This window comes from Amphibalanus amphitrite, unplaced genomic scaffold (genome assembly GCF_019059575.1).
Source record: "Amphibalanus amphitrite isolate SeventyFive unplaced genomic scaffold, NRLGWU_Aamphi_draft 000136F_arrow, whole genome shotgun sequence".
In the NCBI taxonomy this organism is placed as follows: Eukaryota; Metazoa; Arthropoda; class Thecostraca; order Balanomorpha; family Balanidae; genus Amphibalanus; species Amphibalanus amphitrite.
Window position 1 is genome coordinate 42,167 of NW_024881631.1, and position 121,896 is coordinate 164,062.

The 121,896-nt window shown below is 55.1% G+C and overlaps 2 protein-coding genes across 7 annotated transcripts; one reads left to right on the forward strand and one right to left on the reverse strand.

Annotated features, from left to right (window-relative positions):
- The first annotated feature begins 8,615 nt into the window (after positions 1–8,615).
- Positions 8,616–104,679, forward strand: LOC122382266 (ankyrin repeat and BTB/POZ domain-containing protein 2-like). Of its 4 annotated transcripts, XM_043367371.1 has the most exons (23): positions 8,616–8,779; positions 26,853–26,886; positions 45,839–46,015; positions 68,612–68,795; positions 82,479–83,357; positions 88,809–88,951; positions 90,423–90,528; positions 91,360–91,598; positions 92,933–93,337; positions 93,755–93,942; positions 97,372–97,520; positions 97,754–97,921; positions 98,195–98,412; positions 98,717–98,861; positions 99,116–99,269; positions 99,805–99,953; positions 100,190–100,306; positions 101,252–101,422; positions 101,726–101,870; positions 102,130–102,335; positions 102,572–102,865; positions 103,159–103,341; positions 103,569–104,679. In XM_043367371.1, the coding sequence occupies exons 3-23, from the start codon at positions 45,903–45,905 to the stop codon at positions 103,758–103,760; spliced, it is 4,548 nt and encodes a 1,515-aa protein (XP_043223306.1). In that variant the 5' UTR covers positions 8,616–8,779; positions 26,853–26,886; positions 45,839–45,902; the 3' UTR covers positions 103,761–104,679. The 4 variants fall into 4 exon arrangements, with proteins under 4 accessions (XP_043223306.1, XP_043223307.1, XP_043223309.1 ...); XM_043367372.1 differs by lacking the exons at positions 8,616–8,779; positions 26,853–26,886; positions 45,839–46,015 and adding an exon at positions 52,365–52,529; XM_043367374.1 differs by lacking the exons at positions 8,616–8,779; positions 26,853–26,886; positions 45,839–46,015; positions 68,612–68,795 and adding an exon at positions 73,560–73,613.
- Positions 104,680–107,922: 3,243 nt separating this feature from the next.
- Positions 107,923–120,574, reverse strand: LOC122382261 (palmitoyltransferase ZDHHC20-B-like). 3 transcript variants are annotated; one of them, XM_043367360.1, is made up of 11 exons: positions 120,523–120,574; positions 116,363–116,517; positions 115,883–116,004; positions 112,509–112,638; positions 112,090–112,193; positions 111,650–111,769; positions 111,361–111,490; positions 110,778–110,904; positions 110,337–110,435; positions 109,760–109,866; positions 107,923–109,543 (listed from the first exon to the last, which is right to left on the reverse strand). In XM_043367360.1, exons 2-11 carry the CDS (start codon positions 116,508–116,510, stop codon positions 109,500–109,502), a joined length of 1,131 nt encoding a protein of 376 aa, XP_043223295.1. In that variant the 5' UTR covers positions 116,511–116,517; positions 120,523–120,574; the 3' UTR covers positions 107,923–109,499. The 3 variants fall into 3 exon arrangements, with proteins under 3 accessions (XP_043223295.1, XP_043223296.1, XP_043223297.1); XM_043367361.1 differs by having other exon boundaries at positions 120,539–120,571; XM_043367362.1 differs by having other exon boundaries at positions 120,440–120,532.
- Between the last annotated feature and the right edge of the window lie 1,322 nt (positions 120,575–121,896).

Consider the following 121,896-nt stretch of genomic DNA (forward strand, 5'->3'; position numbering starts at 1 on the left):
TTATACAGTGTTACTTTCGAGAGGAGATAAACGATGCTTCTACAGACTACATAGGACCACAGCGCAACAGCCAACGGAATCACACTGAACAGCGTTAAGTTCCCACAACATACTGAGCTTCTCCAACACCTCGCAAACCAAAAGCTCTGACTGAGCCTTTCTGTGTTTGTCCCCGTTAGATAACGGTATGGCTCATGAAAAAGCCGCGATTGGTAATCTTCTTTACGTTATTCCTCTCAGAAACCTATCTCGCACTTCATGCATACACATATGCAGCTCTTGTAGAGACTCTCGGACCTTGGCACCCTTTTGGCACCCCCTTTGGAAATGGCTGTATCCGCCTCTGGACATAACTAATGTAGCCACAGTGGAAATACTAGGTACTAATGGATATTTAGACCCACCAATATTTTTCCAGCTCCTACACCCATGCTATCTAGCAATAAAATATTATGCAAACACTTCTTATATACCCATGCAAACCCACCACTGTCCAACCGCTCACCAGTGTGGTGACCCCTGACCCCACTGGAGTGACAGGCGTCTGGCGGTCTGCTGTTGACGGTTTGTTTACTTGGTTCAAGGTTTCAATAAATCGCGTTATTTTTTTTCTTTTTGGTAGCAGTAGCAGTAGTAGCACTGCTGATGGATGATGGACTGACATTCATGGGGCGGAGGACTTTTTATCAGCTCACAACTTAATATCACGAATATGACAACCTTCTAGTCCTCCATTTATTTCACATTTTCTTTTCAAACACCATGTTTTTAGCATTCAAGTTGTAGTTTTTTAGGGGGGGCAAAAAGATATGTTTGCCCAGAGGTTTTCCGTTTAGGGGGGGGCAATTGCCCATTTTGCCCCAACGTAGATCCGCCACTGCGTTGCATGGAAAGAATGGGACCAAAAGTTGGCAGTGACCCCCCCCCCTTAATTGAAGATGTTCCGCTGCCACTTTCTGAGAGGGTAGCCCTTTTTGGACGTAGCACATCTTTTCTCATTGAGAATAGGCGCTCTACTGAGGCGCTTGAAGGGACGCCCATGTTGAACTTTGCGAACACATACTGCAACGCCGGCTCATTTCGGAAGGCCAATACACTGAGGCCATCTTCTTCCTTCAAGTCAGGGCTGCTCAGTAATCCACTATTCCGCTGCTGCAGGGTTAGCTGAAAGATCAACCCGCTCGGACAACGAAAAGTAACGGAGGAACGAAGGAACGGACTAAACTGTAAAATGTAACGGAGGAACGAACAACCAATGTAACGGAAATTACTTGGTCCGTTACCCTTTTTAAAATGTAACGAGTCAGTTCCTCCGTTCCTAAAAATTGTAACGGCGTTCCGGAACGGAGGAACGGAGGAACGGATCGTGCCCACCTATGTCGATATGACACTTACGGGTGTGTGTGAGGGCAATGAACCCCGACCATCAATTCTAGCGTCTCCTCCCTTCCCCTTCACTCCAGCTGAGGACGTTAGTGGCTGCATATTTGCTTTGACCATGGCGTATCCAACCATTGCTATATCCAACCTGTTTCTGTATTGAATGTCAGCTTGGGCTGACTGCTCTTCTTGTAGTATGGGTCTTTTGTGGCCGAAAAGTTAGCTCTGGCTCAGTCTCGAAGTGCGGCATCCATAATTCCCTCTGAATCCTTCTGACCTCCGACCATCCTTCTTAGAGGCTCAGCCAAATACCTCTTCACGTGAACTCCTTAGCCTGCATTTCCTTTGCTCCGTCTGGGTGCGGCTCGGCGTTAGGATGCGGCCCGGCGGTGTCAGATCTCTCAGGCCCTCAGCCCCCTCCCTCCGGTGAGCGTCTCAAATTCTCGACGTGTCGGAGGCGGCAGACGGATACAGTTACATACCGACACCGTCCCCTCCGCTCCCCTCCCCGGTCTGAGGGGCGACTGCGACATGTCAGGCGGGGGAGGGGTGGTATCGAGTGTCGTCGCGTGCCCTGCCACTCGGTGAAATCCTGACATGGACTGACCCTTTGTAGTGAGACCTGTGCGCAGCACGGAATCTACCCGTGACCCCCTACTGGAGTTTTTCGATTGTTTTCATTGTATAAATTCCCAGGGTAGATTCTACTTATTTATTACCCCACGGCTGTTGCGATGAACTGAAACTACCGAAGCTTTGCAGATGAAACATATCGCCCGAATAATAGCACCCGAATAATCCTCATTCTCCTGCTCTTGCAGTGTTCATATCCTTGACCGGCGCTGGTCCGGTCCGGAATCCATCCAGCGACCAGCGAAGACAGCCCCGGAATCAGAATCCATCCGGAGGAGACGGCTCCGGTGAATCCTGAATGCATCCTGCGCAGACGTCTCCTTCGTTCGGACTTCAACGGGCGTAAACAGCTCCGGAGGTCGGACCCGACGTTTCAGCCGGCCATTTTGGGAACCTGCTGTCTAGTGAGTAGCAAGTGAGTGCCCTCCCAGACTCCACTGTTACAGTGAGTGTCGTCCTTGCTGATATCGCTATAGTGCTTTGCAGTGAGTGCCGTTAGCGAGTATCGCTGGTTCAGTGGGTACCGTCTCCGAATATCTCTGACTCTTTACTGTGGAGTGTGGGTATCTTCGATCCGTGGCATTGATGACTTTGGAAAGTCGGTTTCAGATGTCAGGACCCATTCATCTGATGACCCTAACTTAATGACATAATTAAGTGTATTGTAAATCTCGCCCAATCTGGTCGTACGATCATATCTCCCACCCGAGTGCGCCGTCAGCTGTAAATCCTCAGAATTGCGTGACAGAAGTGGACAGTGAAAGTGAGCCGTGGGACGAAATTTGGAGCAGGACATACCAACTTACCTCGAGTCGAGATGTAGAACCAAGCGTGTAGGACATAGGATGGGATGACTCTGGAACGGTGGGAAGGCCCCATCAGGTTCCTATCGCGTGCTCAAAAGCTGCAGAGATTTTTTAGTAAGATATGATTCATTTTCAAATTGCGTAGAGCATTGACCCGCTGGCACTGTGTGGCTCCCGATGGACAGTCCCGACCCACCCACCTTCACCGATAGTGGCCGGCCGGGTCACCCGGCAGCCGGCACTAAGAGCGGTGACGTCAGAGGTCAGGGGGTCACCCTGGGCGCGCAGCTGTCCATCGATCTGTGAGCGCCGGCCCCCGCCCGGTCCCTGCCCGGCCGATGATATCGGAGCTCGGTAACGTTGGTTGATATTCGGGCGGAGAGCGCGGCCAGCGGCGGCGCCGGCGGGCGGCGGCCGGGCCGGAGCGATCCGCCCCGATAGCGGCCGCGTCGGCCGGCCATCCGTCAGAGACGCTCTAATGAGCGACATGGCCGCGACTCGCGCCGCTGCGTGGTGCGAGCGACCGCGGCGCGAGTGACTGCGACCCGACCACGGCGCGAGCGACTGCGACCCGACTACGGCGCGAGCGACCGCGACCCGACCGCGGCGGCGCGAGCGGCTGCGACCCGACCGTGTACGAGCGACCGCGACCGAACCGCGGCGCGGGCGCGCCCAGCAAAGTCACGGCGGGGGTAAAAGTTATCTGTAATATTTTTGTGTCCGAGCAAAGTAATTTTAGGACTATAAAAATACTGATCCTATTTGTGTACCTACCGCAGGCGAAACATGTCGACATAAAACAACACTCATGAGCAGGTCACAGGGCCATCCCTAAAATTATAAGCTCACATTCATTTTGACGTCATGTCGCAACTTTGCAAAGTCCTCGGTGCCAGGGAATTTTCGTTAGGAGATGAAACTTCCAGGAAGAAGTAAGCTCCGAGTCATTTGCAAATTTTTTAAGGGGGTCACCTTAACCTTCGTCCGAGTGGGGGGGGGGTGTAATTTTTGGCCACAGCTGCCAGTTTTTTTTAGTTTTTGTTTTTGCATGCGCAAAGAAAACTACGGCTCTCAGTGCCGCAAAACTTAACCCTCGCCGGCACAGGGGGGGGGGGGGGGACGAAACTTTCAGTACCCTCGCATTGATCGATTTTACACGTTCCCTGAAAATTTCATGACCCTGACCCCAATGACCTTTGACCTGTGACCTCTTTTCCGTGACCATGTTTGGCCAAAATCGCAATTCGGCGTATGTCGGCTCGCATTAGCCGCGCGTATGCAAGCTTTTCGTGGTTTCAAACCTTCAAACATGTGATTTGATGTTGCTCCCATACATTAGGGTGGGTGTCAAGGTCACCTGAAGGTCAGGTCAGGTCATTGACCTTTGGTGACCTCGGGCGACCTCGGCTCACTTTTTCGAGTTTTACATGTTTTTAGGCTAGTTTTTTTTAGCTGAATTCGAATTTAGCAACCATTTGAACATTTACGAAGTAGTTTTGGTGCCTTCGTAACATGTTACGAAGCTGTCAGAGGCGGTTGACACGTATTACGAATACCCGTCAAAACCCCTACCGGTTGACCTGACCTGACCTGACCCGACCTGGACTAAATGCTTAAAAACATCATCTCTGATCAAAACTAACACGATATTCGTGATCAGCACCCCGAAAAACCACACAGCAGCCACACTTTACGACTTTCTAACAGGTCCCGATTTTCCCGGTTTTCGGGTCATTGACCTGACCTGGAAGGTCACCCGATGACCTAGGACCTTAAAATTGGGTATCATCGGCTTCCTCTCGTGACGGGCAACACGCTCGTTTTTTCCGCGAAGCTCTAGCTCGATCAGAAGCCAAACGCGAGGGGGTCGTACCCCCCCCCCCCCCCCCCCCCAACGCCCCCCTTGTGCCGTCGAAGGACGCGAAATGGCCTGTGCCGGCGAGTGTTAATATAGCTAATGATTCATCAGTTTCACATCGTGCGTGATTTTTTTTTTTACCCCAAGTCACATAAGTAAGGCCAGGTCACTAGGTCATGTTAGGTGACCATGCCTCTAAAAATTGATTCTCTCATTCGTACAATTAACATCCCAGAAGTTTGAAACTCGGCATATTGCATAAGGGTATCAGCATAAAAAGTTGCATATCTCGGAACTTTGATATCGGTGACCTAAGTTCAGGTCAATTTTGCGACCTCTCCATTATAAGTCAATGGAAGAAAATTGAAAAGAGCCTCTTTTGGACGGATGTCATTCCAAACACTCGCTAACATCGAGTTACAGGTAAACTTGACAAGCTGAATCGAAAAATAGCACCCGTGACCTCTCCTTGTGTCCCTGAGGTCATTACAGGTCATGAAGGTCCCCAGCAATTTTTTTTTAAGAAAAGGTCTTGGTAGATACATGCTAGAGTGATGTTAACACCTCAGATGTGTTCAGCTCGACGATATGGATCGACGGATGTCGGATATGCAACATGACCTTTTCCGGTCAGGTCGTGACCTTGACCTAAGGTCCAATTTTCAACATGGCCGTTAAAATATAGTTCATTTGTCGCGTTTCGACGAGAGGAACACGTTTCTGGTAAAATAAATGCAATTGTCCTGACTCAAAAGTTATTGCAGAAAAAACGTTTTTTTTTCATAAAACTGCTATTTTGGGAGTTTTTGCTCTCTGGAGGCTAAACCGTTGACCTGAGGTCAAATCTGAGAACAGCACTCAGAAAGGCCTGTAAAAGGGCTATGGAATGCGCTTTTCTGCTGCGCTGTTAGCCGTTGGCAGTTTCCAAAATTGTTAAAATGGACTAAATTTGACCTTTGATGACTTCTAGCGACCTTATCTTTGACCTGAGGCCAGTTTTACCAACAGAAAGATAGCCGCCTGCCGGATTTTTTTTTCTCTAAAGACCGCTTTACATAAAAAGCGTAAACGCGATGGGCATGTAAGCGGATAGGGCCCTACTGTTTACGCTATGCATGTGAAGCGGTCTCTTGGCAAAAAATTCCGGCAGGCGGTTATTTTTCTGTTGGTAAAACTGGCCCCTGACCCAAAAATGACAGAAGTGTTTCCGTCATTATTTTTGACATTTTTTCGAATGCCGCTTAGGGGAGAGTGGGGATATGCGTTACACTTTTTGGTCTTCCGCACTTAGTTGCCAAGCTATTCAATGAAATTGCACCAAATTTGGTCACATGCTAGCTGAATCAATTTGGAAAGCACATGCAAACTTTCACTTCTTTACGACTATTCACTTTTATGTGAAATTCAGAAAACCAAAGCAAGATTTTTGGGGTAAGTTGAAAAATTGTGGGGCAACTTGATACACGATATGGGGTAACAGGTTACACTTATTTTTTCGTAGTTTCTTCATCATTATAACGGTCATTGGCCGTCCTATCGGAACCGATCGTAAGCCTCCCTAATGGATACCTAATACTAAACATGCTTTCCTTTCTCATTGAAAGGCAAGAACAATAAAGCATAAACCATTACTGTACTCCACACGCATGAAAAGGCTCATCAAACATGGCTCAATCTCTGATTTGCCTTTACTGCGACGCCAAGTCACCATGCATTGCCATACTGACCGGAGTTTGATTTTCTGCACGAAATTTACGCCCAGGTGAAATGGAGCACGCTATAAGCAGTCTTGGGTAGCCATCTTTAAACATGCCCCGGCCCTGCGGCGGTCGACTTTCACAAGACTGAACTCAAATGTTTGTTTACATGAAGAGGCTAGTGCGTTTTACTTGGTGATCTTACAAAAGAAATCATCGCTTAATTTTGTGAACATATGTACATTCAACATTCTTACACAAATAACCTTGACAAAAATCGACCCAAAGTGTTGGCCAGCAAAAACTACTTTTGCTGTCACAACTTACCCCAGTGTGCCTACAGGGCGACATGGCGTTCTACCAGGTCTGAGCCTGCAGTGACATGTAAAATGTGCGTAACCTTTCTGCTAGCGTAAATATTGGCGCCATATCAAGAGTATTTTTTAAGATATTTCCTTTGTAACAACTTACCCCTGTAACAACTAGCCCCACTCTCCCCTACCGCGTGTCGCTACGTGGCCCAGGAGCCGAGTTAGACGGGAGGATGTTCAGACACCCCCCCCCCCCCGGCCCGGCGCGGAAGTCGCGGAGCACCGGCCCGGCGCGGGTTAATTTTACTCTCCATTTTCATATCCAATCGTCTGTTACGTAAAGTGAACAGCGTTCATGACTTGCGACAGATGACATAACTTTCCGATCGCCTCAAGGCTGTGCGAATATTTGTGCCGTATACAGACTGGTGTTTGATTCATCTGTGATTGAATCGATTGGATTGAATCAAACAAAATTTGTTGAATCAAAAAGGTTTGATTCACCGTCAGGATTGTTTGATTCACAAGCCATGATTGAATCAAACGCATTGGGAATCAGGGTTGATTGAATAAAAAAATTAATGATTCATGAACTTAAAAAAATTGAAGTGAACGAACATAGTTCATTATCAACAAATATTGACACTACTGCCATTACATGACAACAAAAAGAACACAACAAATACAATACTATCCCTGATATTTTGTATTTTATTATTTTGATATTTATTATTATTATTTAGATATTTTGTATTTTATTTTTTAATTGAATCAAAAAAGAATCATTCAAAAAAATGTTGGCTGAATCAAACGTGAATCATTCCTTTTATTGTCTTTCGATTCTCTGAATCAAAAAGAATCGATTCACCAAATTTTTTGAAGGAATCAAACGGTGATTGAATCAAACAAAAATCAAATGAATCAATGATTGAATCGATACAAAAAAGGTGAATCAAAAACCAGTCTGGCCGTGTACTCGTAAAAACATGACAAACAGCACCCAGCATCTGTAAGGATCGTGATCTAAGATACGACCGCAAGATAAAAGGTTAACACCTTGGTTCGTGACGCTGCCAATGGATTCTGATGAGAAAGTCAGATTGATAACGCCCACCCACCGTCGTTGTAGGTCAAAGATTTTCATTGTCTTCCACCTGGACTGAAGCAACTATTTCTACCCTAATTGGCACCTCATCTTCAGTTTCTAACGATGACCCCCGTCTAACGCAATATGCTGATATGGTCTAGTTCCTGCACTTCGCAGGCTATGGGCTGATACAAATGAGATCTACGAGTGATGTCCAAGATCTCAATTCATTTTGCCAAATAATGTGGGCTGATTTCCACATAAGTCATGCTAACTGTTTGGAGGTGAAAGGATAACACGTGATCAGAGAGTCAGAGACCCAATAAAATATTTACGATTCCAGCAACACCATCCATTTAATATCAACCACCTAATCTAACTTTTTGTTAGATTTACCACACTCGGCGTTTATTACAAAACGGCCACGTCATGTCTTCCTAGTCAGCCATTTATAAAGCAGCTGGCCATTAAACGGTATCCTGTGACCGGTTTAATAACGCGTGTTTCTCGCAATGGCTTTTATCTCACCTGCCTCGTCTTTTAACCTTAACCAGTTGCTGGTCACAGAGAAATAAACATCTAGATTCTAGGGTCTCTCTAGCCAATGTAACTTTTCTCTGACAACCCCGTGGCACACAGATCGAACCCCCAAAGTCGTGTGTCGGCTGTGAAGCCGGCTGAGCGGGCCCGCATGCCTGCACGTGTGCCGGCGCGGCGGGTCGCCGGCAGCCGGTATCACGGGCCGGCCTGTCGCGCGGCGGCGGCGGCCCGTCGGTCCATCTGGCAGCCCCGGCGGCCGCAGTTGGCAGCCCGGCCGGCGCGGCCGAGCTGTGCGTGGCGAGCGGTGCCAGTCGGCGGCCGTCGTCTCGGCCCGGGCGCGTCGGCAGCGGTGCGCCGGTGGACCGCAGTTGTCCCGAGTGGTGACGGGAGCGAGTGAGAGAGAGCGAGGAACGACTGAGACCGCCGTGTACGGACGATACTGAGGGAGACTGAGATACAGCAGATAGGTAAGGACTGAGGGCCGGTGCTGGGGTGAACTCGTGGCTTATGTAGCCCACGCACACGCTTTTTGCGTGAGTCATGAACCGCATCTAGGCAAAAGGCGTTACTTGATATGCCTTGCTGTAACTTCTCCATTGATTCAACAGCATGCAGCATGCTAATAAGACATGTGAAAGTCCTGTTATGCGCGTCTTTTACGAATGTTCCGTGCGCATAAAATCGAGGAGGTCTCAGAGTCCACCGATGATCGCCTTCAGCTAAAATGGTCCGTCGCTATGGGGTAAACGATATCACATTTGCGTGTAGTTTATTGATGCATTTCGCTAAAGCCGTTCATATATTATAATATTCATATTTTGCTATATAACACGCAATATCTCCCATTTTGTCAATGCTGTAGGTACCTGAAAGTAAGGCACATACCTGTGCCGCGCTCGTCCATACTGTCAAGCTCGGAGTCGCTGTTTTCCCTTATTGATTGCCATCGGAAGATTGGTGCACATTGAGGTCACTCATTCAGCTTTCAGACGGTCTTGTAATGGATCCTGTTTGAAAGTTTGCGTGACCGTACTACTCCGGATTTTTGTTCTGATGTACCGATAGACGAATAATCCATGACCATATTTGCGTGATTTGGCGGGGAGGCAATGCAACGTAAATGCGCAGCGTGCAATCTACAATGAATTTAATTCAAACGTACTGTGTATCTATGCAGCCATCTATTTACATTTGCCGCAGCTACAGTGTCTAAGTTGATTACTGATTCAATTGGTTTGCATCTTTTTGTGGCACTGATCAGTGCTCGCTGTGAAGTTTTCAGCGTTCCAACTATAGCATTTTTCAACTGTCCTAAGAATATTGTCAAACTTTTTATTAGTTCCGGGAAAACAACACAGTTACGCTGGGATGTGACCTCTGGCAGCTGTTTAATCATAAGCACAAGGAAGTAGTTTCACCTCCTCCAGCCTTCCAGTTGATGCTCGAAATGGGGAAGTATTATTAAATGATAATTGCTGCCGACCTTTGTGGTAGATGTCAAACGATTCGGTCCACAGTGAAAATGAGCCTCCTAGACTCACAGAGGTGCCTAGTCCGCGCCGCCGCGCCGGTCGCTGAGGGAACCGCTTACATTACTAGGTCACCGTCGCGGTTTGCTAACAGACATTGCTGGTTCACAGACATAGCTGGGCATTAGTCAGATGACTGGATCATTGGTTTCCCATCAAGGTATTGTAGCTACCGCACACCCAAACAGAAACTTGTATAGACAGACCTTCAGATAGACACTCTTAGACAGACAGACATCCAGACATCCACGTCTCGGGACAGGCCTTCACTCTCAGGCAGCCACTCGGTACATGCAGGCACTCACAGACAGACAGACACTCCCCGGCCGGTCGGACGGGCGCACTATCAATCTGCTGCGGTCGTATTTAATATTCATGCCCGTCGCCGACTGGCCCGCGCCGCCCGGCGCGGCCCGCTCCCGACACAGGCCGTTGCACAACGCTCATCTTTGCCACAGTCATTGTCGTAAATGGTGTACGGCTATTGTTGTCTGGACCAGCACCGATTCGGCGGGGGGCGGCGCCGGCCGTGACCCGCCCGCTCTGCGTGGACCGGGAGGAAAACTCTGCCCCCGGTGAGGATCGATCTCACTTTGTGCGGGTCACAGACAGCGCCCGGCTCCCGTGCCGAACAGAAAAGGCCCGCGTGGTTTGGAGCATTGGAGTCAAAACAGCGGATTACAGAGAAGACAGCTTGTGTTTGTTATAACATTTTATTTTGCTCCTCACTTGTAATAGTTCTTTCCAGGTGTCAGAGAAGGATTATGCTATGCCCCTATCGGATCCTTTGATGGAGGGCATCTTTCATCGAAGAGATGCGTTGCTGGGACCCATGATGGGACTTCACTCCTTTCTCACCACTGCCACACTGCAGTTGACAGGCATGTCATCGGACAATGGAGATGGGCGGTCTCTCCCCCAGTCTCTTTCGAGTAGGGGACAGGCTTTCCGCATTGCGAGCTCTGCTCGAGTCACTTCTTGCGATCCATGTGCAGTCTAGCTGCCACTTCAAGTGCTGCTCCTTCTTACAAGTACAATGCAGTGCAATAGTGGCGCAGTAACTACTCTACTACGCTGGCCTAGTGCTACCAGCGCCGGTGCGGTAACCCAGGCCGTTCCTTGAGCGAGTGCAGTGTCCGTCCGACCGACCGACCGCCCGACCGTCCGTCTGTCTGCCCATCCGCCCGTCCGCCCGTCCGGCCGTCCGACCGTCCGCCCGTCCGTCCGGTCGGACCCGGTCCGGCGCGCGGTATGCCGATCCCCGTCACTGATTGACGGGCTATGGCCGGCCGGCCGACCCGCTTGTTTGCCGATTCTTTTTATTGTGGAAAAGGTTTTGTGGGCCGCACGCTCGGCGCGCGGGGTGCGGCACTCGCGGCGGCCGTCAGACAATGCGACGCACCGGCGCGCCGCTGCTGGCCGCGCTGTGCTGTCCCCGTGCGCCGTGTTTGTCGCCGCGGTACCCGGCCGGCAGTCCCTCCCCCGCGCGGTGTGAACTGCCGACGATTGATCACCGCCCGGCCGGCCGGCCGCCCGCCGCCGTGATATATCGCTCGGAAGCGCGTGTCTCGCGGGCGGCGATTACCCCGGCCGCTGTCACCTCTCCAAGGCGAAAACGTTTACGGTCGGCTCGCCGCTCGCTCTTCCTGTTGGGCCGCTTAATCCGCGGTTTGGTCGGCCGCGGGCGACCGATCGGCTCGCTCGCGGCCGCAGCCGCCGCCCGGGATGCCTTCCTGTGTCGAGTCGCAGTCACCGGCGGCTCAGGTGTTAGGTTTCTGTTCGGCGTTGTGGTCTCGTTTTCTCGCGGACGGCGGGCAGAGCTGAAAGTGTCCCACTGTCACTTGTCGGGCGGCCGAGTGTCAGAATGAGAAGTGAACTAATAACTGTAACGGTCTTCGTGACCTTTTGACCCGCGAGAAAGCGAGCACAGATGTTATGTGCCGCAGTATAGAGCCACCTTTCTACCAGGAGGCAGGAGCAGCACATTTACACTTTGGTGTTGCGACACCGGCACCATCGCTCTCTCGGTCGAGCATCAGTCAACTGCTGGTGTAAACTGCCTATTATTTTAAGAACTATGCTGTTTTAACGGAACATCGTTTTCCGTGATTAATGTTTGTGAAAGTGCAAAGGTCAGGCACAGCCAGATCCGTACATTCCAAATATTCCGACGTCATCGCCTCTGGACGGCAGGGCACACTCGTGCTCCGCCTCGCCGGTCCGCCCTTCGCAGTGAAGCCGCTCCACCCGACTCCGTCGGCGCGGCCGGCCCTCTCGCGCCCGGCCGCACCATTTTGGAATGCCGCCGTTTTTTGTTGGCCATCCCGTGCGCCGTGCCGGCTGGAATTATTCCTCAATTTATGTCCGTCCGACTCGGGCTGACCTCCATGGCAACACGGGCCGATTGAGCGGGGACGGGCGGCGCAGCGGTCTCAGTGCCGGCCCGTCGGCCGGGCGGGGTCAATGGTTGTTTACACGCGCCCCGGCCGGGGTCAGAGGTGAGCCGCTGCAGTCGGGGAAGGCGCGGCTCATGGTCGGCTCCAGCACGTGGCCGCTCACCAAACACGCTAATAAACATTAACGGACAGTGCCTGTAAAGTGGGCGGCCGGCACGGGTCGTGTTCCACGTCGGCAGCCTAACGGCCTCGCCGGGTAAGAGGCCCGACTACTGCTGTGCGTGCTGTGCCCTCCGCAGCCGCTCTTGTACGATGGCTATCTCTGCTGCTTTATAGAGCACCCATGGCAGCTTTCCTGAACCCTGTACTTGGTCGTGTGCTTTTTAGCGTGTTGCTTGGAACGGACATGTGCCGCCGCAAAGGCCATGCATGCTGACTTCACCAAAAACTTCTGCTTAATTTATTATAGGTTGGAAAAATACCTATATTGAACTCTTCACATTTCAGGCTATTTTCAAGTACCTACCTCTTATTTTTCATTCACAATGTAACTTATGAAACGGAGTTGGATAAAAATTGTTTTATAGATATAAACACGGCTCCCTGAGTCATCACCCACCGGGTGGTATATGCCCCGCTGGAACCCCACCTGGTTCGTGCCATTGTAAACACTCCAATAATTACTTGTCATTCAATTACGGAACCTTCATGAGCCACTGAAAATACGCAGCGCCGTCGGCAGTGTCCAGCGGGGAGCGGTGCTTTACCCTGATGGAACTGCCGCCCGGTCCCGGCTCTGACTGGGTTCTCTGGGCAGTGGGCAGCGCCGGCCACTCCGAGCGGCGCGCCGCCCGCGGTGCCTCCACTTTCTGAACTGCCCTCGGTTGGCACATTACTGGTGGCCCATCATTTACCCCTGCCACCACACCGCATGGTTCTTCCCACCCCATCCAAAGGGAATAAGGTGCCGTCCATAAATTGCGCTCGCGTCCGAGCCAACCCCAAATTTACCGAGCGGGCTCGTTTCTGTCACGTCGTCGCCTCAGCGGGCCGGTGCCGCTCCGAGAGGCGCGTCGGACCGTGGCCTCTTGTCCGGCCGGGTTGGCGCGCCCTGACCTGCGCCGCGCCGCGGCTGACCCGCTCTGCGGCGCACGGCCGACGCGCCGGCCGCCAAACTGCCCGGTCATAGTTTTTAATGGAATCTGGCCGGAGGAGCCGGTGGCCGGCTACTGCGGCGGCCGCGGCGCTGTTTTTCTCCTGTCCTTGCGCACCATGTGTCCGGCAAAAACGGTCTCTGGCCGCCGCTGCCGGCGCGCACATCTCGGGGACAATGGGCGGCGCCGGCGCGGCCCGTAATCTGCCCGGTCACTGCCGGAGCGGGTGCCGCCTCCGCTGCAGCGCACCTGATGCCGCGTGGTCGGCGCCGCCGCCGGGAAGCCCGGCGCGGTCCGGCCGGCGACGCACGGCCGGCGGCTGCCCACCGGCGCGCGCTGACCTCTCGCGGAATGTGGGCGACGTCGGCGGCCGGCCGCGCGCCGCCGCGCCGTCCCAGTGGCCAGCCGAGAACAGCGTCACGCTGTGCCACTGGCCGGCCGAATTTACGAGTGAATTTACTGCTGTTGGACCGCGGGGGACGCTCCGCCCGCCGCGGATTACTGCTCGCCGCTGTACCGTTTCGACGCGATGACCGTTTTTTTCGGCAATCTCCTCTGGGTTCCCGCCTCGGCGTTTCGGCAGCAGGAGCTGGTGTGACGCGCCGCGGCGCTCCCTGCATTCCTCTCGATTTCGTAATTGTCGGCGGCTTCAAAAACCTCATTGGTATGCGAATTTGACAGAGAACAAATCGTCACGCACTCAGTGGAAACCGGCTGAAAATACCGGCGAGCTGGGAAGCGAGAACCAATATAAACACTCGAGCGAACGTGCGCGACACAGCCTGCCGACCGCCCGTCATGCGGAAAGTGTTTGCCACAAAAAGCAGAGCCGCGTGTAAAGGTGACCTTGCGGATTCGCCACCCGTGGACCGGCGCACACTGGTCGGAAACGCTCCAGCGAGAGGCCAGCGGCCTTTCCGCAAAAGTTTTTTGCTTGTTATTCCACAACTAGTGAAGCAAACTTCATAAAACTTTGCATACCTTCTCTGTCATATGTAAGCTATCATTTGTATGTCAAGCACCAAATATATGACGTGAATCTGTTAAGTTATGACGTCATAATTGAGTATAATACAGGATCTAGCACCACTTTAAGTCAACAAGGGAAATTGGGAGCTGCTATTCGGGCACCGGGAATGGTTTCATGCACTCCTTGCAAGGTCCAGTGCTTGACTTTAGCATTGTTGACTTTGCGTGACGTCATTTATGACGTCACTAAGGCCATATAAGTTTTTCGTCAATAACTCCTGATCAGATGGAGCTAGAGAGTCGGGAAAGCCACCATTGGACTCAGGAAGACCTGCCGAATCGAATGATATGCAATATGACCTCCTTCAACCATTTTCGTGACCTGAGGGGCTCCGACCTGACCTTGACCCGAAGTTAACACCTTAAGTTGACTTCACCCGAACACCAAGTATAGCATTCGACGCTCCTGAGCTAGACAAACACGATGATGCCAAAATCGCGGCAGTGCGACCATTTTTGGCAAAGTAATTAACCTAAAACCGAGCCCGTGCCTTGTGGCACTTACCTGACCTAAGAAGGTCACTAAGGTCACTGGCTGACCTAAGACCTTAAAATCGGGTAGTACCTAATTTTTGCGTCTTATAACGGCACACAAGCTTGTTTTTTCCGCGAGGCTCTAGCTCAATTAGAGGCGAAACGGCGAGGGAGTTGTACCAACCCTCCCCGGTCAATATAGAAAACCAATCGGTCCGGCCAGGGTTAAATACCGGAATTGTGATTTAATGTAAAAAGACGGCCCAAGGTAACCCGACGTCAGTGACAGGTGCCCTATATTTGCAGCGTCTTATATTCACGAAGGTTTCAATTTCCACTTTCTTCAGCCGAGTGATGGTTGTCAATAGCAAGGCTCTCTAAATGCAAGCCGTAATCGCCACGCAATATGTGGAAGGCTTTTGATGTCAATACATACATAAATGCATACATAAAACGCGCTTTTCACAAAATTCATAAACTCGAGCGCATCTGTTTTTAATGACCAGTCAACTACGCATGGATGCGTGCAGGCCACACAGGTCAGCGTAAGCCGGGCGCGGCGGCCGAGCCAAAACTGGAGCGGGGCGGGCGGTAGTTGGGTAGGAAGAGCGGCTCCTGCAAATTTTGCGCAAATATGCGCAGTTAGCTTTTATGTTGCCCTGGTGTAAATTTAAATCCTACTTCATCTCACAAAAAATCAGAGTGGAACTAGATGGGACTACCTGTTGTTTCCTTACCTAAACTTTGCAGTTATATTCCAGAATCACTGTAGGAGAGCCTTCATAAAAAAGCTATAGTACATCCTAGTTAGGGAAAAGGTATACCAAAATTTTTGCACTGACCAGTCGGCAACTTCATAACGAACATTTTGATGCATAATATGTGGGATTTCAATTTGGTGTCTATCAGCAATAATACTCTGAATATCCGGCTCAAGAAACCTCTTGCTCCGCGTCAGTTTCCGAGTTCTGGGATACCCCATCTTCGAGGGCTGATTACAGTTATTTTTGGTCACCCGGATTAGTTTTTTGGCCTAAGTATAATAATTTGATCAATTTCAAATCGATCTATATAAAAAATAATCCGAAACTCCGGAATCGCCCGTGGCCTCTCGTGAGGGCGTTTCCGACCAGTGTGCGCGGCGCGGCGGCGCGTCATCGGCCCGACCAGGCTGGTAACGAGCGAGGTTCGATCGGGGATTGGACGGGAGCTGACGTTCAACATGTTGTTACCGATCGGATAGTATGCTGCAGTTCCACAGCTCACCGTCCTGTTCGACGCTGGTGCGTCTCGGTCGGTCACCGGCTCGCCGACCTACGACACCCGACCCTCGGCTATCGCTAGTCTCTGGGGTCGCTCGGCGCAGAGGAGCGGCCTTCGTGAGCGCCGCGCGGCTCTGCAGCGGCCCGCTGACAAATGCCGGCATTGTCCGCGGATCAAACGTCGGGGGCCTGTCAGGCTCGCAGGACGGGTCGCTCGGGCAGCGCCGAGCCCGGTCGCGTCACATTGAGTGCTCGGACGGGACACCGAGACGCTGCCCGGAGACACGACACTGATACACGACTCGGAGACAAGACTCCGAGACAAGACGAAGAGACACGGCGCTCGGGTGGACACAGGAACACGATGTGGAGGGAAGTCGGAGGGACAAGCTGGAGACCCAAGACGGAGAGGTGGAACGGAGAGACAGGACGCTGAAACAAGCTATCCCCTTGCAGCACTGGGTATCGTGCTGTTGGGTGAGGCCTTCTGGAGTAGCTACTGAATCTGACCGACTCCTCACCGACCGCAGCCGGCCGGTCCTGACGTCAGACGACCAAATGGACCGTATCGCCAGCGAGCAGGGCTTTGTTCGCCGCGCGGGGCCCCACCAAAGGCATTCTTTTGGCGAGAGAGATATGGTCGACCATTCATTTCGGCGGGCCCTCTTTGGAGGCGATTTCGGCTGCGCGCCGACATGATATCCACGAGCGCGATGGGTCGACTCGTATGATACATGTCGGGAGGGGAAAGGGGGCGGAGTTAAGCTGCCGTCACATAATTGGGTCAAACTATATTTCAGTCGTGCCTTAAAAAAGGAAACACGAGCCAAGGTGAAAGGGGGCGGACGCGGGCGCTTTGTCCTGGCTACCGTACCCGTATCCTCTGCCTGGTCTGAAGATAGTGGGCCGAATCTCCGCTGCCCTTCCGCCCGTCCCAAGAATAACGATAACTAGATGACCTTGTGAGGGCGCTCAGCAGTCGCTGAGACAAGGAGCATTTTATAGCGGAGATAACGCTGTTTCGAATTCACTCATTCGCGTCATTTATCAGGCTGGGTAATTACGGCCGAGTTTTCCTGCCGATGGGGAGTCGGGCGGCAGTGGAGCGGCCGCTCCTCTCCGCCGCGGCGGCCGCCTCTCGCGCGGTGGGCCCATTTTTCAGCCGGCCGGCCGGCGTTCGGCAGAACAGATGGATCCAGTCAAATTAGCTGTCGTCCCGGGCATTTGGCGGTGGGTGAGTGACCATGTAATCACCGCCGTGCGTGGCCGGCGGGTGGCGGCGGTCGGCCGGTCGGCGGCGGGCGGACCGGACGGGTCGACGGGACCCGCTGGCCACCACACACACCGACAGAGCCCGCCGCTGCCCGCCACACACCACGCCAGCCAGCTGGGGGACGCGAGACGCAAATGACTCGCATCTGGCGGGGTCACGCGATGGTCAGGTCAGATCGGGTCGGTCACGAGTGGCTGTGCTCTACATTAACCGACTATCCACCTGCTGTGACACTTGAATCGCTAAAGACGTACCGGTAAATTGGGTGGTCAGTGCGCCAGGTCATGTGTTATGCCTGCGGCCTACATCTGTGTCATGTTATACATCTGGAAAGCAAGTAATTGGATTTACGACGATACCGTTTGTCGTCGTACACCTGATGCGCCGATGCCGTTCGTATAACTTCAACCACAGGACCAATTGCGTTCGCTGTGCTCGCGTGTTGACTGCGCAAACCTTATATGAGACCAGACCATGGACGAAATCATCCGTCGATTCAGTGCGCATACCGAGGGCTCGACTCCAGCTGTTGTACAAAGGAGACTGTGCCGACCCGGCGACCAGACCTGGCAGCCGCCGAAAGGCCGGCCGTAAACAGAGGAATGGAGGCGGTTCGTGCAAAAACGGTGTTATCGCCTCGTAAAAGCGACGATGTAAAAACGTCGGAATCCAAATGACCTCAGCGCTGTGGTGGTCAGCGGCGCGGCGGATGGCTGGTGGCACCGAACGTCCTATCCTCGGCCCCAGTTTGGGGATGGAGACACTGCATGTCAGAGATCAATGCGTTGGTGACCTGTGCAAGGGGTCACTGAGGCTGTGGGAAAGGTGTGGGAAGGGATAGAGAACGTTCGTGATGAGGCTTTGCCGTATCGTCATGTGTTACGTAACAGTGTGATATGAAATTACATCGTGCATTGATCAAAGGACGAATTAAGTGATTGCTTCGTGATCCAAAGCAAAACTATTAAGTTATGTGATCATTTGAGACCACATGTCTACATCTATTACAGCGATTCATTAAAATAACCTCTGTTTCACGCATAAAGCCTGAACTCTTCCTATCAGCTTGACTAGAACCGCTGGCGAGCAAGCGCTCCCGGCTGCCACCTCCCCTGCACCTCCCACCACCCACGGTGCCGGGTCCGTCCGGCGGTTCTGCCTGCCACTACCCCGCACCGTGCGCCGCGCCGCTCCCGTCCATCCCATCACGGCGACACCCGCTCCCACCGGGCGCTGTCACTGCCGGCACGACCGGCCATTGAGTCTGGGCGGCTCTGCGGGCGCGCTGCAGAGCGGCACCCGATGTGGAGCGGCTCCGTGCAGAGCGCCGGCCGCCGGCGGTGCCGGCCTGCATTTGGAGCGCATCTGGCGCCGGCGCCCAACAGTAGCCGCGCCGCGGAGGGCGCCGACCGGCCGAGACGGCCGCCGACGTGCGGCCTTGGCTGTTATTTACTTAGGCCATGTCTGTAATGGTATGTGAGTGACTTGCAGTGGGAGGCCGCCGACTGCCGCACCGTCTGCCGAAGAGGCGGAGACCGGCTGAGAGTAGTTGGAGGCCGGCGGCGCGGCGTGATCCCTGAACCAGCCCGAAACGAGCGCCTCCCGCGAGGAGACGGGACTGGCCGCCGCCCGGTGACAGTCGAGCTGTCCCAGTCTGTCACTATAAGTGGGGCGGAAGGGTATGTCGACTCTTTGGTGCTCTGGGTATGTCCAAGCGGAAACCACAGAACAATTGCCAGAGCACCTGAGGACTTTGCTGTAATTATAATTACCTATTTCTTAGAGGTTCGAATGTCCCAGTCATCAAAGCCGACTGTCGACTGAAAGCCGACTGCCTCCATTTACAAGCCAGGGTAATTAGAACACATTGTTGCTGCGTCTCCTTTCATGGACCGACCGCCTCATGCCACCCTTGGACTCCCACCCACCGTCCACTGCCCCTCATCGCTTGGTTACTGGCTCGTTTGACGCCGGCGCCCCCACCGCAGCGGGCCGATCGCCCTGCGCTGATGGGATAAATGTGTTAATAGCGATTGGTTAACGCGCTGTGCCGGCCCGGCGGGGGTCGGCTGCGCCCCGTGTGGTCGCCGCGCGCCGACCCATTCCTCACCCTTAGCTCGGTCAATATTTGGGGAATGGGTGTTTTCGTGCACGGTGATAAACTGTGTGTGATTACAGGCCAGCCGCTGAGGGACCGCTAATCGCGATGGATAATTCGGCCGCATGCAATTCCAGTGGCCGGCCAGGGAGACTAATTCATCAGACGGAGTGTTTCGTCATCTCGAGCCGACGCCTGTGCGTTCGCGTCTAGCTGCCGCGGCTCCGCAGTGATGTATCACGCCGTTCATCATGGACGCTAATTAATTAAGAAGCTCTCTGGACGTGCAGCGCCCCACCTGTGCGCTGGCTGCTCGCTATCAGCCGGCGAAACCTCTGTTCGGCCTGCATAGCTCGGTCAGTTCCGTTGTTCACCTGCATGGCTCGGTCAGTCCGCCCGGCCGTGCGCCGCAGGGAAGGGGCGGTGTCGACCCGGCGACCGCCGTCGGGCGGACGCGGAGGAGGCGCGCGCCCCACCGTCGGTGCCCGGCCACTTCATTTGTCATAGTCGGATAAACACTGGGCCGGCAGGGACGACGCAGCGGGGAGATGGGCAGAGATGCTGCGCGCACGGCCGGCATTCCAGGACCGGCGATCGGCCGGCCGGCGGCCCGACGGCTTCATCGGCGCCCTGGGCGGCGGCGGGCCCGTCTCCGCGCTGACCGCTGACCGCTGAGTGACCGCTGACCGCTGGCTGTCAACCGTTGGCGGCTGGTCACTGAACACTAACCGATGGCTGCGGACGGCTGAGTGGTAATCGCTGGGAGCTGACCGACCGCTGAACGTTGACGTGGCTGATCGAACACACTGCATCAGACCATGACAGTCGAGAGCCGCGGAGAGTCGCATGAGTCGCTCGCTTCATAATCGGGCTTTACATAGGTCTGGGCTCGCCATTGGCGCCAGCAGCAGCTCCTAACTCGCCGGACGGCCGAGTCCGGTCAGAGATGAACCGAGTCCGGTCAGAGATGGACCGAATCCGGTCAGAGGCGGGCCTACACGCCGTTAGTCTAGTCAGATGCGGACCGAGTCCGCTCAGATACGGGCCAAGTCTGGTCAGATGCGGACCGAGTCCGGTCAGCTGATCGGCGCCGCGGCGCGGTGGTCGGAGCGGTCGGAATTCCTGGCGTTACAAGCCGTCTCAGATGTCCTTCCTGGAGACAGGGACTCTCTCTCTCTCTCTCTCTCTCTCTCTCTCTCTCTCTCTCTCTCTCTCTCTCTCTCTCTCTCTCTCTCTCTCTCTCTCTCTCTCTCTCTCTCTCTCTCTCTCTCTCTCTCTCTCTCTCTCTCTCTCTCTCTCTCTCTCTCTCTCTCTCTCTCTCTCTCTCTCTCTCTCTCTCTCTCTCTCTCTCTCTCTCTCTCTCTCTCTCTCTCTCTCTCTCTCTCTCTCTCTCTCTCTCTCTCTCTCTCTCTTTCTCTTTCTCTTTCTCTTTCTCTTTCTCTTTCTCTTTCTCTTTCTCTTTCTCTTTCTCTTTCTCTTTCTCTTTCTCTTTCTCTTTCTCTTTCTCTTTCTCTTTCTCTTTCTCTTTCTCTTTCTCTTTCTCTTTCTCTTTCTCTTTCTCTTTCTCTTTCTCTTTCTCTTTCTCTTTCTCTTTCTCTTTCTCTTTCTCTTTCTCTTTCTCTTTCTCTTTCTCTTTCTCTCTCTCTCTCTCTCTCTCTCTCTCTCTCTCTCTCTCTCTCTCTCTCTCTCTCTCTCTCTCTCTCTCTCTCTCTCTCTCTCTCTCTCTCTCTCTCGAGGACTGACCTCATGGAGGACCGGGCGCATGATAGAACGGCCTCGACTGACTGGTAAAAATGAAGCACGCTTTCTACGCTGGAAACTAAACGCAACACTTCACTGCATTCAGCTTAGCTAACTTAGCGTATTTGCTGTTTGGGCGTGGTATGCCCTCGCTGTCACGGGCCGTTCCTGATGACCTCTGAAGGTGTCTGTCGTATCCCCAGCCCAGTATTGTGCTGTCTGTGGCAGAGGCTCTCCAAGCGTAGCAGTTACGTAACAGGTTGTGCTCTTCTGTCTCCCCTCCCTCTCTCTTCTTCCACTATTTTCCCTTCTCTTTCCATTGTCTCCTTTCATTCGGTCACATCATCTCCGTCCCGTCTCCACCTCGTCTCCCTCTCCGTCTCCTTCTCCGTCTCCCCTCGTCTCCCCCGCTCGGTCTGGGCCCCGCCCTGATCGGAGGGCTCGCCGAGTGGAAGACGGCCGGCCCGCCCCAGCCCGGCCCGCCTGTCACCCGGCTATGCCCGGAATGCGTGCACTATTCACCGCACTGAGACGGCTGAGGGGCGGCCCCGCGAGGCCCCGCGAGGCGGCTGAGGGGCTGCGGCTCGCCACTCGAGGTGACGTGGTGAGGCGCTGAGACCTCGGAGGTTCTCAGACCTCAGACAGTGGAATGGAGGCCTGTCAGGTCAGCGGTAACGCGTCCCGGGGGGTGACGGCGGTGACAGAGATGGTGACGGCCGACCCAAGAATGGCGCGGATGGGAGCTGGAGTAGGCCGGCACGCTGTGGGTCATTTGCATCGGGGAGGAGTTGGAGAATGTGGGGAGCGAGGAACTATTAACCCGCGAGTTGCTGGGGGGGGGGCGTTAAACGCCCCCACTTTTTTCGCCGGGCCATAGCATAAAAATTGCGCGCCGCAGGCGCGCCAAAATTTGGGTACCTGTAGGGAATTGATTGAAGTTTATTGTGACAAAGTTTCAAAAAAATCGGTCGGAAAATTTTTGAGATAGGGGAGAGTGGGGAAAGATGCCCAGGGTTTCGCTATGTCATATATTTTTCGAAAATGACGATGGGAAAGCAACAACTTGGAGTTTCAACGGAAGCCGACATCATTTTTCTCCAAAAATATCACACTTTCGTGCCTAAAATATTATAACTTTTTTTGCTATTAAGCATTTTCCTGAAGAAGTGAAAGGGGGCATCTTACCCCACAGGGTGGGAAAGACGCCCCCTGACGTTGGGAAAGATGCCCCCTGCACTATAAGTGACATAAATGGGCACGTGAATCGCATGAACGAATCAGTAGTCCCTTCGAGCCTGCAGTAGACACCAAACGTCATCATAAGGGCCCGCAAAAGTAGTCGTAAGGGGCTTTAGAGGTCATCGTTAGGGCCATCATAGTCCAGCGCGGCCAAACAAGCCTCCGCGGTGGCGTTCGGAGACCACTGTGGGGCTCTTATAGGTCTTCATGATGCTTGAGGGCCCTCGAGCCCATCGTGGGGACCTCTGATGCCAGCGCGGCCCGTGGGGCCAACATGGGAGCCCTCAAAGGATGTCGTGAGGGGCCCTGGAGCCAATAATGGGGCCCACAGAGGCCGTCCTGAGGGCTCTCAGAGTCAGATGCCGCCCAAAAAGTCGCTATGTGGGCCGAGAGACCGGCATGGGGAGCACCCAACCGTACTGGACTCTCAATAGTCCCAGATCGGCTTTTGTCTACATCACAAGTATGTAATAAATGATTTGACGGGCTGTTTGAAGGACAGCCTACGGATTTAGGGGGGCGTCTTTCCCCATCAGGACAGGGGGCATCTTACCCCAAGGTACCGAAGTAACATTAAATCAGTACAATTTGTTAGCCATAAAACTACACCCTGAAACAAACTGTTTGGGACACAGTACACGCATGGTAATGTATCACGAATATAGCAAGGGACGCAAAAATTATTTACCTTCTTTGATATTTACATTGTTTTGACACCAAAATATTTTTTGAAAGCAGCAAATAAAAAACATGCAATCATCAGCCAGCCGTTGCCCAACTGAGCGTCGTAATTTTTTGTGCAGTTAACAAGTCAGGTTTCCGCTTTACGCTAAGAACATTAATTTCCAGGTCCGATTCTTTGTTTCGCCGCTAGAGGGGGTGGGGCGTCTTTCCCACCCTGGGCATCTTACCCCACTCTCCCCTATCGAGGTTTTAGTGACGTCATGATTTCTGAGTTTTCGACCAAAAACGGCATATGTTCAAAAAATTATATAAAATCACAGAATAGACATACAGACATGCCGTAAACGCCATTAGACTGCCAATACCATGCACAATCAAATGGCTATCTTCGATTATTGATTATCGTTCTGCATTTTCCAAAATCTTGAACTGAATCTTGGCAATTTCTCGCGACTTCTTCACGACCATGATACATACATTTCTTAAATTGAACTTTTTGAGCCAAACACGTACACATACGATAAAATGAATGTCACCATCGGGTTCTACGCCCCAAATTACCCATAAAACATGTGTCGCAGGCTGCGAATATCAGTTTTGATTTTCGGGGATATGTGCCTACCCGGTTGACCTGACCTTGACCCTGACCTATGCTTGACTGACCCCTACATGGAGCTGACACTCTTGTAGGCCTTATATGATGGATTGTGCACCGTTTTGACAACGTTTATGACGAGAGGCGCCCATTGCGAAGCCCTGAAGTCCATGCTACTGAAAGCCCGATTTCAGGTGTTTGACCTGACCTTGACCCGACCTGTGACCTCAAAATTCAATTTCAAAGTACTCATCTGAAGCGTCTCGTCGCGCTCTTTCGTTTGCCGCCTCGTGCGTTTCGCTGCGCCTATTGGTTCTCGAGTTATCGGCTGGGGGCGTTTAACGCCCCCCCCCCCCAGCAAACGGTGGGTGGCGAAATACCCCAGCAACTGCCGGGTTAATTGATTGTTGAAGGAAGGCGGGTGGAGTAACAATGCTGGTTGTAATGCATCGACTTTTTGTGGTTGGGTCAATTCGTGTCCCCACCACTTTCAAGCGTTATTTCATCAAACAACACGGCATATTACTATTTATCATTATTCATTTCTGAGCTGCCAAGTGGGTATCCACTAGCCACTAATTCAACATTGCGAATTGTAAAATACCCAAATATATTTCATTTCAATTAAATGGAATCATTATTCACTCCTTTGTAATGCCTACTGATCATCTAAAGTTACCTTTTCAGTGTTTTCTGGTGCCATGCGATACTGGTTTGTGAATTCACAGCCGGGCGCCCCCTTGGACACGTGCGACCTCTCCATGCATGCTAATTGCCCACCTTGGTTTACTGCCGGCCTATTAGGGTCTATATTTAGCCGAGGGGCGGGAGTGGCCGCCTCTGACCGGCTCGTGGCCGGGGAGCCGCCCGCCGCAGCTGGGAGGGGTGCCTTTCAGCTTCACCGAGGGAGGACCTCTGACTTGATCCACACCTGTTCGGGACGGTATTGAGTTTTTGGACTGAGACACTGGTCAGATCTGAGCAGTCGAATCGGGCCGATTGGCCCTCAGAGTTACCTCGAGATCAGGTGAAGCCAGGTAAGGTGGGGTCTGGTCAGGTTGGATCGGGTCAGGTCGAGTCCTATCGAGTATGGATCGAGATCCTACCGGGTCCTACCTAGCTGTCCGGCGATGCGCTAGGCTGGGTTTGACCGTCACCTCACCTCGCCAGAGAACCGACCGGGCTCTCGGCTCGTTCCGACCGCCTGAGTGGCATCTCGGAGCCACAGGAATGCCAGTCCTCCTCCGAATCCCCGCGTCTGAGCGGCGGACCGTCCGACAGGCCACAGACCCGGCCGGCGGCGGACAGTCGGACAGGCCACAGGCTGGGGCGGATCAGCGCCGAGACGCGGCGCGGTCAGCGGTCAGTGATCAGCGCCGAGACGCGGTGGTCAGCGATCAGCGGATCAGCACCGAGACCCGGTGGTCAGCGGTCACTGAGCGGCGCGGCGGCTCGGCCCTTCCTGGAAACGCCGGCTACTAAATTAAACCCGCCAGCACAAACGCTTCCGGTTTGGCTTTTGGACGCTGCTAAGCGTCGTCAGCGTACAAATCCCGCTTGGGGTGCTTACGCGAGATAACCCTACCCATGTTGGTACGTTCCTGTGGGTAGCGGTGTCATTGAACGTAGGACTAGTAAATGTATTCTTAAAAGCATTATAGTACGGATAGTTCAGCAATTCGTAGAAAAGGACATCGTCGGGTCCGGTCGGCTGACGGCTACAAAAGGCTGTCAGGCGCAGTTTTGGACCATGACCAGCTTCGTGATAGGCTGCCGTTCATGTACTGACATTTTTGCGGATCCCTTTATAATTTCACCAATTATTTTCGTCTCTAAAAGATCGAAATGTCGACCGACGAACAAGTCCGTCGGGTCGATACCGTTACTGCGTTCAGTCAGCTCTGGCGGCGGCTGCCGGGCCGTCTCAAATTCGGAGCTTCTCGTAGCCGTGAATCAAGCGCTGTCCACCGTTCCACCGGTGACGTAAGCCGGTCACGTGGTGGCCCGTCTGGGGCCGGTCAGCGGCCGGGCCGCCCACATTCCTCTGTCGAACTGCCAGCTCAGCCGCTCAGCGCAGCCACCAGGTGCAGTCGGCCGCGGACACACCACGTGACGTCCGCAAGGGAGAACAGTGGACGTAACGTGGTACATCACGTGATGCTTGCAACCTGATGTTGGTTGCCGCGAACGGGCTGCGCTTAGGCTCATGTCCTTGCAAGTTCATTTACAAAAGGATGGGATGCTGCAGGAAGAAAATCCTGCGGCCTGCAGGATTTTGTGTTCCCTGCTGATGTGCATAGCTCATTCGAGAGGTCACTCGATAGGTCACTTGGTATCATCGTGGCAGAAGACCACATTCAAACACGCGCTGCAGCGTGGGCTGCCGCATTCGGAGTCTTCCCCGGGCCGCGTTGGTCAGCGCGGCGCGCGGTCCAACGGATCTCGAACGGAAGGCAGTGATCAGAATGCACAGAGTGACTGTCGAACTCATTAACCCCTTGCACATTCCGCATACCACACCCGACAAATGGTTCATTAATATTGAATGTTCGGGATGCCAAGAGCTCTTTTAGAACATCCCGCCGACTGTAGTTACTTGAAAGATGTTGCTGATCTTTTTGTTCGTTGTACTTTTTATTAGAGCTCGTTTTGCTGCTCGTACTCGCTAATGACAAGCTTGTGTCAAATCAACGTACAATTAAAATCAAATGACCCGGTAAATCGGGCAGTGTAGGTAGGAAGGCATGTGGTATTCACCTTTCTGTCTTACGGTTGTTTTTTTTTTCTTTTGACGCAGATACCCTCAGCGGACCAGACGCCTTTTTCTGTAGGTACCCCCCCCCCCCCAAGAAATAGAACTTTCAACTAAGTTATGTTTTCGAACTACAGAGTTCCTATCTATATGTGCATAAACATACAAAACGCACACCTACCACCGCGCCGCCACCGCCACGCTACCTTCATCGGCAGCAGCAGCCAGCTTTACGCTCGGCTGCAGTCCAGTCTCGGCAGCGCCCCATGATACCCCTCCTCTGAGCGAGTTCTAACAAAGCTGTCTTGTTTGCAGGGCTAACCGACTGACCGCCGCCGCATCGAATCAGGTATGGAAAATCCCGGTAAACCCTTTCATTTGCCGGGCCGTTTTCACTCTATTATTCTGATGGATCGCCTCTACTGGCGACTGGCTGTCACGGTATTATTGAACTCGATTGGTTTATTATGCAAAATACCGATGTACACCTCCCTGCATATGGGGATTTTGATAAGACCGGACCCCTGAATGGCTGAATCATTGATGAACGGGCTGGGAACATATCGCACTCAGCGCCAAACTCGCGGTCGTAAGTGCAGAAATCGAAACTGCATGACATCACAATATACGGCACAGTCGCTATGCATGGATCTTGGTAACGCCTTCCAGTGGTATCTGCTTGTTTATTCCGATGTGGATGGCTATTCTCATCACACACTTGCTGGCATGCATTTCTTCGGTTAAACTGAAGTAGGGTACGTTGTTTTATCGGATGGTTCCCTATACATTAACGACTCTGATGGTGTTGCATGAGATCACCACATTAATCTAGACTCAGCCTTAATCATTTCTGGAATGTGCATAATGCTCCGGTAATTCGAGCGCCTTTTGGTGCGTTCCGGACGACTTACATCCATGCTGACCGTTCGAAGCAACATCCATTCTCACGTTTTTGCCGGTTTCAGATTATATAGGTATTCAAAGGGAGGTCTAAATAGGTAAACTCGTAGACTGTTTGTTCCAGATCAGTGTCGGTCTCGAGTGTCAGTCAGGTGTGTCAACCCCAAGTGCTGGTTAGTCCTGAGGTCGGTCGCCCTCTGAGTGTCCAGCCGAGTGTCGGGAGTGCTGAGTGGCAGCTCGGTCAGCCCGCCCTCTATCCGTGCCGGACTGCGTGCCGGGGTGCGCCGGCCGCTGACCTGCCGACCGGGAGGTGGCCGCGCTCCTCGGGAGCGCAGGAATCCCAGCAGGACGGGTCGGACCACCACGGACCGGTCCAAACTCTGACATTGGACCGCCGCCCGCCCACCAGTTGATGGGCTACTGCGGTTAGACGGACCAGGTGCCTTCCGGAACGAGCAGAAATACCGGTAGAGCCTAAAAATTTCGCCTCTGCTGAGTGGTATGGTTGAAAACCTCGGTAGCGAAGTGTCTTTCTGCATTTTATATGCGCCAATGCTGACCTATAAGCATATGTTAATGCTTGAGTTAGTCCCATGATGCGTGGGTCAGCTGTTTTATAGAGCAGTAGCGCATGGCGTGCTGGCGCACCCAGCTCTGCGTTCTCGATCCGGAGCTTAGTGAGCTTTGCGGCGGACTCGTAAAACTCATCAGAGCCGCACCCCGCTCCATTAACATCGTTGGGCAGGGCCCGGCCCATTGAGCTGCCACAAGCCAGGCTACCTGTTTGTTCACTGGAGCTCTACAATCTACATAGAGGTGTGTATATCGCCGTATGGGCTGCCAGTGTGCCAGATAGGGTTTTATATGTTGAAATGCCTCCCATTCAGGCTACTTGTGTACTGTGTAGGTCGATATGAATATCGCCATTTAGGTTGCCTTTTTGCTCAACCATGCTCTATGCCTGAGTAAGCTGCGCTATATCGGGCTATTTGATTGGCAGCTGTACGCCTGTATTGAACTCGTAGCCTCAGCTCTCGCAGGACACGATCGGTCCTCCTCCCACCCTCTCCCCTCCCTCTCCCCCTCTCCCGGCGTGTGTAACGGCCTGTTCTCACCGTGGCATCCCTGACCTCTGTATTACTGGGCCGACCCCGCCATAGCTGGCCGGCAGCCGATTTATCTTTATCGCCGGTCGCCGTGAGCTACCCTGTACTGCACCGGCCGTCTGCAGGACGGGCCGGCAGCTCTCCCACGGGTCGGGCCGAGAGAGTGCACAGAAGTCGTCAGCCCGAGTGTTCGTACTCATCCTCAGATCATCGTAACAGATATGACATGACAGCTGGCTACTGGGCTCAGTCTCTTCTCAGCGATTTACAGTATCTAGTAACTTATGTAATTTCTGTGACCTTCTCGACTAAGCATGGAACCGCAGATCGGCGCAGTTTCTGCATTCACTGGCTGGATGGTCGAAGTTGAACTCGATTTTTTTTTTAACGTTAGCCCCCGTTTGTGGCTGAGCCTTCCTATCAAACGTCGCTTGTTGTTTCTGGCCAGTCCCAGTTGGTCCAGCTGGTGAAGACTCGATGAGTTCTGACGAGTGAGCAGCGCGGCTGAACTCAGACCATCAGTCCGGGTCCTGAGCCGACAACTCCTGGTCCGACGGCCGCGACGAAAGCTCACTAGCCATTTGTGCTAGGCGGGCGGGTCGGTCCTGAGCCGATATTGCAACCATGAGCACCCAGTCCTGGTCCGACCAGCCGGTCCTGAGCCGGCCACCGAGCGCCGGCGGCCACGCGGCGGTAGTAGCGGCCCGGCAGCGTACCTACCAGCAAACCGGTCCGGTCCGCTCCCTGGCACCCGGCACTATGTGATAGCGCCGTGCAGCCGGCCATACCGACCCGGCGCGCCGGCCGCAGCCGCACTGGGTCGGAAAGCAGCGCCTCCCGGCCATCGAAAACACCCAGCCCCGTTTTGGTCGCCGCGGAGAGCTCGCTGCTGAGGCGGGTGACGTCAAACAGGGCCGCTGTGGCGGGCTGAATCATGCATGACCGGGACGGCTGACTTCAATAATCCCGCGCGTGCTGCCTCGGTAATTTCCAAATTACAGCCGGCGCGGTGTAGATTGATCACGTGATCGGGGGTGCCGTTTGTGGGTGTGTGGGGAGGGCCGGCGCCGGCTCCATCAGCCGCTGTGTGCAGTGCCGCTCCTGAAGGGCCTCTGCGGCAGCCGGCGGAAGTGTGCCACCAGAGACCGGCGGCCGCGCGCGCTACGTGCCGCCGGCAGGCGCACCTCCGCAGCGCGGTAGCCGGGCCGGGCCGAGCCGCCGCTGATGCAAGGCACGCCCCCAGGACCACCAGGCCGAACGGTCGGCCGAACGGGCTCCAGAAATGGAACAGGATCGCTCCGGATGGCCACTGTTATATATTTTTGTGGAGCAGAGCGTAGGTTTGTTCATTTCAGTCAGCGGTGTGGATGTTTGAGCTTTACTGCGCATGAGCTGGGCCCGTCTCGGAGAAAAGACGGCCAACTATGCCCGGTTTAGTGGCACGGAGATCTCGAGACTGGCATTGCGTGTCGGCAGCAGTATGTATCACTCACTTGTGGCGTTATGGGGGCTCACCATGAACCGCGGCAGCGGCCGTTCCCACGTTTGGAAGCCGGCCGTAAACGGGCAACAAACATAATTCAGCAGCATGCAGACTTCAGAACGGACCACGTGGCCTGTACTTCAGGGAGGAGGGATGGGCGTACTGGTCCCTGGCGCCCAGTGAACTCAAGACCCAAGTGGTATTGCGCTCATTGCTGGGGAACCAGCCGATTTTGATGTGCGTCGAGCTCCTTGGTAAATAGATGTTACCATGAGGTCAGTTACTCCAACTCAATACAATTTGCACACGGTTCAGCTCTGCAGACCATCGCAGAACGTTTTGCGATCCACCTGAGCCCCGGAGTGCCACCGTGCTCCTTCGTCCTCCCGAAGTACCAGCAGCTGTAACCCGTCCACCGGGCGGCTGCCGCGGCGGTGACCGCGTGGCGCGGCCGCGCGCGCCCGGCGCCGGCCCCGCTCGCACCTTGGGATGCCGGCCACGTCGGCGCGTCCGATGTGATTGAGATAGTGGGCTCGTCGGATCGCCGGTGCGGGCAGGTGGCCGCCATGGGCCGCCTCTCCGGCTCTCCGGCTCTGCTCTTTGCCGGACGGGTGGAAGGTGGGCGGCCAGCGCGCCGACCGCGGCTGGTTACAGCGGGTCAGAACGGGTCAGAACGGCCCACAGATGATCAGAGTGGCCCCTCACAGTGGCCCACAACGGATTAGAATGGCTCACGGCAGATTATGGCGGGTTACAGCGGCCTACAGTGGGCTAGAGTGGCTCACTGAGGGTCAGAACAGCTCACACGGGCTCACAGCGGGTCAGAACGGGTCATAGTGGTTAGGAGCCGGTCAAAGGGCTCAGAGCAGCTCACAGCCGGTCACAACGACTGACAGCCGATCACACCTTTGTCGGATAGACTTATGAACGCATGACCTCTACAGCTGAAGCTTGATTGTAATACCTATCTGGTAGCTGTCTCTATTTTTAGCTTCTGTCTATAGAGGCAGCAGGAGCCACCGGAGTTGTAGTTACTGGCCAGCGCTGCTGACGTGATCACATTCAGGAGAGAGCCGGTGTGGCCACGCCGCTCTCTGTCTGTAATTACGCCTCCCAGGGTACGCCAGATGCATGGCTGATGGTCCTCCGCAGCGGCAGTGACATCCACTGGCCGTTCGCCAAGTTCAAGGCTCCCGTGGACGGCGCCACGTCCCAGGGCGCTCCATTTTCTGCACGGCGCTCTGAAGGTCACACCCAGTCCACGATCGAGCGTGAAGGCGTCACCGGACCAATTTTGGCCCGAGCCGGCGGCCAGAGCGAACACGTTTCACGAACGCCCGCCGGCCAGACGCCGGTCATTGTTCTGGGCCGCCGTGAGTGGCTTGGGACGTTCCACCGTCATCCCCGGCGCCCGGATCCAATAATTGGCCGCAGCGGTGACACTGGCGACCACCGCCGGCTCCGGCCGCTCCTCTCTGCGCGGAGGCCCGCACTGATGAGATGCCGGCGCGGAGAGTCCACGCGCGCGGTCCGTTTGATATGGGAGCCGCCGGGGCGGGCACGACGTGCCTTCAGTCGTGGCTGGACTGACGACGACGTCACTCAGCCGCCGGTGGAGTGACGAGGGAGTGAAACCAATCACCAGTCTGCCGGCCAGCACCATGGCAGCAGAACCAACGCCAGAACCAACAATCATGCCGGGAATGCCGACCAATAACCCATCTGAAGCACGGTGCCACTTTGTGTGGACCGTTGCCATCGATCTCCAATTGTCCATGTCATTTTCACCTCAGCTACGAAAGTCGAGTCTAGTTTTACAGAAACCGTCTGAGGTCAGGGCGATCCCAAAGTAAGCCACCATTATTTGTTCTGCGGCATATGAGGCGCGCGCGATACGATCGTCGGCGCACTTCCCCTGTTTACGGCCGGCGGTCGGCGGACATTAGTGAGCGCCGATCGCTCGGCGGCCGGCCGCTGATGGCTGGCGCCGAGCGCCGCCGGCGGCCAGCAATGGTGATTGATACCGCCGTAATTGTCGGGTATCGCCTCTCTAAACGCAGCTTTGACACACTTGTCTGCTGACGAGCTCCGAGGCCGCCGACCGGCGGAGCTGCGCGCTCAGCAGCGCGGGCTGCGGGGCGCCGCCGCATTTCCATCGGGTGTAGGCGAGATGACAATTAGACGATGGTATTAATGAACGCTGAGGAACGCTAACGTGCCGAAAGGTTTCACCCAATGTTTATATGATTGACTCGGTAGTAGTCCGTGTCCCCGCTTTCACCAAATGATGATCTCCGGTGGCCTATGAACTTTGGTTATGGTAATTTCGCGGCAGCAAAAGTAATAGCGCCTCTCGCAATAAAAACGTTTAAGATAACGGCTACCTGCATGCTTCTTTTGACCGAGTCTTCACACAATTTTCTCTGACCCTGGCTGACCTCAGAAATGGTACGACGGCGATTTGCAGAAGGCACGCGCTAGTGGCCAAATATCCTCGGAGGAATCACAGCTAAATAATGGATGGTCAAACCCTCGCCAAGCGCCAACATGTGAATGGCAAGGTGTTTATATCTTGCGCTCAGTCAACGAGTGCAGTTCAGTTTTTGGTGAAGCGTGACTTCAAGCAAACTGGCAGGTCGCATTTTTGTCTAACTGCCTTTTGTAACCACGCCTATTGGCTTGCGTCGATTTTGTTCTATTCGAAAATGTTCCGGTGGTACACATTATTGTTGGAAAGGAACTTGCAGGGCATGGCTGCTTAGTGACTAAGTCAGCAATGACTTTTACCATGCACGTTCTCTGGCGTTCCTTCTCATCCTTTGCATTTACCACAGTGTGTATAAATGCAGCTCCGGTCTGGCCGGCCGGGGGCGTGCGGTCCGACCCGAACAGAGCCGCGACCCGAGGCGGCACGCGTCCGGGCCGCTTCTCGGAGCTGCGTGCCGGCCTGCTCCTCGCTGGAATGCAGTCACGCATGCCGCCGGCCGGGCCGCATAATGCCACGATAAGTGGCCTCCGCTCCCCGGTCAAGCGCCGGCTCCTCTGCTCGGCGCTGCGCGCAGCAGAGTCGTGCTCGAGTGGAGGTGTGGAGGCGGGATGATTTGGGGGTCTGCAGAGGTGGTCACCTGCCTCCAACGCTTCTCTTGGGGAGATTGGAAGAGTTATTCAAGAAGAATAGCATGGCAGAAAGAGTAGTCTGCCGATAAGAGTGATGAGCTCGCTATGCTGCCACTCTAGGCGCCAGCCCCGACTCTGCTCCGACTCGGATTCGACTCTGGGTCACTGATGACTGATGGCTGATGACTGATGACTGATGAGTGATGACTGATGACTGATGAATGATGACTGAAGAATGGATGATGCCTGAGGACGTCCTGATTTTCGTTCTGGCTCGATCCGCTACTTGGCTGCTGGACTCGGACTGTGTGTTTCCTGTGTATTTTATCCTGTGACTGCGTATTTTTTATATACTGGGACTGTGACCGACTGTTGATGACTGACCGTCGCGCTGAGGCTGCCGTCTCTGATGATACGAGCGATTGTCACATGGGTTATGGAGCGTTGTTCGGATCCACATCCCAGCAGACGTGCGAGCTCGTCGCGCCAGTGGCTTACGTAAGCAGCAACCGCACGATCCACCAACACTGCGAGCTGAGGACCAGTCTGATCGTCAGTCATCCAGCCGTCTGCATATAACTGCCCACCGGGTCCAGTTATTGGTCAACTGCCGGCCAGTTGAGTGGACCTGTCAAAAACATATCCGTCATACGGCTGGTCAATTAACTACCGGCCCGGCAGCCAGTGGTTCTTTACGGCGGCTGGCTCTCGGTCAATCATTTGAATCATTCGTTCACTCGTTCTACCAGTCAGTCAAAACCAGTCAACTAAGAATCCAGCCACATGCACTCTGAAGTCAACCCCTCCCCAGATCCGTTTATAACAAGCACCTATACGGTGCGGTCGAATCGCTTGACCCCCATATGGTAATAAGAAGCGGCACAAAAAGCAATACCAGAGAAAACGGAGTCATTTGCATGATTGCAGTCGGCGGTGCGGGGCGGGCTGGGGCGCGTGCAGCGGCGCCGCGCCTGTTTGTCTCGTGGCGGGGTGCCACTCGACCCGTCGTCCCGGTGCGCGCGGCACTCTCAGTCACCGCGGCGCCGGCCGAGCGCGAGCTGCACTGTGCACAGTGATGTATCGCGGGCCGCGGGACGACCCGGGCCGACCCGCGGCCCTGCCGGCCGGTCAGCGGTGCCGCGCGCACCTCCAAACAGGCACATCGCTTTGTCGCTGTCAGTGGCTCGGTCGCAATCACGCGCCTCTCGAGCGCTAAAGGGAACGCACTAATCAGAGCAATAACTCACAATCAGCTGCGCGGCCCGGCCGGCCGGCCGGGACGGGGTCGAATCAGCTGGCTGCGACCGGACCCGGTCACGTGACAGGCGCTGGAATGCGGCGCTGCTGGCGGCTGAAGAGTGGCGTATCTCGGAGGAGCCGGTACACGGGTCCAGAGCAGGGTCTCGGTCTGACCTGCACGGCCCGCTGATGTTTGTGTTAGTGGGGCGACGGGATGACGTCAGGGAATTGGGAGAGATGGATTGGGCCAGGGGAGAATGGCGAGAGGTGGCGAGGGAGATGAATGAATATGGAACAGTGCGAACGGAAGGCAATATGAAGACGGATGAGGTTTAAGGTCAAGGGGAAGGACAAGATACAAACGGGCAGATAAAATGGTTGGTAGCCTCTATGCTCGGCGCGCCGATGTGTTATTCTCGTTCCGCCGTGCGGTGTCAGTACCCCGGCTGACCCGCCGCTGCTGCGTGGAGCGGTCCCGTCTCTGCCGACCCTGGACTGTTACCCTGTTGTCGGCCGGCCCGCTGTTGTTGATCACGTGTGCTGCGCGTGCAGCCAATTGATTATCGAAGCGGTAACAAGCTGAACAGACCCGGCTGATGGTGTTGTATACCCCGGGTCGGTTTTTTGTCGTCCCAGCGGCTCATAACACCGATCACAGGCCAACCAGCGAGGCGCCGCGAGGTCAACAGCAGGTGTACTGTGATCCATAGCCGGCTTATACACAAGGAGAGGCGGGGAAGATGCAGTAGTTGTGCAATGTGAGGCAAGTGGTGATTACGATTTGTCGTGCCGGTGCAACGGATGCACGCATATGTGGTGCGATACTGACTTCTCCGTCTTTTTGTGATATTGCGCTCGTGTGTCTTCCTCTGTCCCTCCTTAGGTTTGCTCTTTGCATTTTGAATATCGATTGTTTCAGTGATAGCAGCTTTCCGTTTTTTTTCTTCTAATATCCAACCGCCTATTTTCAATCAATCTCACTCGAAATGAACGAGCGAAAGAGTTTCATTTTATTTTACCCACGACCGATTACGTGAAGCCACAGCTGATGTCTATTTGTGCCTCATTCCAAAACACATCTCCCGCCTCCCACTGGCTCATTCAGAGCAGCCGATTGCTCGGCGTGGCCCCCGCTTTCTCTACGGGGCTGATCCCAATGGTCCCACACTCTCCCGTGGGGCTGATAAACATCCCCCACTCTCACCTCAGCTGTTTTTATCCGCGCGCTCTCGGTGGATGCCAGTGGTCACTCTCTGGGAGTGAGTGAGTGAGTGAGTGAGTGAGTGAGTGAGTGAGTGAGTGAGTGAGTGAGTGAGTGAGTGAGTGAGTGAGTGAGTGAGTGAGTGAGTGAGTGAGTGAGTGAGTGAGTGAGTGAGTGAGTGAGTGAGTGGCCGCCGGTAACTCTAGCTCAGTGAGCTGGAAGACCATCCCTCCCTCAGACCACCCCCATCTCGGTCTGCCGTGCACGCCGAAACTCCCCGGAACTGCCCCATGTTTGGAGCTGACTCCAACTGGCTGAGGGTCGACCGCTGTCGCATGGGGTGCTGTGCTGAGCTGTACCCACACAGGTATGAGGTGCCGCCTCTCCAGCACTCAGAGCCGGCGAGTGGCTTCTCTGAACAGGTGCGATGTGTTGCACCGCCAGCAGATGGTGACGCCGGGCTGTATTTGGGCACCGTGGGTGTGCTCGATTCAACGAGTGTGCTCCGTCGTGCTCGGGCCCGTGTGTCCCGTCACGGTGAGCGCATAGGTAGCTGTGATCGGCCATACTGGTGGTCGACAACATGTGACACTTATGTAGCATTGGAATGCATGCATACAAAATGGATAGTTGATCATATTCCTGATCCTGGCATATGATATAGAAAGTACATCTTAGTCAGCAATTGAGAAAGATCGAGACCGACCCAATAGATAAATCATGGATGGATTATCCCGTTACGTGGACGGGACGATCCTCCCCTCTTGGTATTTTTGCGTTATCCCTCCTTCGCTACATATTTGTGGTATTTGTGAAGCTAAGTCGAGCTCAGTGCCGACCTCAGCTATTATCGTCCAAAGATGGCGCCGCTCTCTGAGGAGCTTTGTGTTACGGGCTACGGCCGGCCGGAGGAGGAGAATCAGCCACCTGCCCGGGTCAGGGCACGCCGGCTGAGCACTCGGCGGGCGGAAAATCGGCGGCCGGCGCGCTGCCCTCTCCGTAACCAAACACGACGGGCCACGTTTCTGCTCTCCAGTCGCATCAGCGCGGCCCGGCTGCTCCGGAGAGGCAGGGCTGCAGCGCGGCCGCGCCGCCGGCCCGGCCGGCTGCGCCGCTCCTCGCCGCCGGCCCCACGTGTCGGAATGTGCCGCCGACGCGGCGCGGCGTATCCGGCGCGGCGCCGGCCACCGCCGCATCTGCGGCGCAGTTGGCCGCTACTGCCGGCGGCGCGGCGCGGCAGCATATCACACAGAGGCCGCCATCGTGCACGGCGGTCAGCCGAGCTGCGTCCGAGCCGCGCTGGACGCCGGACTGGATGGACTGCGTCCGAACAGCGCTGGAGCGCTAGAGCCGCGGAGCTGCGTCCGAGCGGCTCTGGACGCCGGAGTGGATGGACTGCCAGGGTCGCTGCGCTCGCAGGCGAGGACCTTTGGCGTGGCCATCTCACAGATGTTCTCCTGAACTTATCTCACTCTCTTCGCTGAATTCTAGAGGATCGAGGATCTCCATCTCCAGCATCAGCTTCTGCCTGAACCGGCGAAGAGGATGCCTAGGTATGATGCGAATGGCTGAACGTACATCGAGCGCTTTTAGTTGTTGAACTGGCATCAGTAAAGGCTGACACATTGATGACAGGGAGGGGTGGCGTCTAGTCACTCCGGCATGTGGTCCACGCGTGCTCTGCTGCTCTCTTCACATCTCTCCCTCTCTGCCTCTGACTGAATCGGACGAATGACATCTGCTCAGCTTCAGTCCCTTTCCTCCTGCGCTCCGGCCCTCTCGGTCTCTATCCTCCTGTGCTCCGGCCCTCTCGGCCTCTATCCTCCGTCCCTCCCAGCCCGTCCGCCCTACCAACACTGCGGACTTCCACCGCGCGCACCGGTCCGTCCTGCCCGGACGGTCGGATCCTCTCCCTGCACACTGACCCGCCCCGGCTGGGCGGGAGACGACCTCGGCGGTCGGTCCGCGCAGCCTCTAACGACCCTGCGGCCGGCCTCTGCAGCGGTATGCGCGGCCACGCACACCGCACAGCCGCCGGGGACCGAGCTGACGGACGGGACGGTCCGAGGAGCCCACGCACCGTCAGCGGCGGCCGGCAGAGGAGGAGCTGTGCGCCGCCCAGTCTGCTGCCTGCTGCCCACTGCCTGCTGCCTGCTGCCCGCTGCCTTCTGTCTGCTGCCTGCTGCCTGCTGCCTGCTGCCTGCTGCCTACTGCTCCACCGACTGTAAACGTCCACCGTGACACCGTCTACCGTTCGCGGACATCCTTCGCACTGTCCTCCGTCCACCGTCCTCCGTCCATCGTCCACCGACCACCGTACACAGTGCATTGACCAGCCACTATCCACCGTTCAGAGTTGAGAGCTGAGAGAGAGTGGAGTTGAGAATGACGGATCGAGATCAAGCTCTGCTGAAGGGAACAGAGGTGGTGTGAGGCGATGGTGTGGCTTCAGCAAAGGAAGCGTTTGCTGAAGAGGAGAAATGGGCAAATGGAAAAAAGTATAAGAGAGGGAAGGAGAAAGACCGTGTGTGTGTGTGTGTGTGTGTGAGAGAGAGAGAGAGAGAGAGAGAGAGAGAGAGAGAGAGAGAGAGAGAGAGAGAGAGAGAGAGAGAGAGAGAGAGAGAGAGAGAGAGAGGAGGGAGAAAGAGTGAAAAGAGACAGGACAAAGCACTAAACTTATAAAAACCAAACGTGCGTTTCTTACGCTCTGGCGTGAGGCTTCTTGCTGGCTAAACGACGGGTCGCAAAGAAGGGCTTAACCTTTGGGGGCGCTCGTTTTGTCACGACCCCGGTGGCTGCGTGCTTTGACGCCGGTGAAATATCACGCGGGGCTGGGCGGCGCGGCGGCCCCTTCAATCGGCGCCGGCGTCACGAGCAGCGGCGGCGCGGGCCGGCCGGCCGGTCGGGCGCGCCGCCCGCGCCCGGCTGCCCTAATACCAGCTGCACGGCCGGCCATTCTGTGACGTCACACGGCCGTTAATGCATCGTGTGCTTTTGCTCGGGCAATTGATGGGTACTTCACAGGCAATAAGGTCTTGTTGAATGCCTCCTGATATTCGGAACAGGGTCGGCCCGGCTGCCGCTGCCGCCGGTGCGATGCCCGCTCGGCGCGGCGCGAGGGCCTCCACCGGCCCCGGGCGCCCCGCCCCCGGCCTGTGCGCCACGAGTTATGTCACAGCGGCTGGAATTCGCGCGCCGCACTGCATGTTGCATGTAATGTGCGTACATACCGGCGCTGGGGACGGGTCGGCCTGGGGCGGACGGTTCGGCGCGAGCACTGACCGCGCCTTATCAATGCATATTGCATATGGGACGGCTACTTTCACAACGCTGAAATCTTGTCGCTCTTTGTAAATTGTTAGTGACTGCTACATTTCACCCAGTAGCTCTACGCAAATGAAATAAGGTCCAATACTTAATTGAAATATCGCAAAATCCCTAAGCTTACTCATTTGTTATTTTAGCCAAGCTCATGTGCGCCGTGCCGTGCGGCATGTCCTCGTCCCTGTCACTTCTGCGCCATGGATGCTTTATTTTCACGGTGGTACCTTATAATTAAATACCTTTCACTTGGACGACACGTATGACCTTTGCTAACAGCACGGCTTCATCTACATATTTAAAGCATTATCGTATTCGGCTTGACCTGTCGTGTTGCGAGACACTGACCTGCTCTTAAAGGCGCCTTGACCTTTATGAAGTCGGGTCACATCACCGTCACGTAGGTATAGGGCACTTTGTTCGTGTCGACTTGCTGGCCGTCTTGGACTTCATCTTACTCTTGGATTCCAGTGATCATCTGGAAAACGGAAAACGGTGCCTTTTTCTCTGAGCAAAACGGAAAACCTGCAAGGACTGGAAAATCATGGCGTGCATATAAAGTCTTATAGAAAAAAGGTACTTCACGGGAACCTCAAGGAACGTACGTGGATCAAAAGGAACGCATTTCACTTGAGTTGTATTGTTGCTACTCCACATTCCAAATACCATACCGTCTTGTAAAGTGAGGAGATGCCGGTCTTATCGTCGGCAAATGTTTCGGAAGTAATATCGGTCTCCCCTTTCATCCCACACTTGTTGTGCCGTGAACGAATGCATTCCAGACTAATTATTCGATTCATGCCGATATTAATGAAGCATGCAATCACTTCCCATTGACTGATTTTGAATGGTCTGCGCTGGTGATACTCCAGCTCGCGATGTCTATTCATTTATCACCGGGTATCAGATCCCGTTAGGTGTGCGGGGTTTGAATCGATCGCTGCAGCGGCCGGCCACGTGACACTGCAGGCCGGGCTGGGGGCGGGCCGATACCTCAGATGTCCTGCACAGTGCACATCACTCCCGGGCAGCGCGAACCTCGCAACAGCCTCAGATCTGTTCGTAATTTGGGTCACAATAAAATGTTTCGAAAGATGACCGTCTTCAAGAGGTTACATATCCGACAAAGCTTATTCGGTTACTTTGACCTGTGACCTCTCTCTCAGGAGTGTGCCAGATCAGGGCGATGATGCAACGGATGTCATTGTCAGTGCCAATAACATGAAACTTTTACTTTAAAAGGATGTGAAGATGCAAAGTACCCTATACCGATTTCTTCCATAAATTTCCGTGGATGTCAATGTTATTTGTAGCTCAGTTCAAGTCATTGACGTCTGATGAGCTCGCTCGGACTTTTTAGGCATCAACTTCCAAGAGTAGGTATTGTTAGGCTTGTTTTCAAGCATTTATTCATTTCGCTATCTGGTAGGAAAAAGTACCTACCTATCGTATTTAGGTACCTTTTCGATCCGCTGGTAAACTTTAGTAGGCGTCGAAGCTCTCAGCATTGATAATTGAATTAGGCAGTTACGGCCCAAGAAATCACCGCCCTGCAGGCCTAGATACCGAGTTTAGATCACGACACTTGATAGTTTATTTTTCCTGTCCTGACCTGACCTGACCTGACCTGACCTGACTGACCGACTACATAATTCGGTACCTGGCCGGCGCACGTATGTGAGGTCCTCCCCGCTGCTGCCGACAGCGCCACCTGTGACAGGGAGCAAGCTTCGTTGTTCGGTTCCTCCGCCAGGTGGCGGGCGGCTGCCTGTGAGGCGGTACGCTCCCTCAGAGTGTCTTGGAGACTGGAGTATTGTGAGCGGCCAGAGACTGGGAATTGCTGACAAATCAAACTGGTCAAGACGAACAAAACGGAAGCTGTCAAACATTCAGGTCTTTACCATTTCACCTGCCCGAGGACTTAATGCAGCTTGTAACAACGGGACCATAGGCATAAGGCAAGGACATCCAGCCTTTTTATTGTTAGCACCAGCCCATCAACATTTTGATAACACTTCCCCATTCTGGGCTGACGGCCACCCACTCAGGCAGTCAGCGGAACCAGAGTTCCAGCAGAAGCATGTCCCCTGAGTGACCTGTCCCACCGGGCTGTGCCTGTCCCAACGGGACGGGCTCAGCCTATGCAGATGCGACCCAGGCCATATTTGGTGGTCTAATGCTCGACTAGGCCAAATGGCTCACCCATATATCTCATCCCATGGCCCAGGAATTGTCTAAGCTGTCGGAAGGGTTCTTACCTATCATACAAATGATTTTAAGTACAGAAGAGAAATTGGTGCGATATAACGTCACCGATAAAATAGTTCAGATCTGAACTAGGTTACTGACTGGGTTAATAACTACATTTCTCCGTTGCCTTGTAAATTGTGACGCATTCACGTGAGAACTATCGGCTTGTTCTGACACCGAGCCTGTGTCACACAATAGGTCCGCCGCGATACTATCACCGAGCCAATTACTCATGCGGTGAGATCGCATCAGGGCGGCTATTTGTAAATCACAGGCGGCCATTCCGTGTCCAGACGGCTGTTCAATCTCAATAGAGCCAACGTGGCATTAAGTGTCGTCGGCTTTCGTCGGCCGGCGGCGCGCCGTGATGTGTGGGGTGCTCGGGTGATATCACGTCCCATCAGTATCTGCTTACCACCTTATTGACCCGGCCGGGTCACCCAAAGGGTACGGAGCGGGCCGCGCGGCGCCGAGCGAGCCGCACCATAATTGGTGCCGGCTGAGCAGGCCCTCAGACACAGCTCGGCACATTGTGATCAGTGATCACACAGAGACACGACATGGTCGACTGGGTCGGCGGGGGCATCGACTTTCAAATAATCTGCAATGAATACAAACTATTCTTCAAAGATATCGTACGTAGCACCATCTGAAAGGGTGAGACATGAAGTCAAACTGATCTTGTTCGTACGGGGCTTGTCCGCCCTGTTTTCTTTCGGTCATATAATGCAAAGATGGCATGGAGTAGGCATTTAGTCATCCACTGCAATATAGTCAAGAATCACGCTCGAACGACTTTACATACTCAGACGTTATGTCACGGCTTCCTCAGTCCATTTCATAGCCACTCTGCGGACGGTCACGTCAATCCAGCGTCCCGCGGTCCTGTCTCTGAGCGTTCCGTATAGATGAGGACTGAGATAATCGTCCGGATATGCATCCCTCCATCCTCAGAGAAATCGCATTAATCAATTCCGATGAGAGTGCGCTCTGTGTCGGCCGTTCGGCTGGATCACAGAGCACCGGTGCGCCACATTTCGTCTCTGCGGCGCCACTCTCGCCGCTGCCCGACTATGCCGACAGGGCTCGGTGCCGACGAGGCTGCTCATTAGCGTGGGTGCCTGGCCGGCGGCGAGCCCAGCTATTCAAACGAGCCGGTCCGGTCCGCGCGGCGGGGCTGCACCCCGCGCCGGCCGGGTCGGAACAGTCGGAGGCTGTGGTCCTGCGACCGAGCAGAGCTGAGTGCGGTCTTTGAGTTAGCCTAAACTAGGGCTGCTAAGTGGGCAGGTTGCAACGGAAGTCAATGTGGTACTCTGCGTCATCATTGCAGTAACCTCGCTTTTCTGTAGCAGTTTTCATTTGCTTCGTAGTTGAGCTAGACGGTGTAACAACATCTCATTTTGCTGATCGTTTCTTGATACCTATCTTACTTAGGCTCCATACAACGCAACCTGAGGTACACTCGGGGGCAGATTGATGTTCCACAACTCTTTATCCACCGGGTTCCTATGGCTCAGCATTGGCAGCAGCCGCCTGGTACCGGTAGACTGTGCCGCTTCACTTACTTGTCAAGCGGCACAGCCTACCCACACCGTATGACACCGGTCTGGGTCGGTGGCTGGAAGGTGATGTGGGCCGCCTGTGACGTCAGCGCAGCGGTGAGGGCCGAGCCCGGAGGCATGGCTCGGGTCGGCGCGGCGCGGCGGCTGGCGAGGGCTGGGGAGTGAGGTGGGGTGGGAGCACGGACCATCGCGCGGCTGAGAGAGTGTAGTTAACTTTCGCGTGCCAAGGCGCCATTTATTCTACCCAACAATTGTGCTAAAGAAGTTGTTAAAATGTCCTATCCCCAAGACAGCGCCTATCATCATACTTGCCATGCACATTACGACACACTTAAGCGTGGCAATGGGACAGCCGATAGAATTTATATCACACGTGCATCGAGTTGCGGAGCTACATTGTTTTTAACAGATATGTATTAAGGCCTTGATTGAGCTCATTGGTGTCTATTATTTCGCACAACAATCGTCCAGAGACGTGGGAACTGGGGTTTTTGGATAGCGCGGCGTCCCAAAGCAACTCTTATGTTCCTCTAATGTGTGGTCGCAGCCACCAATAGCAAACCGTTCCATCTAGGAACAAATAAGTCGCGCACCTGGGACGGTTCGAACCGGGTTTCTCCAACCGGTCACCCCACGACGCTAGCGTGTATCCACTGAGCTGCCGAAACCAGCGACCACCCGCCGCGGTCAAACGCGATCAAATGTCACAATACTGTCATTGGCGGTCAGCGGGTGAATGTCATTGTTTTATGCGGACGAGGAACATTCTCGGTAGCTCAGTGGATGAACGCTCGTGTCGTGAATTGGCCGGTGGGAGAAGCCCGGTTCGAACCCCCCTGAGTGGCCGACTTTTTGGCTCCTAGTTGGAACGGTTTGCTATTGGAGGCTGCGACCACATATTAGAGCAACAGTAATAATCGCTTTAAATTGGAGCGTTGGCTGCGGCACTACTCATAACCCCCAGTTCCCACGTCTCTGGACGATTGCCGTGCGAAACAATAGACACCAATCTGCTCGATCAAGGCCTTAATACTAATATGTTATACAAAATATAGCTCCGCACCTCGATGCACGTGTGACATAAGTTCTATCGGCTGTCCCATTGCCACGCTTAAGTGTGTCGTAATGTGCATTGCAAGTATGATGATAGGCGCTGTCTTGGGGATAGGACATTTTAACAACTTCTTTAGCACAATTGTTGGGTAGAATAATTGGCGCCTTGAGACGCGAAAGTTAACTACACTCGCTCAGCCGCGCGATGGTCCGTGCTCCCACCCCACCTCACTCCCCAGCCCTCGCCAGCCGCCGCGCCGCGCCGACCCGAGCCATGCCTCCGGGCTCGGCCCTCACCGCTGCGCTGACGTCACAGGCGGCCCACGGCCACATCGCCTTCCAGCCACCGACCCAGACCGGTGTCATACGGTGTGGGTAGGCTGTGCCGCTTGACAAGTAAGTGAAGCAGCACAGTCTACCGGTACCAGGCGGCTGCTGCCAATGCTGAGCCATAGGAACCCGGTGGATAAAGAGTTGTGGAACATCAATCTGCCCCCGAGTGTACCGACTCACGCTCAGAGGTACGAGCTTATACTCAGAGTTACCAGCTCACGCTCAAAGGTACCGGCTCACTTCCAGAGGTACTGGCTTACGCACAGATGTACATACCTGGGTTACGGGTAAGCCAGTACCAGAGACACCAGCTAGCTGACTAGGAGGCACTGCTCAGGCTTAGGGGCGAAAGTGAGCCGGTGCCGAGCGCTGAAGGCCCCCGTGATGCCGGCGTGGTGGCCACCCCGGCCGACTCGGCGCGGCGTGAGACGAGAAGCTGAGAGGGTAGGCGCTTTCTTTCGAGCCTCGTTAGCGTGAAAACGGACGGCGGTTTAATTAGAGATGACGTGTAGGTAAAAGTAAAAGGCTCCAAGGCTGCGCTGTTGGATGCAAGGTTGTGTGAAGGTAGCACTGAATGGCTTTCCGTGTGAATTTCATTGTCATGACCTTCCTTTACGAGATCGATTTGGGTTTTGGCACAGAAACGGTTATCACTCGGCGATTTTCGCTATTACCTCAGATAATTCCTTACGAGTTCGACTCATTTATCAAAGTGAAGTTCAGTAATTGGCTGTGAGGAGTGATGTATAAATTACTGTAATATCGAGCGAATCAAGCGGAAAATTCGTACGACTGTATAACACAGTCTGCTTACAGCGGAGAGATATATCACTAATTTCACTGGCGTCACGAAAAAACGTCAGCCGAAATGATCTACTGACTGCTCGAGGGCCCCTCGATAACCCCTAGAGATAATTGAAATGTATGAGGTTGGGAACACTGGACAGCCGACAAGGCGGGTCGCCCCAAGATGTATGGTTATTGGTTACTGTCACGCAACATCCTGACCTTTTGGGAAGGTATCCGGCGAATGTCTGGATTCCTTGGGTATCCCCTGAAGTCGCCTGGCCTCTGCGCTCTCCGGGAGGTGAGCGAGCAGGTGTCAGGGCTCCTTGGCCGGCTTCATTAACACATTCTTCCGCCTCCATTAGTCACCGTGTACACGTGTCGGCAGTGTCACGCCGATCAGCAGACGTGATACGACCCCCGCCCACCGCCGTCCCACAATAAACCGCCCGCCGAATGGTAATACGTGTGTGTGACCCGGGCATTACACGGGACCTGCACGCGACAGCGCGGCGTCTTATCTGAACGGACAGTGCAACATTCGTTAGCAGCGTTTTGTGTGTCGCGCTACGCAGAAAAAATGGCCCCGTCGGCTCTACTGAGAGTCGCTCTGTCACCTTTGTCGGCACGTTTGTGGGGTATTATCGTCATACCGAGAGACCAATGAGGAGGTTAAAGATCAAAAGGCGGCGTGCCGGCATCCAAATCTCGGGAGCAGCTGAAGGTGACCGTCAGCTGCCGAGTGTGTGTGAGCCGTGAAGTCTTCTTAATCATGTGGTGAAACGTTATCGTGGTGTACAAGCCTACTATTCGCTGTGTTTTAGAAATACCAAGTGCTCCTACTTCCCTGCGCGTGATACGACGCAAGTTTAATTGGTGCTAATTACGATGGTGATCAAACTTTGACTGCTCATTAGTGTTGCCTAACAGAATGTTCCCTTCTTTCGCAGACCAATACCGCCTTCTACCTCCGATGAGCGGCGCTGAGCCGACCTGAGCTGACCGGGCGCGAGCATGGCGTCAGCTACCAACCCTCCACCGCCAGAGTTCCGAGAGGCCGAGCAGTACCGGCGACCGGAGCGGGCCGCCAACGAGGGACACCCCATCATACGGCCCAAGCCGAGGAGGTAGGTCCGAACAGAGATCCGACCCAAACGAGAGGGGCACCCCATAATACGGCCAAAGCCGAGGAGGTAGGTCCCAACTGAGACCCGCGGCCGAAACGAGAGGGGCACCCCATCATACGGCCCAAACTGAGGTGGTAGGTCCTAACAGAGACCCGCAGCCGAAGCGAGAGGGGCACCCCATCATACGGCCGAAATCGAGCAGATAGGTCCACCGGCGACCCGATCCAAACCAGTGGGCCAGGCCGCCGTCCGACATGGAGTAAGGACACCTACGTTTTGTGATGTTGCCTGGTCACTTTATACGGGGAAGTCCTCCCTTTCACTAAAAGCAGGCGGTAGTGTGCAAGATATGAAGACAAGATAATGAAGTATGATGCTAAGATAAATTCCGTGCGACCACCACCGCGCGGACTGTGCCTACACCTTTTCGTTTACAATCTTGGCGGCATCGTATGGTCTCGAGCATGCACGAGAACTGAGGAGCTCACCGTATGACTCACTTACTTCGTCGGTAGCCAGCTCTCTTATCGGGGAGCATAACATCGGTGCGCATCAGGCAAGGTATTCTAAAAATTCACAATCCTCCGCAAACGAGCATGCCATTGCGGGCTCATGCTCTGCTATCTCGTAAAACAACCCTGTCGCTTCCCAGCTTAGAGCCTAGTCATCGCTCCCTCATGCCCCGCCTGCCTGGTATTCAGCCTGGTTAGGCCAGCATACCATAAACCATCAAATACCATTACACGCTGACGATGGCATTAGGTCCGAATGGCAGTTGCTTCTGATTGTTGTGGAGCCAGTTACGCTTTCCTTCATATGGCTCGGATTGGGCTATTGTTTTCCTCCTCGTGTTCTAAATCGAGCCGTAAACACGCCAGCGGCTTTAATAGAGCCATAATTCAGTGGCGGAAAACGCTCGCCGGGCTGCCGTTCTCGTGCCTTTAACGTCACCGGGTGCTGAAGGGCCGATCGATCCTCGAGCGCCATGCATCTCTCACTTTCTAAAACGCTCCGTCTCGCGTCGAACGGCGACGGAGAATGACAAGGGTCAATGCAGCCCAATCACGGAACCATTCAGCTTCAACTGAGCTCCAGACGAATTCAGGCCCCGTGGATAAATTCCTGCCGAGCTCTAGCTTCAGTCTCAGCGCCGATCACGGCGCCGCCGTTTGCTTCAGTCGATCAGTGCGCCACTGCTCGCCGCGGGCGCCGCTCGTCTCTCCGCGGTATGCACGGCGTAGTGGCGGGCGCTGTTCGATTCGCCCCGGCTCCCGGTCCACACACTAGCTCTCGTGTCGGTCAACTGTATTGGCTCAGGAGGGGACGACCGGTCAGCCCCGGTGGCCGGCCGTGCCTCGGGCGATTAGAGTGGCCGAAATCAAACCCACAAGTCCGCACATAACACCTCCCCCCAGATAACTATCCCATCACCTCCCCCGCAAGACGTAAACACAGAGGTACAAAGTGATTAACGTCTAACGACATAGCAGGCACATAACGCCATTAACAGAAACAAAAAAAAACTTCCAGAGGCGGAGGACGAGGTCTCCCGGCACCACGCAGGGTGTGGGATGACATATGTCGGACAGTAAGCGATGCTGTATCACGGTATCGTCTGGTATGACTTAGTGCCCCAGCTCACAGATAGATGTTTTGTGCGCTGGCGCTGCCGGTTGCTGCGTCGCGGCTCCGGTGCGTCCGCTGGTGCCGCGGGTGCGTCGGTGAGCGTTGCTGGGGGCTCTCCGACGCCGTCGACAGGCGGCAGCGGAGGCGCAGGCCGCGGGCTGCCGGCGGTCGCCTCTCCGTCCGGCCGGCGCTGCTGCGGTGGCGGAGACTGCGGCGCCGGCCGCCGGGGGAGTCCGGTGCACACGGCGCCCCGGGCCGTCTCCTCTCGGTGCGATGGCCGGCACTCACGGAGGTGGCGTGGGAACATTCTGCGCGCGCCGGCCGTCCCCAGCAGCCGATCGCTGCCGGTGGACGGCCGGATAGCTCCCCGGCTCCCTCCCGGACCCTCGGGCCGGCACTCACGGAGGTGGCCCAACGTGACCCCGAGTTCTCGGCGAGACAGGTCAGCGGTTTATGGTGCGGGGAGAAGCCTGGGGGGACGCCGAGAGGAGTGTGCAGTTAGTCTGCGGAGAAGGGCCCGTCTGCACGGTACTGTATCTGGGAGGTGGGAGCTGCAGCAGTCATTGGAGAGAACGGACGGCTCCTGGAACCTGATCGAGAGTGATGGCGGGCCTTCAGTTGAAGGAACGGTTAGCTTTGAGTGGTGGCGAGCTTACGGTTGAAAAGAGAGGTTAGGTGATGGTTCGTTGGAATGTTGTGTGTGTTCAAAGGCGTCTTTGTTGAGAAACATTTGTCATCTGATGCGTGGAATCCACTTTCCGAATTTACACATCTTCGATAAGAATAATGTCGTAACAATCTAGCCAGCGCTTATACATACATCTGTCTGGTCATGCGAAACAGTGGGCTTACTGACCATCCTTGTGCAACTCCGCTGAGGTCGACAGTTTGCTTTGCTATCGACCTTCACCGAGTTGGCGGCTCTGCCCGCCGCCAGTCACCTGGGACCCGACTCACTGAATCGGTCCCATTGTCTGTGACTCACGGCCGGCGCGCATCTCCGGGGCGGCTCTGCGGTCGACTGGACCTAATTCCGCGGCCAGCAAGTGGGCCAGCCGGCGCATCAGAGGCGCGTCTGACGGCCTGCCTCTCAGAGAGACCGGCGGTTGGAGGAAGGTGCGCTCCGGGCACCGCCGAGGGACCAGCGGGCTGCCCAGCGCCGGCGCGCACCGTCAATTAAATCCCGGTACCTCCCCGGGCACGGTATTACCGAGGCTCTTATTTTGGCGAGCGGGTTACGACGGGTGCGCTCAACGGGTTTACTGGACTGCCGCTGCGGGCCGCTGGAATTCCGATGTGCAAACCTGTTTCTTTCTGGAGCTCCCGCAGACTAACTCGTCTTCAGGTCAGGCCACAATCCGATTTTCGGCGGTGTGTTGTGACGTTTAGGACTGAAAATTGCCCCGGTCCGGTCCTGGCGGCGCTGCCCCGGGCGCGGTCCCTCGCCCCCGCTCTGTATACCTCCCCGGCCGATCGCGGTCAGAATTCCGCCGACTGCCCAGTCTGCTGGCGTCAACAGCGGGCGGTCAGCGCCTGGCCGCTCCGCCGTCAGTGTCGGTCTGAGTGACACCCGGCTGTGTCATCGTGTCAGCCGGCTGTGTCATAGTGTCAGCCGGCTGTGTCATCGTGTCAGCTGTCCGCCCCCGCCGCCGCCCACGCCGCCGAGCGACGTTTAATTGGACTCCATTCCGGTAAGCTGTCTTCTATTTGAAAACGGTGATGTCGGCCGGCGCGGCCAAATCTGGATCAATCTGAGGCTGGGATCGCAGGGTCGGCCGGGCCCTCTGACCCACAATGGTGGACTGGACACGAGAGAGACGTGGAATGCGGAGGTAAAAGACGGAGACAGAAAAAAATGACGGTACGAACGGGCTGGGAGACAGAGACGGGGACGAGACGGAGCCTGATACGGAGACGGAGACGGAGACGGAGACGGAGACGGAAACGTAGATGGAGACCTAAAATAGAGGCGTAGGCGGGAGCTCGGGAAAACTGGAACGACTAGATGAGGCTGAATGGACGGGACGGGACGGACAGACGAACGGGACGGGATCACAAACATCAGTAATGGTCGTGCTGCCGTGTTTGGTCGGCGCTCGGTCTCTCCACTACCTGCCCACCGCGGGGCGACGACAGCCGGCAGCCGGCCGGCCGGCCTGTCGCCCAGCGGGGGACGCGACGGTAGCCGCCGATGGACCGCTCGATAAGGGCGCTCTGTACAGCGCGGATGAGGCGGGCCGCGCTCCCGGAGGGTCTCTGCTGGACGCCGCGCTACCGCCGCGCCGCTGACGTCAGAGAGCCGCTGACGTCAGCGCTGGGAGGTGACAGTGCCGGCTGACAGGTCAGACTGTCACCAGGGACCGGGCGCCGCGACATGACCGTTAGCGGGTCACTGCGGCTGACGGTGGGCCGGCGGAGGAGACAAATCGCCGGCGGGCCGCCCGGCCGTGATTACACTCTGAGCTGATGGATGGTGAGGAAGTGGATTAGTGTCCCGCGGTTCTGTAGGATCGGCCGGACAGCGGCTACATCATGTTAGCGCTGGGTGATTTAAAAGGTGGTCCCAGACAGTATTTGTCTGCCTATGGAGCTGCCAAAACAGATTTGGGGGGTCAATTTTAACTGAGGAGCCATGCTCTTCACACGTAAAGCCTGTGTCAAGTTTGCTGTTGAGGCGATGTCCTGTTGAGCCCCTTACTCTCAGTTTGAACCGAAACTGCTTACAACAGGCACGTGGAGAAATTTACATCGGCAATTCACACGATGCTGGCAGATATCGATGGGATCTTGATTGGATCCATGTCCTGTTACTTTGACACAGTGTCTACTGGCTTCCTTGGAGGCCCGTTATAACTCAGATATTCTGCACCCCTCTGTTATTTGTGTGCAAACTGAGTCGGTGTGCAACGGCCACTCCCCTAATACCATCCACTTGTATCCAGTCATCGGCACATTCAACTGTCCAGTTTCAATTGGTATTCAGCATGGGCCGCTAATGAACCGTGTTCTGAAGTTAGCTGGTGCTCATTTGCCGAACAAATTTATATTTCAAATATATAAAGAACAGTTATGTCCCGGTACGGAGTTGTGCAGACGACTCTGGTTACAGGACAAATGCACTACCTAACCAGTCGCCAGGACTTATGTCGCCCTGATCTGTAAGCCATGTGAATAATGCATGAGCTGCACACGCAGACGTGCTAGTGTTACCACCTCTGTAAGACCGGTGCAGCTCGTTGCACAGCCTGCCGACCTCTGCGGGCTGCTGACCGCAAACAGCACGTGTTTCGGGGCCGAGCCGTTCTGGTGAGAAATGCGAGCACTTCGCGCCGTGCCCGAGGCCGACTCTCCGAGTGGCAGACGGCCATTGACCACCGGCCGTTTCCCGGAGGGGTGCATGGAAAGCAGGCGGGCGGGCCGTGCCGGCTGTGACCTGGATCGGCCGTGCAGTGACCTCCAGACGGTCGGCCGTGCCCGTCCCGGACCGCCGAGGCCTCCCGCTCGTGGAAATCCCTAGGAATGTCTGCATTGCGCCGGCGTCGGGTCGGCAGTGCCGGCTGTATGCATCACACCGGGTGTGATTGCACTGAACGGAATGTCAACAGCGACCCATGTTTCGACTGTCGGGAATATGGCGCTGAACGGTTGAGTGCAGTGGCGGTAGATCTCAGTACAGACCGTTTCTGAGAGTCTCGTGCAGTTTATGTAGTGTTTCTCGGACTCTGACTCACGTGTCCGGTCTTCACGTGCCTTTCAGAACGCTCAGCAGGTCGGCACGTGTGGCTGACTGTCGGCTGGCGTCCATCCCCTGCTGGGAGATCTCGGTCCGTCAATCAGCTCAGTCAGGTGTCCGACGCACTTAGACGGACGGCTAATCGTCTGTCTGCTTAAAACACGTGCTTAAAACACGTGCTTAAAACACGAAACGGATCACCTAATCCGCAAAAGTGCAATGCCTTCTTTGTCACCTGCTTTAGCTGTTTTTTTTTTCGGACTGCGAATACCGTAGCCCCTTGCTACGAGTTCTCACCAGCATTTCTTATTCCCAAATGTGACTTGTCACTTTGTGTCCGTCCGCCCGTCGGTCTGTCTGGTACAGATCCTGTTTTGTGGTTAGAACACAAGCCTGACTGGCTGACTACAATTCGGTCACATCGGTCGGCGGTTGGTAGAGGTTTGTTCGGTCTGGTGACCGTCTTGACGGTCACATCCGTTGATCCGTCTGCACTCGCACCGGCCGACTAATCGGGCAAACGTGCTGAAGTGTTTTTAACTTTTTATACATGTTTGGGAAAATAAACTGTTTACTCTCGATATAACAGGTATTTTAATTACAGCATACGCTTAGATTTATACTTGTGCACGTTACTCTTGAAAGGAAAAATAAATTATCGTCATCGCTATTGCAGTGGGGTAGATGCAGGATCGATCTCTGGCTGGTCGCTTCCCAGCAGTTCATTTGGAATCGTCTCCCCGGTTCGTTACCCGGCTCTGCTGGTCTGCACCCGGCTCTCCTCTGGCCTCTGATCTCCCCTGTTTTGGACCCGGCGCCCGGTATACCCGGTACCGTCCGGTGGCCGGCGCGGCGCGGCGCCGACCGCCACCGCGCGCTCCCGCGGCGCCCGTGCGGCGCCGGCCCGGCTGACCGCCGCGCGCGCTGTGCAGACCGTCGTGCACGGTGCAGATCCGTGCAGAGCGGCCACGAGCTCCGTGCAGAGCGGCACGAGCGCGCCGCGGTCCGCGAGTGGCCCAGACGGCACAGTGGGAGAACAGGAGAACAGCGAGAGGAAGCAGAGAGGAGGCAGATCAGTGACCTTGTGTCGGTGTGAAGACGGCACAGCGGGCTGCAGATGCCCCAGCGAGGGATTTATTACGTGCAGGCAGAGAGGTAAGGAATGGCTCACTGGGTGCCATGCCGTCGGCTAGATGATTGTCTTCTCTCATTCTCTTATTCTAACTCAAATGGTGGTCTTGGAAAGATATATGTGGTCTCATTGTGCAGGGGATTCGGTAAGGACACACTGAAAACAATTTAACCCAAGGCTCGCGAGTAAGCCGGTGTTTTGCGGGTACCCCTATCCGCAACCATTTTTAACCACCCTCCCAGGAGTACAGTAAGGTCCCATTGCAGTGTAGTCGTCCGTGCTCTCAGCGGACTTGTTCGCTGACAGCGGTTATATCCGCTCAGAGCAAGCACGACTACACCGCAATGGGACCTAGCACTACTCCGGGGAGGGTGGTTAAAAATGGTTGCGGATAGGGGTACCCGTAAAACACCGGTTTACTCGCCAGCCTTGGGTTAAATTGTTTTCAGTGCAGTCGGTAGCTCATGTAGCCTGTCGGTTTGTTTGTCTCTCGTGTTGCACGAACGCCACTCGCCGGGCAGTTTGAGGCGCTATCGCTGTATAGCCGAACGGTTGTCACCTCGCCTGACTGCTGGCGGAAAAGGCGCCTCCCACCGACCGGTGGCCCGCGATGGTTTCGATTGGGGCAGTTTGCGGCACACGGGCCCGGCCGCGGGACACCGATCACACGCCGGCCAATTTTCCGCCCGATCGTATCGGCCGACTAACGAAGCCCGCTCGGTCGCCGGCGCGTCCTGGCGCTACACGGTGGCCAGACTGGCAGCGCTGGGTCCGGCGTTCCTACCCGGTACTCCGCCGTACTCCGGGCGCCCCTGTCGTGTGTCCGTGCTCAGCCTCAGCGCCGGACGTGATGTGGTGCATCTGTCGGGGAATGAGGTAGGCCGGACCCCGTGGGTCGGTGGAGCCGCACACAATGCCGCCGCGCTGATAGCTTTTCCAGGCTCCGTGACGCTGGTCGGCAGCTCGGGTTGCGTGTGACGCCGCCGGTCCCGTGCTGGTTACGTTCTCGTCACGGCCGACAGCTGTTCCCGAGCAGTGTCACGAAGTCGTGACGGTAGTGAGTGGACGGGGTCTGTCTGTGGCGCCCTGACCGACACGCCGTAATGTGACATCTTACGGCGCCGACAGCAACGTGCCGGTGGAATAAATAGGCATTGTCAGCTTGTAATTAAGTTTTGGCCTTGGATAAACCTTCAGAACATTTTCTGTATAAAAAGGACGACATGTTTTGTTATCAAAGTGTCGAGTCATGACTGGTGTGATCTTATCAGGAAGTGCGAAAAGCACAAAACGCTAACTAGGATTATTCACAGTCGAACGTTTTCTTCTGGGTTTGACACGTTCGGCTTTCTCCGCGTTCAGCGCCGATGCTGTTGGCTGGGAGGAGTATCCCACTGCTCCAGATCCGGGCTCTCGCGGCTGCCTCTCCCACGGCGTCTTGCGCAACTCTCCGCCGGAGGCTGCTCTGAAATCTGCATACATTACACACTCTCGGCCAGCACGCAGGCTTTGTCCGCGGCGTGCCAGCCGCGGCCTCTGACCGGCGCCCTGACCCTCTGCAAACAGTGGGTCCGTGGAGCCGGCGGCGAAGCGGGGACGGGCTCCCACCAACGGCACACGCGATCCCTCCATCTCCCGTCCCACCCCCGAGTCATCTCCGTCAGTTTGTGCAATTATACAGAAAGGCGATATTGTGCGCTGCGGTGAATGCTGCCCTTATACTTTCTCAGAGTTCTAAAAACTCCTCGGAGTCTTTTCCTCCCTCATTCGCTGCTGGGCAATACAAAATATTTGTTTTTTTTCTAAAATATGTTGATAAATTTCCTTTCCACTGAAAAAGTAAATCATCATTCAGCATGAATTTCGGATGTTGCGGGCCATATGTCGCTGATAGCCCCCGGATCCGCTTGCGTCTCCATCTCTATTCTTCCCCTTTGTCGCTTGTTTCTGGCGTCCAGCCTCCATTGTCCTAGCCATCGTCAGTCGGCGTCTCCGCTCGTCTCCAACTCGCTCGATGATCACCGTTCCTCGTCTCCCGGGGCGGCGGGGACCGGTGCGGAGCCGATCCGTCTGTGTCTGTGTGTCTGTCTGTCGGTCGGGGGTCGCGTGCCGGTCTCATGTTTCGGTCGGCGGCGGTTGGGTGTGAGGCAGGCGGCGCAGAAGCCGGGAGAGGCGCGCTATCGTCACGGCTGACCGCTCCCGACTCCGCGTGCTTCCATCAGACACGGGGCCAATAAACCCGCCACGACCGGCGTCAAAAGGTCAGCCGACGCCACGCGCCGACCGATGGCGTCCGACGACCATTGATCATCCACTCGATCCCGAGCGGTTATTAATTTACTCGCTGAAGTATAAGCGACGCTTGGAGGGAGCGGGCGATATTGAGTTTGTGTGCGATAGGGAAGATGAAAGGATTGATTATCTCATACCGCGGAATGATTATTAGTGGATTCTAGGATGCTTCTCTACACAAAATAGATGTTCATTATCCAAGTCATATCCATGGGCAAGCTTGTGACGTTGGAGCGCAAAGGCGGACCGTTTGCCTATGGCCTTCCTGCATATGTTGTTACCTGGGAAGGTCGTCTTACCATCGGCGGTAGAAAGCGTGTCAGCAGCTCGAGCCTGCAGCACACGTCGGCCATCAACTGTTATAAGAGTGTTTAATTGCAGGCGTATCACACGAGAGGGTCGTGGATTAGTGTTGCAACAGGTCATGAAGTCTGTAACAGCCAACCAGCCCTGGCACTTGATTTTCATTGATGCCTGCTCATCAGATGTGTTTTTTTTTTCTTTGGTTATATTATATCAGCCTTGGTTTGATTGTTACTTGTCCATACTATTTTGAAACTTTTACAACGACGTGAACTTGAGAGCCATCTGTCGTCTCACTCTATTATCATTAGTGGCTGATGGCTCCTCTGAAGACCTCGCTTTTCCATAAATATCCGATAAATTTGACACCAGTTTTAATATGACTAATCTCACTAATCTTAATTGAACGCATTCCCGATCCCGTCAAATTTCGCCATACCACTCACTGTTTGAAAAGGCCCTTGTTGGTTGGTTGCATCATACTTTTATCCCCGTGCACATCTCCTATCCTGCTGATAAGATTTTATCCCCTGGATAGTATTTCTCGGTTCTCGTCTTCCTAATCTGGTGTTACGGACAGCGACTACAAGCCGGTTGACCCAGTTTCCTGCCCTCATGGCGGCGCGTTTAGTGACTAAGCTTGTTGTGACTATCGGTGCTAAAAGTTCCACGCCGAGGAGTCATCGGTCAGCACGAGGCCAGGCGATAAGACGATCGCGGTGGCTGCGCTGCTAACACTGTATTGCCCAATCTCCGCCTAAAGTGTCGGCTATCTCCTCTAACAGCGAGGCTCCACGGTCAGGTGCCCCCGGGTCCGGGGACCCCTGATGGCACGGCTGGCTGCTCCCTGGCCAGCTATCTGTGACCGATCCCGTGCGTATATCAGCGGCTCCGAGACGGCCCATGCTTCACTGACCGGACCGGCTGGTCATTCAGTGCCGGGCTCGGGATGGGCCGGTGCGTTGGCATGGTTCAATGGTCAGACTGGCAGTGTTCTCCATCTGTGGAGCCGTGGACTGAACACTGTTCATTTTTGTGATTCTGGTGACCAACGGTAGTGCTCCTTCTAGTGACTGCTGGGGAGTGGGGCGGCTGGCTTCTTGAACCCGTATCATCTGCACAGAAGAGCGTTGCGTACCTGGAAAAGTTGAGTTTTAAAATAAACAGTTTGTTCCTACGACAGCACCGCAAAACAAATAGCGGTTTGGAGGTGCACTGGCTACCCGCAGTGACCTCTCCAGTGACCCTGGCCACACCCCGCAGTGACCGCCGGTGCGGCGCGGCAGTGGGCGCCTCTCGGCTGTTTTCCAATCGGCAGCGCAGCTCTCGTCCGCACTCCGCCACCAATTAGCATAACGCGGTAAATCAAGCGCTGGGGGGCGCGGAGCCGTCCTCAGCTCTGCCTCCTCCGTCCCTCTGCCCGCCGCTCGGGGCTCTGAGTGCCAGCCGAGCCCGGCGTGCCGTGCCGCCCGCCGTCCGCTGAGCAGCGTGTCGAAAGGAGCGGACGCTTCTGCCGGCGTCGGGTGTCAGCCGCGCTCAGACTGCGGCAGTGTCAGTCATCCGACGTCAGCACCCGTCATCGGCCGTCATCCGGCGCCGGCGCCCCGTCATCGGCCGTCACTGAGCTCCGGCGCCGCCGTCTGGTGCCACTCTCCCTCAGCTCATGTTTGTGAGGCGAACCAGAGCGCGGCGGGCCCGCCTAACAGGCGCCCCACCCGCCGTGAGATCGGCCGTTTGTGGGTTCAATTGGCCGCAATGGACCGACGGAGCCGTAACGTGGCGTTTTCCATTAGCGAGTGATGACCGCGGGCCGAGCCGGGTGCGCGATGTCGGTCACGGGGTAGTACCGCGGCACGGACAGCCCGCTGCAGCTGCTGAGGGAGCAGCTGGTGCTGCAGCAGGCCGCTGCAGGACGTTGGCTTACCGAGCGAGGGCTGCACAGTGCACAGAGTAGCTAGTTCCAGCAGGCAGCGACTGGCCGCAGCAGCCTGCCGAGGCCCTAACGGCGCAATCAGAGGCAGTTTATTGTCCCTGCAGGAGCGCCGATCGCGCTGCTTACCGTTCGAGAAAAGAGGGCCATAAATATCTGGAAGCGATACTTTGACGAGAAATGGTTATGATCAATGATCACGCTCCCCGGCTGTTGGCTACATGCAGTGTCGGCGCGTGGCATCAGATGCAGCGCTGAGTGGCAAATCAGTCAGCAAAGGCGGGTCCTTTGAGGTGATGGCCACTGGGCATTGAAATATGATTCAATGCTCACATTTTATCGACAGCTCAGGCCTTCTGTAGACTTGTCTCGTGGCAGACCTGGCCTGCCGGCTACCGAACCTGGCTGTAGCTGCCATGCAGTTTATGTAGCTGATGTGGTTTACTGATGTGGCCTTCTGAGTACTGATGTGGTTTACTGATGTGACGTGTTGATGCGGTCAGCTGATGCGACAGCTGACCACTGAGATTCAAGGGGATGCCGGCGCACGACTGTAGGAAGGCGAGTGCTGATGAAAAAGTCACTAGGAACGGCACGCGAAGCATGCCGAGCGACTTGAAAGCGGTGAGATACTGATCCAAACATTTTGTCACTAAACAGAAGTCAAAGAAAGCTTACAGCATGCTGTTGACATGCTATCCATGTTGTCCACGTTGGACAGATACATAGGAGTCGTCTTGGAAATGGTTTACTTTGGATTTACTGAAGGTTTACTGACTGACAACAGCCGAAATTAGCCGGCTGTTATCTCGATGTGCATGCTTTCGCTTCTCCATTTCGCTATAAATTATCCTGCAACTTGAGATATGCAAAGTCAACATTGCACTTGGTGTTTGGAAGCACTAAAACAATGCTAGTTTGGACATCTGCGGCACAGTTCAATGAAGAAAACACGAGTTTCTGTTTCGCAGCGGGAAAAGCTCATGAGCAGCTTGGAAATAGGTTCATCTACATATTTTCACAGTTTGGCTACAATCATCCATACTTTGTTTTCGTTTCACTTTCGCGCTAGTTTCAAGCATTAATCCCATGCATATTAATGCCTACAGATCTCTGAAGCCCGCGGTGACGAGGTAATTCAAATTTGATTGACACTCGAACCGGAAGGCGTCCGCCCCCGGTAGGCCGTAATCAAATTGCGATGTGTTTGTCCCATCCCGGTGCCCTCGAGTGCAGTGGCCTGACGCTGACCCAATCAGTAATCGAGATTTGATATCGTCCGCCTGCAGCTACCTCGAGTAATCACTTCACCGAGATTAGGACGGTCTTAGCCTCCAAACATGATGACGCGGTCTTGATGCCGCCCTGACTCCAGCCCTTCTAGGGTCAGGGCCTACTAAAAGAGTCATCCTGACCTCAGTCTCCAGAGCCGCCCTGACCTCGGTGTCCAGCGATTTGCGCTCTCAGTTCCGTGCGGGGCGCCAGATCAAGACGGTCTAAGATGCATCCGATGTGCCGACGCCGACCACGGGATAGCATGGAGCAATGCAAATCGGGCACGTGCTGGCCAGAGACGCTGAATAAAATCGCTGAATGATTGCACGACTCGCTAAATTTAGTGCTGCACTGAGTCCGGCGCACCTTTCAGAGCACAGGGGGGTGTTCTGTTCAGAGATCTGACGCGGCGGCGCCCCAGTCCGATCTGTGTGCATGCTCTTACGTCCCGTTCGCTGCCTTTTTAGCGAGACGTTGCGTCAGTACCTAAAAGGGCCACTTCCCTTTCATCAGTCTCGGGCAGAGCGTGACTGAGAGCTAAGTCGTGTCGGGGACTCTGGTCAATCGCAGATAGATACCCGCGTGCACCAGCCTTCTTCCAAACGCCCTTCGAGCGCACTTGTTAGTTCGCTCTCTCGGTGAATGATTTTCTCAGTTTTTATGTAATACCGAAAAATGTCCACCTCACAGAATAACTCAGCTTCATATAATGCAATTGTAAATCGCTCAGACATGCGAACTTGAACGACTTGCGAACGAATTTCAGTACATGTGAACTTAACTTGCCAAGCTATCTTCCTTCTATTTAAGACGACACCAATAAATTTTGTTCAATATAGCTCATGACACGTTTACTGCTCATTACGGCATAACTCATGCTAATGCCGTCATCGTATTTCTGGCACCGGGTCTGTGCCATGTGCGGAGCGTTTCCCAACAGGTCAGGCTGGTCACGGCGTGCCGCTGCAGTCCGCGCCGCCTCTCTCCAGCCGGTAATTAATAGGTGGACGGGTCGGTGGGTCCGGTCGCGCACGACTCGTGCTGGACCGCCGCTCGCCGCCCTGCCGCCCGGCCGCCCGTCCTGAGCTCGTACCCCACACGTGCCGCGGACGGCGCGCGCTGTGAGCGTGCCGCGCGGCCCGGCGCGCTGTGAGTTGTGAGTTGCGGCCAGGGCGGGCGCGCGTGATCGCCAGTGATCACCGGTATCCGAGGCGTGATAACTCAGCGGCGATGCGCGCGCGCCGGCCGATAATGGTGTGGCGAGAGTCGGCGGCTCGCGGCCGGCCGTTCCCGGACCCAGAGATGACCATCGCGGAGACGGACTCTCCACTCTGCCCCGGTTGGCGGCTCGGCGCCAGCGGGGTCGTGGCCGCCGTCAGAGCGCCGTCTAAACTGGAGCAGGAAGCGGGCCGGCCGCGCCGTGACCCGGGTCGGCTTTGTTCTCGTCAGTGAGCTCCAAGATCTATGGACGGACGTGGCGAGAGGAGAGGAGTGGTGGTGACCGCTAACAGCCCGTCCCGGTCCGCTCCGCGCCCCAGTGCAGCGGTCTGCGGTCTGTGGTCTGCGTGGTCCGGGGGCGGTGGTCCGCGACCTCTCCGGTCCGGTCCGCCGGCTGAGATCGGGAGGGCAGTGTCGGCCGGCTGTCGACCTCCCATGTCACGCCTGCCGCCGCGGCGCCCGCTCAGAATTGGAGACCGGCGGGAGGCCGGCGCGAGCCGACGCGTGCCGTTCGGTTTTTGTGACGCCGAGCCGGGCCGCTCGTGCGGTGTGGCGACCCCATCCTGCGGCGCGTGCGCTTCACGGATGATTTCGAGTCACCTACCGAATCACGGGCTCCGGCAGAGCTCCGCTGGGTGGGCCATGGCCCCCATTTATCGCCACATTGCACCCAATCTCAGCGCGCTACCGTGCGGTTATTCGCCGCAGCGTTTCAACAGACGCCGCCTATGTGGTTACAGATCCATTCCGCTGCAGCTCAATCAACGTCTCGTCATAATTTCATCCTTAAATTGTCGTGATGGCGGGGTGGCGGTGAGTGCCGGCCCGCCACCTCAGTCCCACGATAAAGGCTGATGGTCGGGTCGGCGGCGGCCGGGTCACGCGCCGATTATGGGTCGATCTGGGCCGGTCGGTGAGGTCGGGTCACGGCGCGTTCTCCCACTATCCGTCAGCGGTCCGGTGCGTGATGGAGCAGCCTGCCGCCTCCACCGCAGCTCATCCTCCCGCTGGCGACTGGGTGCACCAGGTTCTCCGGCATCCCCAGCTTCGGAGTGTTGACTGAGAGAGCGTGTTTTTCTCGCAGCGACGGAGGAACTCCGTGAGGCTCGATAGAATTTCGGGGCACTCGGGCCTGGCGGAAACATTTGACAGGTCGATGATCTTCACGGTCGATCCATCAGAATCCCAGTGACTGATATCGCCGATTAAGAAACTATGAGAATGAACCGAAACGGCATCGTTTCGGGCCACATTCTGTTGGGAGTATGAGCGGCGAGGGCCTGGGAACGGCCGCAGATGACGAATCTGCGGTGACTGCGCCGTTCGGGCCGCCGATGTCACGGGTCACATTCCGTGCGCCGGGAATGTGCGCGGCCCGGCAGTGACGCGCCGTCCCTGATGGCAGCGCGATAGGAGCCCGGAGTCGCCCGGGACCGATCGGCTGTCACCGGAGCCGGGCCCGGATGTGACGGGACGCCACCGGGGACCTCCTCCCGGCCGGTCAGCGGAATGGCGGCCGGCGACACCGCTCCTAAATCTCACAGGATGCCAGAGACGGCCATGAGTCAGACAAATCCTGGAAACGCTCTGCCGAGATTACCGCAAATTCAAACGCTAGGCCCCTCATTACGACTTGTATTTCCAGATTCTCGCGACGTTTATATCATCGTGCAGCTCCGAGAAGCCCGGAGTTGCTCGGCCGGCGCGGCGGGAGGGCCCGGTCGGTAACGGTTTGGGGCTCGGGGTGACGAACCCTCCCCCCGTCTCTGAGATATGTCCGCTGTGACAGCTGCCGGTTCGATGATGTCCACCTGTCAGCTTGTGGACACAGTTTGATGGGATCTCCCGTCCCACCGCCGTAATCATAGAGCTGGAAGTGATGATAAATCCAGCCCACGCTTTATTCAGCCGGAAGCAAACACGTCAATTCTTAAAGTGTTTTATCTGTTTATTTGCACGTAGGCGGCTCAGTACATCCGAGAGCCATTGTCGGATTTATTCCCTCTCCGGCATTGATTTAAACAGTGGCCCATCCTTGACCTGATCGACGACAGCCCACTGCTGCCGGTCTCAATGGGAAGAGGCGGGCTAGTTACCGGCAGAGTTATTGCACACGTATTCATCAGGCCGCCCTCGCCGGTAATGTTGACCTCCGGAGAGCGATGGGGGCGATCGGTTTGAATTGCTCCGGCGCCGTGTGGGAGCTCCGACCGACCGGAGCGGAGCTCGGCTTACACCACGCGCCGGCTGTCCCTGATCTGCCGGAGCTCCGTGGAGCTGTCAGAAGCGGCGCCCAGAACGGCTTAGACTGGCTCGGCATTTCCGTGCCGTCTCTGTGTCAGATTAGGGCGGCTTTAGTCGAACTTTCAATGCTAAAGCTAGAAAATGACTAAGAAACATCGCGGTGTAAAGTCAAAATAGTCTATCAATGTACGAGTATTGCAAACTCCACAGACCTTGACACTTATTGTTATACTGTGAAATCCTATGTAAGCCAAATGAAAAAAGAACTCTTTTGTCGTTCTTACATTTTTTTTTCTAACATTTCATTTTTTCTCAGAGTACGTTGTATGTAAGAGTCAGCTTGAAACCCCAAGCAGCCGAGCTCTTCATCTTTTATAAGCTGCCCTACCTCCATAGAAGCTATCAAGTGTTTGTTTTGTGTTCTTTTAAGCGATATGAGACTCTAATGAGGACCAGTGTTGCATGACTGACCAGTGACGCCCGAGCCATGACTCAGCCGTCGGTCACTGTTAATTGGCACCATTAACGACGTCAGGGTCTGTTTTCTTTCTGTTACTCTGCTCATTTACCACATTGGTGAATGGTTGGTAACAGCTAACATGAGGCGTAGAACGGAGGCTGGTAGCAGCTTATTAACGGCAAGCGTTAACTCATGACATGTTATGCCTCGGTCGAGTCGGAATGTCTTTTTGACTATAAATGAGTACGTATCAGAACACTTGAGTCTGGTATCTAAAGCTAGGTTTCTACTCGACTCTCCAATGTGTCAACTGTTACCAGCCTGGTCAAATAATCATAAGTTACAACCAGATAACCATTAACAACCTCTACTCCATTCATTCAATGTTTCATCTGTCTACACGACCCTCATGATCCTAAGAAATGAACTGCGCTATTTTCCGAGCGAAAACGACCGAGACGACCGGGCCGCTCTCAATCTGCATGAATAAACCGTGCTGATAATTGTGCCGGCGCGCTGGTGGCCGGCGCTGTGACAGGTCATATCTCACTGGTCGTGACCTGTCGGCGGCCGGTCGAGCCCTGCGGCCGCCGCCGCTCCGACCGGGGTGAAAGGAGCGCCGCCTCGCCGCGCACGCCGCGCCGCCGCCGCTGAGACGAGCACGGCGCGCCAGTGCGTCACAGTCGTCGGCGGCGGCCGCGCGGGTCGGAGCGGAGTGTCGGTCGGAGCGGCGAGCAGCGCGGCGCGGAACCGAGTGCTGTGTACGGACGGACGGCCAGCGGTCAGCGCCGGCAGATCGCGAAGTGAGACAGGGAGCCGCCGGACCGGCCGCTGATGGACGACCCGCAGTGTGGTTATCCGAGCATCAGTGACTTGTTGTGACAGAAGTGGACCGCGGTAGCCGGCACCGACCAGTGTTTTGTGCTCGCCGAGAGACGGGTGCACCGTCGGACCGGGTGGAGACACGCGTCTGACACGCCAAGGACGACCTGGGACACCCAGTCTGCTTCTGTCGAACGCTGAGATTTGCTGAGTGCGCATCCGGGTGCTTTTTCATCAAGGGAGAATAGAAGCTATTTCGTATTTTTGTGAACCAAATGAGAGCACATTAGGTCTCAGATATTACTTGATGCGTATATTATAGCACCAAAAGTATTCTTAGAGCATCGCTGGTAGCGAATAGTCTGAGAAGCATCTGGCAGTCATCTGGCTTCGTTAGCACCCTCGTCACTTCAGCGTGTTTGTTTTAAGAGCAAGCGCATCCTGGTGCCTGTTTGATCGAGCATGGGTGCTAAAAGCTAAAGCAAACGACCTGACAGAGGAGCATCAGTGGAAATTCAGACACATTTTCCACAGCCGTCTGTCTGTTCGATCGTGGACCCCCGTTTATCAGGCCTGAACTGAGTGGCCGGCTGACCGTCCAGTCTGAATGTCGCCGTGAGTCCCTCCGACAATGTCAGTCGCTGGCACCAGCCATGTCGCGAACCATCATCCGTATCTTTGACGCGGGCAGCTTCGACTCCATCATCTGCACGTGCGGCCGGTGCAAGGACTCGCCGGCGCGCGGGTGTCACCACACGACCAGCATCGCCATCGGACCGGCGTCTGGCGCCGAGACTCAGTCGCTGCCGCCGCCCTCACCACCCTCGACCTCGCCGCCGGCGTCCCCGCTGCCGTCAGTGACATCGTCACTGTTCCTGGACCTGTCGTCTCTGCCGCCGCCGCCCCCGAACTCCCCACCACCCCCGCCCCCGCTCCCGAGTGACGGAGAGTTCGACCGGGACTCGATCGACCCCGACTCCGAGTCAGAGTCGGAGTCTGAGTCGGACTCAGACGCGACAGTCGGTGAGACTCGGAGTGACTCTGAGTCGTCCACTGTGCACGGCGGAGACAGCTGCTCGTCAGTCGGTACGGACCACAGGAGCGTCCCTGGACGTACCCCCGGAGAAAGCCCCTCGCCAGAGCACCTCTCCATAACTCCCTCCTGGCACGAGCCGGACGGCGGGGGTCGCGACCGGGCGCGGACGCGCGGCACGATCGGCACGAGAAACGACCGCGCCGACTACGATACGGGCTATCACTCCGTCAAAGACGTGGACATAGACGCCATTCGGATCGTGAAGGCGCCCTCGGTTGCCGCGCTGATGACCGAGCCGATGCCGGCCGATGTGGCCATTACATTCCCGCTGCAGAGGGAGCGGACGGCGCGCGGCCTGGCGCTGCGCCGCTGCGAGAGTGTCGGATCGGGCGACCTGCTGCGCGGCGCCAAGCTGAGCTGTGTGACACTCAAGAACAGGATCCAGTCGGCGCTCAGTTTTCGGACGGATGAGGAGAGGGAGCGGCCGCGCCGCCCCGCCTCCAGGTGAGCCCCGGGGCGGAAGGTGCCGTGGGACCGCGGCGCACCGCCGCCCCCGACACTTACACACTTTCTACGGCCGCGGTAATACGATTCCGGGTGCGCGCGGGTCAATCAGACCTATTAAAAACATATCGGGTGGGCGGTGCGGGTCGGCGGACGGCGATTGCCCCGGTCCATTGTAGGTTAATTGAGACGTGTCTCTCCCATCCTTCCACCCACAGCGCCGGCCGTTTCCGCCCAGAAACGCTGGCGGTCGTCTGAGGTGTTCATCAGATGTATTCTGATCGCCAGATAACTGTCTGATGAGCTCAGACACACATGTGACAATGGTAACGATCTCTAATGGACGGAAGAGTTCACCTTTACCTCAAACGATTCCGAACAAAGACGGATAGTATCTGGATATTGAACAAGGTCGTAGAAGGCCAAGTGCCAGTATTATTTGGGATCTACATACATTGAAAACAATTCTCGCCCATTATTCAGCAATCCATGGATTGTTTCAACTGACATAACAGCAGAAGAGAGAAAGTCGTGAATAACTGGATATCAAAATTGAACGCAGAAGCGGAAGTTTTTTCTTTTGTCCCGGGCTTTACCAGCGTTTCATCCCACTTCGATGACCCAAAAATTAAGTTCGTTTCCTCCTAGTCGTCCACCTGCCACAGTCCTTCACCGAGGTGTTAAGTCCGGTCTCCAGTCATGACCCGGCGCCCTGGGCTGTATTCTGCGCCGCACCTCCTCCCGGCGCCACACTGGGGTCGTCTGATACGCTCTGATGGATCGCGCGCCGGTGATCGAATTGTTTTGTGCCAGCTGCGATCCATCTCTATATAATGGCGAGCGACGGGCGTGGGCCCGGGCCGCGGCGGGTCGCCCATCCCGTGCCAGCTGTGGTCAGAGGAGGCAGCACCTGTGCACCAACGGCTGAGCAGGACTCGTCGCTTGTACTTCGCCAATGTGCCACGACGGGGACGTGTTGCTTAGATCAAAACTGCAGACAGGTAGAAGTCTCCTTGGAGACTGGCGTTCGATCCTGAGCAGTCACCCGGCCCAGCCTTGGCAGGCAGCCGGTGCGGAGGATATCTCACACCGTGCGATGTGGCGCCGCTTATTCTGTAGTTGTTCTGGGTGAGAGTGGTCGATACCATCCGTAAACTCGAGGCTGTGAAGTAAGTGGCGACCCTCATCCGTCTGCCTCCAGGTAACACGAAGTGGCACAGTGCTCCGTCATGTACGCTCTGTGTGCCTTTCGCTAACCGATAAAATCTCCACTTGTCTGGTTTTGATTACAGTAACAATTACGCCATCAATTTACCTGTGAAAAGCTGTCAAATTTGGCCTCGCAATATTCATCAAAAGCTGTATCTATGACCGCATCTCGGGAAAAAGTAACACGCTATGGGAGATTGATTGACTTTGGCTTTCAGCCTCCCTCTCAAATCATGCTTTAATGGTCGTGTAATCCACCGCCGTCAACACTGCCTTCTCAGAGGGTCCTAATGGGAACCGGGACGGAGTATTTCACGAGCCGGTCGCCCCAGCCAGCGGCCGCCGCCGCCGTGACGGGGCGAGGGTCGCCGCAGACGGCCGCCACCGGGATCCTCTGTTGTGACGAAACGCAGTCTCCTGGCTATTGTGCTGTCGAGTGTGCGTCGTTGAAGTCTCGGGCGCGGTCGGTCGGGTCGGCGCGGAGTTGCACCGCGCCGGTGGCCGAAGTGGGCCGATTCTATCTGCCGCGGCCGGCTGTTTACGGGTCCGGCGCTGACACGGCCACCACAGACGCACTGCACGCACCGGCACAATGCGCCGGCCGGTGCCATGCGCGGCGGCCGGAGAGAGTAAGCGGCGGCCACAGGGATTGGACGGCTTCCGTCCCGTGGCCGCCGGGCCATTGTCTGCGCCGCTCAGCGAGACAGTTTTCTGAGACAGCGCTGTGGAATTGGCCCATTCCTCGCACCATTGAGCGCTGCCACGGACACAATAGGGAAACTCGCATCGGTGGCACGTATACGGCTCCATTTCAGCCCGCGGCCGGCTCTGGCCGGGCCCAGCCGTCGACTCTTGTTCAAGCATGGAGTCGTTAATGGATCAGAGTCAAGTTGAGCTGTCAGGACGGCACTCTCAGACAATGCCAACGGATTTCGTAGTGACGTGGTAATTGTATGCAATTAATTCTCTTCGGACAGAAACTGTCACTGGCCGCCATTGTCTTTAAACAGTTACGGTTTAAGTAAATTGAAACTGGACAATGTTGTACTTTCAAAATTAAGTCAGCAAAACGTACGATAGATTGTCACCTTTTCTGCTCTTGGATACTCTACCAACTGAAATTTCTGGCAATGGTTGACTAATTCATGGGATAATTTTTACCTACCATCATTCCTTGAAGTAACAAATGACTGTAAAATGTAAATAAACAAACGGGAAAGCAGGGTCTAAACATCATCAGTCAGACATAGAGATAGACCCTCGTGAGAAAGCTATTAAATTTTGGAAGCTTCAACTGTTGGGCTCACTCCACTCTCGTTTATGCTCGCACGCACATTCACTCATAACGACTAAACGAGCTGCTTTTCTGATAGGCTTGCTCAATATCTGTGATTGGTCGTATTTAAACAGTATGCTTTAAACCCAGGCTTCACTAGCAATGCAACAGTGGGTTGTACAAGTAGCGAAACTGCTCCATTTTCCATACTGAGCTGATATTAAATTTCGTTCGTGGAGTCACTGCTCAATGGAGCGTGACACGTTTATTCTCACGAATGAATAAGTGCATTATAATGGAGTCGACCCTGGCGCTAGGTGCACCTTGGTCGAGTGTGGTAATGACTCAGCACCTGGCGTCGGGGCCAATCTCCCCAACTAGGGAGAGGGTGGCAGTGTCTTGCCTTTTCGGTTAGTTAATAAAGAAGGATATGTCGGGTCACCCGATCTGCATACGGCGCTTCGCACATCGCGCTAGCTGCTCTGCCTTAAGTTCCTTCTCCCCTCCCCTCCCCTCCCCTCCCCTCCCCTCCCCTCCCCTCCCCTCCCCTCCCCTCCCGGACGCCAGCGCGTGCCTGCAGCGGCGGGACAGGTGCGGGCCCGGTGATTCTCGGCATTAGCATGCTGAATTCATTACCAACCCGCTGGAATGTTTACCCCCGTCGCCGACCGAAGCTCCGGTGTGTGTGAGGAGAAATTTGGAAATATCGGCTCTAATGTTGACCACAAACAGTCGCTGACGCCGGAATGGTAAGCAGGCGGCCGTGAGAGAGGGTCGGCAGTTACCTCACTGGTGCTGCGTCCCGAGCGGGGATGCTCGGCCGCCAGAACGCGATGTCATGAGCCCGGCGCGCATCCCCCATGGACATTATTGTGAATGGCTTACCGCGATTATGTCTGAAAGTGAAAGGCCCTTACATCAAGTCTTCTTTCGGTGACGCTCTGGCTCTTCACAATGCGCTAATAGCGCCTTTGTTAGTGGAGAATTATTGCGGCAAGAAAAATACTATCATCATTTGCGACTATTGCGAGTGACCGTGAAGCACTAAATTCCGAGAACCTGGTGAACAAAATTGGCACTGATTTTCCTGGTGGTTTGTTCTATCGTGCTCGATGCTTTGTTATTACGTCAGTGAATGTAGCGTAAGCCGCTCATGGGCTCGCAAGTTTACTTCCTGCTGCCGTGCTGGAACGTATACGTCATTGATGCCATCCAGATGTGGAAAAATAGCAAAGGAATACCTCACCTTCAGAATTTCCATCATTCAGACTTTAGGTTTCCTACGTTACGTGCCGGCATCAGTCTAAATGACGGAGATTAGGATGTCGCGGTATTTTCCACCCGTGTTTTACACCGGGGTGTGTCCGATGTAAGGTCAGTGTGATCTCATTATCTCCGCACGATGGTATCGGAGCCAGTTTAGTGTGATTGTCGCGTCGTCTCGGTCTCTGTATCGGACCCGGTGACCGCCAGTGAGTCACCCTCCCCTGACGTCAGCTGTCGTATATGTGTGACACGTGTTTCTGTGCTCCTCAGGCCCGGAGAGCTGAGTCGGACCGGCGGCGCCGACGTGGGCTTCATGCTGCGGACCGCCCCCGTCCCCGGCGCCGCCCCCGCCCAGGGGCTGCCGCCCGGGGCGTCCGTCTCGACACCGGCCAGAGACCAGGTGGCAGGGGCGGCGGCCGCCAGCCCGGCGCCCAAACATGCTCCCGTCACTCAGGTAAGCAGAGCTCTCTATCCGTTCCAGTGACACAGGTAGGAAGTCTGTCGTAGAAGTCAGTCGTAGGAAGTCCATTGCATTCAGTTGCGCTGACCAGTGGCGCTGAAAGTCAAATTCCATCTGTAGTATGCACATCTGAAACCAGCCACGGTTTTCTCCTCTATGCGTGGGGCCGCGGCCGTGCGTCAGCAGTTGGCTTGCCATCATCTAATGTCTTCCGGGACGCCCCCATTGCAATGACTTGCAGCAAAATGACACGCCGAGCGACAATACTAGAATCTCCGCCCTCCTCCCACGCTCAATTTCGAATTAAGAGCGCAGGAAGACGATTGCGTAACGTCTAATTCCATGACAGCGGTAATCGCCATATGATGAGACGGAGCGCATTCAGGCTTCGCCGCGCGCTCCTCTCCCAGATAATTTCGTTTCGACACCGGCAGCTGTCTTACCGGTTACTTAGCGTATCGGAGGTGGCCTCCTAATCGGTCCGTCGAACGGTTCGCGTCAGAATCGGACGGGCATCGGCCCCGACATGGTCGGAACGCGCGGCGGGCCAGGAGCGACGGCGGCGCTGGCGGCCCTGATCGGCTGAGAGCATATCTGGAGCAGCTGCAGCGGCTGTGGAGGCTGAGACGGGGCAGCTGGACAGCCGGGCAGCTGATGAGATGTGACGGCTCTGACAGTTGTAGCATCTGAGGAACTGTGAGCAGTGCTGACAGCTGGACAGCTATAGCGGCTGTGGAGTCGTACTGGGCATATTTGAGCGGGTGTGACAGCTGTGACAGCTGTGACAGCTGCGGCAGCTGCGGCAGCTCCCAGCGGCAGACACCCACAGCGGGGTGCGTGTCGGAACCCGAGGCCGGCGTCTGTTCCGGACGAACCGGGTCAGGTCGCCACCTGACGGCCGGGGCCGAGGTCGCGCCGCGCCGACACGCTACCGATCAGGCCAGGTCACACGCGAGACGCACCCCCCGACCCGACCTCGGCACGCGCTCGGCTCTGTGCGTATAATGGTGACCTCTGAGTCATCCGAGCCGCCTATCGAGGCCTCTTCTCTTTCAATGATCAAAACACCTGCCGTGCTTCCTCCTTTATCTCCCGCTCATCTTATGCATGCGTGAGTAATAGTACGGTGCTTTAGTTTGCATGCTCAGTTTGAGCCATATTAATTACCTATTATTTCCGCCTTCTCCCCTACAGTGTTATTGTTAGGCATATTATCTTCTGCAAGCTCTACGTATATTTCGTAAATGTCGTGCGCTCTCCTGTAAATTTTCCCTTGTGCGCGTCCCGTTCCCGATACTTGCAGGTCCCACTCAGCTCCCTCTTCTCTTGTCTCTAATCTCCCTCTTTCGTCCATCTCGGCCCCGCGGCGGCTCGGCGCGAAAACAGCAGTTTCACTTCGTCTGTGACTGCTCGGGTGGTGAGGTGAGGGCCCGGATTATCATACTATCCGGACCGGGGATGCCGGCGGCGGCCGGGGCGGGGCCGCGTCGAGCGGCCGGCGGCGCTCCGAAAGCGGCGACGGCGGTAATTCGTGGCGGCTCGCCGGTGACCTCCGCCTGCCCTCCATCATACCGGGTCCTCGGGCGGACACCGGGGCGGACCCGACGGGAGAGAGAAGAGAGAGAGAGAGAGAGAGAGAGAGAGAGAGAGAGAGAGAGAGAGAGAGAGAGAGAGAGAGAGAGAGAGAGAGAGAGAGAGAGAGAGACTCGGGATTGGTGCCAGACTCTGCTCCCCAGTCTTCTCTCCGACTTGGGCTCATCATTATGCTGTTTGGCATTGTCGATGCAGTAATGGTGAAGAATGGCTTGAAAAAGCTTTTACTGGATAATGTCTGAGATTTGAGGGAGAATGACTAGTCTTACTTAAGAACGATTACGTCGGCCATCAGGAACCAATGTGACATTGGTTTTCCAAGTAATTGCTGGAAGATTATCAACACAGCTTTCAGGAATTCTTAGCGGCATCATTATTAAACTCAAAACTTAAAAGCTGCCTTGTACTGAGTAACAAGGAACCTCTAACGAAAACATCACATGCCAATCAAAGCGTAATCGTGTACGCATATAAACAGGTCTGTCTTCCTTCTCCATGAGCCAAAGAACGGTAGCCATGCGTAACTCATCAATCAAAGCTCCCAGGGCGAGCCGTCGGCGACTCTCCGGTCTGGCATTACACAATTTGAGCTGTCAGCCGGCTTGTCTGCCGTCGGCACATTACTGCGGCGCCTATCCGAGATAATGTCTCGGAGATTCATAACGCCGTGACACGCTAACCGCCGCGCTGCCCGGCGAGACACCGGAGCCGGCCGGCCGACCCGCCCGGGTCAGCCGGCTGGACCGACCCGTGTCTGCGCACTGACCCAGGAATGCACCAATTGTACTCTAACGGACCAGCCGTCACGGTCCAACGGGCTCCAAACAGAGCCAGCCACAAATCATGCGGCTGATCGTCATATCTTCCGCACTCGGTAATTGTTTGATTTAGGTACGGTTGTTGTGGACAGGGCTCGGGGACAGGGTGCTCGGAGGTATGCGGTGCGCCCGGTGGTCGGCAGTGACGTGTCGCATGGCCCGTGCCGTGCCGCGCTCCGGTGTGGAGAGTGGCAGGACCGTTCATCAACTCCTGCCGACAATAGCTGTCACCGGGGTGGCAGTGTGAATGATGGGGGCGCCCCATATGGTGTGCGGGGGACGGGGACACGTGCCCGGGCACCGGCTCATGGCAACAGGTCAGCACTTACAGGCCACCTCCCCGTGTCACTGAGGCACATCAGACTCACAGCGGCAGATAATCGCCACTCCATCTGCTCCAGGTATTTACCCGGTGGCCGCTAAAACGGATAACGTCACTCACAACAGGTGGGCACATTCCTGACGCAGCTATCACCGGATCGATTAAATGGAAATGTTATGCTGCACGAAATCTGTCAACACGAAGCTGATTTCAATGGGCAGGTGTGAGCGCCTCCAAACGGCAGTTCGATGAATTCATTTGCATGCACCTGACGCCCTCTGATGCCGCTCGTAGGTGGCGGAAAATGTTAAATATTCTGAAAATTCTGACCTACCTACATGCCTGCACGCCCGGCGCCGGTGCAGCGCGAACTAATGGCCGGTCGTTCGGTCTCATTCAGAGCACAGCACCGTGCGTGCCGCGGTAAGGTTCGGACGTTTTGATGAATCTGAGCCACTCGGGGCGTGCTTTGCTCTCAAAACGCACCCACGCAATCGACACTAATCATCATTTTCATTTGCATACAAATTATTCCCGACTCTGATGTATGCGCCGAGTGTAGTTTCGGTTCACGGTCGGTAGATGGTGCTGGGGGCGCGGCTGGTCCGCGCTCCGGTCCGGTCCGCCCCGGGGTCAGGCTGGCAGCTCGGCCACTCCACAGACCGGGCGGCGGTCACTGCTCCTGCACAGCCGGCCGTTTCCAGTGGGAGTCCGGTGGCCCTCAGTAATATATATATCGGCTGCCGGGCCGCCATACCGCCGCTTTACAGAAGCCCAGTATGCAGCGGGCATGCAGACAGGCTGCAGGCGGACATAAATTTCCCGTTAATGCGTTCGCGCCTGCAGGCGTGTTCGGTTTTATGGGAGAGCTTTATGGTGGTGCCGATGAGAGGCCCAGTGGTTAGACGAACTCTGGGAGCAGGGCGGTGGCAGGGAGGACCGGCATAAACAACGCAGAAAGGACCGTTTAATGCCAAATATGCCACGCAACATGTTAAGTATGCGTCCCTTAGTGTGCGCTAAATGTGCATAATTGCACCTCCTCGTCCTTGGTTTTTGCGTGGTTTACCAAAACAAACTAGTTTATTATTTTATGGAGGCTGTGGTAGCTGACAAGGCCCGGGCCTGCCAGCTCATTTCCTTTCCAAGGAATGTAGCTAAATGAGGAAACTTTCGAATAATCTCGGCCGTGCCCTTTTCAGCTGCGGTGATTTTGATGCTCGGCGAGATAAGATGTGTGGTCAAAGAGAGGCCGGGCACGAAGTGCGGCGCCGGCTGCCTTTGCTCTCTTGTCGACGTTCTCCATGAACTGAGCGCTGTACCCTGGAATAGCTGGAAGACCTCCCGGGGCCGGGATTATTGTCGTGCTTTGGTCGGTCTGCGTCATAAGCCCCTTGTCCTCGCTAAGTGTGAAAGGGTGCTCGTGCTTTTTAAGTATTCACTACATGCATACTCGCCGGACAGCGATCGGCATGGACGGCATTCTGCGCTAATTGTTTGCTTTTGTTGAAATAATTTATAGCCTAGCCAAGATGGTAAGGCCAATGATTTTATCATAGGGAAGGTAGGTAATCATACCCCAACAAAGTAAGTTCTTCAGGTTTGTGTTCTTAGTTCCTTTCTAAACAATCGCAGCTCTTAGTTCGATATTCAATGCCAAATGAAATATTTTATACAAACAGGGTTGAAAGTGGAGGGGCCATGGTTCCTTCTCTTAGCATCTAAGATGTCACCTTGTCAGGTATGCTGCCTCAGCTAGGGCCGGCGCTAAGGACGCGGAGAGCTGGCCTCTGGACCGTCATTAGAGCTATCCTCCGTCCGTCAGCAGTTTGTTTGCCGGCCGTTTTTCCACACCTGGACCGGGGGCGCTATTTGTCCTCCGGAGCGGCGGAATGTGCCGCTGATGAGCGGGCCGGACGGCCGGGGCGGGTCTGCGGTCAATTAGCCGACTGCGGGACGACCGCCCAGTGCTGCCACCTGTCCGGAGAGGGCGCAACTAGCGGCGGCCGGCCGGCGCGCGCAGCCGCAGTGTGCTGAGGACGCGCGACGGGTGAGTGCCACGGTCCCAGCGCGTGATATGTGAGTAAAACCAGCACGTGGTGCTCTTACTGGGGGACGGTCCCGTGTGAAGGAGTGTGCTGTGAGAGGGCAGGGGCGGGAAAAACTAGTTGGTGATTTTCTGTTTTGGCTTGCTGTGCTGCTGCGGATTATGGTGATACTTTTCTGTGCAGTAATGCCGTCGCTGGTAGTCTTCTATGGGGCGCTGCAGTCTCCACGCGTTCTGCTCTCACTCTCGGGCGTTTCATGGGTTGTCTGCATGCAGTTCGTCTTTCGCCAGTCGGCCTGTCCACGCCGGCCGAAAGTGGGAGTGTTTCACCATCGTTTAATTGCTCACGAGCGGCTGATTAGGGCCTATCGGCCGGCTCCGAACGATCGTGGGCGAGCGGCCAGTACAGGTCGGCACGGCATCCGTGCCCCGCGCGCTGACCCACCGGCCGCTCTTGCTTTCGTTGGCGCTGACCGTGTTCTGTCGGACACGCTCGGCGGTTTCTCAGACGGGTCACGACTCCATCCACTGCCCGCCTGTTTTACTTGCTCAGTAACCACTGCCGTGGCACGAAAACTGGCCTTATCAGCGTAACGGCCTCATCTCATTAGCCCGCCGAGTTTTATCTCAGTTGCAATATCTCGAGATTGCGTTGTATCTCCGGCCACACAGGGTAACGAAGCATAAACCAACACTGCGTTGGCCCACCCTGTGTCCGCTCTGGCCTCAGCCGGGAGGTGGAGGCGGTGTGGGCGCCCTCATACCGTCTCAGGACGGAGCGGGCTGGGCCGCCGACGCCACCAGTCGCCTTCAGCAGGGACGGCGATGGGGTTCAGTCAGTGCGGTTTTTGCCTCGGTCCGACCGGTCCCATACCAGCACCACCCTCTCATTACAGCGTCCCACCTCCTGGGAGAGCCGAGGTCGGCCGCCGGCACCGACCATCAATAGTGGAGGGAGTGCTGCTCATAACCTCACCGTCAGACGCACCCGGCGCGCATACCGCATCCCCTCCGCACCCACACCACAGCCCCTCGGCGCATCACATCCCCTCCGCGCGCACCCGCACACCCCACACAGCGAGCCGGGCGAACAACGGGAATAATGGCCGGGATCGGTGTAATACGACGACAGGGCGTCACACACCTATTGAACACGGGGCTGTTCGACAAGACCGAAAACATGCGTCTCGAAAATAAGGAAATCCTTTCCATTCTTCGGTGGTCACGCCGAAGCGAGCGGCGGGAAAAGGGGCGCTCTGTGGCATTCCGCGTTTGTCTCGCAGAGGGCGGCCGAACCCCACCGGACCGGGCACCCCGCCGCGGTACTGAGTGAGCTCATCTCTGTAACGATACCCGCGGAGGGAGACCATCAGGGACCACGGAGACCGCAGAGACAGGCGTTAGGTCAGCCAACGGTCAGCCGGTAGGCGGGCGCCGGTCTCCGCCGCTCAGTCTATCTCCTGTGCAGTATCGCGGCCGGCGCGGCGGGGCTGGCTCCTGTCTGCGCCGCTCGGGTTATCTCCTGTGCTCTATCGCTGCCCGCGGAGGATCGGCGCCGAGAATCCGCCGCGGGCCGGCAGTGCAGCAGCCGCCGCCGAGCCTGGCGCCGGGCCAACTCTGCTCGGACCGGCGAACGGCCGCGTAAAGCCCGCCGGAATGCGGGAGGAATTCTGTATCGATTCCAGCGCGACCGCCGCCCGTCGGGCACCCGCTCCGCCGCCGGTGCTCGTGGGCTGGACTGCTGCAGCTCAAACGCCAGCTGAAGTATTGGTTCAGCGCTGCAGGAAAACGGCGAGATTTATCTCAAGCGCTTAGGTAATGGCCATGGTCTTAGCGCATTTGTATCAGGAGCTGCTGGCTTGAGATGCCGATTATTCTTCCTCATCCAGGCTTGGACGGGAAGAAGAAAGCAGCTACTGCTCAAGGAGCTTCTGGTCTAGTGATGGTCACATTATCTCGGCTGAGATTAAACTCATACGTTGAGATTGTTGTTCCTCGGTAGAGAGCGGCTGCTGTTTAATTCCTGTGTCGTAAAGAGCTCAGCGCCTGTCTAGGAGTCCGGAGTACGGGAGCCCCGCCCGGGCTATTTCTCGCCCCGCCGCCGTCCGAGGCCATGAGCGCGCCGTGCAGGGCACCCGCCGATGGAGGTCATTACACACTCAAATGGTGGGTGGAGCCCACGGCGTTTTCTACATAATGGCCGCTTGCGGTGAGAGAGCGGCCGTTCGGCCACACCGCGGCGGCGGCGCCACGCACTCGGCACACGCACGCGCACCAGATTCCCTCCGGTCACCGTGGGTCCGTCGGACACACCGTCCGGCCGACCCCCGGTGGGATACCCGTGTCGGTGGCGGCCGAGCGGCTGCCTGGCCACCGGGCGCTCATTTACATAATACATGCCGACCAGGGGGCCTGTCGACACGGCCAGCGGCCTCCTTGGTGGTTCATAGCGGCACCAGGGCGACCGATAGCGTCTGGTGACGCGCCCAGGCCGCGCTGTAGAAATGGCCGGTGAGCTCGTGTACTCCGCCGCTAAACTGCAGCTTCCTTAGTGAGGCGGCTAAGGGCTGAGCGTAGCTGCAGCAGATGGATGTTCTGAGAACCGCATGACGTGCTCAAAGACGATACATATCGTCGGTTTGGAGTATGACGTCGTTTAGGATGTGATGTCATTTGAATGAGAGTTTGAGACTCATCTTTCAATGTTAAGCCGATATCCGGAAAGAATACCGGATTGATGACGCATTCTGTGATATATTGTTGTCAGACTGTAAGATTCATCCAATACGACCTACAGGTTAGTCGATATTTCAAGTGAAATATATGACTTGTTGTTTTGACTCGCTGAAGTTCGCTTAGAAGTAAATTATTGCTTTGATTTGATTCGTGTCATGTCCGTTAGCTATCCCTTGACTATGATAACGGCTTAAATATGGTCCAATGACTATATGGTTTATGCTGTTTCATTAATCAGCGATGATTGCAAACACGTAATGATAATTATTTACCGTGGATTATAGGTTGGATCTGCTTTGGGCGGCGGCACGGTGCCGGCACTGCACAGTCGTGCTAAACGTCTGCTCTCGTTCTGTGAGTTCAGTGCACTCGGCAGTCGCATCGCCTGCAAGGGAGAGATGTTCTTGAATTCATATGACTTTTCACACCCCATTTTATTCGACTGCCGCTGTAGGAGAGGCTTTTTAGTTCAGTAACTTGGCTGGTTATGTGAGACGGACCTCTACTTGAATAAATTTACATGCATCGCATCCAGTTGCCATTTGAAAGTTGAATGTTTTGTCTCCTCGCAAATGAGCGTGGATTCTTTGCCTTAATGATGACTTATTGTTCATGCCATCGGACCAGTGCAGTGGTTCCATTTACTCGCAGTTCTCTGTTCTTTATCCCTGCAGCCCATTTTGAACCGGTTTGAGACGAGACGCGCCGGCCATCGGCCCTTCCTGAAAAAGAGGACACGTGCCTTATTACCCCGCACCTTTCTCCTGTAAAGATTCCCTCCATTATCCCGGTGCGGAGAAGGTGGTAGGGATAATAGCACACCACAAATTCCTGCCGTGGCCTAAGCGTTTTACAGCTGACGGAGTTCCCGGTATATTGTGACGCCCGGGGCGCCGATCCGCCGCCACATGGCCCCTATTGTCCCCCGTCCCGTCCAGCGGCCGGCCGGGCCAGTTTTCACCCTGTCCGCTAGGCGGGGAGCCGAACCAAGGCCGAGGCTCCGCGCGGCGAATCCAGCCCGGCGAGATCTCAACACACTGTTTTATGGACGCCAACTTCAGCGGGCGCCGCGGGGTCCTCGCCCTTGGAATTTGTCGCCGAGAGCGCGGCACAGAATCCATACTCGCACGAGGAACAAAAGTGGGGCCTTGAGCTCTCTGGAGAATGTGCCCCCGCTCACGACTCGCCGCCGCCCACCGCCGGTCGATCAGAGGTGCCCAGTAATGAACTCGACCGTCCACGCACCCCCACCTGCCTCTCGGCGCTCTCGGCTCGTCAAGGACGACACGACTCTGCTGCCGAGACTGAGGAGAGGGCGTACCGCGCGCACGACCGCGCCGCCCCCGCTGCGGCACTGCTCTACATTACTGAGAGGGCTCCATCGAAACACCACCTCGGGACAGCGCGGAAACAGCAGTCGTGACGTCCAGCCCGGTAACCTCGAATCCGGCGCCGCCTCCGCCCGCTCCCTCCTCTCCACTCGCTCCTTCCCTCTCCCTGTCTCCCTTCACCGCCATCACGTCGCCATCCCGTCATCGCCGAATGATCACCTGCGTCTTATCACGATTCGGCCCTGCCCGATCGCCAATCCGTCCAGATCAGCCGTCCCCCTGCCACCATCCGTCCTCCCCTCCCCAGCCGAGTGGCACGCACGTGGCCGCTCAGAGATTTGGGACGGACCGATGGACGGACGGGCGAACCCTTCGGCCGTTCGACAGGTGGACAAACAAGTGTTGTGACGGCGGCGGCGGGGCCGGCCCGCGGGCGCCGCCGCCGGTGACGGCCGTCCCAGCGGCCGCTCGGGCGCCGCCGGGCCGTCATCAGCGACCGCCCGTCACCACCCGGGGCCCTGTCGGCGGCGGCTGCCGGGACGGAGAGCACACCTGTCAGCGCTGACTGCCGCGGCCCGCAGACCGCCCAGGGGCAAGGCCGCGCGGTCCGGCGCGCCAGCGAGCCGGCAGATGCCCGGTATGCGGGGATCCGGGAGAAAGGATCCCGGCGTCGCTGGTTAAATACAGCGACAGCCCAGCTGCCGGAGCGGTGGTATCGGCCATGGTCAGAGGCAGGCATCGGAGGAGGACGGGGGCGGGGCTGCAGAGCGACAGTGGCAGTTTGGTGCTCATACGGCACCTGCCGGCAGCTGTCACGGAGAGGGAGCTCGACAGTGTCCGATCTGTCCTCGGCTGGGGGCGGGAGCGGCCCGACCGTCCAAAAGTAGCCGCCCGCCGCGCCCTGCTGACGGTTACGGCTCCTCGTAAAACGATTCCGGTATGGAACGGCATTGACACGGCCGTCCTTGAAGTCAGGAGTCTGAGGTCGCTGGCTGGCAGCCGTTACCGCCTGAATGTCGACATCTTCCCACTTATCCAGCGCCGTTTTGTTCATCGTGAGAGTATATGAGGTCCGCGGCTCGGCGCCGTACGGATTTCACCGCAGAATGGTCCGCACTTCTGACGAGGTCCCCGGACGCCAGCGGCCCTGAGTTTTCTTTTCTTGCGCGACTCACCAGCGACGATAACTTGTCTGGCATAAACCCGGTCGCTAATTAATGATGATGAGCGGTTGCGCGCCGGGCGACGCTGACACGGACTCTGCTAATCGCGGCTAATGGGTGCCACTCGGCTCTAACAGCCCCCAGTCTCATTAGCTGAGGTGCAATTTGGTCGGCGGTGCTGCCGGCCCGCTCTGGTTTGGCGCCATTACCGTCCGGAGCTGGCCGGTCTCGTGGCGACCCCGGGCGATAGCAGCAGCCACAGCAGCAGCCCGTGCGCTGAACCCGTGCTGGCCCCGTGGTCACGTGGGTTCCAGAACGAGCGGCCAGTGCGCTGACCCCTTGATCACGTGGTGTTCTCGAGCTTAGCGGGTGCACTGGTCGCTACAGTGGTCAGTTCCAGAACTGTTGTTGAGTAAAGAAGAATGCGGACTGAACGGACATTTGGAGTTCCGGAATGGTCATCTTCTCAACATGATGAGAACTCATCATCGAAATAGTTTCTTATATTGCACCGATGATGCTTGAAAATGAAGACGTTCGTTTTCCTAACTGCGCATGACCGCCCGTCCCCGGGTCACGTTGAATCGACGACCGACCGTGTCTGGCTCCGTGACCGGGTCAGGCTGGGGCTGCCACTGGCCTGCGGTTTGTTCCGTGAACGGGTCACGGCGGGGCTCCTACCGGGTCGCAGTGCACCGTTCTGTGGTCAGACTCACGACTAACTCACGGCGACTCCGTGACCGGGTCACGTGATACTCGTGACCGGGTCACGGTCACCAGGGCGCCGGCCGGAGCGCGGTCAGCGGAGGGTGTCTGCAGCGTCCGGTGTTGTTAGGTAGAGGCCGGGCCGGGCCGCGGACCGTTGGGTGCAGAGATATCATCAGCAGTCGGTGTACCGAATACATCATCAGCCGGCCGTCTCGCCTGGCTACCCGTCCATGTACGGTGGTGTGAGGGAGACTGAGAGCGGGGCAGTGCAGGTCAGTACAGGGCGACCCAGGTCACCACATGTTGACAGACATGACTTGAGTGAGGAAAGGGGCAGCGAGCGACCCCGGTCATTGCCGACACACTCGGCTCGTACCAGGGCAGGCATGGGAAAGCGACTGATCACATCACTACTTACCTACACACAGGACTTGAGTGTGGAAAGGGCCAGTGAGCACGAGTGATGTGGAAGGCATGCGGCATGGACAAGCAACAAATTGACATGGATGTTTAATAGTGTTCCGAAAAAAATTGGCTGTCAGAGAATCCAGAAAGAAGAGGTCATGATTAATGACATTGTAGAAGGAATTTGTTGGTTTGTCATCACTAAGTGACTCATCTTTGTCAAAGCATTGATACATGCTGATGCGCTTGGTGGTCGGATCACCACATGCATGAGCTTTCCTCTAATCGTCTATGACTCACTCGGTACAGCTCGATCTTAAACTACGACCTGACTTTTTGTGCTTTACCTGTGTTACAAAATTGACAATATAGGTAAAGGACGCTCCACATTCAACCCAAACATCAAACACCGAATGAGAGCTGGCACCCGATCCAATTTATGCCACCATTCCCCTGAACTACACCGGGGTCCTATCTGAGACGTGCATCTCCGGCGTAATGGCCGTGTCAAAAAAGCGCGCTGTCCCGTCCGGCCGGCTTTTGGGGTCACCTGGTGGTGTGTCCCAGATCGGCACGGCGCCACCTGGGGCCAGTTACGGCGTACGCCGGCCTCTGCGGCCGGGTAATCAGCCGGTACAGATGCAGCGCCGCTCATTACGGGCCTAATGGCCCACCCTTCTCGGACTGACGGAGCGTCCGGGTGGTGATGTTCGGGTACTGGCGTCCGGGTACTGGTACTCGAGTAGCGTCTGTCCTCGGTGAACGGTGCCGGTACTGGTGAACTCAGTTGAGTTGAGTTGAGTTGAGACTGGTGAGCTGCTCGCTGAAGTGATGGGGTGAACGATATCTGGCAAGTTGTGTGATACCTACCGTTTTATCATAGTTTGCGCGGTGACAGATTAAACAGTTCTCTACGCGGAGTCGGCCGTTCAAGTGCTCGTAGAGCTCAGACCGATTTCGGTCCGGTCTTGATCTGGTCCGGTCTGGTCCAGGTCCGAACGGTCTGTTGTGCCGGTTTGGTTAGCCCCTCTCCACCTCTAACTGCCGTCCGGTGACTGGTACAGTCTCACCCCTCTCCGCCTCGGACTCGCGTGCCGTGACTGGTACGGTCTCACCCCTCTCACTGCTCGGCTCATTGGCATTCAGCGTCACGCCGCGCCGCCGCCGACGGTCGGCCGGCGCACGCACAACGCCGCTGCTCGAAGGTGGTGACCTCCTGTAGGGGCGGCCCGCAGTCCCGCTGAGCTCCGCACGGACGGCAGCTCGGTCCGTCGCTCCCAGCTGCCTCCCTGGCAGTCTGCCGCTCCCAGTCTGCCGCTCCCGGCAGTCTCCCAGTCTGCCGCCGCTCCTCTCCGGCCCGGTCCGCAGCAGGCACCGCCGCCGGCTCCTGGGTGTTTTGATGACGATGCGGATGCGGACGAAACTATATTTGGTGATAATAAATTTAATAAATTCGCTCGTAAAATCACGTGCTACTGGTATGGTGGGTGGATACACCCATAACTGGTCATGAATCAAATGGCTCGACTGCCCGGAGAGCCTGCTGGGGAAGTCGGCGGAGCTGCACCTGACCCCTGCATCATGTTGGTGGCGTGCTCAGGCGCCTGATGGGCCTCCTTTGCATATTGTGGTTTTACCGTCCCACTGGGGCACGCTCGGGGCACCAACAAACACAGGCTCACCGCCGCCAGCCGCCGCCTTCCCAGGGAAGTGTACGGTATATGGGGTTATGGCTCCGTCCGGCGCAAGGTGGATACGATACTGCGGAACTCATCTTCCGTTCTTCAGCGTGGAAACGGGCACTCAGCGCTGATCCACATTTAGTTAGACCATTAGCTCCGCATTTGTGGTCTCATTTAGGAAAACATTTGGACTCATTTGGGCTATAATCTAGGCTGAATAGCGAATCGCGGACACGGTATTTGCCCATCCAGCTCGGCGTCAGGTGTCGAACCCTTTCCGGGTGGTGCGGGCGGCCCGTTACACCGCTGACCGGGCGGCCGGTGATGAGGGAGGCGCCGCGCCCGGCCGGCCGACCTCTCCTGCCCGTTCACACCCGCGGGCACCGCCGCCGATCCGTGCACCCGTGGCGTCTGCACGTGCCACGGGGCAGCCGGACCGGCCCGCCTACCTCACGTCCCATAAACAACTGCGGCCGGCCGGGCCGTAACGGGAACGGATGCGGCCGCGGCCGTGCACACGGGCCGTACCGAGTGAGATATTCGCCGGCCGTGAGCTCATGATATCGGCGGAGGCGTAATTATCAGCGCGCTAATGGACGGGCAGGCGAGCACCCGATGGAGTTATAGCCGTCCGTATATTAGCTGCAGCGGTAGCCTCCGTGTGACTGCACGGCTTCCTGATTCGCTCCCACGACCGCTTAGCTCTCATGCCCGTGTAGCTTGTGCTTGTCGTACTAAAACGCTACCACTGAATAAACATGGCTCGGAGTATGTTGTTAGTTTTGTTTTAGTGATATGTATCGCTGACGCCTATTCGTTTATCGATTTAAACCCGAATGTCTGTTTCACCTCATTCTCCTTCTTTTCCGCAGGTGTGTCGTGGTCCGCAGCCGCACATGAGTCGCTCCCAGAGTGGTGAGCGTTCGGCGCCGCCGCCGCAACTGCTGGCCGGATCGCCTCAGACGGGCCACCCGCCATTCTACCAGGCCACGGCCATGTACAAGCCGCCGGCGCAGCGGCACAGCCCCGGCCCCAAGCCGTCGCCGCTGAAGGAGGTGCGCGCTCCGGCGGCGCGCCTCTCGCCGCAGGGCCCTCCGTCGCGGCTCAACAGTCCGCCGGTCAAGCTGTCGCCTCTGATGGCCTCGCCGCTGTCAGCCCAGTCTCCGGCGCACCTCCAGAGCCAGGGCCCGGCTCAGTCCCCGCTGACCTCGCGGCCGCAGACGGCCGCCTCACCGCCCGGTGAGGAGCCGCCGCAGACCCCGCCGGAGCGGGACGTCGGCTACGCCAGCGCCTGGGCAGAGATCCCCAGCCGATCCTACCACGCCAAGGTGGCGAATGTGGCGGCCGAGCGGCCGCTGACGCTGTCGCCGCCGGCCGGACAGTACTGGGCGCAGAGCCAGGGCGTGCGCCAGCCGCGCTGTCAAGTCAGCGTGCCGCTGCAGCCGGCGCCGGCCGGCTCGGCCGGCTCCTCGCTGGAGAGGGAGCCCGCAGAGGCCTGTCAGAGGGACCCCACTCCCGGCGAGTCGGACAAGGAGGCCGTGGAGGAGGCGGCGCCGCTGTCCGCCAAGGAGCGCAAGGCGCGCGAGCAGACGCACGGGGAAACCACCACCGACTGCGGCACGCTCGACAAGAGCTCCTCCGAGAACGACGCCATCATGAGTCGAAAACGGCCGCCGACCAAGCTCAAGTCACGCCGGCGGAACATCCTCAGCTTCCCGCAGCATCTGAACGCGGACGACCTGCGCTGTCAGGTAAGCGCCTTCCGAGAACGGGGTGTGGTGGTGGTGGCATTGGAAACGGCTCCGCTCTCCCGCTTTAATCTCATTCCTTCCTGCTGTGCATCTGACGCGCCTCCTAACACCCGTGGTCACCGCAAATGACTAACTGGCCGCAGAGGCTCATCAGCCGCCGGAATTTCCGGGCCAACCCGGTGTGACACTCACACCGAGCGGCCTCCCCGTGTAATCTGGGCACTCCCCTCGCCGGCCGGGCCGCGGCACCGGACCGGTTACGGGTCGTAGCAGCAGAAGCGGGCCGGCCGGCCGGCTCAGGTCGCAGCCACTGCCGCCACTACCGCCGTCCGCTGCCCGCTGCCCGCTGCATGTCCTACTTGAGGGATTTGCTAGTGTTACGCGGTGAACTGCTCCGGGTCGGTACTCGGTAGTAGCCGCTGGCCGGCACGAGTCGGGCGCGGGCGCAGAGCGCCGCGCCGTGTTTACTCGTCTCTGCCGCGCCGCGAGCGTCGCAACCCGTCCCGCCGGCAGCGGGGCGACCCGGGCCCTGATCGGCGGCCGGCTAGTACTCTTGCCCGCGCTCACATACGTGCACGTTACCCCGGCAACGGGCTATTGACCAATGAGAAGCGAGAAAAGTGTTACGTCACTGCGATTTTTCATATACCTGTGCCCCCCGGACGTGACGTAGTGTGCTCGCGCGCGTGCAGGGTCTCTGCGATCGAAAAAGAGCGCTAGCAGCGCGCCACTCAACGCCGCAATTGTCAAAAGCGGCGTGTTAGTATGCTTTATTATGAATGATGTGTGTAAAAGTGAATTTTTATGTTGTTTATTTGGAGGAAATGGTTGGAATAAATTAAGTCATTTTTATTTCTGTTGGTTGGAGTTTTTATTCAAAAGATTTCGCTCTATACCTACCATTGATATTTACTGAAAATACCTTCGCTTGAATAAATTGCAGATATTTGGCAACTGAAGTGTTAGGTAAGCCTAAATGATATGTAAAAAGGTAAGAGACACCCTGATTATCATTTGAGAAACGAAAATATATGAATTTTCCTTATAATACTCGCTCAATATGCTACTCCGCGGTTTATGCCCCGAGGGTGTCCGAGGGTTCCCGTTAGTTTGTCGTTGGCGCTCGGCTCGCGCGCGAGCCGACGTCACCGCCTGTGACGTCGGCTCGCGAAATACGTCATACCCTGCACACAAAATAGCCGGCTGCCGAACAGCGCTCCGGAGAGAGCCGCAGCGACCCTCTGTGGTACTTACATACAGGCCGGCAGTCGGACCGGGGGCAGGCTGATCGGGCCAGACAGCGGCGCACGGGCTACCGCACTAGCGGAGATCAGATGGAGGGACTGAGCTGAGGGCAGACGGTTGATGTCTGATGGTCTAAGCTCCGTTTATTTCCTTCAATATTGTTGACAAAATGTCTTGCGGCTGTCAGATTACTTGATTTTTGCCATTTAAGCTTAATTTATATGCCGATTTATGAACACTGCTGCCTAATTTGCCTGATAACGCCCAAGTAAATGAACACCGGCAATCACACATTACCCAGCAATAGATCTTCTAATTGCCCAGACGTCGTAAACTGTTAAACTAATTATAATTAATACCGGTAAATACATCGTTACAGGTGGCATGCCATCCATTCGAGAATTACCATCTCTTCTAAATTCCGCCCACCCTTTCAGCTTGGCTATAAACCCAACATCTAATGTAACAGCTTATCCCTCGGGTCTACACTTTGTCCGCCCTTCTCCTGGGATTTTTTTTCCCGACTTTAAAGCGGGCTGACGCCAATATCCTGCCAAGCCACGCCGGCTTCAGCCACAGGCAGGCCAGCACCCTGGCCCCAGGTAGGCTGGGCTCGCCGGGCTCGCCGCTGCCTCAGCCGCCGGGGACGGGCGGAGCGCCGGGACGGACGCCGGGGCGGGCCGGGAGGGCAGCGGGCGTCGCTGCCAGCCAGGGCGGCCGGCCCGCCGGCGGGGCCCGTATTATGCGCGGCGATCCCCATCACTCGCCAAAGTCCTGACATATCAAGGACCGGGCCGCGGGCACCGCCGCCGGCCGGGCAGCGTGCCGCGGTCCACCTGGAGGGGAGGGGAGGGGTGTTTGGACTCGGCTGGGACGCCGGGCCCAGGTGGAATGGGAGGTTTGGGCTCTGAGGGACAACAAGTTTAATCCGCAGTAGGGTGGGGTTGACGACGAACACAGCACCTTTCAGTCTGCTCCGAGACCTGCCGATCTGGGGTATAGTATGCACTATGCGGAAGCCGGAAGCGGATTGAATCGGACTGGGCTGTAATTGGTTCAAGTTAGTGTGAAGCTGGCGCCGAGATCAGAGTGTGGTCTGCTCATTTAGCCCACCGCATCGGAGTCCGATGGGTCCAGAACTCTGGGTTCGAGGCGAAATTGAAAAACCGTCTCTGAGTTCAATATTATTCACACGGTTTGTTGTGGTATGAATGTACCGCATTTGCATAATCAAATCCACCCTTTGCGAGTATTTCACTCACCACCCTGCACCCTGCTGTGAGGATAATCAAGGGCTGGACCACTCCGGAAAGCTGGAATGCCCTCTTTGAATGACGATATCAGTCGGCGAAATATTCCAAAACAATAGGTAATCGCCTGTGAGTCTCGTATGGTCGTGCGCCCGACGTGCGTTTCAATCAGTACTTCAAGGAATCTACGAAGAAGCTGGAATTTACCACGTGCATGCGCCAATCGGCAGGTCCGTACCTACAGCGGGCAGGGTATACCCTGTTGCTCGGAGCCGCACCAGTTGCTGTATCAGCCGACTAGGCCCACTGCTGAGTCACAGTCCCGGAGCGGTCACCCCGTCAGCTCCACCGTGTCCGAGAGAGAGAGAGAGAGAGCGAGTTATACGGGCCCGTGACAGGGCGCCACTTACACCGCCATCAGCGGCCGGCCGGCGGTGTCGTGCACCGGCCGCCGGCCGACCCGATTTGCATGCGGCCGCGCCGGGGTCCGCCGGTCAGTGTGGGTCGCCCCGGGCCCGGCGCCGGCCCGGCACCTTCCCAGCGTGCCCCCGGCACCGGACAGCCGCGCCCGGCCTGAGAAAAGGTCGGGCCCAGCGCGCCCCGGCGTGGGACCGTCTCCCACACTGCGGCCGGCCTCCACGGCAGCCTGCCAGCGAGCAATGAATCGCCGTCACTATCACAACGGCTCCGCCGCATGCAATATGGAGAGCGGTGGCCGGACCTTGACATTAGGCGACGTTTTTTGGCTGGCTGGGCATTGTCTCGGCATGTCGCCGCACCTCAAAACACGGGCGGACAGGTGTTGTTTGTTCTCGTGCGCACGAGTGGTCGCCACGCCCCGCACTGTGCAGATGGAACGCGGATTTTCACATGCTTCTACATGGATGCCAACATTTCACATAACTAAGACTCGGTAAACGTCCTGTAAACACCAATAACAGGTGTTATATATTCACAGACCCGACTGGGATGTGGTAGTCTATGATCCATTCCTTCGTGCACATCTGTCACGGACAAAATTGATAAAATTGAAATATGCACATAATTATTTGCCCTATAACGCCTAATATTTAATCAAGCGCACTTAAATTGGTCTGAGCTAATCCAAGGCCAAGGTGATCGTCTTACTAGGGACTTGAGCCGAACATGGTATGCGTCAACAGCAGATAACTTTAGTAGTGCTCGTACAAAGGTAAAACTATTTTCGCCACCACCTCGAAGATGCACAATAACATCGGTTAAGCTGAAAGATGCCGGAAAGGTATTCTGTCGAGGGAGCGATGATAGAGCGTGCTAGAGAGTGCAGATCCGATCGAAGCAGGCCAGGTGAAAGAACGCCAAAAACAAAACAATTCCGAGTGAAGAAGCTAGCGCTCAGGGCTGAATAAAGAATACACATTCTTTTTGGCATTTAGAGGTGTTTTGGTGCCTGCCTGCAGTCCTCTTATCTTTACAATAACGTCTTGTTTCTCAATCAGTGCCCCACTGATCAATAAGGCCAGCATGTTAACAGGCATCGCCTGGATCTGAGAATTGCCACAAAGCAAGGTACTGCAACTTATCAGTTCTCTAGGCTTTAGGTAATAACGATTAACGAGTTACAGCAACGACTGGCTCCTAGATAACCACAGACCATCAAAAACTCGTCTGATGTGTTGTTTGTTTGCGCCCGTGTCGACAACAGCTGTGGTTTTCCACCCTGAGCCTGTCACCGATCCGGACATTGACCTGTAGCCGTGTCGCTGGCTCGTTACGGGTGCCTGTTACATCCCGCTGCCTCCCCGCCGCAGGGTCAACGGTGACCCGGCAGGGGACCCAGTCGTAAGACCAGTCAGCGCTCGGACATTGCTGCCGCAGCGGAGCCCATAATCTGTCCACGTGCACAACGATCACAGAGCCATCAGTCTGACGATCTCCAATTACCAGGAGTTTCCATATTTTTACATGGCTGGAATATAAAAAATGCACGGCCAACATAACTGCCTGCCTTCCCGGGAATCCACGCCTGCGGTATACCTGCCGTAATTGGTCATCCCGCCGGAATGGCCAGCCCCGAGGAAGACATCAACCAGCGGTCTAATCTCCGTGTCCCCGTCGGCACTCCAAGCTCGGTCTGACCGGCCTAACGGGCCGCCGAGCTGCCTTATGGCTAATGAGTTCAACCGGACGGCTGTAACACAGGCTGCTTTACACCACAGCGCGCTGCTCGGTCGTAGTTTTCTCCCATGTTGTCTGCTCCGTTTAGTGCCTATAGCTACCGTGTTTGAGTCTCTTTTCTCTATATCTGTAATCTCACAAATTGCTGGTTCTTGAAGCTTGCCTGCTCTGCACGGTTCATGCCACTGCGTACCGAGGTAGGACCTCAGTGACTAATATATAAACAATGCATGCATCTTGCATGGATGCTTGTAGATCACAGAGATTCATTTCGTGGCTTCCTTACGTATTATATATCTCATGTTCGGCTTATCTAATGCCTGCTCAACTCACCGAGTAGCTGTTTGATCGGTGTGATACGCCGCTGCACGGAACGAACTGCGCTATAACCACGCCTGGAGTGTGCTGGAATGCATGTATCATGTGTCGCGCACCAGTGTTCGACTCCATTGTCCATGTTAAGTCGGCCTTAACGCGTGCTTAGGCGGTAACTAACCCTGTCAACCCCAGAGCGGACTTTGTGCTCCCTGTTTGACCGGTGTGACACCGTGTTTGTACTCTGAAGTTCAACCGTACCCTGAGCTCCTCCAGGTGACATTCGAAGCTCATAACCTGGCCCTCGTATCGTCTGACTCCTAGTTGGATGAAATAAAAATGTGTCATGTAGATCACGTGGTTCATGATCACTCTGCGTAAATGATACTTGACTTCCTGACATCGCTGCGTCTGCCCCTCCCAGACCGGCACATATATCACAGGTCTCACCAATCTAACGCTCGCGCCTCTCTCCGTCCCACAGCGGCGTCCCGACCCGTACGGGGGCGGCTCGTCGTCGGACGAGAACCGGTCGTCGGGTCATGCCAGCATGTCGGACGGACACACGTCCTCATCACCGCCGGCAGAGACGCTGCCCCGACACGAGCACTACCGCAGCCAGCTACGGTCAGTGGGGAGAGGGGAGACACTACCGCAGCCAGCTACGGTTAGTGGGGGAGGGGAGACACTACCGCAGCCAGAGCTACGGTCAGTGGGAGAGCTTCTTTCAGTTGGGGGGGGGGGGAGGGGCACAGACACTACCGCAGTCAGCTCCAGTCATTGAGAGAGGGGCATGGGTGGGGCACATCTGAGCAACCGGACCCTATCGATTGCGCTACTATCTAGAGCGGCAGGGGCGTGTAATCCGAGGTTAATCATCAATCAGGTGAAAAAATCGCCACCCCGATCAGTCATCGTTGAATGATGGATTAAACCCGGCTGTCTGGAAATCGGGTCACTGCTGATACCCAGATAAGCAGCTGGTAGGGTATGCAGAAACGCAGCTATCGCATATGGGACGCACGACTGAGTGGACAAGAGTCGTGCCGTGCATTTATTCATGACGCCTTGACTGGAGACCTAGTGCCGGAACTATGGTAGTGCGCACTGCGCACACTGGAATATGATCCGCTGAAGAGTGCGCGTACAGCGCGTTTGGAACGGGGGATCATCAATCATTGTGCGTTTTGAGCCGGGATATCCCGCCCACGGGCCGGCTCGAACATGACAGGGAACATGTGCTCCAAACTCCCCGCCGTAGATAGCTGTTATGATAACCTGCGAGCTGCGCAGTGCCGGCGCAGTTCTATAAACGGTGCTGACGCGCTCCGAATAGGTACTGTAACGAGTGTTTTTGACGTCCGTTATTCGTGGTCGATATTGAAGCCATGCATGTGCCTCTTAACATTGAACTTTGGAAGATGCCTAGCTAATTCAATTTCTTTTTAGGACCATGGTTTTGTTATCGTTTTGTCCATGCCGAACCTTTCTCTTCATTTTCTTTTGATATAATGTCCACCAGGATGTACTCGAAGCATGTCACTGCCGACTATTTTGACAGTTGTTGCAACTGTTCCTCATACCTCGATGGTGAGATGACTTCATACTATCATTAAGTCTTATCGCCGATCGCGGTGGCTATATTCGTGGAGAGCTGCTGTGCCCATATGGCAGTGAGTTACGATGTGCCTATTGAAAAGTGACGTTAGTGGCCTCTAATCTCGGAAGGCGTCTTGTTTACGGCTGGCTGCCTGTCCACCTGTTTCTGCTACATTCATTCTTACCCGCTAATTACATGTATTTTTCATCTGCTTATGTTTCACGTCACACGTGCCCAGCGTTAGTTCGTCGACCCCCTCCTGACCTGATGATCTCGGCAGTCTGACCTCATGCCTGTGTTTGACCTCGCCCTCGACAGCGGCTGACACTGACCTCGGAACTCTGTTCTTGACCTCGGGAATATCTAACCTTATTGCCTGGACAGTGTCTGACCTTGATTTCGACGGTCTACCGTAATGACCTCGGCAGTCTGTGACCTTGATCTCGGCAGTATCTGACCCCATGACCTGACCCTTGTCTGACCTTGTGCCCTCGGCAGGTCGGTACCGGAGGACGAGCGTCTGTCTGGTCCGGCTCCGGCGCCGGCGCGCGCGGTCCGCTCCCAGAGGCCGGGTCCGCTGCGGGCCGGTCGACACCGCCCAAAGGTCAGTACTCGGACACAACCCCCGGCCCCGGCCCCGGCCCGGTGGGGGTGGACGGGTCAGCTCCCACACCATACACGGCCACTGGGCACTGGGCAGGGTGTGAGAACCGCCCGCGGCGGAGTAACTTATAGCGTCCGTGAGAAAACAACGGGGTTGAGCACATGTTTTTATTACTTAATGCAGCTTATATCAGCTCGTAGATTTTAATCTGTAAAGTGATAGCATCGGTGACAAATTGCAGACTTGGCAAGGCTTGTAAAGCAAAACGATACTATCGATAGTACTGCCGTATTGACTTTGATAGCAGTGATAGCACACATTGACGTATTTCATCGTGAGATCACCACATAGTTAAGCTGTGCAATTCGTATTCATTCAGTAGAGCTGGGCTGGTCCACACCTGCCTGTCTGTCTGAGAGCTGTTCGGTCTCAGTCCGTGTCTGGCAGCGTCTCCGGGACGGTATATCAGGAGCCCATCGCTCCGAGCTGTCTGCTGGTGAAGGTCACCCGTCACGCTTCACCCCTAGCCCTGCCCCTCCTCTGGCGTGCCTTCCCCACGGGACGATGGCGTCTTGTATACCCTGAAGTGTCTCTTCTTCCGGGTTTTCGAGCTATTATGTGTTCGTTTAAGTTAACACTTGCGTTTCGATTACTATGTCGAGGTTAGGTCGAGGTTAGTTACAGGAAGAAGTGATCGAATCTCTTGAACACTTACATATGTTACTACGTCTCTTGTCCCCACGATGATCACCGCAACTCTTCACGTGCACCCTCCCCCCGTCCCCGCCCCGGACTCCACTGACCCTCCCCCCCCCCCTCGCTCGCCATCAGGACGACCTGACGCTGCAGCTGGAGTCGGCCTCTGGTCTGGACGACATCAAGCAGGCCATCGAGCAGCTGACGCTGCGCTCCCAGGGCTCGCGCACCTCCTACTCGACATCCACCTATTCGTCCATGTCGGGCTCGGAGTCGGAGCCGGTCCGGCGGCTGATCCGCCACTCGTCGCTGGAGACGGTCAACACCAACGTCACCGCCGCCGACGAGTTCGTCTGGGTCGACTCGCACAACAGGTGGGTGTGGTGGTAGGAAACGGAAGTCGGTGAATTCTGAACATTGTCAGAAATGCTCAGGAAGCTTACGTGAATGAGTAGCTAACCGGTGGCATACAGATGTGGCCTAAGAATGAGTCCATTCGTGCGATCATTGGCAAAAAAAACTTACGTAGTATCTCTACGTAAGTAGTTGTACATGAATTAAGTATTTCGTGAGTATTTCTACATAAATGGGTTTTAGGTAGTTCACCAGCGGCACGTAGATGATGTAAGCTAAAAATCGACTCACTCGAGCAATGAATGGGTAGTTTACCGGTACCGTGGGTACTGAAGTGTGCCGATGACGACAGTGCAGGGGAAACGCACTCGTGTGTGATTTGCTATGTGTTTTAGCATCAGTGGTATTTTACTCACTTCCGTTGAACTTACGTGATGTTGGGTTATTTTCCAAAGTTTTGCCTTTGTCTGACATTTGGCTGGATGAATGGGTATTTTTGAACACCGCACGCTCCACCTCACACCCTGGTCGCCTGTCTGACCACCAGATCAGGTGCCGGTCGCGTGCGGCATATGTAAAATGGAACAGTCGGTCGCCGACTGTAGCGCTGTTTCCATGGACTGCCCTTAGCGACCCGACTAAGGTGTCAATGTCCCCTCCCCGTGACCGGCGCCGCCCGGCCGATTTGAATAGACAGTCACGCTGTCTCCGGCTGCGTGTCACCCGGTGCACCGACAAAATATGTCGTCAACAGGCGCTCACACATAAAAATGAGCCGGCAAATATTCACGGGCCCCTTGTGCACACAAAGGCTGCATGTAGACGCTAATGCAGTACTAGGCTCAGCCCTTGTCGGTGAGGGCTTATCCAATGCCGCATTGCAAAGCAAACACTGCTCATGGCTCTGATACTGGTCATCGCGAGGAGGGGCGGTCAGGGTTCGGATACTGCTATTGCGTGTATGTACCGGCTATTTGGCGTTCTTCTCATGTTTCCTTCAATCATATACGTGATATACTTGAATGTATACGGTAAATAATGCATCTTTTCATCCTACCACGAAAACATTCGTTGCAAATCCGTGGCATGCAAATCAATTACATTCACTGCATCATGCATGCGTTCACGTGCTGTGAAATCTAGTACTACATGCACGCTTACAGTAATCTGTTTATGAGAAATGAGGAAATGTATCAATGCGATGTTGAGCATACAATGACGTTGGCAGACAGCGCGCTTAAATGCCCCCCCCCAAAAAAAAAATGTATCTGTGTAGAACACTGTCCCGTTACCGCAGAACTCGCTGTCATGGCCTATCTGACTGTCTCGCCTCTCCCCCCCCCCTCCCCGTCAGGCTGGTGGAGCTGCAGCAGCTGCCCTGGTCCAACCACGACGTGCTGCGCGTCATCCAGAACGGCCGCATCAAGGACCAGATGGAGCGCGTCTCGATGGAGACGGTGCCGCGGCTCTCCTATCTGCTGCAGCGCGCCATTGTGCGCGTGGCGCGCGAGGCGCAGCGTCTGGCGCGCGCGCTGGGTATGTGCAGCAAACAGGAGGTGCTGTCGGCGCTGCGCGTGGTGCTGTCGCCGGCGCTGAGCGACACGTGCTCCAAGGCGTGTCTGCGCGCCGCCGCCATGTACACCGTGTCGGGCGCCGACCAGCTGCGGCAGAGCAAGAGCGGCCGGGCCGGCCTGCAGCTCTCCGTCGGCAGGTTCCACCGCTGGATGTGCGACGTCCGACTCGGAAAATTCGTCCACGAGTGAGTACCAAATGGGATAACGTGTATCAGGAGAGGTTAGGGTGGGGAGTGGAGGGTACCGTGCGGCGTGCATCAGGCAGAATGGATGCTAAGACGAAATTTGAACAGTACATGGCAAAGCGAAAGGCCTTAATGTTGAGTGGTGCATGCTTGCATACGTTTGCAACCCTAAACGCAGCTGGGCTTTAACTAAGAAGGCCAGGCAGCGAACAATTCGACTGCATGTCGTAACCGACGCAGTCCAGCCATATTCGATTACGTATGTTAATTTACCGAATTAATGAGCCCATAACCCTAACGAACTCGACTCGTTCATAATCTGGGCGCCGTTCCCTCCCATTACGCCGGTTTGACGGCCGGCGTCTGCCCGGTCCGCCGCGCCCGCTGTGTACCTGACGCCGCTCCTCCGCCGCTCAGGTACGCAGCCGTGTACCTGGCCGCCGGCATGGAGAACCTGCTGGAGGAGATGGTGCTGCTCAGCCTGCCCGGCGACCCGCACGCCATGCTGACCGCCTCCACGCTGGAGCACTCGATCGCCAACAGCGGCGACTTCTGGGGCCTGCTGCAGCCGTACGCCCACCTCAACGCGGGGCGGACCGCCAGCGGTGAGCAGAGGGGGAGACAGGGGAGGGAGGGGGTCACAGCGGCGACTTCTGGGGCCTGCTGCAGCCGTACGCTCACCTCAACGCCGGGCGCACCGCCAGCGGTGAGCAGAGGGGGGAGACAGGGGAGGATTAGACTTGGTGGACGGGAGAAACTAAGGTACGAGATTTTGGCAGAAGTGAACGGACGTGACGATAACGGGGAGAGGAATCGATTCAGGCAATGAGGAGGACGAAAAATATAGGCGGAAGCATTTAAGGTATGCAGGAATTCGTAACGAAGACGCGGATTTTTTTACGATTTACTGTCTTCTTGGCATCGAAGCCTCATTTTCGATTCAAGAGGGCGCCAGTGTGTGGTGTTGTAAATAGTTAGCTCTGGTAGCAAACAGCTGCTGTCTCAGAGGACTTAATTTGCATTTATCGCCCGCCGTAAAAGCCACTCAATTTTTACGTTCGATGGACAGAAATGGAGCAGAATTGGCGCGTGATTTACGGCATCGCAGTTTGGCTGTCCGGAATGTTTTATGCCGCCGATAAAAAAAGCTCACAATTACCAGGTCTAATACGATTTAGGCGCAAAAACTGCCTCATCCCTCCAACCGTCCCCCATAAGGTCTCGGTGAATCCAGACAAATTATCGTCAACGTTTTACATCTAGTTTTTCGTGTCAGGGCGCGGGTCGGGCAAAAAGGTGCAGGTCCGACCGGGCTGGCGGGCGGCGGTGACCGCTGCTGACGGCTGGCGCGGGCCGGCCGGCCGGCGGGCGGGTCCTGCCGTCCCCTCGCCGGCTGACTGTCCGGCAAAAACCCGGGCCGGCGCACACAGCATGGCACCGGGCGCCTCAGAGCGACTCACAATGGTCGGTGCGTTGTCACTGCGCAGTGTCTGAGCCAGGTCAGCTCACAAACAATACATGTGCTCAGCTCCGCTGGTGCTCGGTGTCGGGGACTCTGCTAGTGATCATTCCATCGGCCATGTTGATTGGTTCATCGAGTGGCACTTGGCATCACATCGAGACACTCAATGTAGGAAAAGATGGTGCTAAGTTGGTGCTCTGCCGGTGCTCCACCGGTGTTCCACTGGTGCTCCACCGGTGCTCCACCGGTGCTCTGCCAGTACCGCCCGCCGCCGGGGGCCCCAATCACCTCTCTGGATACTCCATCGGTGCTCCGCCAGTACCGCCCGCCGCCCGCCGCCGGGGGCCCCAATCACCTCTCTGGATACTCCATCGGGCGCCGGGGCCGGTCGAATGCTAATAAAACCCCCGCCGCAGTCGGCCGCCGCTCCAGCGCCGCGCCGCGGGCACATTCCAAGAAGATGAGGCGGCGCCGGCGGCTGCCTGCGCTCCGCCGCACCGCCGACCGGTCACGGGGCATTAGGCTAATGGGCCGCGCCGGCCACTCCGGGGTCGGAGGTGCCCGGCCGGCCGCCGCGCGCGCGCTTTGTTTTAGGTGTTTGCTGGCGCCCCAGGTGAAATGAGACGTCCGAGGGTGGACCCACAATGGATTTCTGATGTCGGTACCGATTATTGACTCTTCCCGGATGACTGTTTGGGTAATTTTGGTACGGATAGCTGTGATTTACAATGTTTTGGTCACTTATGGGGAGTTTCTATGTCGGTGTTTGATGTCAGCACGTCTTTTCTCTTCGCTCGTAATTGAAAGACGCGCTCTGAAATTGTCGGGTCGCGGTACAATTCCATTAGCATGTGTGGGAAGGCTGAGACATAATTGTTATGAATTTAATAACAGCGAAAAACGCTAGTGAGCTGTTTATCACGGAAACAATTATGGTGATAAAGGTGGGACTACATCGGACCACATGTGGAGACTCATTTCATTCTGTGAGCTGTAAACAAAGCCGGACAATTTTATCGAGGCAAGGTCGGCCCGGCCGTTAATCACAAGCTGCTGCGGCCTTCTACCAGGACTGATGGCATCGGGTAATTCTCACAATATGGTACGCAATTCCACCGGCGCCACGGGGGCAGTGGGAAGTCGTGTGAGGGCGCAGACTTCAAAGGCGCGCGGGAGCCGGGCCGGGAGACACCCCGGTGCACGAGGGGAAGCTGAAAGTTACATCGGACTTATGATGTAGAGGTGTGAGCGACCGTATCCAGAGACTTCCTCGAAGTTGGAGGGCTGCAGTAATTCATTTCGAGGCGTAAATATTGATTGCTAAAGCCACAGACAACATTGTTATGCCCTCAGCCCATTCCTGCTCCCTAACAGCGAGTCACAGCCGCGAATTCATGGAGACTGCATTTTAGCACAGAAAGATAGCCCTGGCTCATGGAGACTGCAATAGCGACTGGGAGCATAGCAGCAACTGCGTCCTGGCACAGAAATCTAACACCAGGTAATGGCGACTGCAACAGCGAGTGTGAACATATCACTGTGACTGCCCGTGCGAGACGGCCGCGCTAGCAGGATGGCTCTCAGTGATCCCCGGGCTCGGCACCCATCATGCCCGCCCGGTCCGACAGTAACGACCTCCATAACGAGCACGCACAGGCTGTAGATGACCCGGCCGGTCACCCCGTTTCTCCCGCTCCGACGCCGCCGCTCGCTAGCCTCAGATGACGTCTAGAGTGGCAGGGCGATCGTCTGGCAAATAAGCCCACCCGCCCAGTCACGCTCGGCCAGATAATGATGCTCACTCGGCGCGTGTGCACTCGTCGAAATCTGCCGTAAATCTTAACGATTCATAAACTGTCGCTCAGTGGGGCGATGGCGATGGGGCGTGAGCCGGCCGTCTTCGGCATGGCTTTATTAGCCTCAGTGCCGTCTGATGGCTTCTTACCAATTACTGCGGCCGCTAGCATCCAGCGATTAGCCCGCCGAATGGCGCTCGGCCGATGGTTTCGGATCACTTGAGGATGTTAAGTGGGCCGAATTATCACGATTAGCGTTGTCCTAGGTCGAAATGTGGGGATAACTGGCTTACGATGCGAGCGAACGAGGGTATGACAATTTGGCCGGCCATCGAACTGGTCAAACGGGCATTGGGCATGCATCTATCTACAGGGGTCACGGCATCTCTTAAAGACGGCGCTGCAAAGAGGCTGCTAGACGGAGAGAGAAAGTGGAATACGACCATGAGGCAATCTGCCGAGAAGATAACTCTCGGTTTTATTGTCCTAGGATACCTACTTCGATGCCGCTAAACATCCGTGGCTGTTCGTATTACCGCTAATGAAATGCTATCCAGATGTGAACTAATGAAGCAATTTGAAACGCGTTGCAAGCACGTTTAAATGGTCAACAATTATTTTCTGTCGCTTCTTCCCCGAAATATCACTTTCATCAGCTTTTCGTGCGTGCATTAGACCGCCTGGCTCCTACCACTGACTTGCTTCTCGGTGACACAAGTTTCACCGTCCATCTCCCGGTCACTGACGTGTGTCTCTGCTCCCGTTGCCGGTTTCAGGCGCGCTGGCGCTGCCGCGGTTCCCGAGCACGTCGAGTCTGGACAGCTGTCTGTCGCAGAGCCAGTCGGCGGGGCGCTCATCCAACTCGTCTTCGTTCACACTGACCTCTGGCGACGACCACCGGCCGCCGGCCCGGAACGCACAGCAGGTACGCAGAGCGACGTGGTAACGTGTAAAATCCTGAAGGGTAGTGTGGGAGCAATGTTGTTGCTGTGTGTGGCATACATACGTGGTGTTCATCGCATAAAACGAGTGATGAAACGGACACATTTACCAATCTTGGTGCAAAGTTTACCTCTACATTTTTCTTTTCTCAGCTTGATCTCATGAGTGTTTCTTATTTTCTGCTTTTCATCCAACTGACCTCTCCCTCGTTCCCAGGCGCTGCTGACCACCTGCGTGGGCACACTGTCGGAGCTGGGGGAGCTAGTGTCGCGCGTGGCCCAGTACCACCAGTGTTTGGCCTCCTCCGGCACCCCGAGCCGCACGGCCATCACCTGGGGACCCTCGGCGCTGCACACGCTATTCTACTTCATGCGATGCTCTCAGGTAAGTGCAGAGTCGTCATTCGGCATTGAGAAAACGGTGCGTAGGTGATACACTCTTCAGCAGGCATCTTTATTATGTTTTGTACGTAAACCGTTTAGTTGCCATTGTTAGCTGCATCTATTATGATAAAATAATCGCAGTGATTACGTTCTCACCACATTGAAAGTATAAACACAACTGTGGGTTGCTTTTTTACACAACTGCCTAACCCCAGTTCTACCACCGGAGCATCCAGAGTTCTCTCCCCCTAACCTCCCCCTCCCCTCTACACAGCTGGAGCACGCCGAGCACGCGGAGCACGAGCGGCGCCCGCCGGTGCAGGAGCTGGTCTACGAGCGGCCGTACATCGTGCTGCCGCCGCTGGTGGAGTGGGTGCGCGTCAGCACGGCGCACGCCGACCACCGGCACGCCGCCGTCGTCGACAAGGACGACGTCAACCAGGCGGCGCGCCTGCTGCTGCCCGGAGTGGACTGTCCGCCGCGGCTTACAGGGTAGGTGGACTGTCCCCCGAGACAGACAGGGTGGGTGGTGGGGCTGTGAGGAGTGTGTAGTGAGCTCTGAGCGTGGGAGTGTGCTGTAAGAAGACGGTAGAGCCATCAGGGTAGGTTGAACTGGCAGGGTAGGCGGATCGTTGAAGTGGAATAGGATTCCACTACGACATGCTTTTGGTGGCTGGAGTGCACTGTCCACCGCACCTGACCGCGATGATGTATGTGGCTCTCCTTTCCCACCTTCACACATCCCTGAGTTGCACCGTGTCTCACCTCGACCCCCCCCCCCCCTTCCCTCCCGCAGGTACGAGGAGCTCAGCTGTCCTCGGAGACAGATGGACGAGGCAGAGTGCGCCAGGAAGTTCAAAATCGACCTGGCCTTCAGAATGCTGAGTGTCGGCCGGACGGACCTGGTACCCCACGCCCTGCAGTTGCTGCCCTCCACCAAGGTAAGTTCGGGCTACGGTGCCGCATACCGAACCGTGCTCGGTGCTGGATATATTTTGGTTGATAAATGATGTGTGCGATGGCTTGGAATGCTGGAAATGTGACATCGGATCAATAAGTCATGGATCGAATTTGAGTTAGAACCTCATATGGGCAATTCAAGGTTTGGGAGGACTAAACGTGATAAGGAACCACTCGGATTAAGTATTCTTACAGAGTAAGTTTTACATTAATTATTGTACATGTCTCCTCACAGGGCCAGCTGCAGGTGAACACGGTGAACGAGTCGGGCCTCTCGCCGCTGATGCTGGCCTGCGTCCGCGGCGACGAGGCCATGGTACGACTGCTGCTGGACTCGGGCAGCGACATCGACGCCGAGACGCCCCCGCTGAGCCCCACACATCCCACAGGTCAGTGGAGAGTCCCACACACCCCACAGGTTAGTTATAGTTACCGGCATCTTAGACAGAAACGGTGTACCTGTCCCAGTGTCCCACCCCACACCACAGGCTAGTTATAGTTACCGGACAGAGAGGGACTCAGATACAGTGTTCATCCGTCCGACTCATTTTGTACAGCCCAGGTCTAGGAACAGTCATTGAAGCATAGATAGGGTCGTGGTCCAATTCGCTAAATGTGTTGTGAGAATTCTTCCAACCTGCCGCGTAATTCCCCATGACTTACGGGACGTTACAGACAACACATACAGCATATCAGAGACACTTACAGAACCACAAAAATTACTTGTTCAAACCACAAAACACCACTAGCATTTCACCACAAATGGGTTCTGCGTAACGCTATTTCACAACGCTCCCAACTACAAACGAGTCACGATTTACGTGTGACGTTTCCAGCCAAACTGCCCGCTGTCTCGCCACTGAGCCGAGGGTTGCGCCCCTGGTGATCTTTACGCGACTAACGTCCGTCCGTGTGTGCCCTCAGCGAACCCTGAGACGCAGCACTGGACGGCGCTGACGTACGCTACCATCCACGGACACGCGTCCATCATCCGCCTGCTGCTGGAGAAGGGCGCCAACGTGGAGGGCGGCGCGCGCCTCAGCGAGGACAAGTGCACCGAAACGCCGCTCCAGGTGCGTGAGAGGCAAATAGAGAGGGAGAGGGATGGAGAGAAGGGGGAGAGTTGCTTATTCAGAAACAGGGCAACCTTAGGAGGTGAAGTCAGTAACGAGAGATCAGTAGGTATGAAATTTTCAATCGTGGTATCGTATGTACCTAAAAATGAGCTGAAGCCTGAAGCACGCCTGAGTTCTGCTGCGGATACCATTCAGAGGCTCGCTTCTGATTCCGTTTCCCCTCGGTGTGACAGGTGGCGGCTGCGTCTGGCAGTCTGGACATCGTGTCTCTGCTGCTCAGCTATAGCGCCATGCCGTTCCTCTCCACCCTGCTCAACGACTCGCTCTGCTACTCGGGCGCCGCTCAGAAGGTATGTACCGAGCTCTGACGCTCCCCGTCTACCGAGAACGGATATAACTCCTGTCAGTCAGTACCGTTTACAGACCCGAGTGGCATAACCTGCTTAGGCAGTGGACAGAGGTGCATCTATTTCCATTTGCTTTGCATTGTTTTGATTGGGGGAGCGGAGAAAACCAGTTATATTTACGCTGTTCTGACCACTCCCAACAACACCAATCAGGAACGGCGAGGCAGATGGGTGCAGCACCGTCAACCCACCACAGGACTGATGGTCAAACTAGGGACATTGAATGCTCACCAACTGTTTGTGTCCCCGTCAGCTGATACATGGACAGTTGTTTGTTATTGTCTGTTCACCGCTCCCTCTCGCTATTCAGTGCATCACTCACATATCTGCCCTGTCCTTATACTCGATGTAAACTGTCTATCCCTAGACTCAGACCCGCCGCTTTCTCTGTGGCATATGACTGTGTCTTTTTATATCTACCCACCATTGCAGTCTCCAATAGCTCTCAAGATCTCCAATATGTAGGCTTCATATGTATCTGATAGCTTCCATCCACCGGCTTCAACCACCGCCATCGCCACAATCGCCTTTAAGAGTCTCGATATACTTCTCTTCGTCTGCAGCGGTGCTCTGCGGTGCTGTCACTGACCCCCTCTCCCCCTCCCCTCCCTCGACAGGGCTGCTATTCTGCCATCGCTGTGGCGTCTGCGCACGGCCAGCGGGCGGTGCTGTCACTGACCCCCTCTCCCCCTCCCCTCCCTCGACAGGGCTGCTATTCTGCCATCGCTGTGGCGTCTGCCCACCGCCAGCGGGCTGTGCTGTCACTGACCCCCTCTCTCCCTCCCTCTCTCTTCACAGGGCTGTTACTCTGCCATCGCTGTGGCGTCTGCCCACCGCCAGCGGGCTGTGCTGTCACTGACCCCCTTTCCCCTCCCCTCGTCTCCACAGGGCTGTTACTCTGCCATCGCTGTGGCGTCCGCGCACGGTCAGCGGGCGGTGCTGCACCAGCTACTGTCACACCCGCTCAACAGCGGCCGCCAGGAGGTGCTCAGTCTGGAGGAGATTCTGGCCGAGGGCAGCAGCCAGCACACGGGAGACCGGCGCGGCAACCGGCTGCAGGTGAGATCGCTGGGGTGTAGTGGGGCGGAGGGTATCTGTTTAACGGCGAGACGTGCTAGTGTGATCGAGATCGGGAACAAAGAGTCTTGTTGACGCATCGGAAACTTTCCCAACTACAAGAATTTTACTCATTTCTTGGTAGTTCGTGACTCATACTGATGGCCCACCTAAAATTTTACTTCGAATCCGTATGTCTCTGTTCCGACAAGCAATGTTTGATAAAACGTTAGTCTTCTATCTTCCTGGTTTGGTACGTGTGCTCTCTGATCTGATCGTGTGTAACCTCTCTGACCCGTTCTTCAGGTGTTGCCTGTGAGCGTGGACGACCCGCGCACCAGCTCCCTGGGCTCCAACAACTCTGAGACGTCCCAGATGCTAAAGCTGACCAAGGTGCAGATCAAGGCACTCCAGGAGGCCATGTACCACAGCGCCGAGAACGGACACCTCGGTAAGTGTCGAGTGGCTCTGTTTGTCTGATAGTCTGATTGCAAAGCTGGTAGTGACGGCTAGATCGTTAGATCGTTTCTGGTTGTATAGTGTCGTCAGTCGTGTGGTAGGATACTTTACAGAAATATAATCAAAAGACGGTTTTCATTAGATTATTAACGGCGTCTTTATGTTCGCCACGCCACTGGCATTACCTTTCTCTTCAATCACCTCTCAATCCCGTACTTGCCGCCCGTGCTGACCCGCCGTTTGCTCCACAGAGATCACGCTGGACCTGCGTAACCTGGGCGTGCCGTGGACCCTGCACTGCTGGATGCACACGCTGGCCACCGCGCACGAACACCGTCTGGAGAACATAATCGACCAGCTGCTGCAGGACTTCCTGCAGGTCTGGCCCGACGACTACTCGTCTCAGTTCGTCGACGAGTGCCTGCCGCTGCTCTTCAACATCTTCAGATACAGCAAGGTGGGTGTGAGGCAAACAGCGGTGCTGAGGAACGTTTGTTTTGGTAAGTGCTCCTTGTGATATTTGATATCTTGCGATATAATCGTGGATGCATCGCTTGGTAGTGGGTGTCGATCGATTGTTAGTGGTTAATAGCTGAATAACAGTGTTAGCGATCTTCAATGTCGGCTATATGCAATACGCGCGTTATATCCTGCTGTATTTCAGCTAAATAACCAGCGACATCCCTTTTTCAGTGCGAGGGCACGTCTCTGCTACTGGCGGACATCTTCTCGTCCTGTTTCGGCCGCGAGGCCATCAAGGAGATCCGCGACTCGACCCTCACCGGCGGCCCCCGGATCGACCCCAACTTTGTCAACAACCCCGACCTCTCGGACGTCCAGTTCCGTGTGGAGGGACGCGTCTTCTACGCGCACAAGATCATCCTGATCAACGCCTCGCCCAGGTTCAAACAGATGCTCAACTCGAAGTTCTGTGACGGCAATCCGCCGATCGTGCAGATCAACGATATCCGATACGATATCTTCGAGGTGAGGACTTAATGGCTCTCTGAGCGTGACACTGTTACTGGTACACGTAAAAATCTAGTCACCAAGCGCTATGTGATTTTGTGATGCTTTCCTAGGACTATTCGATTCATGATAACTCACTATCAGTTCTCTACAGACATAGCATGCACCTATTTTTGCCACATCTATTGGTCGCTTCAAACATTGTCCAATGCCTAAGGTATGCCACGACTCGGCCCACGACAGCCGTATGTCGACCCCAAAGCACGTCGTCTTTGACCCAGCCTTTGACTCCCGTCTGTCTCGTTTTTCAGCTGGTGATGCATTTCCTGTACAAGGGCGGCTGCCAGCAGCTCTCGGTCGGTCAGACAGACGTGCTGGAACTGATGGCCGCAGCCAACTTCTTCCAGCTGGACCGGCTGCTGCGCTTCTGCGAGGCGCGCTGCGCCAAGCTGGTCGACCTCGATAACATCGTCTCCATGTATATTCACGCCAAGGTGCGGAACGAAACGTGAACATGTTATTTACATTCAGCTTCAGGCAAGATAGGTAGACGGTATCGAGATACAGCTCTCGTCTAACCATGACTACTGCCTGATGTGTTTTGTTACGTTTAAAAACTTCCAATGGCTGGTTTGGTGATCTGTGGAATTGCTCATAGTGTCTGTCATGACAGGTTGTCCGTGAGCGGATCATCACTAACACCCGTGTCTCCCGCCCACAGGTGTACAACGCGGCACAGCTGCTCGAGTACTGCCAGAGTTTCCTGCTGCAGAACATGGTCGCCCTGCTCACCTACGACGACTCTGTTCGCCGGCTCATCTTCGGCAAGAAGCTGCACAACCACGACGTGCTGGCGGGGCTACAGCTGACCCTGCAGACGCGCATCAAAGCCAAGTGCCGGCCGGCCAGCTAGCTGCCGCCGCGCGCCCCACCCACCCCCAGAGACCCCCGTATTTATTATCAGATCCGGTACCTCACCTTCAGTCAGTGTCCAGGCTCCGCTAGGTGGCCCCAGCAGCGCCATCGGGCGGCCAGCCGCGCGGCGGCGCTTGTTTGTTTGTTTTATATTGCGTCGCCACCAGACGTGGTGTTTGTCTCGAAGTTCCTGATGGCGCGCGTGCGGCAGCGTTACAGGAAGGTGTGTGTGGAAGGCTCAGAGAGTCTGCATTGGGAGTAGAATGTCTTTGCCTCGGTTTGTTTGTTTATGATGCCACTTTGACTCACTTTGATATACTTCGTTTTCTGGTTTATAGCTATCGGTGCGATGTGCTCCATGACAAGGTAACCCGAGTGTTGTGAGTGAGTGTTTGTGTGTGTATGCGCTCGTGTGTGTATACCGGTAGTGGAGTGTAGTCCGGCGGGCCGTCCTCCGGCCGCCGTTCGACTGCTGCGTCCGTCCCGCCGCGCAGCGGTAACCACCTCAGTCTGTGCCTCGTTCTAGTTGCTCAAAGTGTGGCCGTCGGGCGCGGCTCGGCCCGAGAACAGACCGTACAGTGCCATTGAGTACAACAAACAAACACTGGGGCACTCTGTGAATCAGTCGCGTGCCAATATTGTACATAGACTCAGTATTACCGGTGTGTGCCGGGGAGCGCAGACCGCCGTCCGGCAGTGCGAGAGAACCGAACAAATATGAGAGAGAGAAAACTGTTTAATCAGACGGGAGAATGAAGCCGAGCGTCTTCCTCGCATGTTCACGAATGGGGAAGCGGAAGGTTCGGGCGGCGAACCTCTTGAACGAATACTTATCGCGGAAAATTTGCCATGAGAGACGATGTGTTGTGATGTTTGGCGTTACGCCAAAACGGTTAAATACATTAAATGGAAAGTTATATGATGTTTCCATGCGTATCTTCAGCATATGTATAAAGATAAAGCAACTGATGCCAGTTGTAGGTTAACCAGGTGGAAGTCTGTCAGTAAACACCCAACGTTGCTGCGAAGTTTGAATGGTCAAATCCCCGTGATCATAGTGGGTGGTCTGTTCCGTAGCTCAGTTGGTAGAACGTTGGTCTCCCGGTGGCAAGAGCCCGGGTTCGAATCGCTCCGGGTATCCCTCCCCTGAATCACATTCAACGCTTAAGCCACTGTTAAGCAGATAGTTACCGATACATCTGCAAAAATTGTTCCACTCAAGTCACGGTGAACAGTTAGGTGTATACTATTCTCCCCCACTCTTGACGTGAGACACCTAAGCGGAAGTTGACAAGGTTGATCATATGCGAGATTAGTTGTGAAAGACTGATGGGTCTACGAAGCAGTGAGGCGGAACTTCTCATTCTCAGTCATTTATACAAACCACACGAGCATATAAATAGCTGCCAGAATTATACTGCCCTCACTTTTGCACGTATACAATTCAATCCAGAGCACTATGCAGACACATTGTGCGTAGCTAATGACCATCGCATCCAGCCGTAAGGCGGTCTGAGCACATTAGGCACATGTCGTACGGCTTACCTGACGCACAGAAATGCCTGCTAGTGAGCCGAATAAATGCAGCTTGATGCTTGAAAATCCACCTAATACAGCAGGTTACCAAGTCCTGGTCCTCCGAGTCCCTGTCCTCCAAAGGGCCCTCCGAGTCCCTGTCCTCCAAAGGGCCCTCCAAGGGGCCCTCCGAGTCCCTGTCCGAAGGGTCCTCTGAGTCCCTGTCCGCCGTAGAGACCGCCGAATCCCCGACCTCCGAAGGGTCCTCCGAGGCCTTGTCCTCCAAGGATTCCACCGAGACGTTGTCTTCCGCCGAGTCCGCCGAATCCCTGTCCTCCGAATAGTCTGCCGAGTCCCTGTCCGCCAAACAATCCGCCAAATCTACGTCCATATCCGCCCAAGTTTCCGCCGAGTCCCTGTCCTCCGAACGGTCCACCAAGTCCCGGTCCGCCGAACAGTCTGCCGAATCTACGTCCTCCGGCTCCGAAGGGTCCGCTGAGTCCCTGTCCGCCGAAGATCCCGCCGTACCCTTGTCCTCCAAGTCCCTGTCCTCCTAGGGATAATCTCTGTCCGAAGGGTCCTCCAAGTCCTTGTCCTCCGAAGGGTCCATCGAATGGTCCTCCGAGCCCTTGTCCTTCAAAGGCTCCTCCGTCGAGTCCCTGTCCTCCGAGCAGTCCTCCGTCGAGTCCCTGTCCTCCGAACAGTCCCCCGTCTCCGATGGGCGGCAGTCGGGGCCGTCTGGGGATCAGCAGACTGTGCTCGCTGATGCCCAGGTCGTTGATGCCCAGGCCGCCCAGCTGGTAGGCGTACGACGGTGCCGAGAAGTAGACACTGGTGCCGTCCGTGGGGATGTTGTAGCTGTTGCTGTAGTCGCTGCCGCTGCCATAGAAACTGGCCGCAGCGCCGGCCGTCAGGGTGAACCAAATCACCGCCTGAAATAAAATACAGAGGATGAGACGACAAAGCGACATCAGTCACTCGCTTGGAATGATCGCGCGTAACAAAATATGCTTACATGTGCGTTTCGTAAGAGTCGCCTACATTACCGGGATCAATACCTATATAGGTATCAAGGTACATGGTCCGGGGCGCGACATCGACCGTAGCGGCGAGGGAGGCTTGGTGCCCGTATTATTGAATTGGGTAGTTCCCTAGTCATAGGAATCCATTCACCAGAAATCTGTTGATACGTAGCCGGACACCGGACGGATCAGAAATAGGGAGCAAGACTAAGGACCGATAACGCTAGCTTTATTTTCCCGATAGCATGACAACTTCCCCCGAGCAATTTGTCTGAACTGGCTGACTGGCTGCATGTTGCAGGCTAGCGCTTTCCTGGTGACTTATTTCCTATCGGGGATTACGTTTGTTCGGACAACAGCTTAGCAAATCTGGCCGTGATCTTATTTTTCCGGCAAAGGTTATGATCGAAAAATGATCAGGTTGAGGTCAAGATCAGGCCGAGGTAAGGGCGCAGGTCTAGGCCAGGTCAAGGCCATTTCGACTTTCAGGCAAGGTCAGGTCACTGTGACTAAGTGTAGGCCAGGTCGAGGTCAGGTACTTGACACTTCAGTCAGGTAAGAATCAAGCAAAACACTGCACGGCTTTGGAGTAGGGTACGTCAGGAAGCTTCTGTCTACGTGTGGTGTGAGCTCATGGAGGTAGAAACAGTATCGTGCTTTTGAACTTATTGCACTGTTACAGCTAAAAATTCACGCAAGCATGGTGGCAACGAAGTAAGGAGTCATTCCGGACGCAGGCAAAACCTCTATTTTGAAGAAAAGGGCCTGTACTTGTTTCAAATTGCTCCTTCTACCTATAGCTTGGACATTAAATGGCAGGGGAAAGAGTTCTACGCCGACGATCCTGAGCTCGCAAAAAGACAAGTCGAAACGGCTCACCTACTCCTTATCGATCTGCCGCGGGCTATGAAGAGCTAAACAGTTCGTTCCACTAGCAAATATCGCAATGATAAAGTGTTAGCACTATTCCACTCACAGCCCCGTTCTCACTCGCTCTCACAGGGTGACGGTTCTCACCTTCATATTCCGATCCGTGCGGTTCGATCCGGTCAGTGGTCACTGGGGTTCACTCGGGTCACGTGATCAGCGGCGACTGATGGCGTCGGTCCGCACTGAGAGTTTATATCACCTCGGTCGGCCACGCCTCCGCCGCCGTGAGATAAGGCTCAGAGCTGGCCGGGAAAACGGGGGCGCCCGGCAGGAAAGTCGTCCCCTGCAGCCGGCCGGCCGGGTGTTTCTGTGGGCTGTCAGGGGAGACAGGAGCCCGAGAGAAGGCCGACGGACCATCGCCGTCAGATCAGCCGCCTGGAATGGTCAGAGACACCAGTGATTGGGTAAAGATGTATCACATTCATTCACTCATGTTTCCCTGAGTGGCCCTGCACCTTCAGCACACGAGAGTGGGAGCAAATATCCGGGCGATGCACGCACCTATTCACAGAAATTCATGCAGCAGGACTTAGGTCGGGCCTTCCTTGATCACCCAACCCCTCCCGTTCTGCCTGCCACCCCACTGGTAGCTGGTGGGGTGCTCAAACTAGAGCGAGCCCTCCCGAGATGACCGCTCAAAGATATAGCAAATATGTACTCCTACCGCGAGCGACGAAAGGCTAAAACACTGGATTTGTTACGTACGATAATTGTGCATTTATTGACGGATAGAAGTCACTCACAAAGCCAATTATGTACCAGCCAGCACACGCCTATTACATACGCACACATACACCCCTACATGCATACTTACTTATACACATACATACATACAGTCATACATGCATTGATGCATACCTACCTACATACACGTTCGCTGTGCCAGAGCAGCAGTCTGGTCGGGTGGGCCGGCCATAGGCCGCCACATCACTCGCTGAATGGGTAACACAACATCGGCCGTCGGCCTGAGCTTTAAAGAGGACAACATACATCAGCCGCCGACCTGGGCCGTATGGCAGACGCCATACATACAGCGGACACCATACGTAGGCCGCGGGCCTGGGCCATACAGCGGGCACCGATCACACGGCCGGGCAGAGTACTGGTCCGCTGAGGCTGGTCCGCGCAGCCGAGCTAGTCGGAACTCGGAACTGAGCTAGTCGGAACTGTGCTAGTCGGAACTAATGGTCAGTTGTATCTCGCAGTCCAAACATGGACGGCAGAGGCACACATCACACAGGTTACACGGGTTAACCCCCACTAATCGCAGCTCGTTAAATAATCTGCCGGCCGTGGCCGGCGTTTGTTCGCAACCAACAACAACACAAACAACAATGGCGGCTCGACATGCAGCGTGAGGAAAGGACTATCACTGGAGAGCAGGCCGGGGGCCGCGCGCCCTCGGTCGTTAAGAGAAGGGCGGGTCGGCGCCACCGCCGGCACCGCTGTGAAAGCACAAACCGCAAATAGGTGCGGACGTTAGTAAAGCGCAGATTACATGACGCACCACACGATACACTGAAACAACCTCTCGTCTCGGAGTTACCAGGACTGAAATATAACAGTACCGATGAGCGAAACCACTGATCACTTCACAACGCACAGGCAAATCTCCACTCTGCCAGTCTGGCCAGCACGGCCCGCCAGCTGCCGGTGTCCACAACAGGGCATGAGCTACCACCGGCGCCCACAGGAGACCGAAACCGCCGCCAGCTGCCACAGCAGACCGACGAGCCTCAGCCCACCTGACACCGACGGAAACTGACGTCCGCCGCAGCCGCACGCGACAACCGTCACAATCTCCCCGCCGGCCTTCCTGCCCGGTCCACTCTGCGTCCGCTACCACACAGGGACTCGAACGACCCGCCAACAACCGATCGAGGGCTCGGCCGCACCACAGCCGACTGTGTGCGCACTGGTGTGCTTCTGAGAGAACGCGCGCGTCCTGAGACGGCGAGGGCGTTAGTTCAAACCTCGCAGAAGGACCTGTTGAGAGTGCGTCCCGAGGCGCCTAGGGCACTCTCTGGTCACATCCTGTGTGTTACGGGCAGCTTCGGGGTGTTGGGGGCGCCCTGCGGTCCTAGGACGGCCCTGAGGCGCTCCTGGGAGAATGTCGGTGTCGGTGGTGGGTCCGTGGTGAGACGGGCGCAAGATAGATGCGCTGACGCCGCCGAGTGGCCCAGAAGGTACCCGTTCGGAGTGACGCAGTCAAACCACAGGGACGGTGACGTCACTCAGCGGGAGATAACGTTAATAAGCGATTGGTGACGTCACTCCACGATAAGCCGCACGTCCGAGCGCACCTCCGGCTCATCTGGAACGGTGACGTCACTGTCAGCTCGACTGGCTATGGACGTCACGAAACCTACAAAATACTACTTCGATCTCTGATGATCGGCATGAATTCCTTACATGTTCCTCTCAAATTTAAGATTCCGTAGATAAAATGTGATGAAGTAAGAACCAAACACAAACGACTCAGCACAGCTGCACAGTCAAAAAAATGCACATATCCCTTCGGTTTCTGTACCTGACTGGCCGTTGCTGTATTTGTGCGCGGGGCCCGTCTCGCTGCCCTCCCACCGCTCCTGGCCGGCCAGGTCTCGGTCGGCCGACCCGCCGGGACTGCCGCCCAGGCTGAGGACAGACACGTGCAGGTGGGCTCCAGTGGACCGCACACGGCAGGGACAGGCACCGGGAGCAGACTCGTGCACCGGACGGAGCACCGTCACCATTTACACAACCACGTCCAACCATCATACCGAATAAAGTGTGTTCATTGCCTTTAAGCGCGTTGGTTTTAGGTAAACTGTGTGAGAATGCGAGATAATGGCCCTGTTGCCATTGCACATTGCACCAAACTGTCGATACTATCCTGTGCGCAAGTAAAACTTATCATTCATGCCAGAATTGAGAATAAAAACAAACACCCTCCCCTCGTCTGATCCACCAGAGTTCTCTTCAAAAGAACCGAGCCACCACCTTCAATATTTAGTGATCACGGATGCATCAATCACGGGTCCCAGCCCCGCACCTTTGTTGTCCACCCCGACACACCCCGGTCAGCTCAGCCGCGTCCCGCGGTGGGTGCCGCCTCTGGTACTGACCTGGCGGCGGGCGGGCCGCCGGCCGGCTCGTCCGTGGTGCCGTAGCTGACCGAGGTCAGCGGCTGGTGGCGCATCGGGAAGGACACGCCGTCACCGATACTGGGGGGACGGGGGGGGGGAACAGCGTGTCATCAACAGATATCAGACACAGAGGGACTGAAAGGGAGGCTGAGCACAAGCGCGGGGTGCGCAGTGAGCACACATGGGGAGCAGAGTCAGAGGCAGCAGGTGCAAAGTAACACGCCAGCTGGCTAAATGTGCATAAAGTTAATTACTGCATTGATAGAACGAAACCCACAGCTGATGCTCGCTCATCAAATATATTGCCGCAAAATTATTGAATTCTGAACTATCACCATAACCACAAAGAATGTACTGTGCATTCTAATTTCTAGACGCATTGAACAAAAATTTTCATCTGGGTGAATCTGATTCACTCACGAAGTGAAGACGGGCAGGAACCACTTGAGCTTGGAGTCGCCGAATACCTGGCAGAAGTTGCCGTAGCGCGTCATACTGAAGCCGCGCTTATCGGGCCCCGAGTAGAAGATCGGAGGCCGGAATGTCTCTGCGAGGTTACGGGTCAAAGGTCAGCGCAGGCCATCCAAAAATATTCGAAACAATCAGACAGAACATTGAACTCAAGAGGAAATCTCAGTTTCAACCAATGGCAAAAAGTACAAGCACACGAGATTCAAGCGAATCGTAGAAAGATGAGTTGGCGAACCAGTTGTAAAGTTGCAAGTATCACTTAACATAAGAACAAAAAGAAATGAAAATTGGTACGCAACAGAAGATTTACTGAAGAAGCAAATTGAAATTCATAACGATGTTAAAATAAGCATAACTCGAAAATCGAAAATAAGCATAGCTCGAAAGACGCAGCCATATTGACTTTTCACTTACAAAGGCAGAATATATCAAGACAACGACAAAACACTATTAGCATGCATAACCTAACATAAGACTAAAAAGGAACTCAGCTCGGAAACGGAAGAAACTCGTCGTCTGTTTGCCAACATACCAAGAGTCGACTGATTTCTGATGACCAGATAGCAGTGATAGCTGAAGAGAGAGATCAGGCTGATGCCGAACATGGTCGACACGAAGAAGAGGAAGAGAATGTGGAACCGCGCCATCCCCTCAAGGCCGTCCTGCGGACCAGCGAGGAGTCAGTGACTGGGACGTAAAAATACATGACGCAGCGTTTAAAAACAAATGTAACAACACAAGGGCGTAACTAATGACGTGAATCAGATGCAGCAAGTAGACATAGGTATCAAGCGACAGGCACCGGTGGGGAAATAGCTTACCCTCCAGAAACCGATGAAATACTGAAGTGATGTGAGCGCAATGAACACACAATATGCGAACGCGTAGCCCAGAAACAGCACGAAGAACTTGTAGTTCGAAAATCCGATGCAGTTGTTCACCTGTTGAAATTAGAAAAACGGGTATCAGTAAGATGCATTACGATGGGGCTGTCTAGAGAACAAGAAAACGCTAATGAAAGAAGTAAGGCTCCACTACGATTTTTTTAGTCTGAAACGACAGCTTTCAACAGCGGAGGCCGCCTAGCGGTTCTCACCTACGGACATTGGGTACCAGAAGAGCGGCAGATCGCCGGTCAACTCACCCAGGGACAGTGATGGTCCATTTTGAGCACACGCTGCAGACAGAGCTGCAGACAGAGCAGTGTTACCCACCATTCCCAGAGGAAGCAGTGGGTACCTATTATTCCCGTATTACTCACCCAGGGACAGTGGTGGTCCATTTTGAGCACGCATTCGCTGCAGACGGAACAGTGGTGGCACCGGTCCGGCTTGATCAGACGGCACTTTTCACAGTAACGCACCGCTGCCGACGGGAGAGACACACAGGTCACGGCGAGTGTACAGCGGGGCAAGGAACGGCATACACTGCATCACGGCAGCCTGATACATGGAGTAAAGCAGACGTTGAAGATGTTGAAAACACTCAGGACCGCACAGGAGTGAATGAATTGTGTACTGTCAGGCACCCGAAAACATCGGGAACATAATATCGATACTGACCTAAACTTGACACATCCCGACTTCCAATCATGAAGCACACGGGTCATTTACTGGCCTCAGCCAGTCATTTGCCGACCTCTGACGATTATAAAGAAACCTCTGTAGACCAGATACTGACCTCCGCCGGTCATGGTCCGGTTGTAGACGGGCAGGTGCTGCTCGACGGCGTGCCGCTCCAGGAGCTGACCCTGCGCTCGCCGGTTCTCGATGGCATCAAACTGAGCCTGGTCCGCGTCACTCAGCCGAAACTGCCGGTAACGACTCATGTAAATACACATACACGTGAGGTAAGTGGGGTAAAATCATGCGTGAAAGGAAGAGGGACGAGGGGGTAGATGAGAGACAGCAAATAGTGTGACTCAAGGTCTTCCGAGGTCCGATGCTGGATGGTTCCCGCTCCAAAGTGCAAGTCAATGCCGTTCGGAGTCAGCATGACAGGGAAAATAAACGGATTGGTGCCAGGCTACAACGGAACAACCTGATCTCTCCGGATACCTCACAAAGACTCGGATGGAACACGAAGTAACTCGGTAGTTCGTGAGTATCGTGCCGTACATTTTTGTTCTGCGGTAGGGGTGGGGAAACGGTGGGCACCGCACGAGAAACACGGCCAACGGACACTAACGGCCGTAACGCAGGCGCCCATAGAGCCGACTTTCCTCAATCAGACGGGGATGAAGAGAGGCTACTGTGGTGATAAATGACGTCCTTCGGGTGGCAGCGAGACGTTATGAACAGTATCAGCGTAAGGTATCAGTGAAATTATCTGTGATACTGTATCCGCGCACGGTATTATGAGATTATCCGTGATATTGCATGATATCGTGTGAGACAGCACGGGCTGTGTTACTGTATGCCTCCAAGCATTGCGATTTGGGTACGTCCGATGGAATTGTATATCCCAGATCCGGCTTCGCAGCGGTTATACGTAATCGGAACGTATAAATATTTGAATGTGGACACCGGATAATGGATATTCCAGCCGACCCTGCAAATAGCAGCGCACAGCCCAGTGGCGGCAAGGACCACGAATCGCATTGCGACAATCTGATGAAAATTCTGAAAGCTTTTCAAAACTCAGGATCAACAAATACGCATACCAGTACCAAGTGACTCGAGACTCAAACTTCGTGTCCGGCATTTTTACCGCGACTTGCCGGATCGTCGATCGATCAGTCACAGCACCCCCTCCAGCCCCCCCCCCCCCCGTCACTCAGCGACAGTACCGCCGAGACGGCCGCAGGGTCGGTCGCCGACAGTCGGTGGCGGTCATTCCGCTGCTCCGGCCGCCGTGTCGACACGGCCCGGCCGGTCGGCGGCGGTGAGCACGGAACACTGGTCCGGCCACAGGTGCGCGCCCAGCTGGGCCCGCTATAGACACCGGCCTGTACCGGCGGCCGGCGGCAGCCCACAGAACCGGCGACCGGCGACCGGCGCAGTCTGTACCGGACCGGTACAACGAGCAGACGGGTCAGACTTAGAGGGCATAGTCGGAGCCGTTCTTTCCCAGGGAAGGAATAACAAACTCAGTCAAATGCTGCAAAGGAATCAATGTCCAACCCGACTCAGCTAAATAAGCTAACAAGGTAAATAATGCCGTATACGCCAGCAAAAATAAAGGGTTGAGCTGGGACATTTCGCTATTGATGCAGAGGGCAAACCATGCGCGCTGCAGGAGAGCAGGAGCAGGATCGCTCCAGCTGCAGGGTCGGGATCGCCTACTGCAGGAGCGGCCCCAGCCAGGAGCGTGACCGGCGCCTCCCGTCCCCGCCGCCGCCCCCGCGGGCCGACCGTTCGGTAGAAATCTGTCACGGTTCTGTACGGGAAAACGGCGCCCCTTCACGGCCAGCGCGTTACGCAAGGCCGGCGCCGTCCGACACGCCACGCGAGCGACAGTCAGGCACGCCACCGACCTGCCCTTACGGTCACAAAGAACATCTTTGGCTGAGTTCGACCAGAGATCCCGCATTACGGCTATGTCCACGTCCAGTGCTCGGTGCTTGCCTCCGCCGACCTATGAGCTGTTGCGATTCTGCTCATCCCACAGGGAAACCCCAGTTCGCCGTCATTCTCGCGATAGCGTATACAGAGTTCAGCAGTGCGCACGATGACGTTACAAGATCGCGGTCGGCCGTCCGGAAGTGACATCACGACCTCGAGCGGCGCGCTGAGTCAGCGGCCGCCGCGGGTCTCCCGCCGAGAGGAGGGGCAGGCCGTGAGGCACACCCCCGCGGAGGAACGGACTGCCGCCGCTCCCCGGCCGGCCGGCAGCCGTCGAACCGGGTCACTGGAGGGGTGACGGGTCCGCGGTGGGATGTGTTGGCGTCTGCCAGTCCGTCGGTGGATGGTGGCAGGAAGCTCAGATAGCAGATGCCTCCTCGACACTTCAGTGCTGTAATCCACTGCAGCACTCGGAGCGATTGTAGCCTCCGTTCATGATTTTTCGCGCCGTAGTTCAGTAGACGAAACTGCCCGTTGATGACATACGGGTTCGAGTCACTTCGGTGCTCGATATGTGAAAATCCTGACAGGGTGGTCTGTGGCTGGTGAGAACAGCCATGTGCAATCATGCGTGACGTGACGAACCGTACTGGCTACGTAGCCTCGATAAGCCTCAGTTTCTAGATTCTCTCGAAAACTGAAATTCACCGACGGTACGGAACTCTTGCATGTGAGACTAGTTCACCTCACAGAACGAGCTGGCTCCACGAGTCCGTTCATTTAAAGCATTCGACTTCGAAAGCAAATATTTGGGTATTCATTACATATAGAAAGTTGAACTGTGAAAGATGAGTTATACCGAATGGAATGAATTTTTATCTGTTTGATCAATAAAAAGCTTAGCTCAACAGGCTTAGGAGGCTAGGAGAGGAGAGCCATCTCAGCTTCGGTGATAAGTTAGTAATATATCGTGATAATGTCCGGCGAATATCGGAAAAAAAAAATATTGGTGCACGGTTGAACGCTGGCATAACGAAAAACTACAAAATCTCAACGAAGCTTAACAGTTACCGACGGCGACCGCTGCGACTAACGACTTAGCGAAAGAAATCGTAAAAATTACCGGCAGAGACTACGAAACTTAACGACAGAGACCATAAAACTTGTTTGTCATAGACGATAGCATGCATTCCGATGCGGATGTATCGGGGATGCACTGACCAGTTAGGGAGCCGAATCGCGTGGAAGGCACTTAAAAAGCAGTGTCCTTGATCCGCTCCTCGAAACGATACACCACATTCTCTAATGAAGCATGCCATCAAATAACATGTTACATAAACATTACATAAACATTAATAATGTCTGATGCCTGACAACGAAATGGCATGTCCAAGTGTATCACTGTGTAGAAAAATGCTGTGTGCAGTACTATCGCTCGGGGAACGTTACGAAACTACCGTACCACGCGGATGTGAATCGCCCTCCTATGGCATTGGCGACGCTTAGGCTTGCTTCCCTCAGACCCAAGTAAGAGCTAGGAGCATGTCTCACCTGTTTGGGGACCCTGGCGATGGGAGTCATCACCGTCTGGTAGTACGCCCAGAGAAACAGTACCAGCACTATGTGGTACAGGATCAGGTAGACAGTCTTCTCTGCATAACTCTCCACTGTGACTGTGGGGTGAAAACACAGACACAGCTGGTGAGAAGGTATTCACTAATAGACATTAGCATGAGCATGGAGCAGAAAAAGCTCAACTATGAGCAGATCATTTATGAAATCATTAACAACATTGAAAAATTGATGGGACTTTGCCTTAGTCTACTGCACAGTGTACAAAAGCATTAACACATTTAATGTCATAGCTGTTTGCTGCAATATCACAACTGTCAAAGCAATTTAAACTGTAATAGTCATAAACAAGCATGAATAAAGCTACCTAATGGGTAGGAGATTAGTTTGCATATCTTCAGATTAAACCAGGAAGAGTAAATTCAACATTCAAATGGGGATGAATAAAAGCATACTCACATATGTTGAGCTCAATGACATAGGCATAATATGACCATCCCACAACACCAAGAATGAAAATGACAGGAATCCACTTGCTGAAGCAGATGCATATGTTGCATGGCTTTCTGACAATATCTACAACATTTGCCATTTCTATATGTGTCATGGCATCCCTGTAAGTATCATTTGTCAATACACACACCACACAAATTCCATGATGACTCCACAAATTTGCAAGAGTTTATTACTTTTTAATTAGATATAGGCATCCCCTTTCACCATAAATGTAAGCCATGCCAGAGTGTCCAATATAAAGGAGTCAGAACTCAGACTAATCAGAGCCTGCAGAAATTCAACCATAAATTGAAATGCTCAGCTCATCATCAGAGATCTTATGCTTCACAATGTTCAAGAATAAAGATACAAAATGGGCAAGGGGTGACAGTAAATTACAGATGAATTGGATCTGAAGCTCTAAACAATCCAGAGGAAGTATTCCTACATAATAATAATAAAAACAATGGAATTGTTCAGTCTAGGGTGACCGGTTTTGCAAGAAGTTTCGAAAAGTTTTGCTCCCCAGGTCTAATCTAACGTATTTGGGGGTGCTGATCACGAATCCGGCGGAAAAAATATAAAATTCGAATTTTTTTTTGACCGCCCCGGCTCTTTGAATATTTTCGGTTTTCTCAATTTTTGCATGTTTTTGAATAATATGATGAATATAATGAAAAAAATATTAACAAGGTATCGCTAAATGCATGTACCAGTCCATTCGGCATACAGCGGCGTCGAAATCGGCACGCCGCCTGCTTCACCGGCCTCGCAGGAAAGCATAAGGCTCGAAAGGTTTGCGTTAGTTACCCGATTCTCTCCATAGATGGCGCTGGCGTAGCCGCCCGCCGGCCGGTCGTTGCCGTGCCGTTCACAGCCCCGGCGGTCACTTGCGACCGTTGTGGTCGTTATGCTACGTCTATCAAAGCACGACAGAAATGTTCACTTCATTTTTATGTTACTTCAGACATATTTTAGACCTAATGTTGAATTGGATAAATGACTATCGTGAATTGGCGAAATAGTGGAGTGCGCTCGGGGGCCATTTACAATAGCGAGGAACGTAGGTGGATTGATCTGAGTAACATATGACACTGCGTTCACTGTTGATATGAAGTTTATTCACACTATGTAGTCGGGTGACATGAGAACAAAGTGACTAACATACCTTGTGTACGACACATGGATGAAGCTAATGCTACTTTTTCATTTTGTTTCGGTAGGCCCGTTTGTTCAGAGCGTAGCCGTCCTGTCGGTCTGCGCCTGTTACAGCTGTGACTGATTCGGTGGTCAGCTTTACAGCCCTTTCGGTGGGTTGGGAATGGCAGGGGACCCCCGTTTTAAGGGGAGTCTGTAGAAAGTCGCGCAACTCATCCTTGCTCATGTGTTGTACACAAGGGGGCTCAATGTCTCGGCCCTCGTCAACCGCTCGCTGCACGTTAACCAGTTCCATATAGTTGTTCGCTTAAACGTTAATTTCCGGCAGCCGGAAGTGCCGAATGGGCTGCTGCTGTGGCGGTGGGGGTGGCAGCTTTGGCGGCGGTCGTGGCGGCGGTGGTGGTGGTGGTGGTGGTGGTGATGGCCGCCGCCGTTTCAGACGCCGCTGCTGCTGTTGTGGCGGCGGCGGCGGTGGCGGCGGCGGCGGCGGTGGTGGTGGTGGCGATGGCCGCCGACTCTGTCGCCGCTGCTTCTGCTGTGGCGGGGGCATGGCATCAGGGCAGATGCAGTCCGCATAATCCAGAGCATTCGTCAAAAAAGGCAGGGACAGGAGCAGCCGCCGTTCCCGCCCCCGCCACAGCAGAAGCAGCGGCGACAGAGGCGGCGGCCATCGCCACCACCACCACCGCCACCGCCGCCGCCACCCCCGCCGCCGCCGCCACAACAGCAGCAGCGGCGTCTGAAACGGCGGCGGCCATCACCACCACCACCACCACCACCACCGCCGCCACGACCGCCGCCAAAGCTGCCACCCCCACCGCCACAGCAGCAGCCCATTCGGCACGTCCGGCTGCCGGAAATTAACGTTTAAGCGAACAACTATATGGAACTGGTTAACGTGCAGCGAGCGGTTGACGAGGGCCGAGACATTGAGCCCCCTTGTGTACGACACATGAGCGAGGATGAGTTGCGCGACTTTCTACAGACTCACCTTAAAACGAGGGTCCCCTGCCATACCCAACCCACCGAAAGGGCTGTAAAGCTGACCACCGAATCAGTCACAGCTGTAACAGGCGCAGATCGACAGGACGGCTACGCTCTGAACAAACGGGCCTACCGAAACAAAATGAAAAAGTAGTTAGCTTCATCCATGTGTCGTACACAAGGTATGTTCTCAAGGTTCAAGGTTTGTTCTCATGTCACCCGACTACATAGTGTGAATAAACTTCATATCAACAGTGAACGCAGTGTCATATGTTACTCAGATCAATCCACCTACGTTCCTCGCTATTATAAATGGCTCCCGAGCGCACTCCACTATTTCGCCAATTCACGATAGTCATTTATCCAATTCAACATTAGGTCTAAAATATGTCTGAAGTAACATAAAAATGAAGTGAACATTTCTGTCGTGCTTTGATAGACGTAGCATAACGACCACGACGGTCGCAAGTGACCGCCGGGGCTGTGAACGGCACGGCAACGACCGGCCGGCGGGCGGCTACGCCAGCGCCATCTATGGAGAGAATCGAGTAACTAACGCAAACCTTCCGAGCCGTATGCTTTCCTGCGAGGCCGGTGAAGCAGGCGGCGTGCCGATTTCGACGCCGCTGTATGCCGAATGGACTGGTACATGCATTTAGCGATACATTGTTAATATTTTTTCATTACATTCATCATATTATTCAAAAACATGCAAAAATTGAGAAAACCGAAAATATTTAAAGAGCCGGGGCGGTCAAAAAAAATTCGAATTTTATATTTTTTCCGCCGGATTCGTGATCAGCACCCCCAAATACGTTAGATGAGACCTGGGGAGCAAAACTTTTCGAAACTTTTTGCAAAACCGGTCACCCTATTGTTCACTTAAGGTTAAGAATTAACATAGATTTCCTTCCAAATCTTCATTTAATAGTTTTTCATAACTTAGCATGAATAGATGAATGAGTAGCTTTTAACCCAACTGCCATGCTAAGCAATGTTTGTTGTGAATGACCACTCGGAACCATACCCAACCTTGCCAGCATCTGGCTCAATGCACGGTGACTATAAATATCAATGCTAATCTTGATTGAAAATAAATTACTAGGCACCTATCACAGATAGATATCAAAATGGTACAAAAACACAGACCAGGCAATGTGGAGCTCTCTGGCTACAAACTGCAGCAGCTAAGCTACGAGACCAAAACATTAACCTCTGCACAGGCACTACAGGGCCCCAGGTCCCTGAGGACAAACAAATTAGTAGAGAAATGAAATATCGATGTGCTATGCACGAAACAGTTCTTATTTTCTTGGCCCTATTTTGAATACAATTATTAGCATGACGCTTAGGGTTTTGAATTTTGATACTTCTTAAAAAGCTGAAACTCTGCTTGAGGCTCATGACAATGATGAATAATAATAATATAAGAATAACCAGTAACCTCATAATATAAATCAGAAATAGGAGCCAAAAGGTTATATTTAAAGTTATCGAATATTTCGCTCCTGGAGCTTCGTCAGCGATAATTACAGAAAAACTGTAATTATCTGTTAAACTGTTTTTCTGTAATTATCGCTGACGAAGCTCCAGGAGCGAAATATTCGATAACTTTAAATATAACCTTTTGGCTCCTATTTCTGATTTATATTATGAGGTTACTGGTTATTCTTATATTATGCTTAGGGTTTTGATTGCAGTTATATATTAATATTTCAGCTTTAAATTTAGATCATGCAAAAATTCTCGTAAAATTCACCAATGAATGGCATGATTTCAATTTGTCATGACAAAGATTCGTTAGGTTACGGTGTTACCTGACTTAGCTTGGATAACTACCAGCTTGATATTCGGAAAACGAACTTAGAAATATAAATTAAATGATTTCACAAGAAATACAGCTATATGGCTCAGTTGTTGTTGTTGTTGTGGGTTAGGGCGCGTAGCAACTCTATATGGCTCAGCCATTTCAACTTTCACACCACGACAAACGCGCACCAGTCCAATGAAACCCTCCCGTCCGCCCGTCACTCTGCGATCAAAACAACTTTGTGCTGTAAGAACACTTTCAAGGTTGAAGATTTTCGGAGGATCAAAATAGATTCAATATTTAATGACGTCATAAAACTTTCTGTGGTAGGTGTTTTACATGTTTTGTTTTACCATGTTTTGCCAAACTAACATGAAACTTAAATTTCTTTTTAGTTAAATTATATGCTCTTTTTCCTCAAAATGTTGCAATAACTCAAAAATGGTATTAAATTTTGAGCTCATGCCGATCAATTGATCAAGATTTTGCTAGAGTTATCAAGCTGCGACAATTCTGGTGCTCTAAATACAAAATACCCTAAACACCCTTATCGGGATATGCATAGATTATATCTATGGGGATATGGGTATATAGGGCCAGGATACTGTTGGACCTTGTACTCGTACGTGGCTTGCCCGTTCAGTCAAGTGTTTTAACAGTAGGAGCGCGTAGAGCTGTCTTTTTTAAGACAGCTCTATTATCCCTTGGTGGCCGCTCCAAGGCCTTTTAGTGGCGAACTTTAGCGCCGATAGGCAGGCCAGCTAAGGTGGTCGACTTTTCATCTTTCCTCTCACCCACTCTTCGGGAGATTCTTAATCTCCCCCCACCCTCCCGCCTCTCGACTTTCCTCTTTTCGTTGTTAGCCGGGTTTTCCGGGGTCACCGGCCTGCCGGCCCCCTCCGCCCAATTTTTTTATCCTGCCAAGACGCTTTAGTGAATTGCTTACTTACTAAGAGTTAAACGGTTAGAGGTAATACCAATACGTACTTAAACAAAACCAACAAAACATAACGTAGTAAAACAGAAAGCCGAATACATCAACAACATGGACTCTCTCGACCGCGAGCCGGCTCCACCGGGTCACCCATCCGAGGAGCCCGCCGAGCTCCCCCCCTCCCAGGCCATCCCCGAAGGACCGGCGTTCGTCCTTGTGACAAGGGAGGAAGGCAGTTTCCGGCACACGAACCCGTTCTCTCTTCGCCGGTCAATTGACAACTATATAGGGCCAGTTAACTCTCTAAAAGCTCTCAGGAGTGGCGCCCTCCTCATTGAAACAAAAACAGCGACCCAAACACAGCAACTGCTCCGTACCGCCTCCTTCAGAGGCACACCAATCACTGTCACCCTGGCCACCCGACTTAACTCGATCGAGGGATCGGTCCGCTCGGACGCCCTCACGGAGGTCCCTAACCGAGAGCTCCTCGAAGAGCTGCAGTCCCAAGGCGTCGTCCGAGTACAGCGTCTCCGGTCCCGTGACCTCCAAAAACTCGGACCAAACCCGACCATTCGCCTCACGTTCAGCGGCCGCACCCTACCGCAGGCCATC

Coding starts and splice junctions, on each gene's coding strand:
- LOC122382266 (XM_043367371.1), top strand. CDS start 45,903: ATGGCGTCAGCTACCAACCCTCCACCGCCAGAGTTCCGAGAGGCCGAG. Junction 91,599..92,932: donor TGGGTCGACTCGCACAACAG/GTGGGTGTGGTG, acceptor CCTCCCCGTCAG/GCTGGTGGAGCTGCAGCAGC. Junction 103,342..103,568: donor CCATGTATATTCACGCCAAG/GTGCGGAACGAA, acceptor TCCCGCCCACAG/GTGTACAACGCGGCACAGCT.
- LOC122382261 (XM_043367360.1), bottom strand. CDS start 116,510: ATGACACATATAGAAATGGCAAATGTTGTAGATATTGTCAGAAAGCCA. Junction 110,436..110,777: donor TTCCTGCCCGTCTTCACTTC/GTGAGTGAATCA, acceptor CCGTCCCCCCAG/TATCGGTGACGGCGTGTCCT. Junction 109,544..109,759: donor ATACAGCAACGGCCAGTCAG/GTACAGAAACCG, acceptor TCACCGTTCCAG/ATGAGCCGGAGGTGCGCTCG.